General features: G+C 39.1%; 1 protein-coding gene across 2 annotated transcripts; it reads right to left on the reverse strand.

The window, feature by feature from the left end:
• Window positions 1-16,443: 16,443 nt before the first annotated feature.
• ski (SKI proto-oncogene) lies at window positions 16,444-83,066 on the reverse strand. 2 transcript variants are annotated; one of them, XM_002936555.5, is made up of 7 exons: window positions 81,457-83,066; window positions 23,927-24,046; window positions 22,653-22,768; window positions 22,208-22,473; window positions 21,313-21,614; window positions 20,275-20,505; window positions 16,444-19,216 (listed from the first exon to the last, which is right to left on the reverse strand). In XM_002936555.5, exons 1-7 carry the CDS (start codon window positions 82,384-82,386, stop codon window positions 19,028-19,030), a joined length of 2,154 nt encoding a protein of 717 aa, XP_002936601.1. In that variant the 5' UTR covers window positions 82,387-83,066; the 3' UTR covers window positions 16,444-19,027. The 2 variants fall into 2 exon arrangements, with proteins under 2 accessions (XP_002936601.1, XP_004916211.1); XM_004916154.4 differs by having other exon boundaries at window positions 22,202-22,473.
• Between the last annotated feature and the right edge of the window lie 61,113 nt (window positions 83,067-144,179).

Below are 144,179 nucleotides of genomic sequence, written 5' to 3' on the forward strand. Positions count from 1 at the left end.
TTTTTTTCCTGCAGTTTGACATGTTGAACAAAGCTCAAATGGTGTCTTTGTGGAATTTGCTTCCTCTGTGGAGACATGGTTCTTCCTCACATTAGTATGGCAGCCAGCTTCAGGGAATGTATGGAAATGTCAGTGTTTTGTTAGTGTGTTTTACTGAGTTCTTTTCATGTGACATTTCTAGAAAGAGTGGACAACCTCTTGGACAACAGTTAAACATTAATTATGCTGCTTAGTTACCTTTGAGTAAAAGGTGCTGTTTTATTATATTACAAAAGAAAAAAAAGGTTTTTTTAATATAGATTCTATTGGCATTCCTGTACTTCACAGTTTTAATGGATACTGGGTTTCTAGATAAGAGACCCCATACCTGAATATACAGCAGTAAGTCTATGAGTCTGGACTGACTTCTATTGGTTCCATGTGCAGCAACAAATAATAGGTCAAACACCCCAAAGTAGAAAACAATATGAATGGAAAATGATGTATTAAAGCAACAGTATACACTGGTATTGATCATAAGCTAAATGAGAAGGGATTGTGCTGAACATACTTTTTGCCTATTGTTTTAAAAATGAAATATCTATTTTGTTTTATTTCTGACACTAAACAAGAAAATCCAGTTTCAATTCAGCACTTCCTGGTCCCAATGAGCAGATGAAGAGCTGATAAAACTAATCTATTGTCCACTGAGAAGCCCTCTGATAATGAGATACTCAAAGGCTGCAACTTAGGGAACTTAATATTAATTCCAATAATAACCGAATCTACAGACAAGTTTTCAACAGGAGTGTTTGAGTATTTTTATCCACAGTCATTATCACTTGGCACCTACAAAAACCATAGCCAGTGCTTATATGAAAAGACTTTTAGCTCTTTTATATACATTTAGGACATTCTCAACATAAAACAAGGATCCTGCTTAACGCAGTTGCTATATTGTCTATCAGACCTGTTGCACCCATTTGGTTTCACTGAAGGCTGGCACCTTGGCAACTAAGTGTGTATCTTTTACCTTCTATTAGAAGGATGTTTCACGCAGGAAAGCCAGATTGTATGTCCTTGCAAATTCTGCAATAGTCACATTCCAGTTCACATCTGGTTTACTAATATCTCCCTCAACTTCCACCTCACCCATCATTAACATCTCAGCAATTTACTATCTAACGAATTTTTCATTGTGCTTTAGGGGCCTATATATTATTCCTATGTACAATGCATATTTATCCCCTGAACGTAACATTGTGGTCATTCCAGGAACTTCATACACTGTAATGCACGGATCAACTTGTATCTGAAGTGCATTATATTCACCTTTCTCATTGATTATTTTTTAAATTAATGATAACTGAAAACAACTCTGAAATTTGGAAAAGTGCTGTTGTACTCATTGCTGAATAATAATTACTGGTGAAATATAAAATCCTACTTCATTTATACATCAGTCCCTTAACATGTATAGAATTCACAATGGCCCCATAAACAGGGACATTAAATATTTTGGGCCATTCATTCAACTGATTAAGAAAAAAAAATATCTTTATGGAATTCAAGAATTTCTTCAATGTGTGTTAAAGGGCAATTTCAGATGTTAAACTGCACTCAGTACATGGGACTATCCATTCTGACATCATATTATGTGTGCCTGCATTTTCATGGTCAGGCTAAAAACAAACTGAAGGTGCTGCTTATTGCAAAGCTGAAGAATTCCATTGTCAGCTTTTCTCATGGCAGCTTAGACTAAGGACTTCAAGGCCACTCAGTAACAACTTTAGAAAAGACAGTAAAACTGAAACTAATGATGCCTTTGATGCTTTACTATGTCAATTAGACAAATACAAAGTGAAAATGAAAAATGAAGGTGTTGTTAAAATATTTTGGCCACCAAATGCCTATTGAGGCTTATTTCAGCAGAATTTGAGACACAGTTAATGTGCATTTTTCTCAGAGTTTGCTTCCCGCAATGTTTTTTTTACCCCAAAATATTTCACAAAAAAATTGCTGATGGGAAAATGCAGAATTTCAATGCAAATCCATGCCTGTTGAAACATCTCGCTAGTGGCTAATACTTCAGCACATGACAGTGAAACACAGTTGGAAGGAAAGACACTGTGTAATTTAAATGCACATACCTTTATTAAATTGCATCAAATTGTACAACATACGCACTCAAATTTACGTGACACTTGCAAATGAATTTGTATTGTACTCCCAGGGTGCTTCCCCTCATTTCCTCAGTGGAGACATAAGATACTCACTAAATAGCATCTTTCTTGTGCACTTCTGTTTCAGGTCCTAATCTTCACTGTGCCTCACTCAGGCTCTAATCTACTTCCTCCCTTCTTTCTTGAGTGGGCTCCAATAGAAAGTGTGTGTCTCATCCCCTTCTGTTTATACACATGACACCAGCAGTCTTAACTCTTCCATACTTGTAGCCCATGAAAACACTCTCTAGATAGATCAAAATTCAAGGTTCCAATCAAAATACTCTATGACACTCTATACAGTGGCTCTGGGGCAACATATTGCTCACCAACCCCTTTGATGTTGCACCCAGTGGCCTCAAAGCAGGTGCTTATTTTTTAATTCCTGGTTTCAGAGGCTTAAAAAAATTCAATTCAATAACCTTTAAAACACTGCTGTCTTATTGCCCGTTGATTGCAAACTTTGTGCTTAATTTCCCACAGGGACTTTTGTGAGATTATGTTTTTTAAGCTTAGCAGACTTTTATTGGTGCCACCTGCATTTATTATATCATTTGGTTGGTCACTAGTTAATCTGCTATGTTTCTAACTCGGCATTGATGATTCATTTGTTCTGTCCTACGCTGTGTTCGGCTAGCAATACAATTTCCTGCCTGGCAAGCCGAACAGATACTGAGTGATACTTTCAAGAGGGGACAATGACTGTTTAAACATTAGAAGCGAAAATGTTCTCAGAACAAATTACCTTGATGACTGCTTTTATATAGGGTACATCCACTAATGCGCATTACACCTGCCTGTGTCAGAGACCCAAGCAACCAGTAAGCAGAATAAGTGTAAGGCTAAAAATGCATTGTTATTTTCTTGTCTGGTGTTTTATTGCTAATTAGCCAGTTAAAACACTGCTGTGGTGCGAGTAACAGTAGTATCCTTGCAACTACAATTACAATTCAAAAAAAAGGCTGTGGCAATGTAAGCAGGGGCAAAGCTCATCTGAAAACACACAAACCTATTTATACAATGAATTTGTGTTCTTCCAACATGGCCCTATAATTATTAGTCCATGTGCAGAGCCCCTGAATGAAGGATTTGACTGATGAAACTATATTTGCCCTCTGCTGATTGGCCAAAGCTGAAAACTGCATTGAACAACGATACCCATCGACATATGTAGGAGTCAGACATCCCAAGGCTGCAGGGGGATGGCACATCACTTCAGTACTCAACTTATGAAATCAAATTGCATAATATCTAATTTATCAATATTACCAAAGTTAGCCAGTGTATGGCCAGTGTAACACTTTCCATTTGTCTCTACCCCCCAGTTTTTCTTGTTTCCTGTCAATCATTAAAAATTTTCAACTACATATGTGTATTGTTTCCTAGCCTGCTATAAAATTATTTAGAGTAATAAAGACACAAAATGGATTGCTTTGAATAGAGGGCTATCAATATGGAGTCCAATCCTTACCCAATTTGGATTCTTACTCCTTACACATGCAGGGCATGGATCAACCAGGCTCTCTGTTTTGAACAGTCACGTTATTTGTGGGTATGATCTTAACAGGATGGGAGACACACAATCTCATTGACTGTTGACCATTCAGTTCTCAAGGCAAATGACCAAAATTATCTGCCCCCCCCTTATAAGCATTTATTTTTTTTTTTTTCTTTTTAGCAAATACTATTTAAGATAGTACTGACAAATCAAATTTCTTAAATTAAACCAATTCAATTAACAAACCAAAAGAAAAAAATACAACTGGGTGGTCGGCTCGCAGGGGTTTATCCTAGGGATAACATTCAGGTAACCAGCACAAGGCAGCCAATACATCACATTTTTTTGTGTAAACAGAACCTGGAGGGAGGGGTGCCAGTTCATTGCTTGTCTCAGACAGAAAAATGACTGTAACGCCAATGTTTGCTTAGTATACAAACTTGTGTGAATGAAATGAACAAAGGCCAGTTATTGTTTATAATAAGAAGTATCAGTAATTAATCAAATCTGTCTTGAAACTGTTTACTACAAGTTTACATTGCAGGTTTAACCCCACAGCACGGCACTGATTACAAAAGCATTTAGAAATATGTTGTGTAACATCTCAGGTATTCGGAACTGACCCTGGTGTGACTGTTTTTTAAGGCTGAGTTGCCATAGAAATACATAATAAAAACAACACATTTCTTCCAAGGTTCTTTATGTTAAGCTTGCCTCCTCTGAGAAAACACTATTACTTTAGTAATCTTTGGGCTGAATCTTTGGGCTGAATCTTTGGGCTGAAAGGGCTCCATGAATACTGCTTTTACAGACTGTAATGTCAAAATTAAACTATATACTTAATAATCATATAAGGAACATTAACAATGTAACAGTTTCATCACAGTATTATTTAGGGTTGGGCAAGTTGACGGGACAACTGACCTGCACCCTCTAGCAGTTGCAGGTTCAGGTATGAGACCTGTTATCCAGAATGTTCGGGACCTGGAGTTTTCCGGATAAGGGGTCTTTCTGCAATCTGGATTACCATGCCTTATGCCTATAAAGAATTCAATTAAACATTAAATAAACACACTGACCCTCATGTATTTTGTGCAGAAAAAAAGTAGCTGTAAAAAAACACCCCTTCAGTATGTTTTGCCCCAAAAAAAGTTGCTGTAAAAAACCTTGCAAAAACCTCCTATTGAATAGCAGTGAACTTCCAACATATTTCACCCCATGCTGGGAGTCTTCATCAGGACACAACAAACCAATTTTGTCTTGCATGTCCATGACAATGACCCCGTGGCTGAGTTGAATAACAATGAGTGTGGTTGCAAACACTTTTGTGCTCACACATGTGTATGGAAAAAAGATTATCAGTAGCTTGCAATACTCTGCTCTAAAAATGTGGGCATTTTTGGCCACACCTTAGATAAACCACATTAAGGATAACCAGATATTGTCTCCTTAACAACTATTCCAAGAAGGCGTTTGGTCTGCATGTATATTGAATTGAGGTCATACTTTACATATGTATGTGTCAATATTACCTAAAATTATTTTATATAAAAGCAAACTTGAGTGTAGTATGCAGAGTACTAGTAAATTTACAAAACCAGTTTGTTTGCATTACATTAGAATTCTTCATTTTTCCAGGGGCTCATGCATGAACTCTGTCCCTGCTTCCAAGGGTTCTAACTTAACTTTTTTATACCTTTTCCAGGTTCTGCTTGTGTTTCATTTATTCCCAGAAGTGAGAAAGATAGAAATAAGTTAGTTCAGGAGGCTGTGATGGGGTCAGGTAAATGAATGAAGCCACATTTATTGCCACAAATAAGCGGGAGAATGCAGGGAGGCTGTTAATTATATGGAGCTGGCAGGGGGAGTTCCTCAGCAAGAATTTGCACAGTGTAAATGGGAAAGCAAGAACTTATAGGTTCCTCAAACAACCATATAACCTGAGCTGTAAACAGCACACTGTCTGTCCTGTCTGTCTGTGCTATTATTAGCAGTCTGTCCAGGGCCGCTGCTCCCTATAAGCAGAGTACTCAGTCTGCATAGGGCACCAACTCCCAGGGGGGCACCATCCCAGCTGCTCCAAAAAAAAAACATTTTTATATATTATAACATACCCCCCAACACTGTCCCGCCGGTTTTTATAGTGCATCCCGCTGTCCCGGATAGTTCAATCAATCTGTGGGGGCTATTGGGGGCACTTACTATGGGGGCATTGTTTATGGGGGCAATTGGGGTCACTGTGTGTGGGGCCCCTATAGTAGGTGTTTTTTTTATTATTTTATTTTTACTTCCGTAATATTTGGGGGAGGGGCACAAAAGTAAATTTCTGCTTAGGGCACCCATTTGGCCAGCAGCAGCCCTGAGTCTGTCTGTATCCGCTATATTCCTCTATGCACTCACACAGCTTGTACTAGTAATATTGCAACAAGCAGAGCACAATTCAACAAACAGAACACACAGGGAGCACAACTGCACACATGGAATTAGTCCTGAATGCGTCATTTTGGGAGCAACCTGTTTTCAATAGATTTCAGTGAACTGAATCCATCTTGCTCCTGCCTGTTCCTATCTCTACATCCATGTTGTCCTACTCCTACCGTTCTTGTCTCTATGCCCACTCCTGTCTGTCCTATTTGCTGATTATTTGCCCCTTGTACAGTGCCTACTTCTTGCCTAAAGGACTCATTATTTCCGCTTTAGAACCCCTTATACTTTGAATTGCCATTCAACTTAATGTGGTCAATTACAGGTCATATTTTACGAGTCAGAGTTTTATATAAGGCATAATAGGTATAGAGTTATAGTCACCCAATATGTGAGTCCCCAGTAGAGGGAAAGTTCCTTCTTTTATTTCGATTTTTGAAGCCAAGATATTACATTTTAACCTTAATATTTAAAATTAAAGAATCACTATTTAAGAAAAGAATAAGATGCATTACAAGTAAACAGTAGTGGTAATGCCCCAGACACAGCAGAAAGGCTAGTGCCCCTATCTAAAGAAAAAAAGCAACATAACTAAGGCACTTTAGTTTCTCATGCTGTAATTGAATATAACTTAGGTATGTCAAGCTCAATTCAAGGTGGGCAGGTATGTTTCAATAACTAATAAGGTTCACAGGGTGGACATCCCTACATTATGTATTCAAATATTTGTTTTTATCCCCAGGGATCCCTGTGCTGCTGGTGGCCCAGCACAAATGCCCTCCTACTTCTTGCTATCAGGTTTTAACAGGAAAATATTGCCCTAATAAATCTCTTCATATCTCTACAGGTATTAGAAAATAAATACTATCTACTTATTAAAAAGGTTTTTAGACATGTTTTGCTAAAGTAATTCAGTAACCCTTAAGCATTTGTGTTCTTTAAAGGAAAACTGTCACATGTTTTTTAAAACATATCAGTTAATAGTGCTGCTCCAGCAGAATTCTGCCCTGAAATCCATTTTTTAAAGGAGCAAACTGATTTTTTTTATATTTAATTTAGAAATTTGAGATGGAGGCTAGCCATTTCCATACTTTCGCAAGAGCACCCAGTCATGTGATTTGTGCTTTGATAAACTTCAGTCCCCCCTTACTGCTGTGCTGAAAGTTGGAGTGATATCATCTGCCTCCCTTCTTTCCCCCCCCCCCAGCTGCTGATCAGCATAACAATGGGAAACGATCATGGGAATATAATAGATTCCTGACGCCTCTGCTGAAGGATTCAGTGCCTCCATTGGCTAAATACGCTCACCACCCCTTTTGATGTTGCTACCAGTATCCTCAAAGTAGGTGCCTATTTTTAAATTTCTGGCTTGGAGGCACATTTTGAATGCACAAAGACACAGTTTTGCTCTAAGCAGAGCCTCCTGCAGGCTTGGTAGTGAGTGTGGTGATCCCTGGTGTAATTGACTTCTATGAACAATAACTCCAGATCCTATACACATTATTAAGTGAGGGCAGAAGTAGTGGCATAAAAATACATTAAATACAGTGAGAGACAAAGGGTAGTAATACCCAAAATACATTAAATACAGTGAGAAGCAGTAGGGACCTTAGCCCCAAATACATTAAATACAATGTAAGACAATGATTTCTGACACCCCAGACCACCTTACCTTTCCAAGCAGGGTTCCTGAAGGCTGGAGAAGATTTCAGTATTGTAGAGGTAAAAAAAAAAATCAGAAATTGTTTGCATTGATAAATGTGCTCATAAGCCCCACCTAGTGGTAGACACGAGAATAGCACCCAAGCAGGTTTATGCGACTTGGGTCGTACTGACTGTACATTGAGCAGGAAAAGAAACAGGTTATCTGAAAATAGTGTTTTTGTGCAGTGCCTTCTGAAAGCTCAGACTGAGGCACAATGCACCAAGATGGCTCCTACACACCAATATTACTTAAAGAAAACTCATTTGTTGGTTCAAGAAATTTTTTTATTTAGAAATAAAATGTACACCATAAAAATCTCCACACAGAATCCCTTTTAATCATCTGAGAAGAGTGAGATGAAATTAACCATTTGTATAGTTATAATATGCACAGGGGTAAATTCTGTATTTATGCAAGGAAATATTGGGTTCGCTTTACAACATCCAGCTGCAATATCAACACACTGTTTTAATAGAAGCCATACTGCATGCATTTATCCCCTGCTCCTTCACAGAATACAAATCACAGTTCTAGCATAAAACTGTAAGCTGTTGGTGATGTCAGTATATAGCTATGTCCTCTGTTACAGCATGTTTCTGTTATGTTATACTCATATTTCAGCCACAAATTGAGGAAATGTACAGAATATCCAATGCAGAACCGATAACGTCTACAGAAACAGAATCCATAAGGAAAATACACGAATAATGACATCCACTTCATATTTGATCCTTATTACAAACTCATTTGTAAGAGAAACACAATTAAATCATAGCAAACATATAGATTAGATTCAAAATGCATCATCTTCAATGCTAAATACATAAAGCTTGTGCATATTGCATTTAGTATTGTAAATAAGAGAATATCAAAAGTTACCAAGGGGTTCCACCACCACGCAAAGGCACATGTACCAATGTCTCATGTGATGCCAATTACATCGCAGGGCCCCATTTATAGGGGTATCATTTATAGGTTATATAGGGTGTATTACATTTATATATACAGTAGATATATATCAGTCACTTGGCTTCCTTGGTATGGTGCTTATGGCAAGTTGTTGAATGTAATCTCACTTAATAACAACAAGTAAACTGTTTTCTCAGAGCTTATTTTATCCTTCCTTTTACACTTTTATTAGACCCAGCAGGGCAATGATGATTTTTCCAAAACTATGAGGTCATAAGGTTCAATTAAAAAAAAAACAGTACAGACATATTAAGAAAGAACCAAAACAAAACAGTACATAGTGCAAAATATTACTGCAAACATATTTCCTTCCATTTAATTAAACGTGCAGTCTAAAACTGCTAAATTCTTAGGAATCACTTACCATATTAAATTCCTGTAAATTGCAAAAGTGTTTGGAGAACCACTCTGAATAAATCGGCACTCAGAGTGTAACCAATGCCTTGGTGTTAAAAATCCAGTCGTGGCAACTAATCGTTCTCATTGCAAAGGTAGCGGCAACTTTTACCGCACAGTAGATTTCACACGCGCCGCGGAGGTAGACGTCGCAGCGAAAGTCGCCACAACTGGGTTTTTTTTTTAAATCATGGAAACTAATCACCCCATCTGTCTTCTGTACCATAAATGGCAGCAACTTTGATTCTAAAAGGAGATCTGTTTTTCACAATACTCTGTGCACTCAAATAGAGAATGTCTGTAAACTGTTAAACCTATTTCCTTCTGAAACAGACTTAGTATGGGGTTGAAAGTTTCTTTTTTATATAACTGCTTCTTCAACAGGATGTCATAACAGATTAAAAAAGAGAACATCGGGTTTCATAGTTCTTACAACTGATGTACTTGATAACATAGCTGCCTTAGTGGCAAGATTTGACTCAAGGCCGCCACTGATATTTGTCCTTCTGGCTGCTATTATGCAGTCTTCTCTTTGATGCCTATGGTGAACAGCTTAACCCCTAATATGGATTTCAACAAAACAAAAAAGAGGACATTTTACACAGTAACAATTTCAATAAACAATACTGATCTTGTTTAACCTCAGCATCTTTTATGTTTTTATACAATAAACATCACATAAGCAGGTAGCATTTACCAGTCACCTGTATTGATATGGGCTGCTATGGGTTACTGCACCTTGGAAAATATGCTTTTTATAACACACAGGGGATAATGTATGCACTAGGTCTAGTAATCTGTTGCAACCAATTAGCAGGCAGAATTTACTGATCATGGCTGAAAGCAAGTATGTAATATGTCGCCCGCGACAAATCTCCCTGTTCGCGGGAGACTAATTTCCCCCGAATTGCCATCCCATCGCTGGTGGGATTGGCACACGCTGCGCAGACGATTTCGGCAAATCGCCGAAGTTGCCTCGCGAGGCATTTTCTGTGATTTGCCGAAATCGCGCCGCCGCGTGTGCCATCTCACTGGCGACTTACATTTTCGCTGGTGGGATGGCAACTCGGGGAGATTAGTCGCCCGCGAACAGGAAGATTTGTTGCGGGTGACTAATCTCCCCGTGTGCCAGAGCCCTAATTTGGTAGACTGGTAATTTCTAAAAACAATTGGCTCGTTAAATGACTATCCAAAGAAACAAAAGTCTTAAAAACAGGACCTGTACTACCTATTCTTATCATGAAATTGATTCTTGTACCATAGGTCTACTGTGTATCTTTCAATATCCAGAACCTCTATGACAAAAAACATGGACTTGGAGTGCACACACAATGCATTGACTTGATATGCAAGATAACCAGTACTGCAAGAGGAAGGTGCTCCAGGATACCTTAAAAGGTGGACCAAACCAATGAGACCTAGAAGGTAAGCAAGTCTTTCTTATTTGTTTGACGGCTTCTGGCTGTGCAAAATAGCATATTAGCACTGTTTAAAAAAAAATCAGCACTCCCTGCCCATTCCTCCTGTGTCTACCTGGTGCTTAGTACATGAGGGATATTTTAGTTTACATTGCTTCTTATGGGAGCTGCTATCTTGCTGCATTCCCATTGTTCTGCTGATCGGCTGCTGGGAGGGGGGATATCACTCCAACTTGCAGCTCAGCAGTAAAGTGTGACTGAAGTTTATCAGAGCACAAGTCACATGGCTGTAGCACCCTGGGGGATGAAGAATATGGCTAGCCCATGTGAAATTTCAAAATTAAATATAAAAAAATCTATTTGCAATTTAAAAAAAAAAAAAAATAGAGCTTCTCCAGCAGAATCCTACATTGAAATCCATTAACAGATGTTTCTAGTATAAATAAATTTAAAGCAACTGGACTTGTTTGGTAATCATTGAAGACGTTTCACTACTCATCCGAGCAGCTTCTTCAGTTCGACACCATCTGTCTGCTACATACAATGCTGTTCTAACATCTGTACCCCGGCAGTTTCAGAACTCTTCAAACATCCATTCATGCAACTCCAAAAAGTAACACCTGTTTGAAGAGTTGCATGATACTTTGGTAATCCTTTCAAAGTAACTCCACAGCATTCACACCTCTGTGAGTTTCAGATGTCACCTTTCTGAAGAGTTACAAAGTGCCATTATGATTGGATTAGTGGAAGAGTATATATGCTGAGGACTTCCCCTACCAGTCAGTTGAACTGAAGAAGCTGCTCGGATGAGTAGTGAAACGTCTTCAATGATTACCAAACAAGTCCGGTTGCTTTAAATTTATTTATACTAGATATACCATGACCTGGATGAATGAAAATCTTCATAGACATTAACAGATGTGTTTTGACAGTATTCCTTTAAGCGTGGAGATCCAAATTTTGGAAAGACAGCACTATGGGACAGAACAAGCATTTTAGCCCCCTACCTATGTAATATTCAGTACAACACTGTTAATAATTTGATCAAACCGTTACATCTCATGCAGACACATGAGAATCTATGGCCTCCAGTGGCAAAATCCCCATGCAACATAGCAAGCTTGCTTAGGGTTTCCAAGTGATTCTGTTAAAAGTAGCAATCTCTCAGGCATGGGGGCATGGTTTCATTTGCCAAGAAAAACTATATATAAAGCTTTCAAATGTTAGAACTTTGTTTGTGTAATGTTTAGCTAACCTGTGCTTTCCTAATCAGCATTAAAATGAGATTCTGACTTGTGTTTTGGGATCCCCACATTTCTTGATCTCCTTTACCTTTTAATTAGGTATTATGTGTTGATGTGCTTTCAAAGCGTTTAATGATTTTGAAAGTGATCCTTTCAAAGTTAATATTATTGCACTGTATATTTTGCTTTCTTCTTGTCTTGCTACCGGCCCAGTATCTGTGAAACCAAGCTGAAGACTATTGTTTGTTCCTGCTCAAGGTGGAACAGAAGGACATGAAAAACAATTTTTTTTTTATGGACAATTTTTATTTTAGGTAATGCGTCTATACACTGTACATTCAGTCACTGTGGTATATAAGCATAGCTATTTTCATACATAATCTCATAAAGTCCTTTATTTTACAATATTATCTGTGTGAGGGCAAAGGATCTGGAAAAAGAGGTATAAAAGGGCCAACAGGGTACACAGCGAAATAGATAAATATGCTAAGCTTTTTTCTTTTTTTTGTTGTTGTTTTAATCAGGCAATTATAAACAGGAAAAGCATACATTAATTACATAAAAATAGTTCTAGAATAAGAGTAAGTTTTTAATATTGTCATTAGCAGCAGCATAGGATAAAAACAAGATAAAATGTGTTGAAATGATATTGGCTATAACATACAAAGATGTCTTTTCAATTGAAAAAAAGTAAGCTGTATCTTTCTGGTAAAAAAAAAAAAAACTCCCTCTAAAATGTGAGAAACAATAAAAACTTTTAAAAAATAAAATACTTTACAATGAAAATATGGACAAATGTAATGGAAAAAAAAAAGTTAACCTACATTTTATAAACTGCACTAACAGATTTTTCTGAGTTAAAAACACAACCAATTAAACCAGACAATTAGCAAGTAATAAAGCGCATCTGAAAAAAAAAAAGAAAGAAAAATATACACTTATAATACAACAGTGAGAAAAAAATTCTATTTACAAAAAAATATTTCTTTGTACAATTGGCTAGTTTGTGAAAGTAGAATAGGTTTACAATTTTATCTGTCAAATAGATATGAATGTTATTGCTGTTGGTTTAAGTTTCCCTTTGTCTTTGAGGGGCTTTTCTTTTAATAATTGTATTATTAAAATGAATATACATCAAGGAAATGAGTGGTAAGACAAGGAAGAGTTGATAGCCTCTATATGAATGGCTTGAGAATCAGAGAGGGAAAGCCTCTAGTCACTGCAGTGCATATATTCATGACACACAAAACCACCCTTTGCTCAGAACACATACAAACATATTTTTGAAATTCTAAAAGTCTAGGGTGAATGTTCACATAAATGCGATTGCATGGTCAAGGGGTGTAGATATCCCGCTAGGATCTTTAGGTCTCTAGTCCAGGTGGTAATTTCCTGCAGAATGTCTATGATACACAACTGTCCAAGTCTGCACTTTTCTCTTTCACATAACCTTCCTGCTGTCTTTTTATTGATTGGCTTTATAAATATAAAAATGCCTGACATTCTAATGAAAACAGGTTCCACGTGCAAGACCAACAAAGCAGCTAATTGCAAATCCGTAAATAAGGCAAAGTTAAGAGTTCAGGAGGACAACTGCCCTTTAACAGCGGCTTTGATTATATACAAAGATCGGGTCCTGGCTATTTCTCCAATTCATTTTTTGTCATCAACCTGCATTACTGAAGTTTGGTCATGTGCTAAAAAAACAAACAAACAGAAAATTGGTGCAAAAATGGCAGATCTATGCTAAGTAGAGGCCATGGGGCAGCGTGGTGTCCTCTAAATTAGCATTTTTGTTATTCACCCTTCCTAAGAGCTTTATGAACATTTAGAAATAGTATTCTCATAGTATTAATCTTACAACCAAATGGCTATAGCTGTAACAAAAAGGACAGCTATTTATGTAGTAAAACAAGCAAAAATATAAGAATCAACAGAGGAGCGTATAAAAGCAGTCTAAGAGAACTCCAATGTATTCTATTGCCTTTCTACCACCCAAATAACATCGGCTGCATTAAGACTGTCCTGACAGATGAAATAAAAGTGTAGCCAGGCAGCTCAGGCTGTGTATCTGTTGGTGCACAAATTCTGTGCCATTCTACAGTGGGAATGACAGAATTGTACTTTGTGTCCCACTGGAAATATTCAGAGCTAAAAATAAACTTTACAAAAATGTGCACTGTTTTTTGATAATGTATGTGGTCCTATACACCGAAGGCTATGCGAGAATCAAAAAAAAAAAAAAAAAAGTATAAATGTAACAAATAGATGGAACACAGTAATAATATGTTTAGGGGGCATATTTATAAAGCCAATAGGTGTTAACTTGAAAGAAATACTGCATAAACTCTGGCATTGGGTGCAAATGCATCGTATACAATGTAACACTATAGAAGTGCTTTCCAAAAAATTTGTCCCTTTGACTTTAAAGGTTTACTTGTGGTGTAATAGGATGGCGTCATTGCCGACTGCCAACATTTAAACCCCCAAAAATTATAATTACACTGATTTGTGGGAGGGAAAACAGTGCTTTATAAATACATAATTTTATAGCAACCATTTTTTTTCTTTATTGGCTTTTATGCACCTTTATAAATACGCCCCATAAATAAAAACGAGTTAACTTACAAGACTATGTATGTAAAAGCATTAAAATAGTTTAAAGTATCCATCTGCCCAGGAAAACATCTAGCATAACATAAAAGATGTTGACAGCTTACAATAAAAGCCTCAGGTTTAAATCAGAGTGCAGCTTTTCCAAGAATTCAAGCTTTAAGCTACTCACAAGGCAGCAGTATCTATGGCTTTTTTTTTGCTTTCATACCCTACCACAAATAAGAGGGTGCACAGTACCTTGGAATACTGCAGCCCGGTAGTGAGAAATGTATTAATGCCTAGGGCATCAAAGTGATCAGTGGCAGAGGCATTTCTATTAGGCTGAAAGCTCCTGACTTAATTAGTGACCGTACTTCTGATAACTGATGCTATAGACAAATCTGAAGGCACAAACATCCACAAGGAAGCAAGGCACTGCACATGGGAGATTGTGAATATGGCAGGTTAAAAATCTGTATTCTGAAATCAAAGCAGATTCACTTTAGCAGCTTTCTTTAAGACAAAGCCTATATCACACATGACAGCAAAAAACAGAGCTATAACTAATCCCAGATATTGGTCTTTCAACACAGTGTAGTGCCCCATTTAGGACATCATTCAAATGATAAAATAAATGAAAGACTCCCTAAAGCAGGCAAGAAAACATGCGTGCCTATTTGTGGAATATTGATCAAGCAGCGTGTAGAGTTGTGGGGCCAATTATACACCCAGAGTCTTCATTCAATGAGAAACCATTGTTTTAAAACCCAGATGTTAACTTGGAAATTCTTTTAAAAAATAATATAAAACGTTGCACCACACAACAGAAACAGTCATACAGAAAGAGAAGGGTGAACTATGCACCAAACAGTATTTACTGCTCACTAGAAGAAAAGGCTGCAGAATAAAGACAGCATAGCGCAAACTGGCTTAGACAACAAAACAAAAACATATCACTAATGCCCACTTGATTCAGTTGAGTTTGTAACTCTGTTTTTAATAAATGCAGAAAGTGACCTGATAAACCATACATGAAAAAAGGTATAAGTCATAATCATTGCCTGCATTGCACTTAAAAAGAGGGAATAATTCAGCTGCTCCTACAGGGCAATCGGATATTCTCCATAACTTACAAAATAGAGATGCAGAGACCCCTATATACTAATAAAAGCTCACTCGGAAAGAAAGCACAGACACCCATGACACTGCTTTTTTGGTAAATTCCACAACTACGCATGCTAAGAGACCCACAAGCAGCAAAAGGTTGGATCTCGGAGACACAATGAATTATAAAATGATTATGATTATGTACTTTTGCATTGTGTGTGCATTCAATCTCATCAACCCAAACCTATTGGCAGAAAAATTCAAAGGTACAGTGACACTTATTGGAGCAGAGGAGGCATCTACTGTAATCACTTACTATATACGGCTTCAATAGCTATGGAAAAGAACCCCAGCAGGTGACAAACAGAATCAGTGGAAAAATGTATTTGCTCGCTTATTAGAAAATAAATATAATTGCTTGTAACATTCTGTATGTTCTTTACTGAGAAATATGAGGTCTGCATGATCAAACTCAGAAGCCATTATGTTATCTAGGAGACTTAACTAATCCGGTTATTAGGTATTAATCTTTTCCTAAAAAGTTTTGTGTGTTTGTGTGTGGGTGGGCAACTGCCTTGTCTTAACCTTAAATATTTTGTATGATCAAAAAAAAAAAAAAAAAAAGGTTGTTCTCTGCTTTTAAATCTCAAAAATATAAATATAGGTTTTAATTATGGTATGCTAATGTCTGATTACATAAAATTCAATATTTATTTTAAGTATTATTTAGATATTTAACTCTGATAAAGACTTTATCTTTAAGGGGTTATCACTATAATTTGGTTTATCCAAACACATTCTCTGTTACTTACTCACAAAGTATTAAAGTAGCGCCAACTCTACCAATAAACTTTGTCTAGTATAAAAGAGCAATCTGAAACATGTGTTAAAGCTTCCATATTTTAATCAACTTGACGGATTAATTTGTTTGCATCAGTTTTCAGAAGGGAGGCAAAAGTTTTTACGGTCACAGAGGATCTGATATTTCGAAACACAATGACCAAGCTAAAAGTTAATAGCCTATGCTTTCTTATATTTTTTTCCCTATTAATGCTTTACTTAAAATGTATGATTTGGACATTTTCCCCAAACAGCAAAGGTTTTTGCAGTCCTAAGTGACAAAAACTTTAATGTATGGAGGTTAGTGTGAGGGGAAAAAAGAAACACATAACATACTGTATATGAGTGTGTTTACAAGTCGCACAATGCCATATACCTTCAAATGCACACTGTGGTTTCTGGTCTATTAGGTAAAATTTTGCATTGGCTATCATATGGTTACAAAGCAGTTCATTTTTTTTTTTTACACTTGTTTATATATTGTTGATTTTTTTTATTACAATATAAAAAGTAGACTTCAATGATAAAAGTGGAAAAAGCAACCAATGCAAGCAAAGCTTACTAAGACCTTTTAAGAGTGTAAAAACTGTAACTGTTTTAGCACCGGGGCTGAATTTTCACCAGTTTTTATCAATGCCAACTTGCAAACCTTTGGTTTTTAAACATGATTTTATCCAACAGGATTCCTTGCAGCCCTCTCCAAAAAATTATACTCCAATAAAAATCAAGTTACTTGCAACTCATCCCAAAGGCATATTAAGATACATTGCTTTTCCTAAAATCCTTTATCATGTTATAGTAAAGAAAATGCCATCAACAACAGCTTTGTCCAGCCACCTTGATAATCAGTCAGTTATTAAATGTGAGGAGTGGATTCAGTCAAGAGTAGCAATGTTCATTTAAGTTGCTAAATAACTATAATTTGAGGATAGGGCACCACATTTTTCCCACAGTTTAAAGATGTACATCAAAAACTATAAGTGTGAACTGTTCTATATGAATTTCTCTACCATGACTTCCCAAGGTGCACATGCTGGTGCCCTGCAGGATATAATGGCTTGTATTGGTTAGTTTGTCACATATTAGTTAAGAGAATCAAATGGGTTGATGGGGAGGCATTGGAAGGTATTATTGCATATTTTATTGTGCTTTATTTGTATATTTCACTATTAAATAATAGCTCTTACTCCGTATGCATGACTGAAAAGGCCAAGAGCAAAAAAGTGCAGTCTTTAAAGTTGAATACATAAGTACATTACAAATAGAGGAAAGAAATGTTACACGGAATTTGTTTTCATTAGTGGTGAGGCCTCATTCTCAAAATATAGCAATTTATATAATATCCGATTCCTAGCCCCCAGTGTATTTTCTGCCCATTCTGGTATTCTACATTGTGCCAAACTGATAACCAATGGCAAATACCTCAGTGCACAGAGGGGTGAAAATATAGATTAAATACTGAATTCAGCAAATATGTTTGTAACAAAAAACAGTTTACCATAAATCCGATATATATATATATATATATATATATCTCCAAATACTAGCATCATTCTTTCCACAAAGTTTGACAGTCCATGTTAATGTTACAAAATCCGTCCTTATCTTTTTCCCTTTATGGTGGTGGATTGAACATTTAAACACATATGCCCAAAGATCATTTTCTATTATGATGAGATGAAACACTGGTCAGTAAAGCCGAGCAGTTTCTTTTTTTTCTCTCTGTAGCCCTGGAAAGTTGTTATCCTACATAGTTACAAACATTTGTCCTTGTGAGATTAATATAATATATATATATATATATATATATATATATATATATATATATATATATATATATATATATATATATATATATATATATTATATATATATATATAAAATATTTTTAAAAATTTAAATAAAAACCAAGATGGAGCACTCTGATTTTTTTTTTGTTTGATGGAAAAGTCCATAAATGATAGGGAATAATAGTGATGGCTTGCTACAAGTACATTGCACAATCGACATGAATAGTATGGAGACTGGGGGGAGGGGGGTGGGGGGGGAGTAAGGAGTAGAGGGTGCTTCTATAAGAAACCCCAAAGCTTGTAACAAGTCAGATAAAATTGTGCATCAAGGTTTTTAAGTCCATTATACAAAAATCTTGTCTGATAGTTTTTTTTTTCTTTTCTTCTATTTTCAATACACAGTCTTTTGAAGGTCCTCAACATTTTAATATATCTTTTTATATTAAATAGCTTATAAGAAAATGTAAATCCCAAAGTGTTCCAAGCAAGCAGCTTTGCTGGATGCAGTTGTTCTCTTGTAGTTGACTTGTAGAAAAAAAAATGGTTTCACTGGAGAGCCAAAAGGACTCTATATAAACACTCTGAGGCACAGTAAGATGTTGTGCTGTGTAGATTTAAAAGAGGCATAGTTCAGTGCTTCTGTTGTATAGAGTAACATTTTCCCTCTGACTAGTAAGTTTTTTTTTTTTCTTTTTAGCGTGCCCCAAGGCACACGCTCCATACACTCACACATGCACCTATTCATGCATACGTCGCGCATTCTCCTCCTTTTCCTGTGCATATACGTAAAATTCTGTATATGAATAGATAAGGTATTTATTTTTCTTAAAAGTTTTTGAATTAGTTTTCAATGTCTTTCCTTGTGTGTTCACTGCTGGGAAGATGGCTGGTCTTCGACCAGAGCTGTTCCTGGAGGTCTTTCACCACTTTTTCCAAGTGTTCTCTGGCTTCTCGTTCTTGTACTAGATCTGTCCGTAGCTGTTCTCTGTCATTTTCTGCATGCTGAAGCTTAGACTGTAGCTCCTCAATCTGAAATTTAAAGAAAACATTTTCAGTATTTCATGTGGTTTCATCACAAGCAAATACTCCACCTTTGAAGTAATAAACAAACTCCTTTTTTTTTTTTTTTTATCTGTCGTTTACTGCCCATTCCACAAAGCAGAGTGTACAGAGCAAAGCACATCTTGGAATAAAACTGGTCATATCAGTAATCAATAATCTGTTTCTTGCAGGACAAAACAAATCCAAAAAAAGGATGATGGGAGGGGTTGTATAATGGCAACCTAAACATTGTCCTCAAAAAGTAGAAACATTGATTCTTTAGACCTTTAGATTCTCTACTTAGCTCAAGTAATAACAAAAATATGTCAAAATGTCAAAAAGACATTAGGCAAAAAGGATGTTCAGCACAAGCTGTATTCGTTACACTCATGTAGCACAAGAGAGACGTAATGTGTGCATAATAGATTGCAGATTCATTTAAACTGCATGTGAACTGTTTTTGGAAAAACTTGTGGGCCACGCAAGAGTACCTAAAAGCAGCATCATTAGGGAGACAGGCAACCCTGAGATTTCAAGGTAACTCTGGGCTAGAAAAACATTCTGATAAGCCAAGTTTCCTGATCAGGACCCAGCTGCAGCTTTGTATTATGTAAAGATGGAAGTAAGCAGGTAACACCCTTAATACAGTTCTTACTCTGGTAATGTTTAGTCTGGATGCCTCTTATCAGCCTAGTGCTGAAGAGGAAGTCCACATCATTTCCTGCTTCTGGTCTCCTAAGTTTGGCATGTCTCACATCAGTAGAATGAGTGCACACCCCTTCCCGTTATTGACTGAGCATTTTCAAAGAAATGCAATGTCTCTAAGCTGTTTAAAAGAATGCTGCATATATTTTTTTTCAGCATGGCAAGAAAATTATTAACAAACAAATCAGTAGGAGCAAACCAGCTGCGGAAAGACTGTTGAAACTAGAAGATTAGAGCACTTTATTTAACCCGACTAACACAGTGGACCGAATAAAAAAAATATACAGATATTAAGCATGTTGGTAAGATACATGGTTTTATTTAAAGCACTAAATGATTACCTGGGCGGAGTATTTGACCCGTATCCTGCCAGCTTCACAGCCTTTGTCACACACCCTAATCTGTCTGGCTTGCTCCAGCTCTCTTTTCAGACGTAACCGAGATTCATTTGCTTCTTTCATTTTCTTTTCATTCTCTGCCCTCAGACGCTCAATCTCTTTTCTTAAGTTGCGCTTTGCCTCAGTCGCCTCTCTTAACTTTTCTTTTTTAGCAACTCGCAGGAACTCCAACTCCTGCAGCAAGAAAAAAAAAATCAAGAATATAATTAGTACTGATCTATGATCAATGCAGTGCAAAGAATCGATTGCTTGACTTTGACAGTAATATTATATGAGAGATTTTAGATTAGATTGAAACACAAAATACATATGCATAGTTAATAAATCTTTAGGTAAGTGCCATAAAAAATAAGCACAGAGGAAGATCTTTTAGAAAACGCATCCAACATTTTAACTTGCCCTAATGCTATTGAGTAGTTAGACAGGAATTCTGCACATACAAAACATGTTTGCAGTTGAATACAAATGCATTATAAGCTTCTATAGTTCCTAGTTGGTATTGTTGTTGTTATAAAGATTGACAGAATGACATATGGGGGTGGAGGACTGGACCAGAAGTGACACTTCCCCTCTCGCTCAGATACCAGCATGCACAACAACATATTTCTGTTAAGCAACACCCTGCAACTAGGTCATGGGAAATCCTTTTCCCTTGCAATAATCTCACTTCCCAGCCAAGCCATTGTTAGTTCTGCAGCAGCGCTGACTTTCTCTTGACCAGAATTAGAAACTCAGAAACACAGGGAAGGAAACAACCATGATTCATCTCGGTTGATGGCAAAGAGCAAAGCTGCCTCCTGTCTGAAGTACAATTATCATCTAGCAGCTGGAGAAAAATATTAATTCCCCTGTAAGTTCCCATGATTTATGGAGAGTATTTTATCTTTGAGGCTTCTCCAATGATAGGGCAATTCTAAGTAGTGTCTATATTTTGGCAACAGCACTACAAAATGCCTTCCAGTGTTTGCAATGTGGCATTACCTGCTGAAGGCTTCTCTTGGCCTGTAAAGCAGCATTGAGTTTCTCTTCTTGTTTTACTCGCATTTTTACAACTTCATGGAGGAATTTTTCTTTGGCTTCCTTGGAATCTAGACCACTGTCCAGGGCTTGCCTTAGGTGCTCCAGTTCAGCTTCCAATCCACTGCTGTGTTGGTCACTGTGAGAAGCCACCTCATAAGATGTATTGATCACAGTTGGTGCTAGCATGCCTGGGGAACTTAATTCCTTGGCTGAACTTGAGGATGTAAAGGAGGGAGACGAGAGCGAAGACAAGGAAGAGGTAACTATATGGAGGGGAACATAAGAAATATAGTAAGTATTTTGTAGGCCTCCTAAAAACAGCTACATTAAAAATAGTATAACTTCATATTTGTGCACCCAATAACATTCATTAGCAAGAAGATTTAAGACACATTGCAATCCTGACATGGAATATTTTTCTATTTCCTTATACAGCCAGGTACTAAAACTGTTCATACTCATCCAAAGAATATTCTCTGCAGTTCTCTGAAGCATATTCCCACAAACTGAAGCTATTTATCCATGAACCGAAACCCAGACATAGGTCAAGCTTTCTACTTTTTCTTAACAGACATTGTTTTTATCTGCCTCAATATAATAACATGGACAATAAATTACATCAGAGCTCTTAACTGCTGCTTGGGGTGATCATGGTTAAATAATCCAATAGGATATCAAGTAAAAACAAAACATAATTCTTACACATCAGAAAAACAAATTTCTATCCTGCATAAGCACTAGCAACTTATTTCATTGCATCTCCACAATACTACGTAAAAAATAGCAATTTAACATAGAAAGGAAAAAATATTAGCTTTAAGCACTTCAATACAAAAAAATTTCAACTCACACATACATTCTTCTCTGCTTTCCACTTCAATTTCTGTTTCAGACTCTTTCTCTTCTTCTCTGATTGGTGCTGGTGGTGCTGGCGCCTCTGGAGCTATGGGCAGTTCTGCAGTAGGCCTCCGTTTCCTGGACTGGGGCGGACTGCCTGATGACTGAGTGCTTCTGGGTACAGCAGGTACACATGGGGGGCTTGTAATCACTTTTTGTTGAACAGGAGGTGCCAGGGCAACATTTGGGGCAACCAGATTTTCAAAGCTCTTATAATTATAAAAACTGTAAAAAAAAAAAAAAATATAAATATATTTGAAGTTACCAAACTGGAAAAAAAAATGGTTTCCAAAACTTGTATCAAACAAGGATCCCCTTAATATTATAGAAACAAACAACAGCCTCCTTGCTGATATGATCAGTATACTGACTATAGGTAATGTTCAGATAAGCCATGGTGTTACCTGTCTCTAATCAGAGCTGGCAGGTGAGCAGACAACTCTTTGTCGTTTGCTGAAATGGCGGGGGACCAAGGCCGGAAAGCAGACAGACGCTGACGTGGATGTACATATCCCGTGTTCTATAATCAATACATAGAAAAAAACTTTAGGTCAAAACTATCCCAAAACACAATCTAAGATTATCATCTGTAACAGAGAAACTATTATACAATGGTCAACTTGGTTTCAAAGACTACATAAATTGTAGCACAGAGAATCATTGCAGAACAAAGTAACAGAAAATAGAAATTAGTTTACAGAAAGCAATATTTCCAACAATATACTTGCATTAATATGGATATTTTTCAATGAAAACTGAGAACTTACATTCCATATAATTATTCAACCTTTGCATTATTAAGTACAGCAATTTGCCTAGCCAACAAGACACTGAGCTGGCTCTTCATATCAGTTTTTAATTATGATACACATCAATAACAACATCTCTGTGGTATACTACTGACAACTCCTTTAGTCATTGTTACTACACAGTGTACGCTATACTTTTGCATTTATACAGAGAATGTTTTTTTTTGGCTTGTTTCTTTTTTAAAGTGTAATCTATGTAGGGGGAGAAAATAAGACAAAGTATTTTTTTCCCTTAAAGCCAGGTGTGCAATCTAGATGTCATCTATGACATTAAGCTTGCTTCTGTGGGAAGCAAACTTTTAAACTGCTTGAGTCACCCATTTGATTTTATTCTAACTAAATAAAGATAATTAGAAAAGATTAATACTATTTAGGTGTAAACTGTCAGTTGTAACAGGGTCTTGTATTAATCACTGAAGTGCAAACCTGAAAAGAATCTAGTTTATGAAAACATTGTTCTCCGACTTCCCCTCTCATCAATCCTGCTACACATGCCTCAGTCACTCCTTAGGTTGTCATATTGGACCTTATTGCCTAGCAACTTTTATTGGAAACGATGAGCTGGAATAAATGTAAAGCCAAATAATATTTATTGGCAGGGAACAAATGTAAGTTCCAAGAGTGATGATATGACCGTGACTGTGGAGTTTGCAGTGTCCCTAAGTCGTTGGCGATCCACTTACTTCATTCTTATATAGGCTAAACATTTCAACAGAACAGAAAATACACAAATACATGTATATGAAAACAATGTGTGTAGAAAGTACACATAGCACAGCAGAATAGATTTTTCATCTATTTGTCAAAGAAATATGTTGTTTCCCTACATGTGCCAACATGAGTTTTGAGATAGGGTATGACTGAGGTACCTTGTTGTTATTGGACAGGTTCCGTAGCCAACTGGATGACTTGTCTTTTTCAGCAGAGCTAGGGGAATGGATGATGGAGTCATCAGCCTTGGGTTTTTTGGCAACAGGCTCAGAGGAAATCTAAAAGAAAATAGTCATCTTATTAGATTTGTGGACTGTAAATTTCCCATTATTTAACAGATAATAAGCTCTAAGACCCCCTTTTAGACAGCATGCATACAACATGTGTTTTACTGGCACTATGTAAATAAATGATAACAAGGATTCCCATAACTAATAAACCAGGCTACATCTCCTTCTTAGTTTCCTCAAAATCAACTCATTCTGATCGATCACATATCCTACTGGTCCTAATATGCATTTCAACATTGCACAAGAGTACAGATTTTAAACTAGCCGTACATACAGATATTGTTTTTAAGAATGATGTCTCTTCATGCACATAAAATCTCTCAAAAATGTCAGAATGATGGGACAGAGTATATACATAACTGGTTCACAGTCTTTACATGCACTGGCAATCTCTTTCTTTGCTCATCTCAGGATGATGTGTTAATACTTTATTGCTCCCCAACTGAAAAAAAATCAATCCACCCATCAAAGAATACATCCCAAATTACCAAGCTCAAGTCAAATGCATGACTAGCCTGCACCTAAAAGGAATATCTTGTGTGACGTGAATGAGGAAAGAACAGGGCAGACTGTGTTTTTTATTTGTAATGGTTGTTATGTAGATGACTTCACCCTGCCACAGCTGCACTGGATACTGAGTAGGATGCCAAATCTTGTTTTGACTTTTCCACAAGTGTTTTGATGGATGGTCTGTAAATCATGCTAAGCACACAAAAAAAAAAACGTTCTGGAAACAATTGCTTTCTCCTCAGCTTAACCCAAAATGTTAAAAACTCAAATTGCGTTTTTGTCCAATAGAAAGATATTCCACCAAAACATATACGTTTATACTTCTATTAAGAGGGAAATCTGCCAGGAAAGTGTTCGCAAAGAAATGGCTTCCTCCATTTTTGTTCAGCAGAAAAGGTATAAATTTCAAGGTTTGAAGAAAAAAAAATGTTTTCTTGTGTTTTCTTTCCTTAAACATGCATACAACACATTTTATCCATGATATTTGCTAACTGACAAAATGGAACATATCGCTGTCACTAGTAACATTTTGATGCAAGTTTAAACTTGCAGAAACTCCTTTCACAGAATTCTCCACCAGTGGTTAAGTTCGACATCAAGCAGGGCAGGTAAATTAAGTTTTTAAGTTATGGTTTCAGGTCTGGCTGCCTCATAGCATCAACTATAATTCCACCTATGATGTGAATAACGGTAATTTAAGTTACAATCAAGCAGTGATCTAGAACTGGGAAACTATGCACACCATTTGGAATATATTCACCTACCAAGAAGACCTGTTATTAAACATTTAGAAAAAAAAACCTTTAGAACTATCCTCTATGGTAAGGAAAAAATTAGCAGCAAAACTATTGCTAAGAAATCTACTAAGATCCCTTTTCTTAAAGGAGATGAGCCATAAAAGAAATATGAGTAATGTTTTCTGGTTGGCTGAAAAGCCTAAAGGTGGCCATACACGCACCGATATTATCGTACGAAACCTCGTTTCGTACGATAATCGGTGCGTGTATGGTATGTCGGCGAGTCGACCGATATCGCAGGAAGCTGCCGATATCGGACGACTCGCCGATCGGACAAGTTTGAAAATTTTGATCGGGCGCCATAGAAGGCGCCTGACCAAAATTCTCCCTTCAGAGCTGAATCGGCAGAAGGAGGTAGAAATCCTATTGTTTCTACCTCCTTACCTGCCGATTCAGCCCTGAATGGTGTGTGGCGGATCTTACGATGTTTCGTGCGACCGATGGTCGTACGAAACATCGTCGGATCGCCACGTGTATGGCCACCTTTAGGTGGTATTTTGGCCAATTGTTGCACCCCTTAAATAAGCCAAAGATAACCCATTCTTATTAAGAAAAGCATTCTCTGCTTTCAGAGGTTAGGTAAAGTTTTCATTATATACAATACAGCCTGAATTCTAAGTCTATATCTTAAGCAGGCCAAACATTTAAAGATCCACTTGTCTCAATATTTCCCAGATATGTCCACTTTGCGGTAGGCTATATTAGGCTAATCGGAACATTTGGCCTACAACAATGGTAAAAATAGGCTTTCGGGATAAGGACCATATCAGCTTGCCCCAATGGGATCTTTAAAATTAAGCAATTGCTGTCAGTGAGCCGAATACACTGAGCAATAAGCTGTCAACTAAGCCCAGAAGGACAGAATGGGCAGCTTTTATCAGCTTGTGGATGGCCATCTTTAGAAAGTATCAGGCAGGATGATGTAATAGTGACACTTTTCAATCTTTTTCTGCAGTTGTTAAGTGGTTGATCAATGCAATGTATTTCGATAACAACTAACTAGGTGCAAATAATGCAGTTTCACAGGCAGCTTTATTTCCGCAGATGTTATAAACTAAAGAAATCAGAAATACATTTAAAGTAGTAGTGTGAGGTCTTCCTGTTTCAATACTATTTTGTGACTGGTGAAAAATTGAAGGTTTCCCATCAACAGCAAACCACAATGGTTTCACTATAACATATATTTTAAGTGTATTTACATTTCAGCAATTTGGAAAGAAAAAAAAAATTCAAAGCATTAAAAAAATGTAATAACTATTACTTTATACAGAGATGCAAGTCACAATGTTGGCACATCTCAACAAATCCCCTTCTATAAAATTCTGCACAGACAAGTAAACCCTGAAAACAAATACAGAAGTATTTTCAACCCAGTGAGGTTTGTTGGTTTAACAGTAAAAAAATAATAAGGAATTATGATTTAACTGTAAACCTTCTTTACAAGGCATTTACTTTAATAACATGTTGTGAGGACTTGTTGCAGAAAAAGGGATTAAATTGGTAGCCACCACTGTGAGACAGTTATCAAGGGGAAAAAAAAAAAAAAAAAAAAAAAGAGTAATTTCTCGCAATCAAATGATCTGGCCCTTGGAAGAGGACACAGCATAGCACGCAGCTGCTTTCAGGGAAGCAGTGTCTGGATACCATTGTACTAGACAAAACAGACTTCACCACTAAACTTTGAGAGGCAGCTTGTGTAATCAAAGCCACTCAGTGTCTGAAGTGTGGATGATACAGCAAGGGAAAACAATAGCCTTTTTTTAATGCTCTTTCCTGGTCTGACCCCCCCCCCCTCCCCCCATTACCCCCATCCCTTGCATTCAGTCCTATCTATTCAAAGAGATGAAGTATGCTGAAATGAGTAATAAGCAGCTGGACTGATTTGAGCTCCTAATGGGACCTATAAGATAAAGCTAGGGGGCATTTGCCCTGTATTAGTGGTGCCTAATCGTACACAGATTACATTTTTCTAAAGCTATACCAGCAGATAATCATATCCCCCTCTGGGGAGTGTAGGGCACCTAACAAGATCACTGAAATTTTACAATCCCAGAGGCAGCTTTGCTTTTATTGGATCAGTGCAGTTAAGTCCACCCGTTCTTACTCCTGGAACAGAGAAAATCATTAATTCTCTTGAGTTGCAACAAAATCTGGAAATCCATGGATAGTATAAACAGGCCATAATTGCTTTCCGCAACACTAACAACACTTATGTATTCTGTGTCCCCAATCCTAGAATTCATGCATCTTGCACACCAACTGTAAAAGGATTGAACAATCTGGCCCTGATTGTGCACCATTCAGGATTTGATTCCTACACTGTTCATCACAAATGAAAAACAGAGTGAAGAAAATACAAAATGTCAATGTCTATTGCTGTTTTCAAACTTAACACAAACACCAAAACTACAATGGGGGAATAAAGTGCATCGAGGACCATTTCAAGGGATATTGTATAGTTGAAGCTAGAAAAACTGTTTTGTCCTGCAAACAATAAGACAATGGACAAATTTCATTGTTAACTACAAAAAATTTCAAACCTACCCAATAAATTTTCTGACCAATATCAGATGAAAGATCCCCAGATGTATGATCGTTCAGTGCATACAAATTTTGAGAATTTATCGGTTTTGTAGGATTGCACTGAAATTGGTTGTTAAGTAGAGAAAAATCTCTTATGTGTATGGCCAGCTTTGCTGAAGGGTAACTGTTACAATACAATGTTGACTTTGCCTTTCTTGTACACCTTTGTGCAGGACTGATATTTCCTTTAAAAGCACACACCCAGGTGCAAGACAGACATTTCCTTTCATGTGCACTGCTTTGTGGATACACATATTTCCTCTTATAAGCAAAACCTCAGCTGAATCAATATTTCCTTTATCATGATGACATGGGGAATGCAAGATAGGTCCTTTGAGCCAGGCTTTGGTTAAATGGTACAAATAGGCTCAAGTAAGAGCAGCCAAGGACTTTTTTTGCTCTATGAACAGACTAAATGGTAAACAGTCCCTATACAAAAGAACATACTTTAACACTCCCAAAAGCATGCTTTTCATACCCTGAGAAAAATGTGTGCTTTCTGAACCATGAAGGGCACACAGGATGGATTCACTGGCACCCCAACCAGTCAAAGATATAGATAAACTATAGTACTTCTCTTTTTCAGCTGGCAAAGGAAACATACTTCCTTTCACCATGCCCTGAGCTTATTTAGGAGAAGCATGCTCAGATCTATGAGAGAAGTGCTCATGGAGATGAAGAGTGCAGATAAAAAGTAGCCAACCCCATCTGCTACACTTGCAGATAACAAAAAGTGTATATCTTTTTGAGCTAGTGCACCATGCAGGAGCAGACACAATCCTGGAATAGTTTGACAAGGTTATCTCTGAGAAGCTCTTGTTCTTTACAATACAATACAATACAATACAATACAAGTAAATGCAGTTCGATTAAAACAATTAGGATAATATAACAGACTAAAGCTGGCCATACACGCACCGATAATATCGTACAAAACCTTGTTTCCTACGATATTCGGAGTGTGTATGGCAAGTCGGCGGAGTCGACCGATATCGCAGGAGGCTGCTGATATCGGTCAACTCGCTGATCGGGCCGGTTTAAAGATTTTGATCGGGCGCCATAGAAGGCGCCTGAGCAAAATCTGCCTTCAGGGCTGAATCGGCAGAAGGAGGTAGAAATTCTATTGTTTCTACCTCCTTATCTGCTGTTTCAGCCCTGAACGTTAGTGGCCGACTGAACGAAAGATCGCAAATCGCCACTAGTGTAGCCACCTTTAGACGCTGTTTTATGCTACAAGGATGATGACACACAAGGAGATTAGTCGCCCCGCCATTAATCTGTTCTAGTGGCGGCAACTAATCTCTTCGAATGCTTTCCTACCGGCGACAATGTAAAACACCAATAGAAAAATGCGCTGCTTCGGCTTTCTGAAGTCACCCAAAGTTTCCTTGCAAGGCAATTTCTGGTGACTTCAGAAAGCTGAAGTGACAAATATATTTATGTGTTTTCCTACAGGTGGTTTACATCCTTGCCAGTAAGAAATCATTCAGAGAAGATTAATCGTGTGTCAACTAACCTCCTTGTGTGTCATCACCCTTAGAGTTAAAAATGGGTAGTTACCCATCTTGTTTAGGACTTGCCCTCCTCTGTTGACAGAGAAGGTGGTGTCTCTTCTGCCTGTGAGCAGTGAGACTTTACCCTTGCATTGCTTGTAAAAGGCAAGAGAGCAGAAAAGTTCACCTGCAGGCTGTCAGTTTTAATGGGAATAACAGATCCTACTGGATAAAATCTATATTCACTTTCTGTAAATGCCTAGTCAAGTATATTGACAAAGTATATTCTAGACTGCAAGCCACCTTTATCTGCAAAATGACGTGAGCTTCCGTACCTATGTCTCAAGTACAGAAAAAGTACAGAAAAATCCTTGTTTAGATCAGGAACATAACTGGAAATGGATGTTTTAATTGTCACTGAAAATACAGTTGTGTGCATCTACTAATACCTTGTTATATAAAGAAGGGATATATTTTGGAACACTTATAATACTGGTATGGATCCTAACAGATACCGCTATTGCTCACAATGTGGCACCACAAATAACTCTAGCTAATGGTTATATACAGTAATTCTGACACTGATCACAATGTAGAGTAAGTAAAATGTCCCTTTCAAGACTGAATTGCTGAGACGCTTGTATCCTACCTGCATGTAGTACTAATGGACATAATATATTGATCTGGGATTATGAGATGCTAGCCTGATCTGCATTAGGATTTTGTTCATTCCTGGAAACATTAAGAAATTGCACTGCTTTTTATATTAACTATTCAGAATGCCTAGTCTTGCTGCTCTAATATGCTAAAAGCATGTCCCATGACTGGATGAGACTATACTGATACACAGTATTGTGATACACCATGTTGCCAAGTGAGGCCTGCACGTAAACAGAGTTGACAGAAAATTTAATAATCCAGAAGCACATTGCACAGGTACAGATTTACGGTCCTTGTATAAATAATTTTAGCTCACAATCGTTGACACGACATCTCTCTCTTCGCTCCAATATAGGCCCTGTAAGCCCTGCAGGTACCCAGTCTTCTTTACAGTGTATCTCTTACAGCTTCCTAATAACTCTTACAGATATCTTTTACATGTACCTACAAGAAGCTTCAGCCCATTTGTGTCTAGGTATAGTGATACTTTTTGTACCTAACTGTAAGGGCTGCTTGTAAGTAACTGATGCATAGAAGCTGGAAAACCAATACAGAGCTAAGTAGATTGAATTCTGGAAGTGTGCTGCTAATTCAGTGTATAGACAAATTACAAATGGACATAATTACTGCTTAAGTAAGATTATCTGGGCACCCTGGAAGAGTAATAATGAGAACTGGAAATAGATTCGCCCCCTCATAATACAGAATGTCAGATGCACAAAATAAAATTATATATTTTTTTATTTAAATAAAAAGCTTGAGGCAATAATTATATATATATATATATTACACACACACACACACACACAAAAATACATATATATACATATACATACATACATACATACATACATACACACACACATAAATCTAAACATCCTTTTGCAGTTCCATTAAGCGGATTTACCGCTAGCAACCAGTCCTAAAACAGTATAGGGAATTTGGAATTTTTCAAAGTACTTAATTACTTTAAGTGATTGTCAAGACTTTTGTAGTCTACCCAGCATATCTGAGGACAAAACAGTCAACCAATTAAACTCTTATAGACTTGCAAAGCTTCTTTAGCTGCCATTAGGAACATCACGTGTCCATTGTTCAAGAAGCTGCACCCAGGGGGAGCCAGAAAAAGTCTAGCTGCGAGTCTCTGTGCAATTATCTAGTGCAGTGTGATTTGAATTTGCTCTGTGCTTGAAGGTACAGAAGAACAAGTCTTAACAGGGCTGCTGAAAGCATTTAGGTGCATACTGCATGTGCTTAGACACATAGTGTGCAGCTCTTTAAAAACATATACAGCAAGCCAAGGCTCGTGGGAGATTGAAATGGCAGTCTCGCAGGCGCCTGTAATGTCTCAGGATTTAAGTTTTTTTTTTTTGGTTTTTTTTTTACAATTCATTCTTTAACCCTTTTCAACCTAATGGCTCTCAAGGAACCTTTCTACTTTTTTTTTTCCATATTAAGCAGAAAGGTCATTAATGTGGCATTAACAGACTTAAGTTTGCCATATGTTTCATAATATATATAGGTCACAATGTATAACTGCATCACCACAGTGATGCAAAATGTAAACTAAAGGTGGCCATAAACCATAAGATTCACTTATTTGGCAAAGCCGCCAAACAATTGGATATTTCTCCCAATATGCCCCGATATGCTAATTCAATTATTTGGCCTTAGGGTCAAATGATCGAATCACAACAATGAGAGCAGAAGCCATTGGAGCGAGGACCACATTAATAAGCCAAAGTGGTTCTCAATACAAGCCTGCCTGAATGATAGTTGGCTGATTTTCGGCCAAAATGGCTCCACATACGGGCAGGTAAACTGCTGAATTGGTCTGAAGCACCCATTATTCTCTACAAGTAAAATGTAAATGAAGTACAGTTGCCTATGAGTTATACTTCAGCAGCTGGAGGGCTGCAGGGATACATTTTCTGGGAAACTTTACAATTTATTTGGCAGCCCTGAGAGTTGGTTTTATTGTGGCAATTAATGCTCAGGAATGTCATTTCCAGGTTCAAGGGGAGGCACTTTTTAAACTAAGCAGATTTTACAGTGATGAAAGGATTTGCCTGGGTCAAAGTAATGAGCAAATCCCAGACAGATCGTTCAGTCCTTGCAGGTCAGGCTGCTGTATTAAACATCCCCTTTCAAGACCAATTACATTTAATGTCTGCATCCAGGACAGAGGAAAGGGGACTGATGAGCTGAAGGCACTTCTAAAACCTTTTAGAACATCAGACATATATGCCTGCAGAACAGAGCTTCAACAAATACAGATACATCGGAGGTGATTTTTTTTTTTTTTTTTTAGCAAAGTCCCCAGTATTTCAAAGAATTCATATTGGTTTTAGTATTAATGAGTATGCCCTAGCATAGAGCAGTATAGACTCTTTTCGCAATATGGTTTGTGGAAGTACAATATAGAGCAACATTTCTCTTTTTTTAATTAAGAATAATCTATATGGTAAGCTTTGTTAAACAGGGCCCTCTGATCCCATTTTTTATGTTGTAACCCTAGTTTGTTAATCATATTATAGTATTGTTATCAACATGTATTTATGAAGCATATTCCTCAGAGCTTTACAATAAATGGGTTTATACATTGGACATACAGAATTACATACAAAGTTACCAATACAACAGGTGAAAATAGCCCTGCCCAAAACAGTTATAAGGAGAAGGGGTTGAGTAAATGAACTGGCTGCACTATATGTACATCTCTTGTAGAAGGTTTTCCAGGAATGTGTTTATCTCTAAAGGGTACAGCAGCTAATGCCACAAGTACAAACTCCAAGGCAACTAGGCAGTTGTTTGCATATCATCACCTTGAACTGGAAGGCTGTAGTTACTAAAGAGCCTACCCCACCTACACAAAAGCACACACGGAGAGTAAACCTAATTTTGCTGACAAGGGACTTAAAAGAAAAACATACCCTATTTAAAACTGCAGATGTCAGAAATAGACTGTATAGACTATTCTCAGAACACTCTCTTTATATATGAAAAATTCTCTGTATGTCCAAAATATGCTTAATAGAAACAGGCAAATGTTTCATACCACTTGGTTGCACTACTCTTATTTCTACCAGATGCTATAAAGCAGAAGCTTATAAACACACTGCACTATGGATTTACAAGGTTTCAACCTAAAATTGTGACTTTTTTTTTTTTTTTTTTAGAATGTCAGGAGCAAGGCTGGAACATTACTCATTGGATTTAAAAATTACAATAAAGTCCCTTTTTCCAGGAGACTCTGCTAACTAAACAAATAAGCTAGATAGTGTATACTATCAATATATGCCTTCCTAAACACTGAATAGCTAAAAAATAATTTTGAGAGATCTCGTTTTACTTCTGGCCGGCCAGCAACCACTGCAAGATCAAACATGGAAAAGAAAAACAATCAAATCTGCAGGGCTGCATGAGACGCCTCTGTGCCTGATTCAGTCTTGCTCAGCCCCTTTTCAGGCAATTTGTCGAGCTCTGTTAATAAGGGCTGATAGTAATCGACCAGCATTAAGCAACTTTCCCAGTGTGTGTTCTCAACAAAATCTATTCTCGTTTGCAATACAGGGCTTTGCGGGATAAATCTACAATGTATCCTCGACTACAGAAGCACCATTCATTCTGATATTGTTGGAGGTTCCTCTGACCCTTGTTGGTTGGGATTGTGTAAATGTGCTTCCTGAAGAGAAATAGGGCAACCATAAATTCTTTCACATCAATGCAGCCCTGCTAATGCAGTGCTGAGGTTGTAGCTTTTTCCCTGTCCTCCCGTTCCACTTTGCCTTATGTCAAATCAAATTACATGAACAATCAATTTTTCTGTCTAGCCATTTTTTCCGTACGCTTGCTCCTTGCAGGGGGTGGAAGGGAGGGAGGTGGGTGCTTGGAGTCTTGCCAGAGATTCATCAATAGGCAGGCTCCACGTGTGGTGGAAAGGTTTGGCGACAATGTGTCCTCTCTTTACTTTATTCCTGGCTACCCTCCAAAATTCACACCTGCACAGAACCATTGAAACCCTACTAAAAGTTTAGCAAGGGGTGTTAAATGAAATTAGTTTGGAAGAGAGCAAGAGAAAGACTCCAGCGGTAAAGGGATATGTTATAATTTACAAAGACCATGCCTTCTCTTCTTATGCTTCAATAAAGCCACAAGGAAGTGCTGTCTGAGACAACCTATAATTATGAAAATACTTCAACATGAAGACCAGGTGGACTAGCAAAAGGCAAAACAAATATAACTACATACAGATTAGCATTCCACATTTATCAAGAAGATCATGTGTTTAGTCTATTTTGCGATCAGCGTATAATAATGCAGTATTACCTGCCCTTGTACAATGGGGCATATTATTCTCTCCTTTGCATAACAAATCCTGCATTAAAAGTTAGCTGGATATTCCATTTCAGACATTATGTAAGTAACTGAACTCCTCTACTGTGTTGAGCTGTCCAAGGCAGATATTGTCTTCAAAAAATTAAATCACAACAGTACTTTTACAGTTGCCCACTAGGTGATGCTGTTCCAATTAGGTCTATGAAGAATGATGCAGCAGAGACACATAGTTATCTCTATAAGCATCAATGCAAAGATATAATGGTGCTAAAAACAAGAGGTACTTGCGTTCTGTGCAGTCCATTTAACAGAATGTTACATGAAACACTGTATAAACATTTCCATGTGTTAATGTTGCATGCAGTACAGGGTATTATTCAACTGCTAAATTTGATCAAAAAGTCCAAAATAAACGTAGGTAGAAAACACATACAAAACACAAAAATAAAACCTAAAAAGAGAAAGAAAACAAAATACACCAAGGGAAACTAATCAGGAGCAGATCTGATTTACTGTGATGCTAAAGTGTAGAATGGGAAGAGGAGTAAAAACAAACTGCCCCATGGGATACTAAAAAACAGAAAGAAGCTGTGGCTCAAAAGGAAAACATGCAGGCACAATGCACCATGGAGAGTATAAGGGGTGAGAAGAGGTCAGTGGCTTTCATGAGTGTTCTAGTGGGAGTGCACGGCTATGAAAGATGGTTGGAGCCCATAAGGGTCATTTCCAGCCCTGTTTCTGGGCTGGAGGTTCAATCAGAGGTAAATGGCTAGACAAGAGCCAATAAAACAGTAGCCCCTTTCAAAAGAGGAGGACGTTAATTCTTAACTCTTTGTTAAAGCCAATGACCAGATACAATAAAGCATGGGGAAAAACTTGCCCATAACAAAAGGCACAGAGCTGGATTCAGTTCTTCACTGCTCTTTCTCTGCCAACCAGCAATCTGTGAGAAAGAATTCATGTTCAATGGATTCTGGGTAGGAATATGTGAAGGGCACCCTTCTAAGAATGTTCCGCAAAATAACCCTAATTAGGAGGGCTAAGTATTAAGCGATATCATATATGTACAACATTTATAGTAAAATGTGTGGTTTAAAATTATTTGTCTATGAAATGACAACAGTTCCTGTTATACTGGACCTTGACTTTTCCAGGGGTAGAAGGGTATAAAAAGACAACACAACTTGTAAAAATTATCTTTTTATATTAGAGACAGTATGCTTTATAAACACTTCACTCTGAACAATTACAAAAGGAAGGAGAGAGCCCTTTTCTTACAGATTCTAAAGCTGTTTAGCCTCAGACATTCCAGAGTCATTACACCCAAAGTTGCGGGGTGTATATGTTAATGGATTTTTGGCTTGCTGCCCTTCCTCACAAAGGATCAATATGAAACAAGCAAAGTTTTCCATTCAGGATTAAAGGAGATGTTGCCCAAGATGAGAAAGGCAGCATGAAACACAGGATGTTGTGGTCACAACACTTGGAAGGGTTATATACTAGGAATCCAAGTTAATTAAAAGAGACTGCTTTAATATGAACTTCAAGGAAGTGTGGCTCTTGTTTATGGCTGCCCAGCTTAAATGCATTTTTATGACCGATAAAAAAAAAATAACGAAACAAAGACTTTAGGACAAGGTGTCTGTGTTATTAGACACAGACAAATGCTATCTGACCAGGTTTGTAAAATAAAATAGAAGTTACACAACTTATGGATTGTTGTTAAGGCAGCAACACAAGAGCAAAGGCCCACAAGGTCTCATCAACATATGGGGCACACATTTCTATAATAAATCTTTAAGGGGATAAATATTACTAACTTTAATGTCTAGGAATACAAATTACATGTGTAAAGGTGGCCATACACGCACCGATATTATCGTACAAAACCTCGTTTCGTACGATAATCGGTGCATGTATGGCATGTCGGCGAGTCGACCGATATCGCAGGAAGCTGCTGATATCGGACGACTCGCCGATCGGACCAGTTTGAAAATTTTGATCGGGCGCCATAGAAGGCGCCTGACCAAAATTCTCCTTTCAGAGCTGAATCGGCAGAAGGAGGTAGAAATCCTATTGTTTCTACCTCCTTACCTGCCGATTCAGCCCTGAATGGTGTGTGGCGGATCTTACGATGTTTCGTGCGACCGATGGTCGTACGAAACATCGTCAGATCGCCACGTGTATGGCCACCTTTACCCATGCCGAGTAAAGTCATATATCCTTCAGATCTAACTGGTTAAAGTATTTCCCGCAAACATACATTTATCTTTTGTTGTTATTTTATAGGACTCATTATAGATTAACAGAAACGTTGCTGTGATAAAGTTATAGCCACTTGCCTTGCTACTTAATGTGGGCATTACTACTACTTCATTGTAGATCAGGCAACAGCACTTTTAGCTATCAACACATATATACTGGAGTTTTAATACTAAATACGATTTAAGCCCAAAACACACAGACAAGTGATCTTCAAGCTAGTTCAGAAACAAGTGAACTGGGCAACCTGAAAACTCTGACCAGGTTAACACAAAGCACACCAAGTTACATTAAATGGCACTACCTATAGATAGCAACCGATGGGGGGGAGATTAATTAATGCTTAATAAATCCTTAGTAACATGGTTTGTCTGGCACACCAGTCAGATAGATATTCCAAAAGTCAGCTCCTGTGTGACCTGTGTCAAATCAATAAACGTCCTCTGCTGGGTCTTGTCTGCTAGCCCAGATCAATAATTCTTGAACTGCAGATCTTGATGGCCAATGGTGTACATTTTTAAGATCAGTGGTGGTCATTTAATGGTCAAGTAACTACCACAATCTCACCGTGCTTAGGGATCTTCATAAATCTGTATGATCTGAACCTTGGCATTTTTAGAGGCACCAAAGCTCACAGCCATACTAAATAAACCTGCTACAATGGCTTTGGGGCAGCTGTTAATTCCCTAATGTTAGCACTGTGCCATATTGATCAATAGTGTATCTGCAAATAATCTGGTAACCAAGCCACCTGTTCTATTGTGAGGACATCCTTAAGATATGTCCAGTCAGTGAGTCCTGAGGGTTGGAGTTCAGAACCTTTCTTAAAACTTCACACATGACATCTTTGGAATTGTTTGGAAAAACTGAAAAAGCCTGGTTTTCTGAACAAACAGGAACGCTTTAAAAATATGGTGTAAAGCAGTAAATGGAATGACAGAGAACCACACTCTTACCAGACAAAAAGATTAATCAAACTCTTAACTTGGGCCTGTGAATAGCTCTTTAGGCTCCTTCCATCATTGCGCCCAAGCCCAACTAAAGTCTTTGGAGTTATATAATGTGCCACTTGCCACAAAAGCAGAAATGCCCCATAGAATTGGTTTCTGGCCTACAAATATGCTGCACCCATTCAAAACTCTAAAAAGGGTAATCAAGTAAAGTATTTTCAGTCAGGGGTTTAGCATGATCCTCCTTGCTACAGATTCCCCGTGCAGCATAAAAGCAAGCAGGGGCCTATTTCTTTACCAGTTTGAAGTTTTAAATGAAACCAGAATGAATAGAATAATCGGATGGTTGTTCAACCTGTCTATTTAATTTTCCACCCTGTAAGTGAAGTGCTAAATAGTAGGGCTAATCAGCTTTACTTGTAGAGAAGAGGAGAAAAGAGAAGGCAAAGGTGAGGTTAGAACAAGGGAATAAAACAGAAAATAGAGGGCAACGGCAAAAGGACTAATAATAATAAAAAAGGCCATAAAACCATCTGAATTTTCAATTCCCCATAATCCTTTTTTCCCCTCTCATCTCTCCCTCCCCTTTGCCTGCCACAGTAGAATGCTGATCCATGCGTCTTTTGAAACATTAACATTTAACAGAGATTTTGTGTCTGCTGAATTCCAAGAAATAAAAATAAACTCTCGTCTCACACTGGCTGCCAGGCAGAGGCCTGTGTTTACTGAGGGGAATGTTTGTTCTCTCTCCAGTGACGGCCCACTTCTCAACCACCAGTACACCTTGGTACATGACGTAAAAATCTGCTTTCATAGAGACTGATGCATAGTGTGCGCAGCACAGGAGGGAGGGGTGACATGCTGGCTCACATGACAATTTTTTTTTGGAATGTTCAGCCAATTTCACCATAATTTTCTTATAATTCTAATGAGATGTATGTCTAAAAACACAATGACCCCTGCACAGTCAGTGATGCCTTTGGATACGCTATTGACCTGTGCAAGTAGTAATCTTTGTGTGAAAACAAATATTTCTGTGTGAAAACAGATATTTCTATGCTCTGGAGCTGTAACTTGCATGGGCTAGAGCAGTGGTCCCCAACCAGTGCCTTATGAGCAACATTTTGCTTGCCATCCCTTTGGATGTTGCTCCCAGTGGCCTCAAAGCAGGTGCTTATTTTTTAATTTTTTGGTTAGGAGGTAAGATTAGATTGCATAAAAACCATGTACAGGTATGGAATCCCTTATCCAGAAATCTGTTATCCCAAAAGTTCCAAATTAAGGAAAGGCTGTCAACCATAGACTCCATTATAAGTAAATAATTCAATTTTTTTTTAATTATTTCCTTTTTCTCTGTAATAATAAAACAGTACCTTGTGCTTGATCCCAACTAAGATATAATTGCTCCTTATTGTAATTGGGTTTATTCAATATTTAAATGATTTTTACCAGACTTAAGTTATGGAGATCCAAATTACGGAAAGATCCCTTCTCTGAAAAACCTTGGTTCCCCAGCATTCTGGATAACAGGTCCCATACCTGTATAATGCCAGAGTCTTATGTAGGCTGCCAGTCAACATAGGGACTATCAAATAGTCAATTATAGCTCTCATTGGCACCTTAAAGAACATTTTTCATGCTTGTGTTGCTCTCCAAAACTTTTTCTATTTTAGCGTGGCAGAATGGAGAGTGCTTGTGTTAAAAAAACAAGTGCAGATGGATCTCTTTAAAATTCAACATTTGAAACAGAAGAACTATGTGCACCCACATCCAAAAACACTGGGAGGAGGACGAGAAAATGCTGGATTGAGTCAAAAATAATTTCAGTTTAGGTTGTTAGAAAAGTCTTACATTGTCACGTTATGTGGTAGCCCACACACAGCATTAACTGAGGTAACAACTGACAAGTAGCTATATTCTAAATCTTCATGCAATAAAAGTATGTGTGCAGAAGTTTGGTCTCACAACACAGGGCAAATGAAGGAAAAAAGGAGCAAGAGACAGCACAAACACAAAGTTTTAAAATGTTTACAATCAAGTTTTACAAACTGTATATATCCACAATTGACTCTCTTCCATTTTCCATAGAAACAGGCAGAGGGGCCCAAATATATTCATCTTATATTTATCTTTCATAAAAAAACAAAAAAATAACCCAGAATCAAGCCTGTCTGACAGCATGTGACCATCTAGGGTATCTTGCCCTACAATTATTTATGACATCATTTAAGCGACACATGCATGAAAATGGGCCAAAATGTCCTCCATAGCCCTCTATGACAATTGCATGACAAGCATTTCCGCTAGCAAATTAAATGTATTCTATTTTTAGAAAACGGTTACGATGAAATGTCATTGATATTTATACAATATATATGAAAGGGCAGAAGCAAGAATCCAGCAACAAAAAAAATGCATTGGGTATCTGTTAACTGGCAATGGCATGCCATATTAACATTAAAAAGGAGTGTGTGGAACACAGTTCTAGGTATTCAAGGTTTTTGTGCCTTGGTTTGAAACCCAAATCCTATCAACTGATTATTCTGATTCTGAAAACACAGAAGGCCTCTTTAGTTAGCGTTACATAAGAACACCTTAGAGGCAGCGCAAATAGGCCAACTAGTTCAAAAGATCATTTGTTCAATGATCCAAGGAATTAATACATTTTTCAATGGAAGATCCAGCATTGAAGGTGTAAAATAAGCCCCAGGGAAAGGAAGCTGCCACACTCCTTTTTAACAGCTAATAATGAAAGAATATGCAATATACCTATAAAAGTTCCCAGATCTTGAAGCCCTCTTTGAAATGAATACCCGCCATTTATTTCTAACTTTACAAGGCACACGTATAGGTTTTGACTTGCTGTTTGCCTGGCCTCAGAGATAATGATGAGTTTAAACATGTCGGTGCTTATGGAAGGAACAACCTATAAAACGTAGCTGGCAGTTTGAGGTTTTATTGGGGAAAAAAAATGGCTGGTTCTTTGAAGTGGTAGTTTGATTCCTGGTGAAAAGGGAAGACTTTTCCAGCTCTGGTAAGGCTCAGGTATTGTGGATTTTAGACTGCTAGGTCAGAGCTTTATTGTCGGCGCACAAAATGCAATTTTTTTTTCTTATGACTTCAAGTGTTGATGGCCTATGGAATCAGACTGTGCTCGCCTGCAGTCTCTAAACAAGCGTGAAAGATGGTGTGTCAATTGTTTGTAACTAGGATGACAGTGTGAAGAGGGTGTCTAAACTTTGCATTACTGTGGATTATATTACAGATTTTTACTATAAAAAGCTGAATTTTCACTGCTTTACGCACATCTAGTAAAAATGACAAAAACCACCACCTTTGGGATAAAAACCACATTGGAAAAAGGGTTGTTTTTTTTATATATATTTATATATATATATATATATATTTATATATATATATATATATATATATATATATATATATATATATATATATATATATATATATATATATATATATATATATATATATATATATAGGTCCAAAAGTATTTATGGCCACTACAGAATTTATTTTCTAGTAACACAATCACAATATATATTGTTTTATTATCACTGTCATCACAACCATATTATGCACTACTTAAGAAAAGAAAAATAGGGGATAAACAAGTTTACCCCAGCACTTATTTTTAACAAATAAGCAGTTACGCCAAGTCAATCAATTTCTTTGTACCCCCAAGCTCACCCTAACTGGCTATTTACATCAAAAGTCACTCCAATTGGCCCCCAGGCTGAGCCATCCTATCAGTTTCTTTAAACTTCCAAATGAGCCAGGCCTGCAGGCTGGGAATCACTGCCTTACATCTTAAGTAGCAGAAAACCTAGCTCTTTGGCTAATTACCATGTCCTGTTAGGTACTCACTACTGCTATGTTGCTTGCCTTGGCTGTTGCCTTTTCCGTTTGACAGTACCAGGAAATGAATTATGTCCAAACATTTAAAAAAAAATTAAATTAGTCATGAATATGAAAAGATTTTTCTGGATTTCAAGGAAATAAATCCTAGCTAGCTGCAGGGAAAAATCATGAAACTTTCATGAAACTTTTCATCAAAACCATATAACAAGCTAGTTAAAAAAATAAAAAAAAACTTAAAATCCATTAGGGGTCTTCCTTATTTTATTCTCAACCTAGTTATCCTTTGAACCTTTGCAAGACTGTACATTCTTGGGTAACGTCCATTATACTGTACTGCTGCTAAGAGCAATAAACAAATGTCTATGTTTTTTCCTCTCGCTGTCTGTTTTGTCTGGGGCTCCAATTCAAAAATTCCAGACTGTATTATCACTGTCCATCTATAATTTTTTTTTCTTTGCTTAAAATACCATACTAGCAGGCTTCTCCACTGGAATACTTTTTTAATAAAGCATTCTATAGAAAGACAAAGACAGAAAATTTCAGAACAAGCACACTTAACTGTACTGTAAATCAGCAGTTGGCAGTTTACACCCATTGAGAAACGGGAGAAAAGCGGCAGGCAAGAAAGAAGCTTGAAACATTTATAGGTTGTAATTTGTCTCCTACAATAGAACAGTTATAGAATTCACAGCTAGTTTTGCGACGCAGCACTGCAATACGGCAAGTGTTAACTACCGGCTACAATTTTCAAAATAAAATTTCTACCATACATCCAGGGACCTTAGAAAAAAAAAAAAAAATCTAAAGTATTTCTTTTCCCTGCACAAAACCAAAAGTCATGCATTTAATAAGAGAAAGCAAAGTACAACAATTACTGTAGGTTCTACAAAGAGCACATTTGTAAAGAAAGAGCCTACTGTCTGCAGAACTCAGATGGACCCAGTTTGGTTTGGCAATGAGGCAACTTTCCACCAATCTGACTCCACATACTCTGCTAAGTCTCCCTATCCAACTGCAGCTGGGGATGTCATTAGAGAACAAGAAGAGGCATTTCCTGTGTGTTTCCCCCGCATTCTTGGCAAGCAGCAAGAAGAGAAAACAAGAAAAAGAAGACAAAGAAATGGTACTGGGGCCTGAGCCATGTTGAGGGAGACAGTATAATTTCTGCAAGTGAATGCTATTGCTCACACAAAGATGCTCAAATCACTTTTCTGAAGCATCTATGACTCTGCATACAATTACTCTTTTGGAAAACCTATGGTACAAGCCAACATCAGCGATATGCCCTGCTCCACCAACAATGTACTTTCTCTAGAGTCTGTCATTTGTCTAATACCTTGCTGATGCTCCAGGGCAAACCCACATTCACCTTGGTGTGTTCCAATGCACTATTCTGAGTGCTTCTCAGCCAGCACTTGCACAACAAGCATCCTGTTAGTTGTCAAAACAATTGGGTTACATACAGATGCCCTTTTGCCATTTAAGCACAGCAATGGTTAAAAAAAAAAAAATGTACAGACACCAAGAAAACAGTGCCACGATTTCTGCCTTCTATGCATTTCTATCTTGGTCTACCATCCACAAAGAAAAACAAGGAATTCTGGCAGATTCGCATGTGCTACTCACTAAACAATATGGGCTTCTGTGTGAATATATAGAAGGCCCTTGATGTGCCAGCTGACACGTGTGAGAAAACTCTCTAAAAAGGAACCCCGTCTCTGTAATGTGGCCATGGGAAAAATGAGGCTTTAACAATAAGCTTTTCTACCCAAAGCAGAAATATGTAGCCACTGAGTCGCTTTCATTCCATTTGAATTGACCACATTCAGTGTATAAAAGTGCTAGAAACCGATTAACAGGAGTGCCGCAGATTCTGATACTTTACTTCTGAATCACACTGCATTTTCCATTCAGTGTTAACATGGAAAAAAAATGCAGGCAAAGACAATCTAACATTTGCAGTGACAGGGAAGACTAAACAAATTCCTGCGGTAAAGAGGCATACTCACTCTCTAACAACATCCCTCTTTTGGTTCTAGACTTTATTTAGATTATGCTCTCCGTTACCCAGCAGCACACCTTTCATCAGGGTCATTATATTAAGGCCAAGGGGTCTTCTCTTTTTATAACATTTTCTGTTTATCCTGGAAAACTACATAATGTCAGTGCCAGCATATATGTTAACTTGACCAAAAATGTTCTTGTTATACAGAGCTCTAAACACGAATACTGAGAAGCTGCTCAGCAGCAAGCCAGACTCCTGAAAACTCGTAGTTGTGCTGTGCTGACACCCTGCAGATAAGATTATTAGAAAACCTGGTATTTTTGAGTCAACATGGAACATATCTGTAAAAGATTAAATGAAAGCTTCAAGGTGAAGGTAACATATTATGCACAAGTATGAATTGTACCATGCACAAGTATGAATGAGAACAAGGAAACACACACACATCAGGCAGGACCGTACAAATAAAAACATGAACACACTGTAAACCACAGGTCCAGGTATAGATAGAGTGTGTTTGAAAAATTTAAACTTTAAGAACACTAAGCATGGTCTCCCCTTTGGGTATATACTCACAAGATACTGCAATGTCATCTTTCATATAGCATGAACACCAATGGTTCCCAAAAGTATCGGGAACAAGTGTTACATTGAGATATCTAGTGAGTATACACCCAAAGGGAAGACTGTGCTGAGTGTCACAGTGGTGGAGTTAATAAAGTTTAAATTTGGTTTACAGTGTGTACATGTATTGATTACATATGGTCCTGTCCAATGTGTGCGCTTCCTTCCATTCTATAGATTTTTTGATCTCAAGATTTGTTTGGTGTTAACAGAAAGGTCAAAGAAAGCACCCCTAGAATCTAACTAATAAAGTGGGGCAGTACTGATCCAATTATTTTGGTATCCTAACCATTGTAGTGCTAATGTATTTTTTTCATTCTTTAATGACTCTCCATCTGAATGTGTTATACAGTCATCTGTAAGTACAAGGACACCCTGACTCAGACTACAAAGCAATTATTCAGAGGCTCACAAGGAAATGAGTTTTCTTCATTCTGCAGTGAAAATGACATTGCGCTGTCTGAGACAGAATGTTTTACTATGTTTCTATACAGCCCGCACATTCTGTAAGGGGAAGGGGGGGGGGGGGTGCAGAACGCTCGCCTCTCATATTGATTTAGCGTCTTTGCTAAATTGCTATTGACACCTCAGCTCAGACTATGATATTCCTCTGAGGGAACTAATCTATCCTTATCTGTAAATGGCCTCGGCTCTTGAAGGGGCGACACTAATATGCAATTGGCAGTAGTATAAGGATGGCTTAATGCTGTCTGATTTGAAGATAATTTACTGGGTCATGCTCTGCTGGCAAACAATTCATTCTGGGCCCGGATTTTGCTCTCAGGATTCTCAGAGCAGAGAGCAGTTATTTGATCAGATGTAAGATTAATAACCATGCCTTTTAACTAACATAAAAGAATACATTACAGCTTTTACAGAGCTCATTCATTGAGCAACACTGGAAAAATGTTGAGCGCTAAATGTATTTATGTATGGATTAAGTCTTATTAGTCATAATGATATTAAAAGCAGAAAACCCACTGTCACTTCTATTACTTAGATATACCCCAGGAAATGTGGGAAATGTTTATATCTCTGAGGAGGGCCATAAAAAATTAACAAATATAAATATATTTATACATACCAAGGATGAACTAAAACTCAATAAGAAAGGACCAAACAGAGAACTTTTAAGGTTTTGGCCAAATAAAAAAAAAGAATGATGTTGGCATACCCCAAATTAAAACTGTTAAAAATGATATTACTGCCCAAGACAACAATAGTGCACATTCAGAACCACCTCTTTTCAGGCAAAGAAAGAATTAATTTCCTCTTCACGTACTGAAACCCATTTCTACAGTTTAAACATTTTACACTTAAACACCTTGGGGCTGATTTACTAAGACACGATTTCGAATCCGAATTGGAAAAATTCCGATTGGAAACGAACATTTTGCGACTTTTTCGTATTTTTTGCGATTTTTTCGGCGTCTTTACGATTTTTGCGTAAAAACGCGAGTTTTTCGTAGCCATTACGAAAGTTGAGCAAAGTCGCGATTTTTTCGTAGCGTTAACACTTGCGCACAAAGTCGCGCCCTTTTCGTAGCGTTAAAACTTAAAAGGCGCGACGTTTCGCGCAAGTTTTAACGCTACGAAAAAATCGCGACTTTGCGCAACTTTCGTAATGGCTACGAAAAACTCGCGTTTTTACGCAAAAATCATAAAGACGCCGAAAAAAATCGCAAAAAAATACGAAAAAAAATCGCAAAATTACCGATCATTACGAAAAAAACGCAATCGGACGCATTCGGCCCATTCGTGGGTTAGTAAATATGCCCCCTTGTGTACCTTGAGAATGATGGCATAGTTCTTCCACATTTTAAGACTTCATAAAGGTTACATTATATATAGTGTAGTTGGCTGCATGGAGTTCAGTCCTTATGTGTGCCCCACCAGGGAAGCTTTGAGGATTAGCCAGTTTTAGTTGCAGAGCAGGTGGCAGTTAGATGGTATTTGGGGGGAAAAGATTTGAAACTTCCTTGTGTGCATTGCTGAGCCTTCACTGCACTAGGCTTTTAAAACAGGTGGCAGGCTACCATATGTTTCAGGGCAGGAGACCGCTACACACAGCTCCAGAAAATCTCACTCAAGAAACAGTTCCATTGCCTGAAGAAAATCTTTAAGTAAGGCAACAGGCAAACTCCCTAAATGTATATTGCTTCCCTATAAATACCCATAGGCCTGAAGAAAATCACAATTATTACAGCAGACAGAGAAATACTGGATCTGGCTTGAAATGTGACCAGTTCCAGCTCTTTTTCCCCCAGACTTTATATTTAAACAAATAATTTAGCTTAAATGTAGTTCAGACTGTCGTCACATGACTTTCAAGAGGATGAATAAGCAAATCAGTTACTTGCCTAGCAAAAGCTTTTGTGGAGAAGGGTAGGGAGTGGCAACTGGCCTTACCCAAAAATTCATTCATTCAACACATCCCTTATTTTGCATAGTTAAAAAGAAGTTATTCATGCTTTTACAAGAACAGATAGTATCAGAAAAATGAAGGTTGCGCAAACAACATTAACGTTTCACTACATACAACCGAAACCTTGCAAGATATTTAGAAAGTGCCTGTGGAAAGTCTTACAGTCGATTACACAAAATAAACATCAATTAGCCAGAAAATCAAGTTCCCCACTTACAAACACTGAAAAAACATGAAAAAGGGAATGCATTTTGCATTTCTGACACCCAGCATTTTTGAGGCAGATGTGGCTGGAAAGATTTTATTGATATATACTGTTAGTTCTACATTGGTAATAGGCTAAATCCACTGTTACCTGTATATGCTAGAAGTCAGTCACTAAACTCACAACCTTTATCACCATATTTTTTTCTACATGGACTACAGAGCATGATGGGAAGAAAAATAGCTGTGTGGGGTATGACTACCTTTAAAGACAAAACAGTTTTATTTCTGATGTGTGTGACGTTGAAAACCTCCACTGAACTAAGGTATGTACATCTGCTACTAGTTTAAAATGCTAACTTTTTGGGACCAAAAATGCCTGGGGTAACAAATGGAATTTTTTACCCCTGCTGTCATTTCTGCCAACCTCTTCATTTCTGCCAAAGTCCTCTTCTAGCCCAAGTGCAAAGTGCCTGTAAAAATTCCTGCTTGCTATTTGCAGGCAAGGTCACTGCGAAAGGGCATGGCTGTGAGCCAGGGTGTTTTTCAGCTGAGCTGCAGGGAGGGGAGGCACAGCTCAGGAACTCAATTATAAGTTTCTGCAGTCTAGCCAGGAGGCTGGAAGCCCAGACTGTGGCTGTTCTGTCCTCTGTGCCCCCTCCTTCCTCTTCCTCCTCCACACCACCTCTACACGCCTCCTCCCTCTCTTCTTCTCTCCCCACAGTCTGCCAGAACTGTCTGCCGCCTGGAGCTGACGCATGATGCAGAAATTCTTAAAGTGGTAGCACAGTGCTGCTTACTGCAAGGCGAAGAGAGGAATTTCAATGTGTGGAGAACTTAAATAGTTGAAATTGCACATTCTAAGGGCATAATCATTAACTGTTTCCAAGAACAAGCCAAAGGATCCAAAAAGAACTTACAAAGAAAAAAAATTACCACCAGTCTGGAAGGAACTTTCTGTCCTTTTAAATTTTCACATGCCATAGGGGTGGTTTGAGGTCATAAATATACCAATTTCTAGCACATCAATGTCACCTACCAGCACTTTTTACAACTCTTGATAAGTTGGAAATAAGCCCTCTCACTTTTATGATCCAATGTGAATGTCTTATTGTGTGACGTTATTATACACCACCAGTATGTCACAAGCAAAAATCCTGCAGGATCGAAGAGATAAGCAAAAGACCAAAATGGAATTTTTCGCACAAGCTCTGCAATATCACAGCTGTGGATTAAAAATCACTATTCCCTTCTGTAATATTTCCAAGACACCCAGATCTTCTGGGAACAAAGATCCTCAGTAACTGCAGACATAGCCAAAACATACATAAGTAATATGGCTGTGCTTACTGCTTTAATCTGAAATGTGGTAAAAAAAAAAAAACAGCAAGTACAAAGATTACGGAAAGGCTGCACAGTCACAAATACTTGGGGGAAAAAACAGGGCAGAGTTCTGCAGGTCCCCAGTACTTAGAATATGCCTTCACAAAAGGCAGAAATGTTACAAAGCAGACACTGAAAACAAAATCTACCACCAAGGATGAAAAAAACAAAAGGGCTAATCCTAAAAGGGATTTTTTTTTTTTTTTTTAAATGAATAAATAACATGTATGTGTATATTCAAATATATGCACACAAACCATGGGGTGAAAAGTGCATGCTCCCTTAGTAGCACAGCTAGTGGCACTGAACAAACTAGGGAGCACATAAAAGGCCTTGGGGGTGCAACACAAACTTTAGAGATTTCCCTAAATCTCTGAAAGTAAAATTGTGTTCTAGTACCTTTACGGCTCAAACATAGCTCAATTTAGGGCACTTTAAGAGCAGCTCGGCCAGCACCCTTATGCAGAAGCAGGACATCTGGCCTATAAGCAGGCATTAAACAGAGTATATTTGCTACTTTACCCTGCTTCTGCTTACATGTGAGGCAGTACTGCTAAGATCAGCAGCAGAAAAGATCTGGTCAATGTTACATAACTGACAGCCAGTTGACCAGATGGCCGAGAATAAAAAGCAGCATTTCTAGTTCATGCAGTTAGATGATGTAGGCACTGATGGTAGTATGTAGATTATAATGCATATTAACCAGACCCCTTTAGAAGACACTAGGCTAGTACCTTTCAATTGGATGGAGAGGCCCAGAGAAATGCACCCAGGAACATGCATATATTCTAACGGTCTTGTTAACTGCACTGCAGGGGTGTGGGGGATGGGGAAAAAACCTTTATACACAATCTGACAGAAGGAGAAATTAAAAAAAGGTGGCAAACTTACAGCACAGTATGGCCAGAAAACTGACTTTCATTTTCTCAGTAGTGCTTTTATTTTTCACACTAACCCCATGGGGAAGCGGTCACGGGAAGCATAGGAAATACAGATGAAACTGTGGGTGGACAGTTCTATCTCAGCCCACTTCTGCTTTTCTAAGACAGGGGTTTCTACTCGCTTGAGTCAAGTTCAGCTTTGCAAGCAGTGCGTGACCATGCCCACACTTCTTTCCCCTTGCCCATTATAACAGAAAGTGCATTTAAGGCATGAAGTACTTCTATGCTGAATGTGCTAGGGGTGGGGGGATTCAAGCATAAAGCAAAAAAAAAAAAAAAAAAAAAGGAGAGAAGAGACTTCTTATAAATTCTAACACAAATAAAAAGCAGGAACATTTACTTATGATATTAAATGCTAGACAGTCAGCAAAGAGCATCAGTTCTGTTAGGCTGATGAAATAGCTGTGGCTTTCCTCAACACGCATGCAGACTGACAAATGATTAAGCAATACGAAAAGTCCATCTGTTAGTGGGGGGATATATATTGGTTTAGAGAACAGAATGCATTTACACAACCTTTAATAGCAGCTCACCCAGAGGTCATTTAAGAAGAGTAAAGGTGTGTTCCTTGAAAGCAAACATTTAGTATCAGTACTGTCAGTTCTGTTGTACGCTCCCCACTCTCCTCACCAGTCAGGCACTTTAAAGGTTAAAGTTAAGATTTGCTAGGCATCATTCCAATGATCTGGTAAAGTGTAATATTTTAGTACAATCAGAGAAAAAAAAATCCACAGCCTTCAAGGTTCAGTCTAGTGTTTTCCTGTCTGGGCTGATCCTGGCCAACCATACTAAGAAATGACCTTTGCCCTTTGCCCCCTTGCTGCTCTCTGACTTCTCTACTGTCCAGGGACCCTGAGACATTAGTTTTATGACTGTAATTACGGCTTTTACTGATAAATCAAAGAGCTGAAAAGTACAAGCTACCAGATCTTTTAAGTATATACACTCACAACTAGAGTACACAGGGACACTGACAAAGGCAAGGAAACAAGGTTTTAACTAGTTCTTATCTGACAAAATATGTTGACATTAGATCTAAAATATGATGAACTTCAAAAGAACAAGTCATGACAACTGCATAGAACATTAAAAGACATATGATCTGTCACTGCTGTATGCATTAGTAGCTCGTTAGTTAATGTGTCATGCCAGGGACTGAGACTAAAGAACTAGTATTACTGGGTTTCAATATTTGGGCACGCAGCAAATTAGGCACACAAACACCATGCAACCGCAAAAAGCATATTATATAAGTAAAATATATACATTCATATATGCACACATTTCATATTATAAATGCTTTTAATGAAGAAAAAAATAAAGAAGAAGAATCCCTGTGTTTGATTGGCTTCTACAGAGGGACCCATCTTGGCTCAAGTAGGATATAAAACAGTTTCATATGCTAGTCTGTTTCCAGCGTTCTTTTACCATTGTGTCATTTCGGAACCATCTGGTTTCAAAACTCTTGTTGCTATGGTAGCAAGCCGAGGTTATTCAATGTGTCTGTCCCACATTTCACAATGCAAGAGCACTTAATTATATATTTTTTAACAAGCCATCCACGTAAAGGAATATTCAAGAGAAGGGTCAAAAACCACCAACTAGGAAATTGCAACATTTGAGAACCGTAGCAGAGGAAATATTTGGGTAAAGGTGCAGACAGGACAGGACATGGAACTGATGCACATCTGCTTTGTACTTTTTTGATTTCTGGGATACAGCAGATGATTGTAAAACAAATAATGAACAGAATTTCTTTCCACTAATCCAAGTGCATTATCAAATTGTAGATCTATACTGTAACTGTATCTTTAAGGTAAAGGCACATTCAAGTCTTTACATATAATAAGAAACATGTTTAAGTTGTTATTTAAGATTTTTTTTTTTTTTTTTTTTAGCTTCTAACTAGGGATGCACGGACTCCAGTATTTTTGAATTCAGCCAAACCCCATGGTTAAAGAGCGCTAAATTTTTAGCTTCTGTGTTTGTGTGACAAAAAATTGCATAATTTTAAGTATTCTGTTAGGCCAAGAGCATGGATTTGGGTGAATCTGAATCCTGCTGAAAAAGGCCGAACCGAATTCTGGATTTGGTGTATCCCTACTTCTAACCATTTCCCACTTTTTAAACTGCTTAACTGTTTTACTCGCTGTACTCCCTGCACTGAACATGAAAGCTCTGAACGGGTCAATGCAAAATTTAGCCAGTGCCGCACTCTCAACATCCCATTCACCAGAAGACACTTACCCCTGAACACAACTTATAGGCATGGTTTCCGTAGCTTGCAAGAACAGTTTCACACAGTCCTGAGACATTTAAGACCATCAACCTAAATTAATTATTCTAATGCTTTTCCTTTCCAATTTTTTTTTTTTACAGAGGCTACTTTTTTTTTTTTTTTTTATACTGCATTAACACACATTCCTAACACACAAGATGGTTGCATATATTAACCATGCCTAAATTTGTCATATTTAATTATCTGCAGTTTATCCCTTCCAGACCAACAAACTCCTTTCTGAAATTAAAATAATCTTCTAAAGCTTTTATCTTAAAATGAGGGGTTCGTAATTTCTGAGTCAAAGGTTATAGCAGATAAAAGTCTGCTGGCGGGCCCAGGAAAATGCACTTTTACACTTTTCCTACGCCAAGCCCTGTGTGGTCTCATATCCATTATATTCCCCCATGAAAAACAGAAGCACATGGAACACAGCACTAGAAAATCATACTTGACTAGTTTGCTCTATTAACGTCACAGTAAATGGAGAGAAATGTTGTACAGCAAGATTAAAACACATTTTCTAAGAATTATTATGTCAAGCCCCATGTAAAACAAAAAGATACATATTCTAGTGTAGGGGAGGGGTTTACAATTGTATTATATGTATGTGCAGGTGTTTGACAAGGAACATAAATCAAGTCTTACCTGTTTGCCCACATACAGCACAGGACACAGGCAGCACATGAAAAAAAAAAAGAACAAGTCTTTGTTAGAACATGTAAAGAATATCAGCATTTGTCTTCTGTGCTACATGCACTCTTAGCTTAGTAACCTCATGAAGTGCTGGAAATGGCCTATTTAATGCTTCTATTATAGTTCATTTATGCAGGTCAAGACATATTACGTCATATGGAAACATGTATTTTTTGCCCAATACCATTAACGGTAAACTTCATTTAGTAGCATACTATGGAGTCATATAATAGTTATGGCAAAGTGTATGGCATGCTTAGCAAACTCAAGAACCTCTTCTTTAGGTGCATTTGCAACTTTTAGAAGGCCTCGGTTAATATGAAAAACATTGTTTACTCCTTTGGATCTACACACGTGCACCCTAACTCACAGAACATAGGGTGGAACCTGAAACAAACTCTGGGTGTATTACAACTTATACCATGATTCATGCATCTCCCATGATGGGCTAGGCACAAAACCCTATGTAGTGACTCTCAAGCTGCACAAATGTTTCTATTAATTAAAAACCTGAAGTTGGCACATTATTTACCCCACTCATAGTTATATAGATTACAAATATAAAGAAGATCCTCTTATGACATTTCTTAGAAAATCTACTAATTCACCTACACTCTAAGGTCTATTTATTATGTTACTGTGTAAAATGTAATTTGCCAACAAAACAGTGTTAAAAAGTTGTGAGAGTAAAATAAACTGAATTTATCAAGGTGGGTTATTTTACGCTGAATACCAGATTTTGCTGCCGTTTTTTTACACTGCGTACTAAATCTTCCCCTAAATGTAATAAGTTTCACCCATCAACATAAGGCACTCGTTCACCAATATTGCCAGCAAATTCTCCCATCTTTTTTCCCCTGGCAATTGTAGCTGCCCAGTGCCATATAAATAGATTATCCCAAATCATAAAAAAAAAAAAAATCTGCAAAAACAGCTCCTGTTTTTCTTTCAAAAGTCTTAGTGACATACAACAGATCCTAAGATGCTAAGTTCATGAAAGTGATGTGCATGTTCTTAATATAAAGTAGTGCTCCACAGAAGCCATAGCATTCTATATTCCCAGGATTGTAAACATACAGAAGTGAACAGAAGTTATACTTGCGACATGAAAAAACATGATCAGTCACATCTGAATGATATATGTGTATCTCCCTCCCTCTCTTTTTGTAGTCCTGTCTGCCTTATTTGTTGATTGGGGAAAGTATTTTATGGGCTCCCTGAAAGCAAAGGTTGTAAAAAAATAAATGAATAAATAGATGGCTGTCCTTTAGACAGACACTGCTGTAAAACAGATAACGACTGACCTGTCTGATGCCCTTAGGCCGGGTCACCTCCAGAACACAAATGGAGATAAAAAAAAAAGGAAAATGGTGAACTTTTCAACTTTATCCTTTACTAAATGTGAGGCAGAGAGGACAGTATAGACACCACAAGTTCTGCACTTAACGCATTCTACTATATGCCTAACTTTGCATTCATTCATTCCTACTTGTAATCAGAACTTTCTGGTAAACATCATGGTCCTGCCAAACAAAAAATTTGCTTTGAATTAATATTTAATACAATGCAGTAAGGCAAAAAGGTCCAATTTACCTAATGGTGTCATACACAAAAAAAGCTTACGGTGTCTTTGGGCAGACTGAGCACCTAAAAATCCTTTGTCTACAGTCCCGCTGTACTGTACAGCAAACATGGCATAAAAAAAGTCATATCTTATTATGAGAAGGTAGAATGAACAATGTTTCATACTGATAAATTGCAGAACTTTGAGAAATTGTACGTTGTGCACATCCAGGAAATGTCTCATGCAGAGTTCCAAGTGTCCTTCCTAATTTATAAAGTTTCCCAGACGTCAGACCAGTCTGACATTTGAGAAGTCAAACTCATTCAACCATTTTGAGTAAATTATAAAAAATTTGCCTTACATTACAATATCATAATTGGGCCACACTCACAGAGCAACAACAAAAGCATAATCTGTAACCTCCTATGCTTGAAAAAAAAACAAAAAAACTTCTTGAAGGACTTGATTCTTGAACATTGTATAAGCTCACTGCATCAACAGAAGTTTGTGGACACAAAGATGTGAAAACAGATTTCATAGCTGCTCATGAGAACTTAAGATGAACTTCCAAAGCAAAAATCACTCTGCCACACAGAGTTAATGCATATACGAGTCGATAACAGTGGTTTCATCAAAAACAAACATTCTTGTAGTACAAAAAAGCAGTACAGAGGGATTTTGGCAGCACTTTGGGTTTTGCACAATAATACAGAACAGATGTAGCGCTTGCATTCCAAAATGTTTGGTCATTTTAAGGTTTTGTAATCAGAATGCACAAAAAAAAGCAACAACACACAAATACTCTGTAAAGTGCAATGAAAAAGTGAAAATACAACAGGACATTAAATTAACTGAGTGTGTTATACAAAAAAATAGAAAAATGGTAGTGTGGGAGGAACCCTTAATTATCAAGACTTTGGAACTACTCAAAACTAAAGCACTAAATGAGAACTCCTAGGTATTGAAAGGGCAACACCTTTTTTGATAGTGGCCATTGCAATACAAAGACATAGATCATACAAGAGCATGCACAATTGGGAAGGTTTATGTCTAGCATGGGACAAACAGCTAGGCAAAATGGAATAGTACTGGTTTTAGTTTGGTCTAGAGTAGACCAATAATTAGTCTTTTGAAGATTAAAACATGTTTTAAAAAATATATATATAATTTTAAAAATTATATATAGCAGAAAACAATAGCCACTATATTCTCTTCATGTTAGGTCCTCCTAAAGTTAAAAATACACTACAGGTATGGGATCCCTCATATGGAAACCCATAATCCAGAAAGCTCAAGAAAGTTGTTTTTTTTCTCTGTAATAGTAAAACTGTACCTTGTACTTGATATACTTGTACTAACCAAGATATAATTAGTCCTTATTGGAGGAAAGACAATCCTATTGGGTTTATTTAATGTTAAAATAATTATTTAGTAGAATTGAAGTATGACAATCCAAATTACAGAAAGATCCCTTATCTGAAAAAACCCCAGGTCCCATACCTGTACTTGGTTAACTGGCTTCTAATTACAGTGACCCTTGTTTGTGTGTCTGTGGGCCTGTGGCACAAAGCGAGATTTTAGACTCCACTGAGACTGAAGAAGAACTGAGTGAGTAATTAAATGTGGTCTGTAAAGTGCTACAAAAATGCCAGCCCTAAATACAAATAGCTTCTTCCCAAAAGTTATTAAAATAATATACATTTTCCCCTCAGGAGTCGCCATACAATAAAAGCCTTGATCGTAGGGCTGGGCGATATACCGTTTAATACCGAATACCGGTGTTTTTTTTTTTTAAACTATATTCATTTTTCAGATACCGCAATACCGGGGTGTCAGGGTACTCACCCGTGCGGCCCGGTCTTGCGCGCCTCCTTGCGTGCGCTCGCGTCCCGTTGTCCGCGTCCAGGTGCGCGTGCGTCAAAGTGCACACGTCCGCGACGCGCTGACGGTGCCGGTGCTGCACATGCGTGGGGGGTATTTAAAGCTACCAAACGCCTCCTCCTGTGCTATGTTGTCTGCGGCCTTGCCTGGGAAACTAAGCCTGCCTGATTTACCTTACGACTTTCTGTTGCCGATCCTTCGCTTGCCTGACTCTGATTTTCAATACTGCAGTAATTATTCTCTAATTTATTAGGAAATGGGGTTAACACCTAATCATGCATGGAAAAAAAAAATACCGTCAAATATCGTGACACCGATATAATTTTGAAAAATACCGTGATATAAAAAGGCAATGAAAAGAAAGGAAAGAGGAAAGGGGGGAGGGAGAGCAGTAGCAGTGGCTAGCAAGGAGCAACCATTTTACAGTCTTGGAATTCCAGGCCCCACCTCCCCCTTTCCTATAACCTTCTATCTTGAGAGGGCAGGAAAATGGACAGACTGAACTTTTGACCCTGTAGGCTGCACCCAAGAGTTAAATGAATGCCATAAAAAGGTGTCTGCTAGTGACAACTATCAGCTGTATGTTTAACTTGCAACACCTTCTTGCCCCTCCCAAAGCCTTATTCCCTCCAAAAATAATAGAAATGTGGATTGCCATGTTATTCTACAGTTGCCAGATGTCAAACACTGGGCCCTGTCATCCAACGACCGGCTGACCTCAGTCTACAGCTTTAACCCTTTAGGTGCCAGACTATCTCCATATCTCATTTGCATTAAATGCAATCTAACTGTGGATCTTATTGCTCTGTCAAATTAATGGGGTGGGGGGTGGCTTTTAATTTACCTAGGAAATTTATGTGTATATGCAAGTTTTAAATATAAAACATATGCAAGTTTAACATATATAGTTTATATTTATCTCATATTGTTCTCAAGTCAAGTTAACCATTGAAAAATCAGGTACAAGTTGCCAAGCTACACCAACTGCATTTAAAAAAAAAATGCAACCAGTGCAGCCCTCCTACCTAGAAATGCCCCCAATTTTCTCATGATCTGGTAGCCTAATTATATGGTGTTACAAAGATCTGCTGTCTGGAATGCACTAGTGTTACACAGAGTACAAAATGTACTGCCAGATCCCCATTTGTTCTCAGCTTCAGAAAAGTTAACACCACACTACATTTTTCACCTCAAAGTAGTAGACCCTCCTTACATGAGTCCTGCACATAAATAACAGGACAGGATTGGCAGCATGATAAATTAATAGAAACCACACAGAGGTTTAAACCTACATCGGTATAAATGTGACTGGTTTCCTCCCCTGAAGGCTCTTCGACAGTCTACAATACATGATAATCATGGTATCTGAATTCTGCCAATGGCAATCTGAACATCATGCAATGTCGGGTAAACATGCTGAAACCTTATAAGCCATAACCTTGAATATTGAAATAGCAAATATATCTAATTTGATCAAGGTTTGACTTAAGCTTCCCTAATTAGACAGCCAATAAGAGTATAGATTGTTTGCTTGACCATGCAGGAGGATTAAGTTGTAGTATATAAAGCCAGCGGTCAAAGCACAGGAAAAAGGTAAAAAGAAAGAAAAATGACAATACGGTTCAGTATTCTTTATAAGGCTATTCCACATTTTTGTGTTATTCTGGATACAGGAAAGAATGTGTTCCTACACCCCTTTTTCATAAGCAGATAAAAGAAATCATCCTGCACTTTGTTTTTTGTTTTTTTTAAAGATATGTTTTTATTTATGTGCCACATTGCCTGTCTCAATTGAAACATGTTTCTCACAGAGAACAGTCACAGTGCACCTAGCAATCAGAATGTACCACATATCTTGTTCTCTAGAGAAAAGAAATGTTTGGCGCACATAATTACCTATGCCAGCAATTTAGAAGTGTTTAGCTTCCTGCAATGAACCATACAGATTTAGAATGCATTTATAGAATGTCACAGTAGCATCAGTGGCCATGTAAAAGGTACCACTGTTCTAGGTTACGTACCAGTTGCTGTTATATGGCATTATGCTTCAATACATATGAAGTAGCAGGACTACCATGAAACCAGATCTGTGCTAAAACATTGGGCTACTGTGGAATCACAAACCCAAGTTACTCTGTAGAAAAACTATTGGACCCTGAATATCCTTGGCTTCCAAACACCAACATGCAGAAGAGGAAGAACAAAAAAAAATATGTTGAAATGTACTTATATTTGTGCCCAGTTCTGAGGATATTGCATCGGGGACATACATTGTTAAACTACTGAAATAAACACAATGTTCTTTTTATGTTGATAACAGGCATATACTACACTATCACTGCAGAGTATTGACAATGCTTCTGATTCTGTCCATATGTAAGGCTTGTGAAAGAGCTTCTTTCATTCTCTTTGCCCTGCAGAATTTCATTCTTTAACAATGTTGAAGATACAGCCTCTGCCAAGAGTAGCCAAAAATCTAACTGCATTTCGCTGTATCAATTCCAGCCTGTGTCAACCCCTTTCTTTCTGTTCTGGGCAGGACCTCACCAAGTATTTCACATCATTTCCTGGCTAGAAATAACCGAGAAAGCATATGTCTCTGTGTGTTACTGGCGATATTTCTGCTATTCAGCAAGCCTCTATCCTGTCACTATAATGAACGCCTAGACCCTTGTCTGCTCAAATGTGCTTCAGGCATAGCAGTAAATCCTCTGCACAAATGGCCCCTTTTTCCCCTGCATATTTGTCCCCCTCTTTCAATTCGATGCCTCAAACATCTGGCCAGCAGAAGGGCCGATATATCCGCTTATATATTACGCTGATGTAATTTACATCCTAAAGCTAAACAAAAACCATATGAATGAGCCTGCTGGAGCCAAAGAGTCCACAAGGTTTAACCCCTTACAGGATATGACCTACATATGAGTCAATTGGTATGCAAGATCTCTAAAAAAAATTTTTTTACAAAGCAGTATGAGTAAAAGCATTATTATAGCTGGTAGGAATTTCCAAATTCAAAGGGTTAAATCACTGCAAAACAAGACAAAAATAACAGGGAGCATTCTAATGTAGAATGTACAATATAGTACATACTGCCTATTAATAGGTTAACTCAAAAACACAACAAACAAAATAAACTAACAGAAGAACTTTCTTGGAACCATGTTGTTTCATAGGGGAGGGGGGGTTGATTGTACCAGTAAAAATCTATACAACTGCTTATGTGGAATCGCCCCAAGGCTTTCTGCTGCAACTATAGTCAGACATTGAGATAGTTGGGCTGGGTGCCAAGCCTAATAAAAAGGTAAAACTTTATAAGTGTGATATTGGTTTCAAACACATGGCTTTTTGGTAGGTGTAGATTTATATTGGGAGGGCACGTATAGCTGCCACTGATAAAAACATAGCAAAGTACATGCATAGTCTACTACATGGCAGGGATAGACAACTCGCAGTATAGCAGTCCATAGAGGTGGAATGTTGAAAATTGTAGGTGTATCTTCTGCACGGCAGACAATAACTCACTGACATTAATTCACAAGGTAGGTGGCATAAACTCACAGGATTCTGGGAAGTTGCTGGAAAAACGCCAAAAATAATATTTGTATTTCTAATTGTAATTACCTGGGGATGAGGTTACAGTGGGGCAAGGACTGCAGGGCATATTTCTATATACAGTACAATTAGATCATCAGGTATATATACCAAAGGTCGCATACACGCACAAGAGAGCCCTAAACAGACATCAATCCTGACTGAAACAGACAAAATCTAATCCCTTATCAGCTGCATCTTCACTGAAGCACCAGCCCTTTAGCCCTGGAAAGTCATTCTCAACTCACTTTGCCAGCTACTAAGCAGTTAAATGAGGGCCAGCTCTGCATATTGTCATAATCATAGGTTGTAATTCCTGAAGGACTGTTAATGCGCTCAGCACGGCAACAAAGAAATTAGATCAAAGAGCGTCTTTCCCCGAAGGGTTCGATGTCTATTATTACTCAATTTACAGTTGACTAAACTGAGACAGAGCAAAAGTCATGTTTTGCTTGCTTTTCAGAACCAGAGCTGAGTAATGCACAAAATGTGGTATTCCCAAGGACAGTCCCTCCTTCCAACCATAGCTTTTCACTCTAAAACCAAGCTAATTCCTCAATGTCAGAGGAAGGAATGGTTACCTGGGCGGACCCACTAATCCCTAAAGCTTCTTTAAGTTTAATTATACTTTGCAGGCCTTTCTTCTAGCTATATGGGGCTTATTTCTACAGACGTATCTACTAAAGCTCTGGGGTGGTACTTGGTTGGGGGTTCAGGCATCACTGCTTGACCATAAGTTAATCAACACAATGCAAAAAGTGAGTTAATTTTATTAACTACTACCTTATCTAACTGGTTGGCACTCACAAAAAAAAAAAAATGTGGTGTGTAATCATGGCTACATATTCTGCCACCCCCCATTAACAAAATCTAACAAACATAGGATATTAAGTAAGAGGTTAAGAATTTGCCTAAAGAGAAGGAATCGTGGGAGGCGGGGGGAAGCAGGCTACTCCAGTGAGAAAATAATACAAGCTGCACACATCACCACTTGTACAGGCTGAAGGAAACAGAACCAGGCGGACTTTGGAAAGAAAAAGCCTGCAATGCAGAACGTTCCAATCTGCTATTGAAAGGGGAATGTCTTGTAACAAGCCAAAACCAGGAGGAGAGAAGGGGAAAAAATGAAATGAACTTTTGTTTTAAGTCTAATCCTTCTAACTGCATCAATGTGCCCCTTGAAAGAGAGAAATAGAAAGAAATCCTTCCAGCCAGCCTCCATGAGGAGATGAGATAGCTGCCAGATCAAGACAGCTGCCTTACATGACCCTGCCTGCTTAGGAGACAATTGTATAAGCTGGTGCAAAGAACTGACACACATGATAGACTTCTAGGGCTAGAAGTGAGGCAAGACTGTGGGGCAGACTTTTTAAATTAACCCCTTTTGCACTGCTACCAGCTAACACACATTGCAAAAGCACAGCAATGTAGAGTCGAGACACTTGAATTTGGGGGAAAACATTTTTTTTGGATGCTTACACAATGAAATGAATATACCCTCACAGGAGGTGGGCTGATTTACAGCTAGGTTATAGACTGGGTGACTACCATACAGCAGGTGGTGGGAAAATGGGGAAGTTCACATGCCTCGCAATGAATTATGCTGGATTTTTGTACTACTGATTTATAGCTGTAAAACCTACACCAACATCCTCTTCTAGAACAACTGGCAGGAAAATAGTGGGAGTTGTAGTTTCACACCAAATGCTGCCTATGCCTGACAAAAATAATGTAGATTTTAACAGAAAATAACCTGTACAAGGTTACTACAAAATAAATATTTTTCCCAATGATTTTGATTAAAAAAAATAAATAAAACCCTTTCCAATGTATTCTCTGTTGTTTCTAGAGTGCAGCGGCTGAAAAGAATGCATTCTCAAATCTGACACTGCAGAGACTACAGCACATTGCTTTTTCAGGGCCCAGGGCAATGAGTGCTTGATAATTTAATTAACAGTTCACCATCTGACACACATGGCTATGGGATGTAGATTAGGAGGGGGTATTTTGATGGCTTAGAATAATAAATCTCTTCCTATGAAACACCCACACATTGAACAGGCCAGTTTGATTAGGGGAAAAAAAAAAAAGGATTGCCCCACTAGCACAGGATGGAAGAAAACTGATTAAAGAGCAAGCAAAAATACTGAAACTGATTATGAATCTATGCATGGAAAAAATTTCACTAATTTAGTAACTATAGTGTAGCCCACTAGAGATAATGTAAAAACCGCACAGTAAAGAGGGGTCACTGCTCACACAAATTTGCATAACCCACCAAAGCAGCTAGCACACACCTTCCCTGTGTGGCCAGGATGCGAATCTAGAAAAAAAAAAATACACATGCTCCAACTTCAGAAGTGATGCTGGGAATTGTAACCTGTAAAACCCAGAGCGACACTATGTGCTGAAGCCCAAATAGAAAGGTTACAAAACCAAATTTACCCAAATATTCATTTACAGGGCCAGAAACATTAGCAAGTGTCAGCCAAATCAATCACTCATGCATGTTGCTACCAGAAGCGTCCTAAAAGTTATTAAAAAAAAAGTCCCTGGGAAGAGGAAAGATGATCTGCTCTCAGTGATGTACAGTAGTTGAGTAGCAGTCGCTTACAAACACCCCACCTCATGCCCTCAGGTACCTTTCTACAGGCCTGCAACCTTTACCTGTACGTGTTGTATATTCTTTAGCAACAGGAACTCCATAAGGTCTTGTAGCAACCAAATGCAACACAACATAGCTAAAAATCTGCTTCATGCTGCAGACTACAATGACACTCTTTTAGACAGCTTTACTTTACTGCACCGCCTGCACAGGTTAAAAGATTAAAAATGCATTACTAGATAATGCTGAATGACCAAGATATTATGTTCATATAGTGTATATATAAAAGTTATTATCTTATGTTACATTAAGGAAAGGAAATGAAAGCAGTTAGAGGGCACAGACCTATCATGATGACCTGCTCCTTTGTTGACAGGTCAAACCATGGGAATCATGTGATAAGGAGACAGCCACAGAGCTGTCAGAGTTCCAACTGAACACAAGAGTCAATATAAACAATAGCCCTCCTGAACTCAGCAGGGCAGAGAGAACACAATCAAAAGCTGCGACCTGGCCTGATAGTGACCAGAGCTTTTCTTTGTGTGTACTGTGTGGAAATAGTCAGCTCCACAATCAAAAGGACCTTCACAAATTGTAAAGACTGTGTTGTATCATGTGCTTTATGATACTGCTCAAAGTCATGGTCTGCAAGAGACACAACATTCCGCTTCCCACAGTTAATGTGTTCATGTCAACAGCACACAAATTGAGCTGGCCATACACGTTCCAATTAAATCATACTTAAATTTTCCCACAAAAGGCTTTAAGAAGTTGTTTTATCAGTAGTATTTGGTAGGACAATAAATCCATTTGCCTTTTTCTCCTAATAGATTTTTTTCTATGCATTATTGTTGTCTTCCGAGACACTATAAGTTACCGGTATGTCAGAACTGCCAAACTAATTCCATCACCCTATGCATGAAAGCAGCCTAACAGGAGAGTGGTTATACATATTGTCTTCTAAAAATACCTCTAAGGAATGGTCATTTTTTAATTAAACAATCTAAGTTTCCTAAATATGAAGCATGTATGGTTTTCAGTGTTGACAGGGCCACTATGTGGTTGGTATTTTAAACTAACATCATGAGACTGAGCAGGGGAGATCAGGCTGGGGCCAGACATGGTGCTAGATTGAAGCAATATAACTCTACAGTTAATGGCATCGGATTTGGTCAAACTGCATGGACTGCACCAAACAGACTGCAGCATTCTATACCAGCTGCAGGCAGCACGGCTCTTTGCCTGGCAGGCGCATGAGCAAAACACTAGTTGAATCAAATTAGTATGAGGATAGAAAAATATTAAATCGTTTAACTATGGCATTTGTGTTGGATGCTGTGTACCCCTACAACAATGGCAAGTGGGAACTAAATCCAAAGCCATTAACTGAACTAAAAAGGTATTACAACCTAAGATATATGGGGGGTTTAAACTGTACTTTTCACCTCCACTAGACATGTTCATTAATGCCAACTAAATACTCCTAATAACTGGAGACGCACAAAGGCCATAGATAGGACACAGAGCAGTTAATGATTAATCTATTTAATCTGCACCAGAACAGACCAGGCAGATCCCTAGAGAAAATGATGGCCAGTCATCCTATACAGCTCCAGCATATTTGCCAGGCATACTGTTTGCAGCAGTAATAGGAGTAAAGCAAGACAATAAATGCTGTGTAGCATAACATGGCTTTTTTCACACACGTTGCTTGTATTGTATTATTTGTAATGTTATTGCCTTTATGTGCCTGGCAACACAGCCTATATGGCACTAACAATACTAGGGTGCCAGCAATGTACATTCAAGGTTGACAGGTGTTTAAAGGGGACATATCCTATAAAAATTATGAATGCACCATTGAATTATACTCCTCTAGATATAAAAGGAATGTGCTTAAAAAAGTTGTGTTTCAGATTGATTTATTGAGAAATTCAACCAAAACCCCACTAGCCCCGCCCATCCGTTCCACTTCCTGCTGGCTGAATTCTCTGGATGAGCTGGGGAGACGGCAGCTCTCAGTACACTGCACTGTAGGATAGGAACCAATCAGCAGCTAGGCTGACCTGATAGGGAACTGAAGCCTGTCTGAGCTTGTGTGACTGCAGGGCTGTGATTGGCTATCCCCCTCCTACTGTGCTTCTGGCACGGACCGTTAGGACACGCCCACTCTTCATTTCACACTCGGACAGAGAAGTGATAGGATCCATAGGGAGCTCCAATAAAGGGGATATTTTTACAGATAAAAGGTTTAGGTTTAGGTTTAGCCCAAAGGGAAACCAGCACCGTATATTATTCATAATTGCCTACAAATTTAGGGATTTTCCCATTTATCCAATATGTCTCCTTTAAAAAAAAAAAACAAAAAAAAACACTTGTGTAACCTTCAAAATGGCAATGACTGTGCAAGCTAGTTCATAATATGGTATGCAAGTGACAGGTTCACTATAAGGTTCCTAAGAGAACAACAAACGTACAGCTTAAGGGCAATGGCTCACATCCACATTTAAAAGCAGTTACAAGGTTAGCCTATGGCAGGGTGAAGAAATGTGTGGGTGACAATTTTCCATGCACAAGCTCCCTAAAAGTTAAAAGTGACCCTTGACTCTCACCAATTTTGTTTTACATGACAAAAACAGTATAAGAGGGTACAAAGCACATTTAAAAATAACAGTTTGCATTCTAAAACTGCCTAAAATTGACAAATTGAGTGGCTAAACAGGACAACAAAAGTCAGGAATCTGTACCTTTGGTGCTAACGCCTATATCCAAAACCAGCCACATCATTATAAGTATTGTATTTTGTGCTTTAAGCACAACCTTATATTCAAATGAAGACACTCTAAAAATACATCTATTGAGCTGATGGGAATTCCAGGTGGGGGGGGTCCATAAAATTCCACTCCAGGGCAACCTGCAATCATGGACATGGTGTAATAGACGTGAAGAACAGATGTGCACATTAGGCAACATTGCATTTTAAAAAGCCAGTCATCACGCAGGTTTGCACTTCTTAACCAAACCATATTAATTCAGCAGAACGAATATAAAAAAAAAATGCACATTACTTTTCAAGAGTAACCAAGTTGGGGGGGTATTTTTCTATATTTTGTTACTTTCAAAAAGCCAAGTTTACTAAAAACAAGAAGTGCCTTTGCTCAGCTGAAACAAGCAAAATTAATGAAAAGAGGAAGTTTGAACAGACAACAACTGGACTTAGTGGAGACACAGATCTCCCTGTCTCGTATCAAAGAACATCCGTCAGACGTTATGCTTAAAGACATAACATGTTTTTCTGAATTGAAAAGTAAAGATAAAATGCAGTATTTATTGGGACCTATTTACATGTATTAATGATTTAGGATGCAGTGATGATTAGACAAGGGAAAAAAAAAAAAAAGTGTCCCAAGTCCTTCTGTAGAATAATTCTCACCAGTGTTTTAGTGCCAGGCCTGGGATGCAAAGCTTCCAAGATCGTCAAGAGATTTTCTTTTTAATTGAGTTTAATTGAGGAAAGGAATAAAATATATTCCACAAAAAAAAAGGGCCAACTTAAGATCAACTTTGACACACAAGAAGGATTACATAAAACAGAGCTGCCAACCAGAATCCTATAGGCCAGATGTGGTGTTCAAAGTCATTTATGTGGCACACAAATGTCCCACAAAAATGTATGCATGACATAAGAGTTTTCTAAGATTCTGCCCAGATTACAACAGTGTCCATGATAATTGGCCCATTACACTGAATAAACTCAACAGCAGTGCACCAAAGGCAAAAAATCATTAGTTAAATAGAGTATCTGCAAATAATAGGTGATACCAGATAGCTCAGAGTCACCATTTTATGCTTGGTTGCATTATAAAGGGCAAACAAAATATTTGTAAAAACTAATGGTCAAGAGAACCATATGTACGCTGGCCTTCTTGAATTATGTTGAGCCTGTAACAAACATAATTCTCAGCACATTGCTATTCTTAGCCAAAGCAGTAGACATTCAACTTAAGCATGCACTTACTTAAAATAGCCTTTGTAATGCCTTCTGCTACTCAGTGGGTAGTTACAGAAAGGAAACATCTTGATACAAATCAGGCAACTGGATATTAAAAGAAGAACTATCTTCTCAGATCTTCCCAGAGAGGAGTGGGAGAGAACGCAAAATCATTAGGGAAAGAAAGGTGAACCTAAGAAATAGCATGGGATTAAACACTACAAATTTTAAGGTGGCCATACATTGGTGGCTCATTTGACCCTAGGTCCATCAGCAGCTTTTATCCACCGTCAATGGCTACCTTTAAAGTACTGAGCAAGGTGAGACAACACATGAATGGCACACAGCATTAGGTGAGGGATGTATAAAATTAAGCCTTGAATGGGTAGTGCCTTATTCACAGTTTGGCTAGATCGCTGTGAAGTCTCTGAAGAGGAAGAGGATAGCCAGATTACCAAGGGAGTAGTTAGATTTTGTTTACCATTCTCACGTTATTTCCAGCTACTTGAGTTACATCCTGTAGCAGGCCAGAGAGGTGCTGCTTTGTCATATGAGATTCTGGAGTTTCGTCTGCCTCCTTCTCACCAACATTCTAATTCAGTGTTCACCTTCTCACCACAGAACCAAAAAATTAAAAAAAAAAGGATTTCAAAATGGATCGCACAGGTCAAGTCAACTTACTAAATTTGAAAAAGTATCAATTTGTTTGCTGTCAATCATAGAACAGTAAGAAGTTTCACAAATATAAACACAGAAAGTAAAAATTTGGATTCCATAATTAAATGCACAAAGGTGCTAAACTGTATGGTTAGGGCAATAGGAGTAATAGATTTGCATAATTGGCTTTACAGCAACATGCAGGCAAAATAAATTACAATGTCAGTGCAAGTACATTATAGAGATTGTTTTAAGATGTAAATAACGGATTTCTCAAAACTGAAAGGAACAAGCATTTTTCCCTTAATGCACCCAAAGCAAAAGCTCACAGACCACAGTGAGCCTGAGTGTTGAGTAGGAGGAAATGGAGAGTTCCCTAACAAAGGAACACTGGATTCTATTCATATATATCATGCAGCTTTCCATGCTAGATAAAGTTTATTCTGAAGCTACATCAGATAAAAAGACAGCCAAATGTCCCAGTAAGGACATGGCACAAGGCTTATAAGAAATAAGCAAGGGACCTGAACCCTCAGGAATAAAATGCTGCATTAAACTAGATCTGCTTCTCTAGTTTAGGTATAGATCAAAAAGCTGCAATGCAATGGCCAAACTGCAAGGAGACCGAGACAACCCAACTTTGTAATCATCCTTGTAATCATCATATGGTTATATATATATTTTATATGAACTATATATTGGAAATAAACAAAAATACTAGAATAAGTGATAACATGGGATTAGCTAAAATGAAAGTAATCGAAATCCAAAGTTTAGTTTAAAAAAAACAAGCAAACAACTGCGGTGGTCACAAAGCAACCTGACAACCCCACAGGTTTCCATCAATGCCAATATTTGCAAAACAAAAAAAAAATCCCTCCCCCCCCCTTCACCTTTTGAAACTCCAGAGACTTGTAACTAGACCCAGCACCCCCTTTTCATTAATATTCAAAAGCATAAAACAAAGGCAGACAAAAGGACAGTCACCCCAGCACCCAGGGAATTCATTAATCCTTTCAATTTTTCAATTCACCAAGCACTCTGATTCAATCATGTGAAGCTGGAAAGAAAAGCAGTGGCCAGCATTTGGCAGCGGTCTGGGTCATAGAGGGGTAGCAAAAATCCCACCATAAATCCAGCACACTGTGACAAGCTGGGTCCCCAGATACTTAGGGGCACACTGCACAGGCAGGAGATGCAAGACCTCCACCCTCTAAGAAGGCATATGAGAAGGAAATAAATAATCAAACTTTAGAAGATCTAAAATAGATTTGACTCAAATATCTTTTTTTGTGACGAGATCCTGCTCATGGTGCATATATAGCAATAGAACTGGATTTGTCGGATACATTAGAGTATATGCAGTATTTCATTGACACTTCTATTATCATCATTAACATGTATTTATTTAATGCCAAAACATTTTTGTAGCACTTAGATATTTTTTCATCATTCGCTTCAGTCTCTGCCTCAGTAAAGCTTACAATCTAAAGGTAGCCATACATTGGCAGATTTCATTTGCCAATTTGATGGTCTTTTAGTCCGGAATCAGCAGCTTATCCGCTTGTGTATGGGCACCCCTGACGGGCCTACCCGGCATACATCTGGCTTTAATTACAAAGATCTCAAATCGCCAGGTTTGATTTTCCATCAGATCAGGGACTGCATTGGCTCGTTAATATCAGAAGGTTTGGACCTTAGGTGGGCATATGAGGAGAAAATCCGCTCGTCTGGCAACAATGTGTATGGCCACCTTAAGGGTCCTAACCACAGGCGCAATATTTTTAGAAGCTAAGACATAAATCACCTTGCAATAAGTGCAAGTTTTCAGGTTGCAGTATATACAAACTGCCTGGATCAGTGTCCCTAGTAATGATCAGATAGTCCATAACAAATGAAAATACCCAGTCTATATTTAGGCAACATAAAAGGTTTCACTTAGAAATAAAACCCCATTTTTATCAGCAAAAAGTCCAGATACAAAATCTGGACCCCCTCGGCAAATAAATTACATAGCAAAGGCACTTAAATAGCAACATATCACAACCACCAACCAAGGTCTCAGTTATGGTCTATGTGTTCTGTTATAGAAAATCAATATATACAACCTCAAAGCTCATACAATATTTACCCGATGTATGGGGTCAATAAAAAGAATCCTAAAAACCCTGCATTTTACAATGTGATTGACATGGTTTCTATTTATATAAAAATGCCCACAGATGAAAGATACAAGCTCTGCACAATGTGTGCAGTAAGGTGGATTCATTTAAAGCGCCCCTCCCCTGAATACTCACAAACAGACAGCCTAATTTGATCATTAGAGAAGGATTCAGGGGAAGAAGAAAGAAATCAGAACTGAGAGAGATGGACAGACAGAGAAGACTTAAATTAGGCATAAAAAGGCACAATTGTTTCCTATTTACTCCCTGCTGTGTTTTACCATCTGGGATCTGAAACAAGGGGGTGATGGGGATGCGTGCCGCTGACAAGCCTGAAACAGCAGAGTATGTTCCGTTCCAGGGAGAAGGCCATGTGTCAGTGCCCTCTGAGCACACTCAGACATAAGCCCCTACTTGAATAGCAGGGCTGCTAAAGAATGGCATTAACCAGGGAGCAGCGACAGGTTTAACTAGCTGCTAATGAACTGAACCTCCCAGCATCCCATGCCTCCAGAAGGATGCTGGTAGCTGTAGTTCTTTGCTAGTTATGAATACTTTGTTCCACTTACGTAGCACTTAATATTAATATAATGGAAAAGAAACAAGTACTTTATTAAATCTGACATCATGTTCCTCAGTACTTTCCCCTTTATTACAGATTCTAAATGCTGCCTTTAGAACCGCAGATTCCGGAACATCTGGCGCCTTCCTTCAGTGAAACAGTTAACAGACAAGTTGATGGAATATTGACTTTAAAGCATCCTCACCGCCTGCCCAGACTAGCTGTCTGCTGACTGGAGAATTTCTAACAATGTGGCTTCTGTAGACAACCCTGCCTGCACTTGTTAAATTATTCACAATCTCAGTCCTATGAGGGGTGAAGACGTGAGTATAAACTCTCAGAACATTAACATAGTTCAGCAAGAACTTGCAGTCCAATTTAACCCCTTCTGTTCCATAAAGGAAGCGTACAGATATCTCACGTGCAGTGAAAAAACAATATTCTGAAATAGGCTGCGGATATGTAGGCTATGTTACCTCTATACCACCAGTCTGAAAAAATGAATTACAATGCATCAAATTCTATGTAGGTGTCTATACGAGTGACCGAGTTCCTCTCAGTTTAACAAGTGTAAAATGGCTGATGTATTTAGCATTTATGGAGTTACATGGATATGAAACATGCAACTTATTTTCAGGGGATACTTAGGGGGTAAATTTATCAAGGTATAAAAACAGAGTTCACCCAATTCCGCAAGAAAAATGAAAGAGTTGAAAGTGCATGAACATACTCACAGAACACAGATTCTTTGTAACAAGTACTAGGCAGGTCTAACAAATGTATCATTTTTAAAGCTAACCATAATTAGCCCAAACTGAAATTGTTATGCAATGAAGACGGTTTTAAAATACACTAAATAATGCTTTTAAAACGTTTTTCATTTTTTAAATTAACCAGGACACAGGTAGAGTGTCTGAAAAAGCTGTTTCGGGGAACCTAGATCAAGGCTTATAAAATATATACACTGCTTTAGGTAATTCCGTGGCTGTCTGGGAAAGTTCTACAACTCTCAGAAAGCTTTGTGAGGTTAATACTTGTCAGGAATATTACACTCTGCTCACTGATCAAACGAAACAAGAATTCTCTGCAAACAAGGTAACTCCAGATTTATACATTCATACGTATGGCCTGGGGATCTCCCGAGATTGTAAAATAACCACGTGGTGTTGAACAGGTGTTCTCTCTATAAATGACATAAGAACAAACATGCATAATAAAGTAAAAAAAATGTAAACATCAACTAATGGGTAGCAGAAACTGCTTATATAGTGACACAGTTCAATCAGCAATGCTACATTGTTATATGCTTAGTCCTTGCAAGGTAGATCCCAAGAGCTAAGTGCCACACCACTAGCACCACAGAGCTGCAATTCTGTATCAAAATCTTTATTACATTAAAAGACCAAATGTGTAGTTTAACCATAGCTAATGCTCTGGATTAGTAAAAAACAGCTCAAAATTAGTAAAACTACTGTCGGGATCCTACACTTACAGCAGCTTCATTTAAGTTTGGCTTCCTGGTTGATCTTAACTGGTAATTCAAGTTAATGGAAATAAAAGTTAACTGTTTATAGAGAAGAATACATATTTGGACAAAAAGGTTGTAATGTAAAAACAGTTTTCTTTGCATTCCTTCGATTTTATGGATTTGCTCAGCAGGAAGTGTTGGTGTTGAGAAGTCTAGCAATGTTTGGAAGATGGCTGCCCCAGCTGTTGCCAACCATCAACTATGACGCATTCATGGCAAGTCCATGCCTTAGCAGCTATTTCTAAACTACAACTCCCAGCAGTCAACGGATAATGCCTAAAGACAAGGGCTGCAAAGCATAGGTAAGAAGGCTTAAGGTGGCTATACGCGTTCAGATTTTAGTCTTCTTCTGAAGAACGTTTGGATTGTATCTGTACGTGTATGGCCAGCTAAAGCTAGCCATACACGTACAGAAACAGTTGGCAGACACAGCATACAAAAGTGAATTTCATTGTCGGTCGACCATGATCGTCATATGGTACAAAATTGGGGTGATAATCAGAGCCCACACACCATCTGGTTTTGTGCAATTTTTGGGCCGTGTGTGGGCTCCAAATTACCTTCCTGATAATTTCATGAAGATCGGTCATTTAGTCTAATGGCCAGGTTAGGAAATTTTGGTTGGCCAACAATAAGATCTGTGCATGTATTGTGTATACAACACCCTTGGGGGACCTATAATGGAAGTCACTTTCACACGACTGATGTTCGTCAACTATTTCAGTATGTGTAAGGCCAGCTTTCAGTCTTCAGAAGACTAAAATCTTATGTCTGCCAGATATTTCATGTTCAGGGCTTTGTGTGTGTTAAGAGCTTTATCCTAAAACTTTGTATTTAAACATATGACTGATATCTGAACGTTCGTCGTAAGACGACTAAAGTCTGAATGTGTATCTATGCTGTGCAGCCTTTGTCTTTAGGCATTATCCTTTGAATGCTGGGAGCTGTAGTTTAGAAATAGCTGCTTGGGCATGGACTTGCCATGGATGCTTCATAGTTGATAGTTCAATCACGGGAATCCTGTGTTTATATAATAGTCACACACACACACACATATATATATATATATATATAAAAATATACACACACACATACATTTTATATATAAAAATGTGTATGTACAGCTTACATGTTGTAAAGAGTTGCATGTCTCGGTCTGCCAGTGGAAAAAGCAGCACAAGCAATTCAATATTTTAGCAGTTTCGAGGAAATGCTCATGGTCATCTGTGCCTCCAGTTTTAATGATGTCTAATTTACCAAGGTGTCCTTTATTTTGCCAGAAAGATTATAATTTGCAGTCTATTCCATGTGCTTTAATGACCCCGCTCACTGGCATAGAAGGACCCATTCAAAAGGTACTGTAACATTCCTGAATTGTCCCTTTTGTTTCCTCATTCTGACCCCCGTGACTGGACAAAGAATACTTGAACTTCAAAAGCTCTCAATACACCCTGTATGCCTGAGTACTCTCTAGCTGCCTTTGCATAGTCCAAATATTGGACTCATTCTCTCCTCTGGTGCTTCACATTAGAAAACTAGTTGTTGCCTGTGTGTGGGGGGGGTTAGTGAGAATTCTTATAAGTAAAAACATAGAGACAATTATTTTAATGACATTTTAACCATCTAAATTGTTTAGAAAACATCCAAATATCTGTTATCCTTCTGTTAGTAACTTTACTAAGGCCTTTCCAGTATGTTTTTAGAAGTGATCATTAGAGACCTGTACACCTGGCACTTGCTACAACTGCTAATATATACACCTGTCAATGGCTGATTGTGAACATCAACCATTACTGGAGTCATCAAGGTCACAAGCTCTTTTTTTCCCCGATTGTAAAACACAAAAATTCACACATTTCATATGTATTGAGAAAAAAACAAAAATATAGCAAATTAACAACAAAACTGTGAAAAGTGATTACGCACATGAACTTAGAATTGCTAATTAAAAACCTCCCTCTTAACGACTGAATTTGCATACTACTCAGACTGAAAAATATAATTAAAACAGGATAAAACACGGAGGTAGGGAATTGCAAATATACAACAGCAACTCATTTGGAGGAGACAGAGTGTAAGGCAAGTGGTGACTGTCAAAGAAAATGTATGCAAGCATAGAGTTATCCAGAGAATAGTATTGCTAAAGATTCTCCTAGAAAAGCAGATAGCTAAAAAGTACTCCTAAAAAGTGCTAGGCAGGAAACAATCTGTTAGGGAGGGCTTTAGGGACAAAGTGGTTAAATCCCATTATGCATAATGAGGCATTTAGGAGAGGAACCGTCAGTTCAAACCTCAGTTCCACAAAAATGCAGTGAATAGGCTGAAACAGAGACAGAATGAAAGGGGGATATAAGGAGCAGTACATTTCCAAATGTTTTTCAGAGACCTCTTCAAAAGAAGTTCAGTTTCTGACCTACTGCCTTTCACAGAGCTGCTCTGAAGACCTCTTAACTCCTGGCTTTTCAGACCCCTGCAGCTCCCCTATTAAAAGCAAGCAGGCCAGGAGTGCATCCTATTAAATGGCAAGTTAAATGCTTCTTTTTAAGGCTCACTTTGTGCACTTCACAAGAACACAATGCCAACACCACTGCCTTATAATAAAGGGAAGCTCCAGCAAAATGTACACAATCATAAAAAGACAACGCCTACAGCTGCTCCGTCAGCCCATGGCACCCCTGTGTTTGCGCAGGGAGATCCTCTCTCACTATCCACTTGGTCTCTTTGAAACTGCTGTGCTTTGCATATAAAACAGGACACCCCTCCCATCCCCCTCAATCCTACAGGGAGCTCACTTCCTCCCCCTCAAACAAGCAGCCCATTCAGCAGAAATGTAAATCCCACGATGCACTGCAGCAGAACAACTAGAGGAGATAAAAAGTTATAATGCTGCAGTAAGGTGGAAGCGTATCGGATTCTACAGGGCGCAGACAGAGCAGCCTTGGAATACATTTTCTCTATAGTGGTACTCACTGGATAACATTAAGCTGAACAGACCACACTTGGCTATGATGTGAAAAGCTACAGATGCAAGGGTTTATATGAATAGAACATTTATTTATATTGTACAAAACCTTACGGTTTGGAAGAGGAGGGGGGAGGATATTATCATTGCACTCCTCTGTTGCTGCTGTATTTCAGTGTGTATGTGTGTGTGTGACACTTCCTCTACAGAGCAAGTGTTGTGTGCAGAGGCACACCCTTCCCCCTCCCTTCTCAAATTTGCTGAATTCATCAAGCTTTTCAGGAGATAAAACTTAGTAAATATCAGCTTCTGACAGCAAGAAGCCTCTTTGCAAAGGTTACAGAGGTGGCATGAAATTTACTTAAATAATAATTTAATAAATTCAGTTTAAATGTAGCTGCTATATTTCCATATGTAACTATATACACTGGATCAGAACATGGCTGCTTTTATTCTTAAATAGGTCTGTGTTGTACTGGTGAGTTAACCACTTGGCTAACCAGTACAACACAGGCCTATACCAGGTGACATGGTTATCCTACGTATGGCCAGCCCTGCTAACATTTGTCTAAAGGAAAATCGCCTGTCTCTACATGAGGTTTTCCTCTGCCCACAGTCATGCTTGGTATGATACAAGTCTAATTTAATGTGTTTTAGTAATGTCTTTAACGTACCTTACAAGCAAGGTAAACACACAAGTGTAACGATAAGTAATTGAGTAATACTTGCGTCTTTATTCATGGGTTAACAACTGGTGGAGCCTTAAGTATTTTTTTTTTTTTTTTTTTTCATAAATGCAGTAAGCACAATTTCCTTGAGAGTAAGGCACACATTCAAATATATACTGGGCAGAGTGAAGCTGGACCCCAGCTCATCAGTCCTGTCTGTAGGGCTAACTAACATAGGTGCAAAACTGCACCAGTGCAGTTACCAACTTGTAGTAATTTGACTAAAGCTAACGGCTTATTGGTTGCTATGGGTAGCTGTACTGGTTTAAGTCTGCCTACTACTGCTTTAGGATTTCTGTTGCCCCACCTTTTTTCTCCCTGTTAGCAACTGACTTTGCTGCCAACTAGAGAGTCTGCAGGTAGTGTGTATCCTCATAGCCCACAACAACACACATGGCTGCTGCTGTGCAGTCATTTTTAGGGAGCCATATTGTCAGTGAAATGCAGAAATATACTATTTTTAAATGGAGAGTATACCTGGTATAAACATTGTTTCTATACAGTTGTGTTTTCAACCTTAATTCGCTTAATTCTTTTATTGCTAATGTTGGTTATGTTCTGATCAACATGCAATCACTAATTATTGCTCATGCTAATTATTTCAATGTACAACAAATTATTTCAATGGCTACAAATGAAAGACTGTAGTTTCTAAGTTGTCTTTTTACAGCTTATTTCCATTCCCAAATGGGTCCCCTCACACCCTGTGGTGAGAATTGTACCTGACCTGTAAGCAAAACAGAAGGCTTTCATTAACACATGAGGTGTTACAAATGGCTAGGAAAGGAATCAAGCCCTGCAGGGGCTGATTAGCATTAACCCTTGGCCTATTAAAGCAAATGGCCCTTTACCACAAGCACACAGAACTTCTGTAATGCCCAGTTCTAGGGACTTGGCCCACTTCCGCGAGAGAACACACTGTGGGTGTGCTTGGCAGAAAAATAAGAGTTAAGTAAATTTGTTAAGTTGGTATTTAGTCGGTTGAGTCAGTCATGACCAGACATGAATGAACGGCATCTGCACACCTGCTTGATATTAAATCAATCATTCACCACTTTGTGGCTGCAGCCTGAAATTCAAGTTCCTTTAGTCACTCTCCAGTTCTTTTGTTTGGGTGATAGAAAGAAAAAAAAAAAAAAGGAGTGGTGTAAACAGCCTACAGCGAAGAAATGAAAGGGATGAATGGATTAAAGGGAGGGAACTTTGGCGGGGGGGGGGGGGGAATGAGGAGCGAAAGGGTGAAGGCTTGGCAGTCAGATTTACTTTTGTTAGGTTTTCATGGGGATTTACATTTCCTAATGCTTTCACTGATTCACTGCCTAAAACCCAAGATTAGTAAGAAATAATATACTATGCCCATATGCAATGTACTAGGGTTTGTAATTGGATGGGGGGGGGGGGGTCACTGATATTTCTTGTATTTTCTTGACAAACAATCACCTATTACTAAATTACAATTATGCTTATTGCAATAAGCATAGTTACAAATGTACTACCACCAGATGTATCAGTCAACAATATTTGATGATAGGGAGCCAAGGGAAGCTGGTCGTACACTTCCCATTCATTTTCAAGGTTTGGCCACCCACGTGCTGGCATAAATCAGGCTGATTGGATCATACTACGGGACAAGGATGGAGACCTGGTGGGGCAAGAACTACATCAACAAGCCAATGTGGTTCTTCCCCAACAGGGTTTTTATTGGCCTGTGTATGACCAACTTTCCTCACATTTCAGTGCAACAAATTAGTTTTTTTTACTCTTATAAGGTTCAATTGAGATCTGGCCTGATGATTTTGCTTGGTTCACTACTTACTACACCTGCTTTGCCCCCTAACATAGAGCAATAAAGGTTCATTCAAAACAGGCTGATTACAAGATAGAATAACATTCTTTATAGGTTCAAGTATACAAACCTAAAATGATCCCTAGTGCTCATAAAGATACAATGTCTAGAATCCAAGAGTTCTCATGCACCGAAACTAAACTTGATATTTGGACCAGGCTAAAAACATCCGGTAGCAACTATAACTAATACTTGTCAAATTGATACCCAATAATAACATTTCTTTGAAAGCACATTATGGTCTAATTGGTATTTCTGGAATATTAAACAACATCTTAAAAAACAGCATGCTCTTAATGTAACATCTATTGCATTTAATATCCAGCTCAGAATTGTTTAGTTTATCAAAATGAACACTGAATGGAACCTAGAACGAGACTTCTGAGGAGTGTCAAGCTATGGTCTAATCTCCTAACCCCCATACGGCTTCAGCAGTATGCAGTCTTCCAGCTCTGACTGTGTTAGTTCTATAGTGCAACAAGTATTTGTTGAATGACCACTTAATATTCTGAAAGCCTCATCCTGCTGACAATGATTGATTATTGGGCAGAGTTCCATCACTACAACGCTTCTTAATGTGCGAATTTAGTGCTCATGTGCTCTTGTCAATCTTTCCAGTTCTAGAGCATTGTATGCTTCTCCTCAGCATAGCCGAAAAACACCAGTTTAGCAGTTTTAAAACCCACCAAAATACAGGCCCCCATAAAGCCAAAATGCAGATATACTAGTCCCTACAGACAGCAAGACGTTGATAAATTCATTGATTGTATGTGTAGATTACATACCAGAATAAAACAAATAACGAACAGAATAGCCATCAATGAGACACATTGTTTCTGTCCACAACTCCATCAAAGTACACCCTTGAGTAATATACTGTCTCAGGTAAATTTATCCAAACCAAGCATTTTCAGGCTACAACTGACTGAAAATGTACCAGTGCCGGCACTCCCAGCCACTTCCCATTAACCAAAAACGCAATGAATAGTTGATATCATAGGTATATTCATGGGGTCTAATTGACTAATTTAAAGCTGCCATCCCACACCGCATGTATATAGACATGGCTGGGCATCTAAGCATTGTGTCATCAAAACCGTTTTAAAAGAAGCGGACCAACAATTCCAGATTGTAGCAAAATGTGCAAAATAACATTTGCAAGTCAATACATTGTCTCATATCACCAGCCTTGGGCTTTATGCACACTAGCCAACCGCAAATACAAAAGAATCTCCTGCAACTTCTAATCTTATGCAAACGACAGTCACATCATATGTCTGTGTGTGATGTTTATAGTAGCCATAAGTGCAAGGGGTGGGAGAAGTTGCAGCTCTCTCAGACAGTTATGGCAGAGAAGCCACAGTCTCTGCTCTAGTCAACCCAGACTTCCTAACACTTGATATCCTGTCTGCTATTTCAAGGCCTTACTCAACACTCTAGCAGACATTACTAAAAGAATGCTGCAATAGTTTATTTCTGTTAAGAAATTAAAATATTTGTATATTCGTTTTAGCTTCAATAAAGCTGAAAGGGTATTTTCTTACATGCAATCTGTAAAGTCCCAACAATGAGCCAGACAAGCAATAACAAATAATTATATATCTAGATATACTGCCAGGAAGAACATATTCAGAAAAAATGTAAATATGAGTAGTAAATAGACCAAACTTAGGACATTTTTCAGGTCAATCCTAATTTATGGAATTCAGAGCTGCAAGCTACAAGCTCTTTCCCCATGCACGCTGGATTAAAGAGGCTGCTTAGGCTTTGAAAGCTGGTTGGTTAGTGATGAAGTAACAAGTCTGCCTACAGAGATTTTTTTTTTCCTCTCTCCACTGCACTCCTAATTATCTGCAGACCGTGTCCTGAACTGAATAGCTGGCTTTCTTCTGCCCGCTAAGAACAGAAAAAAACAGGTCTCTGGCCTCACTAGCACAATGAGTTTCTAGCAAGACTTGCATACATTCACAGGATTTAAATCCTAGCATGTTGCTTTCTGCAAAGTTCTACACAGCTCCTTAAACTATTGATCCATTTACAAAGTTGTTCCATGGATTGTGGCTTATTAGCAGTGACAGCTGCTGGAAATCTGCTTTTGCTGCATAAGTCAGAAGTGTTATAGAGCAAGCTGTACAAACAGCGTACGAGATGTTGGCTGGGTAAGTGCCTCATATTGCATCTCAAGAGCGCCTGGCTAAGTGGGACTGGTGCTCTATACACAAGATATGCAATAGCAACCTTTCACTGAAGGAAGTGAAAGAAATGGAAATGGAGTGGTGAGGGGAAAAGAAATGCCCAGAGGGTAAAACCGTCAAATGAGATTTAGATCTTTTGAGATGAAATGAAAGTTTAAAAGGTGGGGGGGGGGGGTGACAGCAAGATAACGGAGATTGTAGGGGAGGAAAGGGAAAAACAGGACAAAATAGACTTGAGATTCCAAGACACTGCTTACTACAAACTGGATTAACCACTTATTCCACAGAAAGAACTTCCACGTGTGACAACAGAACACACGCAAAGACTCAAAGAGACGAGTGAAAGTGCATTTCATATTCACATACACAGCTCTATACAACACCCTTATCAGAGAGTCCTTTAATAAAACCCAAGCCAGGGAGGCACCTCTGGAATTGAAGTGGTTTAAGAGCACTCCACTCTGCCAGCCTTAACTTTGGAGAAAGTCTATACAGTCTGTGACTTATCGTATTAGAACCATTTCTCAATGCTTTGTGGCTGAGGAGTCTGCAGGCTGAAGATATCAGCACAAAATGCAGCCCAAGCAGGTTTTGAGGCAAGCAACCTAGAGCGATATTACAATAACACAACCCACAAGAGGTCACAAGTTGCCTTGGAAAGACTAGATACATCAGGGAACGCAGACTCTCACTTACCAACGTACATAATAGCAGAGATGAACAAGGCAAAAAAAAAAAAAATTACTGGCTGCTGTGAGCAATATAGGAGAGCTAAAGTCACATTTTTAAGAATTGAAAGTGCCATTTTACCACTAAACTAAAAAGGTTGCAATATGCTATCAGAAATGGTGTTTAAGTGTGGTCTCCCCAGCCAGTCACAAACTGCTCTAATTCTTGCCAGACACGGCTATTCAAAGCTTCCACCTCAATCCTTGATTAGACAGGGATAGACAAGCCATTAAAAACGCATCCACCTCCAACTATCACAGATAATGTGCCTCATTACAGTTAACATTGCCACAATAGCTCTGACACAGTTGTAAGGAACTCCTGGGGAAATAGGGAAGGAGTCTATTCAGTGATAATAAGAGAGGGAAAAAAGGTTTAAGCAATAATGTGGTTTAATTGGCCTCCCAAGAAGAGATCAGTAAATGCAACTTTATTATGCACCAGGAATAATCAGCTGGGGGGAATCAAGTCACACGTTACATTAATCCACTGAATAGTCAGATATCAAATTGGTTAAAAAAAAAAAAAAAAAGTTATCCAGCAGGGTAAAAAGCATTACTGCTCCTGACAACTTTTAACCCTTTCACCATCAGTCAACAGCAGAAAAACGCTTACAGTAATTTAGAGAAGAAAATGTGGTCACGTTTGTCTGCTCTGATGGAACGAGGCAGAAGTAAATGTATAAAGCAGTGAGCTAGGAGGAAAGCTAAAAGCTTTCACTTGCCACAATACAACAAATTAACAGGGTTTTTTGTTGTTTTTTTTAAGTGTTTTTTGTTCCCCAATTGGTGTAAATTGGTGATTTGCTTTGACTTTCTACAAATATCAACATTAAATGTAATGGAAATTAACAGGATTGTGTTTTAAAAGTAAACTCATCACTTTTGTTGTCTTGTCTACCCACAGAGAAGGATCTATGCCAGATACCAACTTGCTTTACACACACTGGCATCCACAGATGGCTCAGTCCAGACGCCTAAAATAAACCGCTACAGTCTGGACAGCCAGTCTGGGTGGCATGCCTTCCATGCGACTGTTACATTTATGTATACACCACCTACACACAGAGGCACATTACCACCAGCCTTGGTGCCGTGTCTACAGATCACCGGGCAACACATAATATATACATTGACATTCCTGGAAAGAATTAATTGGCCAGCACATAAAGATTAATGGCAACGTACCCAAATATAGTACGACTTCTATCCAAGCACCTAGGCTACAGCAATTCACTGGCAAAGAAGCGTACATTCTATATGTAACATATAAACTAATGACACATTTCCAAGAGTAACAAGAAAACCCAAAGGGTACAAAGATCAAGGTAAGAGGAAGGCGGCTCACAGAACGGCTCGTCCGCACTTGAAGCCGAAGTTGACATGTCAACACCTTTAAAGCTACATAGGCAGGCACTAGGATGGGGGGAAGGGGATGTAAACTGTCTGCACCTGTTTAGTACATACATACAAAATTGTCAGATCTGCAAATGTACGACTTATCTCCATAGCCTGCTGTAACCAAGAGATGCAGCTATAAAGAGCACCAAGTATCATCCGCGGGATCAGCACTGAACTTGAAGCAGGGTTACCATCAGGTCACTTTAAATGCCACTTACAGGGTGATGTGCTCTTCCCTGTCGCCTAATTACCTTTCCAAGCATGGCCATAGATCTCTTGCTCTCAGTTAAAGGAACAGACGCCAGCGTAGCTTGGGAGTACCCACTGTGCGATTCCTGTTCTACTCTGTATGTAAGTTTTGTCTTCATCTCCCTATCAGCTGGAAATGGGGGCGACATTCAGTAATGTTGATCAACCATGCGCTGGCAATTGCCAATGCCAAGAACGCTCACTATATATGCTTACCCAGGCAGTATCTAACGGCTTTACTTTTATGGGATAAAGGATTAACAACCAAGTCAATTCCTGCAATATTGCAGAATACTTTCCATACAAAATACAGTTGCTTGGGAGGGTACAAAGTTTTGAGGCACACGTAAGGCAATGGCACAGCTGGGCACATGCCCAGAAATTAGCGGGCCAGCCGCAGAAATACACAGCACCAACAGGCCACAATTTAAGACATACCATTATTCAAGCCAAAGAAAAACACACCCGCAATTCCCATCACCTTGTTGGTACCGTAAGGTTTTTAACTCTACAGCTCCTGGGGTAAAGCAACTAAACTTTTCAAGTAATCTTTTATTGAAAAGAAAATTTCTCTCTGGGAATAACTGCTGTTGGAAAAGTGGCTAGTAGCACACCGCTACTAAAGTCTATGGTTTAGCCCTCAGATAAGACAAAGAAACAGACCAAAGCAAGCTGGCCAGGTAATGAAGGCTACCTGTAGCCACCCCACTTACTCACCCTGGCTGCTTTCCTCTTGTACTTGTTGCTGTAGTCGAACTTCTCCTTCATCTCCTCCAGCAGCCGGCTCAGCCTAGCCTGCTCCTCCTCTCCCCCGGCCCCGGGGTTATCCCGGGCCAGCAAGATGTAGGCCCTCCAGTTGGCCGAGTCGAAGCCCCAGTGGCAAGTCCGGTTCTCCAGCGCCTTATGCGAGTGCACCACGAACTTGTGCGGGGGATACATGAGGCGGCAGTCCAGGCACTGGATGCAGGGGGCGCTGGGGTGGCCGTACAGCTCGGGCACGAACAGGCCCCGGCACTTGCCGAAGCACTCATGGTACACCCTGAAACTGCTCTCGGTCAGCTCCAGCTCTAAGGGTCCCGGCGGGAAGTCGCTCTTCTTGGCGCAGCGGGGCGGGTAGCTGCCCCCATACAGCAGGGCGTTGCACAGCCGCTCCGCGTCCGTCTTGGTGATGAGGCCACAGGAGGGCGCCGAGAAGGGCAGGATGCCCATCACCTTGAGGATCTCCAGCTGGTCGGCCGTACAGCGGGAGCAATACACGTGTAGCTCGTCGCACACGGCGTTGATCTGTTGCAGGCTGAAGTCCCGCAGCACCGAATTGAGGATCTGGGGCAGACACAGGCGCTTCTCGCCTCCGACCACAAAGCAAGAGATTGTCTCCCCCTCCAGAATAGTCTCGCACCTCTCCGTGGAGCGGTCTGAGGGCATGAAGAGGGGCCCCCCGGGGATGACTGGGGGCGGCTGGCTGGGTAAATGTAGAACGGGCTCCGGGGGCTCCTTGCCGCTCTCCTTCTTGTACATGTCCTGAGCCCAGCGGGCTGAGAAGGCGGCCGGGCCGCCCAGAGAGCTCATGGAGCTCAGGTGGAACTGTTCCAGGGTCTTCTGGAGCCCGGGATGGGGCTGGAAGCTGCTCCGGCTCACGGTCTCCATGCCTGAAAGCTCCCCGACACTACTCGGAGCAGCCACTCACACTCACTGGGGCAAGTTCCGCGCAGGTCAATCGATCGCTGCCTTTGGGCTTTACTCTCAATCCACAGTGGCGCTCAGTGGGCTCTCTGAGCCTCCATATAGCCGTGCTGTGCCCACTCTCTCCTGGGCTATCCCTTGCCACTCACAGCGCTTCATCCAGCTGGGAGCTGCTCAGTGCCGAGATGGGCTCCTCCTGCCCATAGCGTCCCAGCCAGCTCACTAACTCCGAGTCCCTGTCACTTTCCGCTGAGGAGGCACAAACGCGGCTGAACTTTCCCTCAGTACCCAGGGGGGAGGGGGCTGCGGCTGCGTTTGTGGGAAGTTGCGGGCGGGACAGCAGCGGCTCCGGCTCACGAGTTCCCCTTCATGTTGCTCTGCTGGAGGTTAGGGGAGAGCTCGGCTCTGCCTCCCATACACACAGGCTGCTGCCTTCCCGGTGCTGTTCACTGCCTGAATGCCTCCTGCCTCATGCACCCTGTCTGCGCTCTGCGCTCCCCCTCCCTCATTCCCTCCCCTCTTCCTCTCCCTTCTCCACCCCCTTTCTCTCTGTTTGTTGGTGTCTGCCTCAGTCATTGAATCCCAGCCAAGAATGTGACCAACTCCCCAGGCTGTGGCTCTTCCAGGAACAACCTCCACCCCCTCCCTCCTCCTTCTGCTGCCGCTGCTGCTGCCTTTTTTTTTTTTTTTTTTTTTTTTTCTACTGCAAAGCGGAAAAAAAAAACTTGTCTGTCGAAGGCAAAATAAATCTCGTGTTTCTCATGCGTAAAACCATTGGCTACAAAAGAGGAAGGGTGTTTTTTTTTCTTTTTTCAATAAACAGAGAATGCAAGGGGATAATGCTATACAAAAGGTGAAAAGGTAATTCTCAACTATTCCCCCACATAAGGCTATTATTTTTCCTGCCATATATTTATATACTGTCCTTTTATCTGTCTCTTTTTTCACATACAAATATATAAAGTTTCAATTTGTAGATTGTAAGCTCTTTTGGGCAGGGCTCTCTTCACCTCTTGTATCGGTTATTGATTGCTTTATATGTTACTCTGTATGCCCAATGTATGAAACCCACTTATTGTACAGCGCTGCGGAATATGTTGGCGCTTTATAAATAAATGTTAATAATAATAATAATTTGGGGTACATTTTAAATCTTTAAAGTCTTTAAACTTGCACAGGCACAGAATATCACACTCACTATTAATATGCAGGGCCACACAATGCCAAGCCAACTGCTAGAAAATGCATGGCAATGGTACATGCCTGGGCACATAGGAAAAAAAAGGATGAATAAAAACGCCTGTATGCAAACTTGTCCAGTGCTTGTCATGCCCCATGACTGCATGACATTTAGGGAACTGGCACATGGGGCATTTTTTTGCCTGCGGATAAAAAAAAACACATCCAAAAATACCTTTCTGTAGACTACCTTTCTGTGTATACATGGGCAGATTCTGCCCCTTCAGACTGAGATGGCAGCTTTTCTGTCCACGTATAAGACCCTCCAAAGGGCCTGCCCTACCAATATCTGGGCGAAAATTGGACGGATAGTTTTTTGGCTTGTTGATGTGGTCCTCACCCGAAGGCCTGCATTACAGTTCATTATTGCCCACCTCAAGGTGGGCAATAATAAACAAGCAGATCTTTGCATGAATGGCCACCGATTAGAAGAAGGCGAATGTCATGCCTATATTTAAAAAGGGAGTAAGATCTCAGCCTGGCAATTATAGGCCTGTAAGTTTGACATCCGTAGTGGGCAAGTTATTTGAAGGCTTGTTAAGGGATCACATTCAAAATTATGTAGTGGAGAATGCCATTATGAGCAGTAATCAGCATGGCTTTATGAAGGACAGGTCATGTCAGACCAATTTAATTGCTTTTTATGATGAGGTAAGTAAGAAGCTGGACAGTGGGGATGCAGTAGATATAATCTATTTGGATTTTGCCAAAGCATTTGACACCGTTCCACACAAATGACTGCTTTCTAAGCTAAGGTCTATTGGTCTTAGTGAAGTCATTTGCACATGGATAGAAAACTGGCTACAGGATCGGGTACAGAGGGTGGTTGTTAATGGTACATTCTCTACTTGGAGTAAGGTTCTCAGTGGGGTCCCTCAGGGTTCTGTACTGGGTCCACTTTTGTTTAATTTGTTCATAAATGACTTAGGGGAGGGTATTATAAGTAATGTATCAGTGTTTGCAGATGACACAAAACTCTGCAGACCAGTCAATTCTATCCAGGATGTGGCATCCTTGCAGCAGGATCTTGGCCAACTGGCAATCTGGGCGGCTAAGTGGCAGATGAGATTTAATGTGGATAAATGTAAGGTCATGCACCTGGGATGTAAAACTATGCAAGCCACTTATACCCTTAATGGGACTGCACTAGGCAAATCCATAATGGAGAAGGACCTTGGAGTCCTTGTAGATAATAAACTTGGCTGTAGCAAGCAATGCCAGGCAGCAGCTGCAAGGGCAAACAAGGTTTTATTAAAAGGGGTATAGATTCACGGGAGGAGGGGGTTATTCTTCCCCTTTACAGAGCGCTGGTAAGGCCCCATCTAGAATATGCTGTTCAGTTCTGGTCTTCAGGGCTCAAACGGGACATGATTGAGTTAGAGAGGGTCCAGAGAAGGGCAACTAAGTTGGTAAAGGGTATGGAAAGTCTCAGTTATGAAGAAAGACTGGCCAAGTTGGGTCTGTTTACACTGGAGAAGAGGCGCTTAAGAGGTGACATGATAACTATGTATAAATATAAAAGAGGATCATATAATAATCTTTCTAATGTTTTATTTACCAGTAGGTCCTTCCAACGGACACGAGGGCACCCACTCTGTTTAGAAGAAGGGAGGTTCCATTTAAATATTCGGAAATGATTTTTTACTGTGAGAGCTGTGAAGTTGTGGAATTCCCTCCCCGAATCAGTTGTACTGGCAGATACATTATATAGCTTTAAGAGGGGGCTGGATGGATTCTTAGCAAGTGAGGGAATACAGGGTTATGGGAGATAGCTCTTAGTACAAGTGGATCCAGGGACTGGTCTGATTGCCATCTTGGAGTCAGGAAGGAATTTTTTCCCCTCTGCGGCAAATTAGAGAGGCTTCAGATGGGGTTTTTTGCATATGTCATTTTTCAACCCAACTTACTATGTTACTATGTTACAATCAGTGTTAATGTGACTGTGCTGGTAATGGGATGAGGTGATTCAAATATTAATCCACAGGAAGGTATTCTTGGACATTCTTTTTCATCCCTTACCCGTGGGCAAAAAAATGACCCATGTGCCTGGAGGTTTTTCCAGTGGTGTTGTTGCACTTTGCATTCTCAGAAAGGTACAACCCACAGACCATTTTACATGGAACAAACCACTCTTTATTTGAATGCATCAAGAAAAGTCCATTTAGACAAATGCCAGCCGGATGACACATTGGCATTTTCTGTCACTGAGTTTCCAAATCCTGCAAAAAGTGTTGTGACTCAGCCCAATTCTGGATTTGGTGCATATTTGAATTAAAAGCAAAAATGTAACTACATTGTTGAAATTGACTGCATTGAAATTGCTTACAAAACATACTGATTGTTAATGAATTGGCCCCTTAGTTTTTGAGGGTCTAAGAAGGAATCATAGAAGATTATTAATAAAAACAAAAAAAAAAATAGAATTAGCAAAAATCAGTACTGATTTTGTTCCACTTAGCAGAAATAATGTGTTTGGAAGGCATCAATGGAGTCTTTGCCCTGAGCCCATCAGTGCCTAACATAGTTCTGCTTCTTAACAAGACTTGAAGACATTTACCTTTGTCTATTAGACTTCCAAATATGCATCTACATACAGCAGATACAACTTTCTTTGCTTACATCTGTGCTGTACCAAACATATGGATTACAGAAGAGTTTACCAGAAGACACAGCAGACTTTTCATACATAAAAAGTAGGAGAAAATTAAGCAAGCCAGATGCAGACTTGAATAAATCCCAATTCTTAGCAGCAGACAGGAGCAGACTAGCAGCTTGTTTACAGTAAAACATAATATGCAGCAACTGGGATGGGGGATGTCTGAAACACACAAGTATATGAGGCCTTGTGCAAAAATAACAGCTTTGCCCCTGAGATCTATCAATGTTCATTGTTAAGGTGGCCATACATTATAAGATTCACTTATTTGATGAGAATTCCAAATGAGCAGAATCAGAAGATTTTTCCCAATATGCCCACCTAGGGTAAAACAACAGACATAGGAGCAGTCGGTGCAAGGACGACAACAATGAGTCAATGCAGTCCCCAAACCGACCTACCCAATTGACACCTGGTTGATTATTCTGCAGATATAAGTCGGGTAGGGCTGTCAGGGTCCCCATACATGGGTAGATAAGCATTCCTTTTGTGAGTTATTACCTCCTCCAGTAACCCTCTCTGCATACATGTCTGCCATTCCCCACATAAGCTGCATAGTAGAGACAGTGGGGCTCGTTTATTAACACTGGGCAAATTTGCCCATGGGCAGTAACCCATAGCAACCAATCAGCGATTGCCTTTTTTCAGCCAGCTGCATGTAGAACAATGAGTGCAAAAATTTGATTGGTTACCATAGGTCACTGCCCATGGGCAAATTTGCCCAGTGTTGATAAATGACCCCCAGTGAGTATTCTACAGCCCACTGGAGCTGGGAATAGTTCAGTAAGTTCAGTCTTAGCACACTTCTAGTGATGAGTTAATTTTTTCACCAGGCATGAATTTGCAGCAAAATTCGGCATTTTGTCATCTGCAAATTTTTCCTAGAACTGTATCAAAAATTCATAGCAACCAAAAATTAGCTGAGAAAAAAACACCCATTGACTTGAATGTATTTGGAATGAGAAACAAGTTGTGCACGTAAGAAAAATTTGTCACAGGTTATGCCTACCATAAATAAAATTTTACCATTTCAGTAATTTTTCAACAGTTTTGCTAATTTTTTAACAAGGTGAAACGAGAAAGATTAGCTCATTATTTCAGACTTCTTGATGGCTATACTGCACTAATATGGCAGTGATACCTGCATGTTTATTGTATAGATCCCTTGGAGGGATGAAGGTAACTGGTCACCTCATGATCCTATACACACACCAAACTGGGTTATTGCTTCACCTTGCTTTTCATTTCCACTTTGCCCATCTGTACTAAAGAGTTTCAACAATGTCAAGTCAGCATAATGGAAGAATGATCTAAGGATGCAATTAGCCTACACTGTATAGTTACTGGAAATAGAATAAACGTTTTAGAGGCCCAAGTTGCGTGATTAACGGTGTTTCCGTGACTCTGATACCTGTTCTGATTTCCAGATCATTGGGGGGGGGTTTTGCTCCACTAGTGCATTGCCTGTGAGTTGTGGTTAGCCCTTACTGACAGGGGAGGCAAAGAAATAGGCCCATATCACTAATAGTATGAGAGTTACCTGTACATCCCTCATATTATCTGACAGCAAATAAATCATTTTGCCTTCCCAGCCTGCACATTTCCTTTGTTCTTTGTGTGTTATTTCATGCAGTCTTGGGAAAGCCCCTTGCTTTGTGTAACAATGTTATTATGTGTAGTTATATAGGCCAAGCTGTGACTTTTTTTCCATTCAGCTAATATCTTTACACTGTAAGGCAACATGGACTGAGCCACACTTGTTTGGTTCACTGTGTCACAAGGTTTACATGTATTATTTTCCTTTTTGTACAGCACTAAGTTTTGGGGCTTTCTAAATAAAATCATCAATAAATAGCAATAAACACTTCTGAGCCCCTATGCAGCAATGACATCTTAAAGAGCAATATCCTGTTAACCCCTCCAAACAAAGCGAGTAGGCCCTGGAATAAACAGGATATACTGGCTGGTTATGCGATACCAACCCTCTCTGTGGTCAGTTCCATGCTATAAATAACTCAAGAGAATAACAAAATGTACAATATAGTATAGAGCTTTCCACTGCAGTGCCTTGCTCATCTAGCTTGTCTTCATATTGAAACTGCATGGGCAATGTAAACATTCACTCTTCAGAATTACTCCTTAATCTTTAGTATGGCCTGCGGGGCAGATCATTTTTATGTACGGGTATGGGACCTGTAATCTAGAATGATTGGGACCTGGGGTTTTCAAATAAGGGCTCCCTCTGTAATTTGGATCTCTAATAATAAAAAAAAACATTTTTAAATGAATTAAACCCAATAGGATTTTTTTGCCTCCAATAAGGATAAATTATATCTTAGCTGGGATAAAGTATAAGATTCAGTTTTATTACAGAGAAAAAGGAAATATGTTTTCAATTTTTGAATTATTTGATTAAAATGGAATCTATTGGAGATGGCCTTGCTGTAATTTGGAACTTTATGATATTAGGTTTCTAGGATAACTGATTGCTGTACTCTTTCATCTAAAGGTGGTCATACACTGGTCAATCCAGCTAATCAGTCCAGTAGCCACATGGACAGATACTGTACATTCATTCATTTAGGCTGAGAGCCAACAATCACAACTGCCGGAAGTAAAGAGGAGCTGCGATTCATTAACTCTATATCAGTCGAAACACCATGCACTACTTGATGTTAAAGTTTTAAACTGACCTATATCCATTTACAAACATATTGGTTGGAATCATCTGGCTACTTAAAACCATACAGCCATTTTGTATGTTTTTTTAATCAGCACATGCATGGCCAGCTTGAAGCCTATTTCAGCAATAGGTAACCTCCAGCACTTATCATTTATACGAAATGCGACTGGACAGAAGTTATTAGTTGGAAGAAGCCCTTAAGGTGGCCATACACGGGCTGATTTCAGTCCTTTAGACCAATTCATCAGCATATATGCCCATGTATGGGCACCACCATCAGGCCTTCCCAACCAACATCTGACCTGAAACTGGGCAGATCTTGATCAGGATTTGATTTTTCCACAGGATCGGGGACAGCATTGGCTCATTGATGCAGTCCCCGATCCAACAGTGCCTATTACTGTCATTTTAATTCGTTTGGACCTAGGGCAATTTAGCCAATATTGCCCACTTGTAGGTGGGCATAGCGGGAGAAGATCCACTTGCTTGGCGATGTTGCCAAACCAGCAGATCTTACAGTGTATGGCCACCTTTAGGCTACAGAGGAATATCGGTCATAAGTGTGGCTGATGATTATCTAACAATTGTCATGTATGGCCTTTGTACTATTATCAATGCTTTTCAGTCAAGGGGCTTCATGGATTCTGAGAACCCAGGACAAGTGTACTACACTCTAACAACTGTGGATGATCCTGGAGTCCTGGGCTGACTGCGCAACAAATCTCCCTTGTTGCGGGAGACTAATCTCCCCGATATGACATCCCATCAGCAAAAATGTAACTCGCCGGTGGGATGGCATACGCGGCGGCGCGATTTGCAGAAATCACCGAAGTTGCCTCTCGTCATGTCGCCACGTATGCCATCCCACCGGCGATTTACATTTTCGCCGGTGGGATGTCAAATTGGGGAGATTAGTCATGGGCAACTAATCTCCCCGTGTACCAGAGCCCTAACAGTTACTTGTCATGGCTACAAAAAAATACAATGCTGATCATTTACTGATAATTGTCTGTACATGTGTTTTAGCAGAGGTAATCCGAAGTATTGTCTATGGCAGTATTGTATATGTCTTCTGGCGTTTTGTAGCAGTGATGAGTAGCTGCTACTAAGTAGCTCTGTATGTCTTCACACTTAAGGGCGAAGACACATGAGTTGCGTTAATTAAAAGTCACGGTGAATAATCGCCCTGTGTCTTCGCCCTTAACGACTCTTTATGGGCTTGTGTGTTGTGTTTCACTTTTGCCTAGAGTCCCCTTGTTCTCCAAGAAGGTGCAGAAGCTACACAATAATATGAGCATTGCTGCCTTGCAGAGCTGAGGTCCAAGTTCCAAGTAGTTTGTATGTTTTCCCCATGTCTACTTTAGTTTCCTCCTACAAAACCATACAGGCGGCAGAGGAATTGGCTCCTGATAAAACTGACCCTCCTGTGTGTGAAAAAGTGATAGACTGTAAGCTCCACAGGGGCAGGGACTGATGTGAATGATACATAATCTCTTCACAGTGGTTTAAAATATGCCAGCACTATATAGAGAATAATAATAATATGAGCGGATATTTTTATTTTTATCCAGTGTGTCCAAATAGTGAATTGAAAGCCAACTCACCCCCACCCCTGAGTTGCAATAATGTGCATGTAAAGCTGATGAAAAGCAGCTTAGCAATGATCTTGGATTTCACTGTAGACACTGTTAGAACATTAAAAAAAAAAAAAACTCTGCACCTGAAGTGAATTCATTAGTCATGAACCTGAAGGATGCAGCAGAACAGAATCCTTGTTCTCCCACAGTGAGACTCTCTATGTTGACTTATGGTACTTTACTCATTGACTTTGGAAGAGACCTGATTCTTTCACAGGAAAATTTTTAGCTTGCTCTGTCTGAGAGCCCTCCCTTGCATACTTTGGTGGGAGCGTAATAGACTAGGAATTTCAGTCGGCTCGGCAATCTCATTGGCCCAGTGTCCCATGTGATTTCTAATAAGTGAAGGAGAGTCTTTTATGGCTTTATTAAAACAAACTACTGCTTGTCGCTGTAGCTGCATGTAACTACAAGATCTGATGGATACACACAATTACCTAGCGAGCAGCCCGCATACAGACAGGGAATTTTTTCTCTCCCCCTCTGCAAATCTATGATGGCTCAGGAATTTCAATAATACTAGAAAATACACAAGATAAATCAGGGAGCTGCCTTGCTTAACACCTAAAGGCTGATCAAGATATATGGGCTAAATCAATGAAATATAAAATCTGCAGAAAATAGTTTATTCCCCATAAAGGACAAAGATGCAAAATCTACACAATCTTTATCACAAGTCTGCTAATGTTATTTAGAAACCTCTTTATTACGTTGTATATTAAAGGGAATCTCCTGCTAAAAATATTTTTCCAATATACATTAACTAAAAAGTTATGGTTTTTAAGTTAGGTATGTAAGTTAGGTTAGGTATGGGACCCGTTAGCCAGATTGCTTGGGACCTGGGGTTTTCCAGATAAGGGGTCTTTCCATAATTCGGATATCCTATCTTAAGTCTACTAAAAAAAAATATTTAAACAGTAAATAAACCCAATAGGATGTTTTTGGCTCCAATAAGGATTAATTATATTTTAGTTGGGATCAAGTACATGGTAATGCTTTATTTTTACAGAGAGAAAGGAAACCATTTTTAAAGATGTGAATTATTTGATTAAAATGGAGTATATTGGAGATGGCCTTTCCATAGTTTGGAACTTTCTGGATAATGGGTTTCCGGATAAGGGGTCCAAAACCTGTATTTGCAAATTTTAATGTATGTACCTGCGTGGCTTTTTACATTCTCCCCACTGCAGGTTGTGACTCCTGAAACAATGTAACAGAAGCCAGTTGATTACAGGTAATGGCGACCTTTTAATTAAAGAGCATTACAATTGCCATGTCCCTGTTGGCGCACATGTGTTAAAACTTAATGTAGCAGTGAGCATTTTTGTGCATGGAACAATTTGTGCTGGCAAGGACATGGCGATTTGAATACTCTTCAGTTGGGAGGTATTTTTGGGCATTTGGCGCCTGCCTGGGAGGCAATTACACATGGACAACTTAAAAACGTTAAAAGTTACATTAAAAACGAGTGAAAATTTGTAATAAATTTATATTGGAAACAGGGGGCTGCTACCATGAGGCAAGGTAGGAATATTGCTTTAGTTGCCAGGCATGGATTCACAGCGATTTTCTGCATTTCGCCATTGGTGTATTGTTTTGCGAAACTTCTGCGAAAATTTTGACACAAAAAAAATTTTCACGCGTCAACAAAAAGTCGAGGTGCATCAAAATAGGCGCTGCGAAAAAAGTCACGTGACAAATGCGTTTCAAATTTGTCGCCATTTTCCTAATTTTCCGGCGAATTGAAATGGCACAGATTTGCTCATCACTATTTCTAAACCAAAATTTTGACTTCTACTGCAATCACACTCTCTGCACTAAATACGGCCTCCCCTCGACCCATGCCACAGCGTCCAATAGTTAGGGGGTGCAGCATCGCAAAGCACTGGCCATGGGCTTAAAATTGGCCCTGATTGGAAAGTTGCATAGAATTATAAATGTATATTTTTTTCATTTCATTTGTCTGCGACCTTTGGGAAAGACAGGTCATTGGAGAATGTGTTTTTCCCATAGTTCAACCTTAAACCCAGAAACATAGGTACTACATCATTGACAACAGTGTGTCACTTCCCTTGCCAGTGTCAAAGTGCCTATGTTGTCTGCAGGAAAAGGATTGAATGGATAGGGTGGCAAATTAGGATCAGGGCCATATCTTCATCGCCCAGGCCCCACAAGCAAACATTTCTTGGTTGGTCACCCACCACAATGCATGCCCACAATGTGCAAAAAGTGACCCTGTACTAGAGGACCCAATATAAAACTGTGCAGTGGGTTGGTAGTCAGGCTCGGATTTGTGGAAAGGCCACAAAGGCCCGGGCGGCACTTTTTCTGGTAAACTTTTTGTCCCATACGGAGCAATGAGGACCTCTCCCCACTGCTCCATATGCGAGTGTAAAGCCCCACGCATGCACGGGGGGGGGGGGGGGGAAGGCGATGGACAGGCGCCATATTGGGCTGCTTCCCATCTCTGTCAGAACCTCCACAGCTGTCAATGTTGAGCTGGAGCATGCACACTGAATCCAGAACCAAGTCATGCCCTGGTTGGGGCGCAACTAAATTCTCAACAATTTTTTACATGAAAATTGCCATGATAAATTTCACTTTTAAGAAAGGGCATTTTTTTCAATTTATGAAAAGTTAATTTAGGGATGAAATGTTTTTATTGTGCCATTTACTCATTTTTTATTTACATGTGTTCACCTTCAACCTCAGGAAGTGAGAATCATTATATTCTATGGAAATACTGTAGCCACTTTCAGTATGTAATAAAAATATAAGAAAAATCACCAAATATTGCATAAAGAACCCCTATGGGAAGGTCTAGGCACAGGATAATAGTAAATTGCACAAAAACATTTTTTTTTTCCTGCGGCAACTACAAAGGAAAAAGGTTAAGCATTGGAAAATTATTTTTTCCGAATGTTAGTAAATCAACCTCTTAGACGCAGATTTTCTTCTCTGCTGCACATGAACAAATATTTATGCTTCGTGGCACTGTAGCAAAATTCCAGCAATGCACTGTTAGCAAACGAGTCTCCATAGCTCTTGTTGATGTGACTGCTCATGTCCATGAGAAACAGTAAGGTTACTAGCGGCAGTTTCTCCATATAAAAAAATTGTTTAACCACCAGAATTTGTCCGTAGATTCTAAAGATATTCAGAATGTCCATTTGCTTTGTCTGATCATGTACAGACAAAGATTTTATTGGAATCTGAACATGGTGTGAACATTTAAACCCCCCCCTGAGGGTGCTGGCAGAAATGACACTGGATTTACCTGTGATGTTCCTTCAGTAAATCCATGTTGGCCGTCAGGATTTCCTGATGATGCAACATTACTTTGGGTCCTGTGCTTTCCAGGAATTCAAAACAAAAACACAGGTGGGCTTTGCTAAATTGTAGTCATTATTAGAAGCACTTCACCCAGGGGGGCTGCATCTGTGGGTATAGTTCACCGCTTATGGGTGGATAGAAGCAAGAAACTTGTCAATCATATGCCAGAGCTTCAGTGAAGAATAAAGCTGCAAATCAAGCAGCCAATCATTAGCACTTGTATACAGAGGGGCTGCTGTAAGATGCCATAGACAGTCACTATTGGGCTGGTGGGGGCTGTTTGAGCCTCTGTGTACTTGAAAAGCAAGGGCCTAATATTAATCCCAGTCCAGGCCTGTAACTAACACAGTAACAGAACACTGCTTTATGGAAACTGCTGCTGCCAATAATTAAACAATAATTTTACAAGTGCCATAGCACACTAGGCTTGAGCAAGTTTAAACAACTAATTGTAGGTAGGTGCCTTATACACCATTTATACACCTTTTACACCAGTATTATATGAGATCCCTATGAAATACAACTTTTAAATAGACTATACGCAATTTATGAAAATGAATTTGAATTTATTAATGGTCATATTTATGCTTGGGGAGAGGGTAGATGGCTGACACAAAAACAGCTGTGGATACCAGCAGAATACCAGAAATGGATCCTCAAGATGTTAATCATCCTCAGTAATATTTTCTACACACTGTCTATGGACAGTGAGTGCTGTGGTCCGACAGCAACCAGTGATGTAACTTGGTCACCCTGCAAAAACATTTCGGGACACCTACTGTATACACCTATACATTCTTGGTTCTTTGACCCCACCCATGCCTACAAGTAAATGGATCCAACATCATGGTTGCAGGTAGGAGGGGGTATCCTGGGAAGATACAGGTCCTTTCTTGTTCCCCTAGGCCCACCTTTAGTCATATTGTCTGCTGATAGGTATGATAGGTATATAACATTTTGAAGAAATCTATAAGACTGTAATACTTTTTCACTGTGTTTTACATAGTTTTCAGGCACAGCCAAAATATCTGATTTGGGGTTTTATTGTGTCCCCTTATAATAGGAAGAATTTAAGGAAGCATTAGAGCTGAAGGTCCACTGATTTTAAGCAGGGAAGTAGCCAGCATGTCACAGGCAAATTACCTATGTGTTATGTTTGTATGAGAACCATGAGCACAAATAATACTCATGGTGATGTTTGTTTCCTTTGCTGCAGATATGGGGTTTGGCCTATTTTTTTACCTGCATTCAAGTGTCAGGGTCTGTCAAGGGCTTCTGAGAGTTGTAGTTCAGACCTATCCCATTTGGTATATGTTAAGTTTGGCTTAAATAATAATTCATATAAACTTTATGCCATAGTACAATTATAAACTTTAGGTTTTAAAGGCTTCAAGCACACAGGCAGTTTCTTTATTTTAATAATTTGTTTAGAGCACAGTAAATATATTGACTATAGAATTGTATAAAGATGGTGGGTGCTGAGTGACATGCAAATGTAAAGCTGAAATGTATGCCTATTGTCTATATCAATATCAGCACTGAGTACAGTGCACATCTGTACTTTAGCTGGGATGGCTGTATTTGCCGTTCCTGTTCTGTTGTTGTCTTCTTAAGTTACAGCGGGGATCTGCAACCTGTGGATCTGCAGCTGCTGCTCAACAACAATTACCATCGTCTATCAACAGCTGTAGGCTGTTGGAGCATGCTGGGAGTTATAGTACATCAACAGCTGGAAAGCCACAGGTTCCAGATCTCTGACCTATATTGTCCATAATTTCATGCTGCCTCCTCCTTTTTTTTGCCTCATGAAAAAAAATGTCCCTAACAAGAATTGGACAGATGTAGAGGGTGAGGAGATGTACAAACAGCAGTGGCTAAACAGAAAAAGGACTAGCATAGCTAATCTTGCCACCCATGCTTACTGAACTGACTCATGGACTAAATACTTTATTGTTACCTCCCTTTGCTCACAATACAGATGGCTCATGTAGGGCCACAAGTGGAGTTGCGGTTCCCTTCATTCCCCCACATTCAGTTATGCATAAAACCACTTAATTTAATATTATTTGTGTCAGAATATGCTTCTTGAACGTCCATATAGTTGCATTTGGCACCCTGTAGTCCTTCCTACCTTCTGTTCAGAACTGAGCACTGCTGCACCTATTGACATATGGGAACCCTGGAAGGACCACCACCTCCAGACCAGACAGTAGCTCCAGGGTTCCCTCAGTGCCCTGCAGCAATCTTTGCAGTTCAGTTGCTGTGAAAGAACAGGGCACACACATCACTTGTGCACAAACACCAGAAATTATGCCAGGCAGATTCTGAAAATATTGGGCACAACGGAACCTGATTTGCAAAGAAGTGCATGTCCAGTTGTGTTACTTTTGGTGGATTGAATGTAATTGCGGTAGGCACTGTGCAATGGTGTCAAGGGCATAGCCAATTTGCAACCGCAATTACCGCAGAATTCTGGGAAAAACTCTGCATTGTGGGAATAAACATGGCTAGCATCCTTGCACTTCCCAATGTTCTACACATAGTTTTTCATAAAGCCATATATTTCAGTCAAATAAAAAGAAACATTATTTCAACATGTGTTTCTTCTATATAAAAGGGTAAGATATAAAACAGAACAGAAATGGCGCAGTCAGATATTTCTCATGCCATGGGCCAATAATTCGGCTTTCCCATGTAGAAATGAATGCAAAGTTATTTGTCCTTTTATTAATTCCAGAGATGGTGATGCACTAGTAAAACATAATGATTTGGGGGAACAAATCCTTTCTTTCTTCTTTCCTTTCTTTAAAAGACACAGCTGCCCTTGAGCTACTGTAATCCTGATGCAGGGAATGTGCCTACCAAAAATGTTGTTTTCTACACTCGGTCCTACAGTTGCACATGTCTAAAACTGACGCAACTGGTGTTCCAATCTGTAAACTGCATGAATAATTTGCCATTCAACATGCATAAAATCTGAGTTTTGCTTCTCACTGAAATACACTAACTTTCAGAGCTAGATGAATGAAACCAAGAAACCATCCGACTTTTTCTGATCTTACATTTCAGCATGGAGAATCAGATTTTTTAGCATTACACAAAACTTCGTGCTGCTGGGTTCAGATAAATGCCAAGATATTAGGGGTCAGTGCCAGCTTGCTGCTGCAAGATGCCAGTAGGCTGGTGGGGGGCTATTTTGCACCCCATAGAGCTCTTGCACTTGTGCCAGGCTTGTAAATGGGCTCTGCTGTTTGACAGATAAGCCTGTCTGACCAAAGTCTTCCATGTACTTCTGCCCTTTATTGTGACACAAGGCTCGGCCAGAATTAGCAGCTGTCTAGGGTACAATAGGATGGGGGCACAACATGTGTGCAGGTGGCAGCGAACTAGTGGAAACTAAGGGTCAGATTTATAAAAGGTTGCATTTTTGTTTTTTTTTCTGCAATTCATTTTTTTGCACTAAAAATCCATTTTTAATTTATTATGCATCAAAACTGCTTAAAAATACGTCATCCAAAAGTTTGGGAGGTTATGTAGAAGTCATCGGGACCTGCCCTAGGCATTTTTTGCAACCCTTTCAGTTTGAGGTGTTACATTTTTTAACATTTTTTTTATGTAAAGTATATATATAAAGTATATGCAAATCTGAATTTTGATAAATCTGCCCTGTAGTATAAAAGTATATGTTTCTAGGCTGTATGGTTCTCCCCCCAAAATGTTCGTTATTCTTAATTTTATTAAAACTGTTCTTCAGCACCCACACAGGCCTATCCTTCTGGGTCACCCAACAGGTGCTTGGTCTTTTGTCTCTATTGTTACACTGCAGAGAGGGCTGCATCTGCCCCTGGGCCTCTGGAACAGCTCTGACTTAAGATATACAACAATATATGGCTTTTTTTTAACAAGCAGTGTTAAAAGTGTGAGAATGTTCCCTGTGAACATGTCAGTTGCAGTAAAAAAGGTGACAGAAGATGAATTCTAAAAACTTTTTTTCAAAGTTGAAGAAATGTTCTGATCTGATCATCTTCCCCAAGGCTTAAGGGAGGGGGGCAGTGGGAGAAAATAAAAGTTCCTGTGGGACCCAGTAAGTCATAATTAAAACCCTGCTCCACTCAGATGTAGCCCCTGTAGCGTTGCATTGCTCCGAGCTTCCTTCTTCCACCCGTCACTGTCTGCTGACTGTAGCACAAGCATGCACAAATAGTAGGGCTAATTTACTAATGATTAGTGCAAAGTGATAAATATCAGTGCAATTTGCAACGTTTATAACCATAACTTGCTTACACAGCATTTCAATGCGATCATGTTTGATAGCCTCCCAACTGTCCCGATTTTCGCGGGACTGTCCCTCTTTTAACAGCTCAGGCCGCAGTCCCAGATAATTATAGAAAAGTCCCTCATTTCCCTTTGATCTCCTGCACTGAACACTAAAAAAGATACAAACTTAATTAAAAAGTAGCTTTTGGCAGAGAGACCAGAAAATTAACAAGCCACACCTGCACGGAGATACAATTGTAACTAATAAGCTAAACAGGTCTCTTGAGGGAACTGAGACTTGTATCTTAAAGGGCAATTTAACCTGCTTTAGCAAAACTGTAATAACACATAAAACAAGACCCCAAAACCCCCAGAAATGTGTTCAAACTTTAAATAACCTGCCAAATTTAGAAAAATGGGAGTGGTATTTAGGGGGCATGGTCACAAAACTGGGCGTGGCCAAACTATTTTTGCCTCACACAGAGCAGCATTTCTTTTTGTCCCTCAAATATTGGGAGGTATGTGTTTGCTGTAAAATTAGCACTAGATACAGTTTATTGATTTAGCTGATAAATGTTTTGAGCACAATGGGCAGGCACACACAACACATGGTCCCTGTGCAGAAATAATTCAATAACCCCCCTGCTCATAGAGCTGGCACAAATGGAGGTTTGGCTTAGTTTAGGGGGTGGGGATTGGGTACTAATGCAAAGCAATGGTGCAAGACTGCAATGAAATTATCTGGACGTGAGTATTTTTATTTTTTTTTTAAGTAAAAAATTATAAGGGTATCTGTGTGAGGGCCCCTGTGACCTGGCAAGCCCCACTGCACAGGCTATATTCTTGCGCTTGTTGAGCAAACATACATCAAAGTAGGGGCAACTAACAATTTGACACAAATTCTGCATCTTTTTAAATTGGTCGCAATTTTGAATCCTTTTTCCCATTGTTAAGTGAATATAAATAATATAATGTGAAATACACACACCAATTAGGAATTATTTTCATTATTTCAATAATTATAGAGTTCACAGGAATAACTACAAAACAGTTTTTGCTATAACATTGTATTTTGTGACTAAAGTTATTTCTGTGACCACAGAATTATCCTTTGCTGATATTTATTTTCTGGCTATGAAATAATTTTTATGCTCTCAGTTTAACTCTTCTGCTGAAAAAAGTCATTTTGTGACCAAGGAATATATGTTGTGGTCAAAAAAGGGATTTCAGCATTGCACACATTGTAGCTTTGCAAAATGTATTTTGTGCTACGCAATGCATGGATACCAATGGTACCCTATTGTTCATGAGCCCACAGATCATATGATCTTCACAGAGTTCAGTCAGTTATATGAAATAGTTGGCCCAAATGACAGCCGCTTTGTAGAAGCATCAGATGAGGCAGAATGTATGATTTGTGTTATATGTGTTATACTTTCATATAATCTTATCATCTCTACTGTGCTTCAAAATAGGCCCTGGCATTAGTACACAGAAGCCCAACCCCCCCACCAGCCCAATGAATAGTGACTGTCTATGGCATTTTACAGCAGCCCCTCTGGCATTTGCCAGAACCCCCACATTGCCACTCCAGGCCTGAATCCCCTTTATGTGCTAATAAATATAGGTCTGGTATATTCTTAAAATCACACAACATTTTTGTTCTAACAGACAAATCAGGTGAAAAAAAAATATTCAAAGGTTCCTCGATATAGTTCTGAGAGCCTAGTTAGAGAAAATTGAGATTTATTTGGTTACTCTGTAAAAAAGTCAAGAAGAAAATGTCCCCATTCATGATAAAAGCAAAGGTTTCTTTTCTTGGAGTATGGCTTGTTGGTTCAAGGCTATAAAAAGCTACAGTCCTACTGTCTAAAGAGAAGGAGCTCCTTTTTTTTTTCTACCCACGTTGACTTGTTATACCACAAGTCTTTAAAAAGAACAAAAAAGGAGAGTGTTAGTCAGGAAAGGGACAGGAAATTCTCTTTTTACTATTCTGCATTTAAAGAGATATTCACAGAGAGGAGCATGGTATATTATTTACATGTATGATCAAGTATATATTTTGATCAATTAGAACAGCCCATGACTGAACATTGACTTTACCTGATTTCAATGAACCCATAAACTTCTTTGTGCCTAAGGAATGCGTTAGATGGTGGTAGCTTCATAGTTCCCACAGTGGTTTTCACTAACATTTGCAGCATACCTGTGCCTTAAGAATGTGTACATTTTAACACTGAGCCCCAGAAATGGTGAAATCCCAGTGTAGAAATGTTTTAGGATAATTGGGTCTGAGGCAACTCCCCTTCCTAGCCAAAACAACACTGAAATTGTGGAGAATAAAACCTGCATTCTGGGTAAAAAAACCAAGGCAGCTTTACCTCCAAAGCTTGTTGCAAGTATAGTTACACATGATAATTAGTCAGATGATTGCGATCAAACAGTAGACCAGTAAATATTATCTGCTAATTGGTTGCTATGGGTTTCTAGACCTGGAGCTAACTTTTCAACTCTTACATTATCCAAATTTTTATATGACAGCTCTCCGAATGACAGCTGCAGGGTGTGGTCTGTGTGTGTGTGATCTTCTGATTTGCTGTGTAGGGATAGGGTGATGAGGGGGGATTTGAAGCATTTGGAGAAGCTTTGAGGCTCTTTAAATTCAAAGTTAATTGATGGGTAATTAGGAGTGGTTAGTCCCCTGCCCACAGAGCTACAAATCACCCTTTGTGCCATTACCCTAGGAGGCATTGTGTTTAGCAAATCCTGAGGACTGATCCCACAAGAAGTCCTGAACATTTCATTTTCAAATACTGAGATGAAAGGTTTTCTTCTTTAAAGGAACAATTTACTGTATAAAAACCTGTCGTAGGTTCATTTGCATATTTATTGATTGGAAGCAGCCATAATTGTTGTAGCAAGATAGCCTCATCCAAAGACTCTGCAGTGCCTTCCAGTGGCCAGATTATTTTAAAGAACAGCTATGAGCCCAGGGCAAGTACTGCTATTTTCTTTTAAAGAAATAAGAACTTACAGTATATGCTTGGGGTATATAGGAGTCTGGAACCTAAAAGGGACATTAAAGTTTTGCCCAGATTATACTGATCCTGTTATTGTACCTTGACATATGCTCTGATGCTTTTTACATTAATATATTAATAAAATGAGGGCTTGTTCCTTCAACTGAGGGTCAGGAGGGTCAATAGGAATACTGACTACAAACCAGAGTGGTAGCCATAGTTGCCATTTGCCATTCTTGCATTGCCACCTACTCTTGCCTGTGACATACAGAGAGTAGAGATTGATCATCAATATGTAGCAGGAGTTCCAATGATAGATGCTTTATATATAGTTCCCATAAAAGTTCAATATGCCAAGAGTACCCTATGCTAAGTTTGCCAAATCACTTGGGTTTATCACTTCATTTAAAAGGTACACTGGTGTATGTGTAAAAGTGGGTAAAAAAGTGGTATTAGACCATATCATATATCTAGTGTAGTAATAAAGCTGTATAATACTGGTGTTAAAATATTTGTTTGAATAAAAGCTGTATAAAAACCTTTGCACCACTTAAGAATTTATTCTCTCTGAACTTGCTTCATTGACTTTAATTGGTTGCACCAGGTCTGATATGGAGTAAAATCATGGTGTAAAATGAGGTAAATTAGCAATCAGGAATAAAGAGAATAGACTTTTTTGTATAAACATTACAGCCCACTGTGTTACTCTAAAAAGGGATCTCTTAATAGAAACATGTATATAGAACACACTACAGACTATGTTCCAATTGCAGTTGTCCTTGGTTGAGCCTTTACACTGGCATTTGCATTGACTTATACTAAAGTCTAGTGAGTGTCCAGAGTGTAAGATATTGTATGATCTACTTTTGCCAGTGGCACTAAAGTTGCAACACGTAACAACTGAACAACACACTGGGGACTTCAGTATTCATACGTTCTTAAAACAGTTCATACAGTTCATAATCAATAATACCTCTATGCAGGATCCCCCGTTATCATGGGAAATCACAAATTAATATTCAAAATCCCCTTCTAACCCTTTCAGCTCTCCGGCCATGTACACTATTTCACTGTTAGATATCCTGCATTGCCACCTGTGTTGGCCCAGTAACAGTATCAAAACTTCTTGGCTGTTTATAATTTGTTTCGTAATAAATCCAGACCTGTGGCTCAATCCATAAACCATTATCTCAGCAAAGCTATCTACCCCCAGCACAGATGATAAAACTGACATTAAGTTCACTATGATGTCTGTCTTCCCTTAAAATATATTAGATTACCTCATCACTTGTGGGACAACAAATCCCTGTTATGGTTTGTCATTACATCAGAATCTCAGTCTTTTCTTCTGTGTCTGTGACCTATACCTTCACATGTTTCACATATAGAGAAATTGCTCCCTTGGTCCCACTCTGAATATTTCCTGTCAACTTCGGAACTATGCTTGAGAACCTCATAAGAAATATAGTGGATCTTATTTCATTGGCCATAAGTTCATTACCCCTGTTGGTGGCCAAGGAATTACGGCCTGTGCTGTAGTAAACATGGATTTCATATACTGTATGCACTGCCCCGGTTGTTGTTGAACTACAACTAATTTCACCATTCAAGAGGTATTGGTTATTAGTAGATAACTTCACCAGCAGCTGCATGTCTGCAGGTTAGGTTAGCATTAATTCAGATCTACTAAAATAAGGGTCTTTAAATATATCACCCATCATTGATTTACAGAAATAATAAATTAGGACCTACACATTTTCCTAATGTCCTTGCATTCTCTGTGTCCTTACCAAGGTGATTTTGTCCCAGAAATATTCTTTACAACAATTCCAACTAAGCTGTTTCTCAGATTCATTTGCCTTTGGGCATTTTCTTTACATTGCAGATCTAATAGCTTAGAATAGTTGGAACAAAAAAATACATTATACTGTAATAAATAATCCTTCTTAACTGTTTGACTGTCAGTTAGCTCTCTACTGTATTGCAGACTCTAGACTAGAGTCTAAAGAGTTAGTATTCTATACCCAGATTTATGTTGCTTAACAAATTTAATCTGAATCAAGATAATGCATTATAAATGTATATGCTCATACATAAAATGGAGCACAAAGGGCAGTATGACATACATTACCTACATGCAGGCCTGGACTGGCAAATGCAATGGAGAGCTGTTTTGGGCCTCTGTGTACCTGACCACATGACTCAATCAGCTTACCCAGATAAAGGTATTCAAGCTTTATCTACAAAGGGGTGGCAACATGCAAAAAGAGGGACTTAGGACAATCCACACTCACCAAATAATAATGGTGCGTGTATGGCCACCTTAGGGCTCTGGCACACGGGGAGATTAGTCGCCCTGATCGATAGATCTCTGCTATTGCGGGCGAGTAACTGCTCCAAAAAGGTTTCCCACCGGCAACAACAGAAGTCACTGGTATAAAGCCCTTTGCATTGCTTTGGTTTCCGAAGTTGTGAGTAGTTGCTTGCAGGTGGATTACCGAAGCAATGCAAGGGACTTTCCACCGGTGACTTCTATTGTTGCTGGTGGAAAGCCTTTTCGGAGAGGTTACTCACCTGCAAAAGCAGAGATCCATCATGGGTTAGTAACTAGCTCAGTGGGTTTTTACCCTTTGCACTCCTTGCAGTTCAAACACTCGCACCACTGCCTAGTGTAAATTAGCCTATTTTGCTTAAATTGGTAGACCATAGGCCTAGTAGTAGGCCTCATAAGCAAGGGAGTTTTGAGGGAGCTTTGAAATCCATAATCAGGTGTACTTTTATTGGCAACTTGAAGCTTGGTGAGGCTATACTTCTACAGTGATCTTATTCAGACCAATGGGTCAGTCAAATGCCTCAGTGAAACCTATAATACCCTGTAGGCCAGTGATCTCCAACTAGTGGTTAGTGAGCAACATGTTGCTCACCAACCCCTTGGATGTTGCTCCCAGTGGCCTCAAAGCAGTTGCTCATTTTTAAATTTCTGGCTGGGAGGCAAGTGTTGATTGCATAAAACCAATTGTACCGTCAAACAGAGCCTTTCTATAGGCTGCCAGTCCACATTAAATAGCCAGTTATAGCACTTATTTGTTCCCCCTGGAATGTTTTCCATGCTTGTGTTGCTCCCCAACACTTTTTCCATTTGAATGTGGCTCACATGTATAAAAGGTTGGGATCCCTGCTGTAGGCTGTAGTCATCTCACTTTTTTTCTTCATCGTACTGCAAAGTAGCATGTTCTGCAGAAAGGTCCTCCTAAGCAAGGATTGTTCGATTTACACAAGGCTTCTAAAATCACTCGGATGCAATGCAATGAAATATGCAGGGTGACTTTTGAGACAACATTCAAAAACCTGGAACCTCACAGGCATTTTCACAATGGTTCAGCCTAGTGGAAAATTGTTGGAAATGATTTCATGTAACCTCTTTCCTTTTCAATGCTTTTGCCTTACTTCAAAGAACAGACCATCGTGGCTACACACCCACCCTGCTCTGAAAAAAATGTATATACAATAGAAATTGGATTAGTGAAGCATATTTGTCTGCCTTTCCACCCACTTGTACAACAGGAAAAGCTGCAAATGCAGGTGATGCTGCTAATCCTCTAGTGCCTCGTTACAATAGATGTGTTAGTCGATTTCTCCTTGAGTAACATATTTGAAGTAATGTTCATGCATAAATATAAAGAAAACACAGAAGACTATTTAACTGCTCAGTGGTCATTTATAAAATGCCTTGGAACAGGGAATATTGTAAGATTACGGAATGCTGATGCCTACAGTGATTTGCATAGATGCTTTGAGTTACAGACATATAAATATATATGTGTAGGGTCCTTGACTACAGTATGTAGACAAATAACCAGACTGTTTGTTTTAAGTTATGGTAAACAATGCAATAACAAGGTGAAAGGTTGGTCATGTGCTCTCTTTAATGGCCATAAAGTGAATGGGTGCCTGGAAGTATAGATTAGCTTAAAAGAAATATACACAGCAACATACAGAATAGTTAAATGCTGCAGAGTGCACTGTTGATCGGTGGCAGATATATCTATTATATATTAGTACCAATAAATATATAGATAGTTACAAATGTAGCGCTCACTAAACAAAGGCATTAGGAAGTCATTATCCATGTCTCTCTTTTTATTTTTATAAGGGGTATGGATTGTATGCTACTAATAGAGCACCTATGATATGTAGGTGTAGGGACCCATAGGGTTAACAGGAAGTGCTATTTCCTCTAGTTACTAGGAAATAGCCTTTGTATCTAAGTTATCTTATCTACATATCTTTGCTATAAGCTCATAGATGTAGTGACCACTTGCTTTCACACAATGAATATATTGATTGGAAAGGGGTGGCTCTCTTTCTTTGGCCTTCCATTTTCTCCCTAGGTGGATGTGTCTGGGGAGCCTGATGTAAACAAGGCCCGATTAAGACTTCTACCCTAGAGAAACAACCCTTCTAGAGAAAGCCAAGGAACATGGGCCCTGTAAATTAGGTTAAGTCAGATTACAGGGTAAGTTTTGTCATAGTACATTCTAGGAACAGAAGATAGTAGGGCAAGCTAGAAAGAGCCGCCTAAGGGTTGATAGCCAGAGATAGCTCTTAATTACGCAAAACTGGCCTAAAGTTCAGGGAGCACAGTGCTGAAGGGACTTTAGGCTTGGTAGCCTCAAAAGTTGTATCTTATGCATGTCCATTTAAGTGTCACAAGTGTTTGTGTCTATGATTGTATCTGACTACACAAGAACATTTCCTTAATTGATTTGGGAGTATTAACCCTGTTGACAATAGAACCACAGGGTTAATACTGCTACTGAGTAACACAACATGGTACTTTTAGTGAGGGAATGTCATTGAAGTCTATAGCCTGGAGAACTGAAGAAAAGATTTGTTAAGAAATATTACTTTAAAGGAATATTGTCATGGGAAAATATGTTTTTTTCAAAACCCATCAGTTAATAGAGCTTCTCCAGCAGAATCCTGCAAATCTCTTTTTCAAAAACATATTCTTCATTTCCCAGGGTGCCACAGCCTTGTGACCTGTGCTCTGATAAACTTCAGTCACACTTTACTGCTGAGCTGCAAGTTGGAGGGATATCACCCCCTTCCCAGCAGCCGATCAGCAAAACAATGGGAAGGGAACAAGACAGCAGCTCCCAGGAGGTATCAGCTCTCAATAGTAAGGAATTCAAGTCCGGCTTTTGACTCCTCCAGTTTCATGGGAGTAGGAGAAACAATATGTTACCTGAAAGCAGTTCTAATGTGTAGCGCTGGCTCCTTCTGAAAGTTCAGACTGAGGCACAATGCACTGAGATGGCTGCCTACATACCAGTAATACAACTAAAAAATACATTTGTTGATTCAAGAATAAAAATTTAAATGGTAGAGTGAATTATTTGCTATGTACACTGTGTAATTTAGAAATAAAGTGTGCCATAAAAATCATGACAGTATCCCTTTAAGAACAAAACAAACGAGTGTCATTTTTAACTTTAGGGGGTCAGCCCTCAGGTGCCCATATAGACAAAATCTTTCTAAGAAAAATAACACCCACAATTGGCACAAATACACTGTGCACTAGTCAATTGCAAGGGGGTAGGCTGTTGAAGCAGCCCTGTTGATAATTTCTTAAAGTATGGTTGGGGTGGTAGACTGTAGTTTGTCTTATAGCAACAAAGTTAATGTTTATATATTTTTAAAAATGTATTTAAGCATTTATTTTTAAATTTGAGGAACTACTGGTGGGAATGAAACACCCTTATAGAAATCATTTTGTTTTATATAAGCTCTTGTGAGAACACTGAGATTTGTTGATATAGAGACATTAGAGGTGAACAGGCCCAGACTGGCAATATGTGGGTTCTGGCAAATGCCAGAGGGGCTGCTGTAAGATGCCATAGACAGTCACTATTTATTGGGCTGGTGGGGGGCTGTTTGGCCCTCTGTGTATTTAAAATGCCAGGGCCTGTTTTGATTCCCAGTGTGAGTCTGGTGGTGAATGACTACTAACTAAAAAAATCTCTTTTTATTTTAATGGGAAGGGTCCAGAAAGACCTACACTGCTTTTAGCAACTATGTTAACATTTATTAATCATTTGGAGTCTAGACAAGTTCATTATGAAATTATCCAGACAGTGCAGGAGTTCATTCATTGGCTAGAAAGCCACAGTTTATGTTATATCAGCAAAAGAATTGCTGAGGTCACAAACATGTTTTTCCAGGTGCCCTTAAACAACATAGCTTTAAGTCTTCTCCCCTTTCATGCAAAACCACAAAATTGCTGCACATGCAATGTAAGCAATTAAGGAGTAGTGGTGGGTAGCACCCAAACTTCAACGTGATACCATGACGTTGCACAGTAAGATACAGTTTTTGGCACAAAATTCTACTTGTCACTAATTCCTTATAATATAGCCTGCCCAAATGGAGACACAGAGGTTTTATATGAGCTACAACTGATTTTTATGGCCTTCCCACCTACTTGGTAGCTCTATTGACTTCTCTGTATGAGATCAAATATAATTTTAAAAGCAAGTTGTGCACTAACCCCATGTCATTAGAGTCATAATAATTCAGTCCTGGATTTTAGAACCTAATTACTCTTCACTCTAAATGGTAACATAAAATAAGGTCTCAAAGATGCTTGGAGTAGATCATTATCATTGTAATGACATGGCTTTTGGTATGAGCTTGTACCAAAGCTCTCCACAGAGTCACATACACTTGAGAGCTGCTGGTGCAAATCCTGGTCAGGAAAATCTGTACAAATCTAGCCTCTGCTTAGCCATACAAACCTACTTTATTGCACTCTTTAATTCACTCTCTAAAAACCCCACCTATGCCCTTCAAATATCCACCTCCCTCAATACTCATGAATTTCTTCTGTGGTCCTTCCCCCTTGTGACTGAAGAATGTTTAAAATTTCCAGTTTCCCAACAGTTTACTACCTTGGCCTTGACCTTACCCCTTGACCCCATTCCTTCCAAACTTCTCTAAAATGTTAAGACCATTTTTCCGAGCCCTAAACCCTTTCATTTATCTTAACCCTTATTTACAATCTTTTCCTCCCAGCAAAAGAATGCACTCATTACCTGTATTCTAAAAAAAAAATCCTGATAACCTCTGTCTCATTTCTCTGCTTCTTTTTATCTTCTATCTTCTATTTATACAACCAACAGACGCCCTTTTTCTCTGAGCATAGCTTTATGGAACCATTACAACCTGGCTTTTGGGTATAAAATTTACACTGTTGATCAATCGTTCCTACATTCTCTTGGACTTTGTGACAATGCCATGTCTCAATTTCCAACTTACCTGTCAAATTTCTCTTACAGTGTCTCCTACAATGGAGTATCATCTACTTGCTTACCCCTATTTCTGTTGGGGTTCCTCATGGCTCTGTCCCAGGCCACTTAATATATTCACTGTATATTTCATCCCTTCACTGTTCCAACTCGAGCTTAAAGGACATGTAAAGTCTACATTTGCCTATAATGTATATCAGTTGGGCATGTCTCCCCCACCCAAATGGCATCATTAGTGCTGCATATATCCCCTTCGCTTGCCAGCACCACCACATTTTTCTAAAGCAAATAGCAGCTTTCACCTGGTGGCCATTTTACCTCTGATACATAATCAGTTAATTTTAAATCTGCAAACAGCATACACACACAGACCCTAATTCAGCATACATTTCATCAAGAATACAGGCTCACACAGGCAGAAATGTCTTTGATAAAGGTTCTGCTTTGCTTGAGCTGAGCTCAGGAGAGGAGGTTAGGAGAAAGAAATTGAGCAGACAGTTGGAGCTGAGTTTCTATGGTAACCAGCAATGCCATCTCTTCACTGGCTGCTAGACTGGAGGGCATGTTTAGTAATCTGAGTTTAGAACAACTGAGCATGCCCACAAGCCAACAGTCAAAGGAAATTCCTGAGGGAGGGGGCTGAGTGGGTTACAGGAGGAGACGGAAATCTAAGTGATTAAGGGGATGTTGCAGCCTTACTATTAACCTCTGGACAACCAGTGTGGCAGGCATTGAAAGATTTCAAAGAAGCTGTCACTGATTAAATTTGTGTGTATGGGGTTTACATGTCCTTTAAATTAAACCTCTCTTAGACATAAATGGTTCTCTTTCCCCCATCCCAGAAGTGTCTATTAGAAGTTAACAACTTCACTATCTCTCCCTTCTCACCATGCCCAGTGCATTGGGATTATAATTTGAGTATGCCTTGCCTTCACTTATAATATTCAGTTAATAACTAAACTAAACTAAATTACTTTTTATCTGGAAATCTGTACCACACTCCATCCGAATTTGTCCCAATCTCTACCATATCCTCATCTTGCCTAGCATAGCTTCAGTAAATACTTTACTCCACTAAGTGCAATGCATAATGGCACAGCTTTGTCTTTGTTGACTCCTGACACCCCACACCTTGAGTTTTAAAAAACCCTCCTTCTTAAGATTGCAAACTTTGTTGAACAGGTCCCACTTTACCTATTGTTTCTATGAATTTCTGTTTTTAATCTATATGTTTATTGTATACATCCGCCTATTGTACAGTTCTGCAGAATTTGTTAGCAGCTTATAAATACGTGTTAATAATAATGATACTAATAGGGGTAGGTGACATCTGCTATAACCCCACTGTGTGGAAAAAGTTTAACAGTGCTGGTATACTGTAAATGATAATGTACAGGTCAGTCATTTCTCTTTCTTCCCAAATACTCTACCTTCTGCATTTTCACTTAATTACTTTTTTCCCTCTAATTACCCATCAGCCAATCGAGCCACGGGGCTTACATGAAGTCAGAGGCAGGCCCAGTCGGCTTTAACATTTGGGCTTCTATTCTACCTCAATGGATATCGGAGTGCCTGCCTTTCTAGCTGTATCCTATATGGCTCCCCAATGCTGAGGGTCTGGGGCATGAGCACCCGGACTTATTCTTTATACGGGTAAGCTTTTATTTTTCCAGCCAGGTGGCCTAGGCAACCTGACCAGCCACCTTGCCCCCCACCCTACGGATCACCCACCCCTCCTAGAGTGCATGTACCTGTACCGTGATTAACCCCTAGTTTAGGCCCTAGTCTAAGTGCCCTATCACATTGGGCTCCAGTGCTTAGGGCAGGGATCCCCAACCTTTCTTACTCGTGAGCCACAGTCAAATGTGAAAAGACTTGGAGAGCAACACAAGCACAGTTCATGGGGGTGCCAAATAAGGGCTAAGACTGGCTATTAGGTAGCCTCTATGCACACTATCAGCTTACAGGGGCTTTATTTGGTAGTAAATCTTGTCTTTATTCAACCAAAATTTGCAACCAAGTCAGGAATTCAAAAATAACTACGTGGTTTGGGGGCACTGAGAGCAACATCCAAGGGGTTGGGGAGCAAAATGTTGCTCATGAGCTACCACTTGGGGATCATTGCCTTAGGGTAAGAAGTCATGCAAAGCTGCCTGCAGGAGGAAACTTTGCGTGACTTTGGATTACCGAATCGATGCAAAGGGCTTTCCACCGGCAACTTCTATTGTTGTCGTTGGAAAGCCTTTTCGGGCGGTTACTTGCCTACGATCTATCGTGGGCGAGTAACTTGCTTTGTGGGTTCTTACCCTTAAGAAGGATATTAATGAGCAGGAGAGAGTACAGAGACTGCAACTAAACTGGTAACGGGGCTGGATGATTTCAAATGTGAGATTAGACTGTCAAGGTTGGGTTTGTTTTCTCTAAAAAAGACGCTTGTGAGGGGACATGATTACTCTGTACAAGTAAATGTACTTGTACAGAGTAATCATGTCTCCTCACAAGCGTGAGGGGATTATAGACAGGTAGGCGGTGTTCTTTTTTCCAAAAAAAATGATCAGCGCACCAGAGGCCAACCCTTTAGATTAGAGGAGCAGAACTTCCATTTGAAGCAGCGTATGTTTTTTTTTTACAGTAAGGGCAGTGAGGTTGTGGAATGCCCTTCCTAGTGATGTTGTAATGGCAGATTCTGTTAATGCCTTAAAGAGGGGTTTGGATGATTTCATGAACAAACATAACATCCAAGGTTATTGTGATACTAAAATCTACAGTTAGTATTGATGTCGGTATATATAGTTTATGTATGTGAGTGTATAGATAGGTTGGTATGGGTCTTTGTATGTGCACTGGGGTTCATTTGGAAGGGTTGAACTTGATGGACTTTTTTAATCCCAACTTAACTATTTAACATTCACACCCAGTATGGCCTGTTTTATCAGGTGTAAATGAACCTGCGTGTATATTTTTGGAATGCGAGAGGAAACCAGAGTTCCCAGAGGATTCATTATTTACATCAGTCCCAGTGGAGCTTGCAACCAATGGTCCCTATCATATCCACACAGTACTATGAGAATATCTATGCAAGCAGGGGGAAACACATGAAATCCTTACAGGTTGTGCCCTGGCTGGAATCAATTCAAGGAGCCCAGCACAGCAAGGCAACAATACTATTCACTGCATTGCTGTGCTGCCCATGAAACAGATTTATAAAGCAGAGGCTGTTGTAGCAGCAGAGAGAGGACCAACTTCATATTTAAGCCCTGACAGATGAGTGCAGATACTTTTGGCAATATACTGTGTGGCCAACATAAGCCCTATAATCAGTTTTTCTGACCAGTTTACCTGCATTAAATCAAATTTGCAGAAAAGATTCCAAATTTTTCTGCATGCGTGAAGTAAAATGTCAGCTGCACACAATCTAAAGAAAGAAAGTGATAATCATCTGTTTGCAAGGCTATGGTGTCACTTGGGATGCGGTACCTTCCTGAGTAAACAGATATGCAAACAAGGTGCAAGAGTGGAAATCAAGCTTGCACTTTCTAATCTGATACATGAAGACAGCAGATTTTAATTCATGTGTACACTTCCTAGAAATCCACATTGGCCACAAAGCTTTTATTAGTAAAACTAAGCTGACTTTCTGTGTCCTCTAAAAAAGAGTGGTGGTCAGGATCATTTGTGGCTGAATTCAGGTAGTCTAGTGACACATGGGCAGATTTGGGTTTTTTGGGCAGATTTAAAATGCCAATTCAAGTATTTGAGACCAATACGGCAGCTTATCTGCACGTGTATGAGGACCCCCAACAGGCCTCCTCGATCAATATCTGTCCAAAAATTGGGCAATCAGGCAAGTTTGCATCGGCTCCTTGATGGCTCCTATGCCTGTAATTCGGCCATTTGGCCCTAGACCCAAGGTAGGGTATTCTTAAGATAGAAAACAACAAAACAACCAGTAATGAAATTTCAGTGTGCAAAGATTTTTCAATATAATCAGACCCATGTAACCATAGATGTTACAAGGGATATCCCTCACTTTCTGACATGAACTCATTCAGTTGGACTTATTTAGAAAAGTTCCTTAAAGGATAACTAAACCCTAAAGATGAATATAGCTAGAAATACCATATTTGATATACTAAACTCATTGCACTAGCTTGAATTTTAGCATCTCTATAGTAGTAATGATATAGGTCTTTGCAGTTATCATAGGGGCTCTTGTTCTTGGATTCTGTTAGAATTGTCTGGGACAGTGCACATGCTCAGTGGGCTCTGAGCAGCTTCTGAGAGTCTAAGCCAAAAGGTTTGTCTGTAATATAAGATGATGCTACAGGGCAGATTATTAAATTCTGATGCTAATTGCACTTTATTAATAACCTATATTATTTACTAATCAGCCTTATTCTGTAACATTTATATTCTATATATACAGTATATTGTAAGTCAGTCCCTAAACTGTGACAGCAGCACAGAGCATGTGCAGTAAATCAGCAAAATAGAAGATGAGGAGCTACTGGGGCATCTATGGAGGCACAGATCTTCCCTGCTAAAGGGATGTAGTTGCCTTGGGCTGGTACAGAACTCCAAAACATAAAGTTCAGGTATGTCATCCAAAATGCTTGTGATTTGGGGTTTTCAAGCAAAGAGCAGCATGTGGGGAGTAATAAGTGCGGGGGGGGGGGGGGGGGGGGTGTAATATGTAGATATAGTCTGAACAGTGAAAAGTGGGAATGTGGGTGAGTTAGCAGGGAGCTGGGTGCCAATATTACTTGCTCTGGGTGCTGTACAGATTCTCTGGAAAGCAGAGGGACTTCAGGTCCCAAAACTGATCACTCACGATGGAAGATGCGACAGTATGCATGATTTTCTGTGCTTGTAAGTGTACAAGTGTCTGTGTACATTTCCTTGCTCTGATTGAGCCTCTCTTAGGACACCTGTCACAAGGGGTACAGTGCAACACAATAGGATGTAGTAGCCTTGTACTTAATGGCTGCTGTAGGCACAGACCAGGGTGATGCACACTGTGTCAACAGGCAATACTGTCAGTTCATTGTAAATAATGCCCTCCGAGGCGGTGACCCCAACACAACCCAACCCCCTTAGGGGGCTACTTGCGAAAGGCCCCACGATTAAAGGCCCTAAGAATAACTCCCTCCTGGTCTTACACCAGAAAGTCTGGCGGACTGCACACCAGATGATGAACAATAGGGTAACGCACCCCCAAACCCCAATCTTTAGTAACCCGGAGTTCCCCTCCCTAAGAACCTCCCAACCCCACCCAGTGTGGCTCGAACAAGATGTATGTACAGTGGGGAATGTGTGGGGGAGGAAGGGCATGATCCAATTCAGAACTCTCCAAATAGAGTATGGAATCCCCAGGTCCCAGTGGCTAATGTATAACGGTATCGCCACAGCGTTGAGGAAGCGTAACAGTACCCAGAGAATAAAAATTGGTATCTCGGATATAGCCATGGCCATAATTGACAGCAAATGCAAGGGGCTTATATCCAATCTCTATAAGAAACTATTAAAGCTAAAGGTCCAGGCCAACTCTATTAAAGCACTAGCTAAATGGGAGAAGGATATCCCCACGCTGAATGACTCCCAATGGCAACAGGCACTCAAAACCCCAGTGCAAGTGTCCCTAAACTACAAGTATAGACTACTGCAGCTCTATATTATCCACAGGGCCTATCTGACCAAAAGCAGACTGCACAGAATGGATGCTAGCATTTCCCCCATGTGTAATAGATGCGGGCAAGAGGAAGGCACTCTTATGCACACGTTATGGTCATGTACTAAGCTGAGTGCATACTGGGCCGAAGTCCTAGATACCCTCACACACTTATTACAATACCCCGTTCCAAGGTCACCTGAAGTATGCCTACTAGGTGTGACTGCCTCACTAAAACTGCATACACCTGATCTACAATTCTTGCAAAAAGTGCTATTTATAAGTAGGAAGGGAATCACAAGGCTCTGGAAATGCTCTGACCCTCCAAAATACTGCCAATGGTATAGCGCAGTGGGCGACCTGTGCAAGGTTGAGAAAGCGGCAAGTATTAAAAATGGAACCTACAATAAATTTTGTGCTATATGGAATAAATGGAACAATGCACACATCTTAATGCCTTAAAAACCAATGTGAAATAGCCTACTGCTTATGTATCTTAATGCGATGCCTTGTAACTTAATAGCTGTCCTACGCCTATGTGATAGAAGTTGTTAAATCAAAACAAATGTCCAATGTAACAATGTAATGCCATGTATTCTCTCAATAAAATTTTACCTGAGCAAAAAAAAATAATGCCCTCCGAGCACTAAAGGCATTTGTGATAGTTTTTTGTACGTTTCATCTTGCACTACTAGTAAAAGAGCATTTATATGTGCATGTGTCTGTATGCGGATGTTTGTGTACAAGTGTGCGTGAGCGTGTGTAAGAAAAGAAAACATTGCCATGTGCATTTAGGTATCGCACCACTGTGTGCCAGTATTTGGTATGAGGCAGAATAATACTGGAATTTATACCGGGCAATATCACTCCTTTCTTTCTCTATTATTCTTCACTTAAACCTCAACCCTCATGGCTTGATTTTCTCCGTATTTTCCAGCATGTTGTATTCCCTTTGTCCCTGATTTCTCCATTGCTCTCCTTACAACGTAATACAACCATCTTCCAGTCTTCAATTTCCCTTTTTTCCTGACTTTTTCCCCCGTTTCCCACATTCCCTGCCCCCTTTATGTCCCTACCTCCCACACTGAAGCGGCCACAGTTGTAAGCAAAATGGTTAATTGGGTAGGTCTTTTTCTCCCCTCATGTTTTTCTCAACTGATATATTTTTCTGTGTTAGCTTTATATGGCTTGCTGTATTTCTTCCCGATCTAATAAATGTCACAAGTAAACAGAAGCAGGAAGCAAGGGCCCTGTAATTAGAAAGATAGGCCTCCCTCCCCCTCAGCCAGATATACTGCAGCTCTGGGAATGCACAGGGGGTAAGACAAAGGCAACTCCTTTCCTACACATAACTGTGAACTAGAACTTCACATCCCCCATGTGTATCATGTCACCAGCAGAGGTGAATGCAGCATATTGTATATTAAGCAGTTCAGAATGCACAGAGGGTGGAAATAGGAACAAGAGCACTAAAATACTAAAGCATATAGAGGGGGCTTCTCAAGGAAACATCACTTCATTCATCAGTAGGTAATATCTTTATTTTAGATTGCATGGGGAAGACATTTTTTTCTACATACTGAGTGGAAGCTGCCACACTGCCTGCCGCTTAAGGGCTTTTGCAGTCTTCAGCAAAACAGCTCTCCTAGTGGCTACAATGAGTCTGATGGAAATACGTCACATGAGGAAAGCAATATGCTAGTTTCCACTTTTATTTATATAGCAGAATGTTTGGAGATGATATCATGTAGAGCTGTCCATGTAAAGCATGTGTATTAGGCTAAGGGCACATAGGCCTGATAATCCACTTTTCTCTATCTGGGTTTTGTATGCAGGTGGAAAAAAGAGGATCCACTCTCTTGCAGTGGATATTGGATCAAAAACACGAAAGCATGCATTTGAACTCCGTTGTATGATTTGTGTATCTGCACACAGGTCAACAACATTCCTGTCACTGAAGCTACAAAAGAGCGTAGACACACGGGGTGATTAGTCGCCGCGACGACTAATCTGCGCGCTGAAATTGCGATTAGTTACTGCGACTGCTTTAATTAAAAGTCACGGCAACTAATCATCCCCATGTGTCTTCGCCCTAAAAGAGCGTATCTGCAAACAAAAGCGAATCCTCAGCGATGTGTGCAATTAGCCTTAGATGTACGTTTGTGGGTGGTATTAAAATTCTGATGCCATACAAATAAGGTTAAGGCTAATTCAAAGAAGTACGTGAATTTGACGCTGCCTCAACCCACTTATTTGTATGGGAAACACCTGACAGTACCAGTACTGGCACTTATCTGCCCAAATATGCTGTATTGCAACTGTACTTGCATTGCATACTATAGGCTAGTAAATGGGCCATTAGAGCCAACCACAGTCCCACTTCACCCATTGATAAATGGGTCTTTGGAAATTCAATAAAAAAAGAATAGAGAGCACTGGAATTTCACTCAGGCAGAAATTCTACTTTCACTCTTTGATAATCAGTTGACACTAGGGTTTTTTGCAAATATATTGTCTTCCCTCAATGCCCATGAAGAATTGGGTGTGATAGAGGTAATGTTCTCAGCAATGAAAAGGAATGCTTTCTGGAATCCCATTTATATAAAATGGGGACTAACTTTTGAATGTATTATATCAACCTTTATTGAATGACAGGCAATGGTGTATGTTCACACAACTCTCTGTTATGCCTTAAATTTGAGGTGTGTCAACAGTGGTCCCATATTTCATGCTATTCATGACAAAAAATAAGAATGAATTTAAAGTTTCCCCATGCATTTGACTTCAGCTTCTACTCCCAGTCTACAGACAGATTATTTTATTTTGAAGAAGGTGGTGGGGAAAGTAGTTAATAAATCATTTATAAATTCTGTTAATTTCTTTACTACAGATGAAGTAGTGCCACAGGTCACCACACCAACATGGGGGGACGGGTAGGAGGTAGTTACAGAGAAATAAAAACTTGTTTCTTTGACATTGCCTCAGTAGGCTTATTCAGCATCTTGGGTACTGTTCATGTTGTACTGGGAGGGTTTCTTTAAACATTATGCAGGTTTTAACTTCAGTGGCCCTGTTCTATATGAAGGAAATGACAAGAGGAGTTTTGTGCTCCTAGTAACCCTCGCATAGAATGAATTTCAAAAACCTTGTATGCACAGAGTATTTAAACATGGCTTTGCTGGAGTTAAAAGCCTTTTTGTTTTTGCCTTTTCTTTTTTAAAGGTCTGATTTCATTCACTTTCACAGTTCACAGCCACTTTCACCTCAATATATGTTAGCACAGGTGGCTATCTTTTGCAAAATGTGACATTTCTTAAAAAACAAAAAAAAATACACATGGGTCCATTGTTGTTCATCACTCTTCTATTGAATACACTGCAGCACAAAAAGACTAGCGCAGTGTAACATTGTGTGCTGTGATCACACCCTGGCTGTTAGCAGGACAACATTTCCGTTGAGAAGGGGGTCACACAAATGAGCTAATCGGGTGTAAATGGGTGGTGGTTAAAACTGACCTTTTACTACCTATATCACCTTTACCACACATTTCACGGTACGTTTGCTTGAAATGGACTCTATAGGACAGGGATCCCCAGCCTTTCTTACTCGTGAGTCACAGTCAAATGTAAAAAGGCGTGAAGAGCAACACAAGCATCATAAAAGTTCATGGAGGTGCCAAATAAGGGCTAAGATTGGCTATTAGATAGCCTCTATGCACCCTATCAACTTACAGGAGGCTTTATTTGGTAGTAAATCTTGTTTTTTTAACCAAAACTTGCCACCAAGTCAGGAATTCAAAAATAACTACCTGGTTTGGGGGCACTGAGAGCAACATCCAAGGTTGGATGAGTTGGTGGGTTGGTGAGTAACATGTTGCCCCAGAGCCACTGGTTGTGGATCACTGCTACAGGAGATGGCCTTTCTGTATTTTGGATCTTTCTAAATAATGTTTTTTTTGTGGAGGTTTTTGAGTGGCTTATGGGCCATTCAAATCTCTTGGAAACCCAATACCCAATACAGCCCTGCTTACACTTATTAAGCAGATGCCATTTGTCACAAAATTCCTGGTGCCTTAATATTACATGTGTGTGACACTAATCATTGAATCATACAAACCTCAACTTTATTACCAACTTTTAAATATACGACGCCAGTCTGTGATTTGGTGCTACGCATAATGTCTGAAGGGGCCAAGGTGTAGAATCTGGTAGCTGAGCATTAGTGGACAGATGAAAAGAGTGGAAACAGTATGTTAAATTTGTCACAACAATAAAATCTGAATATAGAAGTCTCAGACATTCCTTATTATCCCCAATGTTCCTGTTGGTTGTCAGCTGAACGAGTGAATGAACATCTATGAACTTGTGTTATGAATCAGCAAAGACAGAATGAGTTGCTGCCAATTGTCTGCTGCTGGGGCCTGGGTTAATTAACTACAGGGTGTCCCTCCTAGAGGAATTATTATTTTGTGTGGGTGGGGGCTTTAACGTATTCACATTTCGCTCACAGGAGCAAAACATTCTATAGACTCTCCCTTTAGAATATCTTCTGTTGCTTTATTGTGTGGAAGCAGGTAGACTTCAAAAGGTGAGATAATAGATCCTCAAGAGGTCTAGAGGAGTTGGCGTCAGGTGTTAACTGAGCAGGGGGTGGTGCTGCTCTTACCCATTGATGGCTGTGGAGCTTTTTGCTTGGAGTATTATATGTATCATCATTATCAAGACATCATTAGCTCTTCGCACCATAGGACTCATTTACCTCTGCAAGTGTAGTGAGCAAAGTGCAATTTCAAGCCTAATTGTCATGTTTTTTCCCCTCAATACAACATTCTTTTCACAGAATTCCAGTGCTAGTGTGGTCGCAAGGAGATGATGCGCTTAGTGCTATTGTGTTGTTCCTTCCACAATTGTGCTGTACCTACTGCATATGCATTCAATTTGCCAAAATGAATATAACTGAAACTATAGTCCATCTGGCATCATTTTCAGTGTTCAGTGTGAGTGATGCACATGATTCCTTGGTCACAAGTGTCTACTGTCGCTGGGTGAGAGAAGGAACTGTGAAGGTAACACCTGGTCAGGAGGTGCGCGGTAGCTTCAGGGTTCCCCTGTCTCAATAGATATGGCAGCACTTGATTTAGGACCAAAGGAAGGCAGGAAGGAGAGGCACCAAACTCAACTATGCAGAAGTGCAAGGAGTGCATTTTAATGAAAGTGGATTTTGGCTAAACTGACTGGGAGTGGGAGAAATTGTGCAGATTTGTAGATGCAAATGTACCCACATGTTTTTTTTTTTTAATTTTTGTTACTTTTTTTCCTTTTAGAACAAAACAACTGTATGAAATATTCACAGGGTAGAGGAATAGTGAGGCATACTGCAGAAGAAAGGCAGCTGTCTGGGTACTTGTAGGAACTTTCATAGGGGAGACAAATGTGAAGGACTAATAAAGGCTTTTCTCTTTACTGAATGCAATGTGTTGTACTAAACTGAGCTCTCATACCATTCATCTTGTTTACAACCAGCTATGTCTTATTATGAGTAGATACTATTATAGGCTTTCAAGGCCACTTGTTGATCCTCTGTCAATTCTATACTGCAAAGATGATGTTTACAGGAAGAATCGTGTGCACCATACAGTAAGACTGTAAGCTCTTGACACAATTTTTGCAGTATAGGTGTGGGATCCATATCTGCAAACCTGATATCCACAAACATCCAAAACAAGGGAGTGCTATTTCCCATAGATTAGATAACAATTCTTAATTTTTGGCTGTTTTTTTTTCTGTAATAATAAGACAACACATTGAGAACTTAGCTAACATAAATCTATGCTGATAACAAATGATCCCTATTGTTTATTATGTTTAAGTGTTTTTTTTTAGTAGAATGGTGACCCAAAATGCAGAAAAACCCCTTATGCACAAAATTCCAGCTCCCAAGCTTTCCAAATAATATATCCTATACCTGTATTAAGGGATGTGCGGATGTTTGTGGCTGCAAGTTAGAGACTCTGCTTCATATTTGCATGGCAGATGCCTTTAGAATTGACATTGTTCCAACTAAAATACACAGAGGGGATGTAATAAGCAAAGACAATCATTTCCTGTTTACATTAATATTTCTTTCTTTTTAACCCTTCTGCTGCTGTTACTGATGGGTATCTTCATAATCTTCAGAAATCGGATGCACTGGCACTGATCTAAATATAAATTTCCTAGATTCCACTTAGATCTAAAAGGTATTGAGAGATGGATGGCCCTCAAGCTTTTGTGAACTACATCTTCTAACAAGCTCAAGTAGCCGAGGATGCTGGGAGTCATAGCTGGCAGTTACATGAGAGCTGTCACTTTTTCTTTCCTACTTTAGATCTATACCACATGAAGGTTTTGGGGCTGCACCAGCTAATCAAATACTTTCCAGGCGGCCATGCTCCTGTTGAGTTTTAATTAGAATGCTGTGCTCCGGAAATAGCAAAAGACACATCTGGAAGCGTATCGTTCCTTCCCATGGCTCGTTATGGTTGCACAAATTCTGTTCCTATGGAGAACAGACCTGTATATTTCTTGTTTCACAAGGGGCATCTGTTTAGGAAAGACCTACAATGAAGCCAGGACAGAAAATAAATCCAAACAGCTTTGTTTATTGTGTTTCTCAATACCAGTTTCTTATAAAAGTACATTCTTTAAGTGGCAAAGATATTTCTGTGTCAGTCATTTTAAACATTTTCACATGTACACATTTTATACTTTAATTAGAAACTGGCAGGTATCTGGTAATAGTTGAAAAGTTGTTTGTGTAGGTATATGTGCCAGGCAGATTTCAGGAATGACATGATACTTTTGCCAATTTTAGGGCTATATACTGCATAAGGGAATTTTTACATAGCTTAAAACTGGGTATGTATATTATTATTCTTTATTTATATAGAATAGACACATTCCCGGGCACTTTACAGAGATGATACCTAATTCACATCAGTCCGTGCTCCTGTGGTGCTTACAGTTTGAGAACCCTACATACTATGTTCAGTTTCATCAGGAACCAATTAACTATGCCTGTATGTTTTTGGAGTGTGGGAGGAAACCAGAGTACCCGCAGGAAACCCCCATAGACACAAGGAGAATTTAGAAGCTCCTTGCAGAGAGGAATTTTACTCAGGACCCCAGCAATACAAGGCAACATTGCTGCCAAGCCACCATCGAATACTAGGCTGCAACAAACAGCCTAGTATTCTGCTTTTCAATATATCAGCTCTGTATATGAAAACATTCTTTGTACTCCATAGTAGCTCCCATGAAATCGTGCAACAGTACCTACACATATATGTTATGTTCTACAGGTCAAGGCCAATGTAATGCAATGACAAGAGGCTTGTTCTCTCCTATTAAGAGTGCCCAGCCTTACCAGTGGAAGACTGAAAAAAAGGCATTTACATCTGAATGAAAATGTAAAGGGGCTGAAACTGTGGATCATGCCGACAGATTCCCTAAATGCCTGTAGAAGGGCTTGGATATCTTTTTGGACAGGCAACATATGCAAGTCTATAGTTATATCTAGGGCAACATTTAAGGTGGCCACACACGTAACAATAATGATCTTTCCTGCAACCATTGGTAAATTATTGTAAATAGCTAAATTGTCAGATATGCAGGTAGAAACAATATAATTCTACTTCTATGTTGACGATTCAGCATTATCCTACTGCAAATGTTTAGGCGCCATCAAAATTTTCCACCCTGACCGATCAACAAGACAACCGATTTCCAAGGCTTTTGCCGATATCAGTCACCTCGCGCCCATATGCACATTGAATATTACACAAAACCTTATTTCTTATGATAATATTGGTGCGTGTATCTGCACCTTCAGATTTATGGATGTATATAAATATATGCAAGTGTGTGCCATATACTTATATAAGTAAAAGAGCATTTGTGGCTTTGTATGCATTTAGACAAGGAATATCTGAATTCAATAAAACCTCTCACTGACCATTCTCTCCTCCAACTGGAGGTCAAAACATTCAGTGCAGAAACATCCGGCAACTGCATTCAGTGGTCCTGCATGTTTAGGGCTCCTCTGCAGTATTATTCCATGTGACCAATTTCATTCCTTTGGACACGCAATCCAACTAAACTTTTCATATATGCTCTCATCAGAGAGAAGGTCAATTAATTTTTGTTCATAAAACATTACTTCGCCACCTACAATGTCCATCTAATTTATCTGACCAATCAGATTTTGGTATTCCATAGAATATGACCAAATGCAAAAAAAACATATACCTAGGGATTTTCAAGGGTACCCTGCTTCAATCTTCCATACACTTTAACCAGAATTATAGGCCTGCCCATCAGACCAATGATATTGTGCTATTGTGCTATGTGCAATGTGGACTGCACATCCTGTGGCTCCTAAGGTATGGAGATCAAAATTAAGTTTCCCTTATCTGGAAAACCCATGGTCCTGTGCATTCTTGATATCAGGTCCAATACCTTTGTATGTATACAGTATATATTTATAAATAGACCCCTGTTTGTTAGAATATTATTATGAAATACCATGTAACAAGCACTGTAGTAATAAATAATGACAATTTTTTTTTTTACAAAATCTTACAGATTTGGTGTCCACAAAAAACAGCCCCTAACCAGAGGCCAGCCTGCAGCCTGTACATGTAAAGGAGAGGCACAAATTAATGGTAATGTGCCTCAACTAGGGGCTTTCTTTCTTAATGTTGCTGTTAATGAAGCCTGTACAGTTTTGCTCTACCTTTTGGAAGACTGCATTTACCACCCTCTTTGTACACAGAGCAATTAGACAAGGTTATGCTACAACGCAGGCCAGCAATTACTTGTTAATAAAAAGCAAAGAAAACACACTTCTGTTAAACAGAAGGCCCAATATTTATTCATCTTTAGCATTGTGCTGTAAGATTTTTAACCAGGTTTCCACTCAATTTCAATTGGCTGTTGCCATGCACACAGAGTTATAACAATAATTAGCTATGCATATGACTTTTATACCATGCTTATCTATTGCTCCTTTTTTCTTTAGCCCTTTAAGTGCTATGGATGATAGAATTTAAGCCAGTGGTATAAAGGAATTGCACTGCCATTGGGTTTTTTCCACAAAAATTGTTTAAGTGAAACACCTTAATTGTTTGCAGATTTGTGAAAGTTCTCACTACTTCAGTTGAAGTTTAACTACAGGTTGAGTATTGTAGGTTGAACATGCTTCATTTACTTAATTATTCTTCTCAGATAGGACCCTAGCCGTCTTGCTTTGCAAGGCTGAGGCATTTCAAGGGCTGCTGATGCCACCCTCTGACCTGCCCAGCATTTAGATATTTCTGTACGTTTTGGAGGGGAGGGGGACCAGTATCATTAGTTTTTACTTTCTGCACTAGAAAAGCTGAACTACACCCACAGATATCTATGGGGTGAGGAGGAGGTGGGGGTACCTGTATTTGTAGCTTCTGTGATTAGCACTGGACACATTATTTTCTAAGAAAGAGTAAACACAACCACAATGTATTCTAATTCTATAGCAAGTGGCAAAGAACAATTCTTAAGGCCACACTTCATTCCCCAATGTCCCTGTTTAGGTTGGGCAGTTCCGATTCTTGGTTATTAAAAGTCAGTGAATATTAGGAGTTAGGCAGATGGAGAGTTTTGCTGGGCAGGTTGAGAACATGGCCTAAAACCCCCACCAAGCAGTGCCATTCCCAGAAACCATGTGTCCCGGACATTGCACTTCATTTTTGTCAATAATGCTGTATTTTTGGTGCCAGAGCCAGAATTAGACACCCAGTCAGTTATTTCCCATTGACTTTTCTATTAACCATTTTACTGTTAATGTATATGAACAAGCAATATCAACAGTAGTGCACCCAGGCCTCCTCTTGGCCTAAGCATACAATGCTCCAAGCAAAAGACACTGGCTGACCAGTGGGTTACTGCTTTTGTGGTGCACCCTAGTTTATTGATGGGCCATAGATACAATTATGAATATATTACTACTACATCAGCATGTAGTATGTTGTTTATTCGTTTTGTTTTTCAGCTTATTGCAAGTACATTATATTTTAAATAGGTGCAGGTGCCTCTTCTAGTTTGAAGTGCAGGTGATGCTATCTCATGAAAGATGAACCACTCTCTGATAAAATTGCATGTAAAGTGGTTTGTAAATTGTTGATAACACAGTTTCTTGAAACTATGTTTGATGATGATGATAAATATGACAGCACTTTATTTTAATTAGAGAACAGAGCAACTGAACAGTCAAAATATATTCTGACTCCTTTGGTTAGAAACTTACATTTTGTTAATACTTCAATTTGTATAATTAATATATCATGGCCTTCAATTCAGGTCTTTTAATTGATGCATTAAAAAAGAAAACATGTTAACCCATGACAGTAACCCTTTAAGAAGGATATTAATGAGCTGGAGAGAGTGCAGAGTCTTGCACTTAAATTGGTAAAGAGGATGGGAGATTTAGGGTAGACTGTCATGGTTGGGGTTGTATTCTCTGGAGGCGCTTATTAAGGGGACATCAGGGGCGCTGCTGCCATGAGGCGAGTTGAGAAATGAGCCTCAGGCAGCAGCGCCTGGCAAGTTACCTGGGGTGGCAATAAGTCACCCCTGGTAACTTTAAGAGCCAAAATTCTGATTTTTAAATCTGAATTTCGACTATTCAAGTGCAGAGAGCACAATAGCGCTCTCTGTACTAGCAACGCGGCCAGGACCCCTGAGGCGGCACTGGGGGACATAATTACTCTGTACAAGTACATTAGAGGGGATTATAGACAGATAGCGGGGGATCTTTTTTAACTTAGAAAAGAGCAAGATTCCACCCTTTTATACTTAAGGAAGAGAATTTCTATGCTAATGGTTTCAGGGAGATTTTAGAGTGAGAACCCACAGAGTGGTTCAGTCGCCCATGATAGATCTCTGCTATCGCGAGCGACTTCCACTTGAAATGGCTTTCCACCGGCAACAATAGGAGTCACCGGTGGAAAGTTTCCTCTTGCAGGAAGCCATTTCAGAGCGGTTAGTCACCTGCAATAGCAGAGGTGTAACACAGGGTGACTAAACCTCTAAACCTCTAAGTTTGTATATGTGTGTATATATGCACTGTGATCATTTGATTGAACTTGGTGCACTAATGTCTTTTTCTAAACCCATATTAATTTTGTTACTATGTAAGCTGCAGTGGCAGATTTTGTCATATTTCCCATTATAATTACAAACAAGGAGAGCATAAAAAAATAAACCTTTCTATAAAGAAAGCATTAAGCTGTGAAGCACCAAAACATGTCTTTGTACTCCTTTAGCAAGAGGAGGAGATGGAAACCCTTTGTGTATGGGAGGGTCAATGTTTTGGTTTTATTGCATGACCTTCACTCAGTAAGCAGTGACAGATTATCTGTTTTAGGACTCTTCTGGTGAATGGGTGGTCGGGAGAGACAGCAGTGTATAACACATGAAGACTAATAGTTCTTGCTACTGTTTATTACTGACACTCACCTTATCTCCTCTGGTCCTCTTTACCCATTGGTGATGAGGTGGTGGGGTTAAAATGACCCCCACCATTGTGTGGCAAAGTGATTTTATTGTAATTACTGTTATTTCCATCTCAGCCACCAGGTGGTGATGTTGGGGAGGGAAGTGCCCCAGGAGAGGCTATATAAGGGGTAGTACAGTGGGTCACCTCCTCTTTGGCAGATAAGAAAATAGACAGTGCATGACACCAGGGAGCCTGTGGTAGACCACCTCAAAAAGGTAACTGGTAGTGAGTAGGTGAGATATTGACAGCATCAGTAAATTTGGTTGGAGCTCACTGCAGGTGGTGAGAGTCAGTGGTATGGTAAAGAGACAAGTTAGGGACCCAGAGAGATTGGTACTGTACCTGGACTATCTATAACCAGAGTTGGCGCTCTCCAAAAAACAAATTACCCAGTGTGGTGAAAATTTTTTTTTTTTTTTTTGTATTTATTGAGAATTCACACTAAAAATATATATACATGATTATACCTTATATAAAAAATCTAGATAAACTACAGCAATAATACATAGGACAATCAAAAATTCATTTGAGGTAATAGAATCAATTTGATTCTATTACCTCAAATGAATTTTTGATTGTCCTATGTATTATTGCTGTAGTTTATCTAGATTTTTTATATAAGGTATAATCATGTATATATATTTTTAGTGTGAATTCTCAATAAATACAAAAAAAAAAAAAAAAATTTTCACCACACTGGGTAATTTGTTTTTTGGAGAGCGCCAACTCTGGTTATAGATGGTTTTGTGTTGTATTGAGATTAGTTTGGAGGAAGGCAGCTGCTTAACACTTTCTTATACATTTATTTATTTTATATAAGTTTTTTTGATTCACTTAAAATCACATTTTTGGTGAGTAGTACAGACTAATTATAGTCTACACGGGGGATATTAATATTAGTAAAGCGCGGATAAGGTTTAATATTTAACTGTACCTGGACTGTAAGGCTGACCCTAATGTTGAAAGTCTGCAGCAAGAAGCAGCATCCCTGACAGGCAAGAAGAGGCTGGGGCCTGTTGGTCTGGGAAACCCTAACAGTCAAGAGTGTGTAGTGAGGATATTACAAATTAGGCTACATTTTATACAGGTTTAGCATAGATCATATTCCACTTAAATCCACCCATTTGCCAGTAATTGGTATAATATTGTTAGGGATTGCCTACTATGAACATTGCTGTTAATGGTTATATAAAGTTAATAAGAGCTCTATGAATTCTAACACTAATGATTTAAAGGATGGTTGTCAGCATAGTTAGAAGGAAGAGGAGAAGACCAGGTACAAGGCTTTGATAATGTGCCTGTTTGGGTAGTTTGCATCAGGCACTGGTCAGATTTGAAAAGGGACGGAACATAACCAGATATCAGGAACTGCAAATGGGGAACACATATCCAGTGTCTATTTTTATTGAGCGGTAATCACCATTCTGTTCATCCATCAGATACCCTATGCCTATAAGGATAAATGCTTCAATACTTTACTGACTTTTCTGAATTTAGCACTGCTTTAGCATTCCTTCCAAGTTCCTACCAAATACTTATCTGTGTTTTACTTCCTCAAAGAATGTACTGTATATAGACATACATGAAATACCTTTCTTTTCCCCTTATTTTCCTTCCGAGCTGCATTACTTGTTTTCTGCATTACTCAGAACAATTCCCTTATCAAACATCCTGATCCTATTTTGGACTGCTTACCCTGTTTTTGCAGTTTCAGTCTTGTGCTAGACTTCATTGTTTTTGGCTGGGTAGTCACAGGCTTTTTCATACCATACATTCATTTCTGTAATGTATATGCCCCTTACAAGAAAGGTGCATGGTCTAGGGGCAGGGATAGTGTTGTCTGAAAAGTCACGTGATTGGAATATCCATTAGATTAAAGCCTATATATAAACATAATAGTTGTTTAATATTTTTCCCCTATACTAAGCAGCATGCTGCAAGCACATTTTAAAGTATAGTGAACATTCAGGTTCCTTGGGACAGATGCAACTGGTCATGTTGCATTCCTTCATTTTGTTTTTTTTTTACATTGTGGCAACATTGACGCATTTTGGCTTGTAAATGCTTTTTTTTGTCTTTTTTTCTGAATTCCCCTAGAAGGTATCCAGAGATTTTGACTGACAGATCTGCTTTCCAGATGATATAGAGTCATATCCTTGTTCATTTTGCTAGCAGACTGAGTCTGAGACAGTGTTTAATTGCACTGCTATAAATATTGCAGAATGCTTGGAAGAAAACATGTTATCCCTTCCCCTCAGTACATTTTAACAGAGTAGATTAATTTATGAGACAATAGGTGCATTAGGTCAGTTCACAGATGCTAATCTACATCCCAGAATAGTTCCCTTTTTCAGCCTATAAATGCCAGGTTTTTCCAATGCACTCATATATTGGTTTGTCCTCAGTGAAACATTCAGACTTTGCAGTTTCATTGCGCAACTTAATCTCTTGTTTCTCTCTTAGATACCCATGGCTGCAGAGCTGCCCGCTTGCCTTTGTCTGGGGCTTTACACCATTCAAATAACGCATTTCTTTGAGTGACGACATATTATGTATGCCCTTTTTTCTGAATAGTTTCTGTGGTATTGTCAAAGAAGGAAGCGGAGTGGAAACTTATTTGTACGGCTAAGGTAGAACACAACCTTCCAGTGAGTTTCTCTTCTGCTTGCAAAGGGCTCCCTCTAGCATATATAATGGAAATTGCTTTGCACATTCTTTGTCAACAAGTTAGAAGGCTAAGCCCAGAACGATGTTCACGTTTGTGGAAAAAAAACACCTGAAGATCAAATAAAATGCTTTAAACCCACGTTTCCCTTGCGTAGTTACATATCTGGGTAAGCAAGACAAACAGACTGGTCACAGAGTAGCAAATAGTTAGGGATACTATAGTAGAAGTGATGCAACATCCCAGTCCAGACTGGACTGGGATTCAAAATAGGCACTGGCATTTCAAGCACACAGAGGCCCAAACAGCCCCATCAGCCCAATAAATAGTGATTGTCTATGGCATCTTACAGCAGCTCCTCTGGTCTTTGCCAGAACCCACACATTGCCAATCTGGGCCTGATTCAGCTTCTTTGGGAATCTGGGAAACAGAGAGCATTGTAGTACTGCCTGATTCTCTTTTGTATGTAAGTATGTATAACTTTATTTATAAAGCGCCACAAGGGTATGCAGCGCTGTACAATCTTACAATATACACAATTACACACAGGGAGGACAAGTGTTATAATAAATACAATAAATAAGTATAAATACACAGGGAATAAGTGCCATGTGGTACGAGACACAGTAGGAAGGAGGTCCCTGCCCCGTAGAGCTTACAGACTAAGTGGTTGGGTAACATACAGGCACAAATTGCACCAGGTATGGGCATTTGCCCTTAAGCGCAGGACTGGGCAAAATAATGTTTTAGTGCTCCAGAAGGTAACAGCTGAGTTTAATCTTAAAGAGAGTTAGTGAGTGTTCCCTATGGAGGGATTCAGGGATAGAGTTCCAGAGGTAAGGAGCAGCGAGATAGAAAGGTTTAAGACAAGAGAGCGCAGTGGGTGTGGATGGTGTAAAAAGACAGATGCTCTGAGAGGAGCGGAGGAGATGACCAGGAACGTGCAGAGAGACCAGTGAAGAAATGTAGTGAGGAGCAGAGGAGTGAAGGGCTTTGAATGTTAGCAGAAGGATTTTGTAAGCTATCCTTTGCTTAAAGGAGAAGGAAAGGCAAAGTCACTTGAGGGTGCCAAAATGTTAGGCACTCCCAAGTGACTTGAATCTCTTACCTTTTACCCCGTGCAGGTGCTCCTGTATGGAGAGAACAGCACCAGCCCCAGGTAGCTGCAGCGCTTCCTCCTTCCTGCTTCGCTCGCGTGCACATGCGCAGTAGAGTGAAAAGCCTTTAAGAACTTTAACAGAAAAGTCGGCTTTTTACTCTACTGCGCATGTGCCGGCCACTGGCATTTGCTGGAAAAGGAAGCAGGAAGGAGGAAGCGCTCACTACAGGTACCCCGGGCTGGCGTTGTTTTCTCCTAACAGCCCGGGGTACAAGGTAACATTTTGGCACCCCCAAGTGACTTTGCCTTTCATTCTCTTTTAATATGAGCTCAAAGAAAGTGCAAACATTTTAAGAGGGATAGGCCCTAAAAAGATTTAAAACAAAGTATGAATCGCAAAAAAATGAAGACACTGAATATTGCATGTTGGCAAAGAGTGGGTGCCATGGCTTTAGCAGTAATGGGAACTTAAGAGGCAAGGAATGGAGTAATAACTGATCCTCCAGCTTACCCTTAATGACGTTCCAGAATGCTTATTGTGATTGTCTGCTTATTCAAATAAGTGCATTTGTATCTAAAAATTTTAAGTATGTTTGCATGCCTTTCCCCACAAAAAGAGAAACTTATAAAATATGGAGTGGATTTTTGCTAGGTTTCACTGCTGCTGGATAATGACCCAGTGTGGCATTATAAAACAAATTAAATAAATTGGAGTATTGGACTCATTTAAGATAATATATGTCCCCATATAGAAAGGGTGGTTTAGGATGCATACAATCACTGTGAACATGGACATTCTTTCATGGATATTTTATAATGCAGCTTGTTTCATCCCACACTTGTGTCCTTTGCATGCAAGAGGTGCTTTAATTTAATGAGCTTGTCTGCCAGTAGATGCCAGTACAAAGGGAGAAGGGCCCCATACATGCAGGCACTAATAATAAATAATGCACTAAGGGGCCTTTTATTATGCTGTGAAAAATGAAATTTGCAAAAAAAAGGTGTAAAAAACTATGTAAAATCAATTTAGAAGTTAGCCGCTCAAATTTTACACCGTTATTTTACATAATAAATCTGCCACAAAGTATGCTGAAAATAGCTCTTTACCTGTATCCCTATTGCTGCTCAAATAAGCAAATCTACAATATGAATGTAGCACAAATGTCATGTCCTGGTTCTGCACATTACTGCAAATTCCATTCATCTTCCTTTAACCTCTACCAAAACAGTAATAATTATTGCTTTCAGGGTCCCAGGACTGACAGGCCCATTATACCCTTTATGGCTGCTTGGTGAAAATCATAAGCCATGATTAGGGCCTCATTTAGGGCCCACACCCAGGTCTTTGGGAACATCAGAGGCGGAAAGCTCATACATGATGCATGCTGCATTCCCCCCCTTCCCTCCACCGCTCGCATGGACGTTTCCTCGGCTGCCTGGGAAGAACATTTTTGCAGAACACAATATGAATATATGATATTTTGCAACCTAGTCATTTATCAGAATACAGAAAAAGGCTCCCTGCCTATTTTACATATTCTTCTCATTTAGCAGTGATATCATAATCTAACAAGTGAGTACACGCTGTGATTCCCAGTCTGCCTTATCCTGTTATTATTTCTCTTCCAGGAAATACCATTCATCAAGTCATTTGCTGGGAGTACAGTGCATACTAATGGAATAGCATGTCTGTGCTAAACTAGAGAATAACGAGGACACACGCCTGCAGTAGGTTTACCAGCATATCTCAAACTAAGACACACAGAAAAAATAGCCAAATAGCAATAAATTGCAGCATAGCCTTGCACAGTGTTCTTTAGTAAAAGGTGATGATTTGACCCTAATCTGCAGAGATACTAACTGGCTCCCTCACATCAGGGACATAATTATTCAGTCCTAGAATTTAAAAGGGCTAGTATTCTTTTAGATGTTCCTACAGAATTGTACTTACTATAGGGGGATGGCTGTGTGGTTTCAAGGTTTCTCTCTATGAGAGAGTCCTAAGGCAGAGTTTCCCAACAGTTTTTACTTGTGAGCCACATTCAAATGTGAAAAGAGTTGGGGAGTAACTCAAGCATAGAAAACCTTCCTGGGGGTGCCTAATAAGGGCTGTTATTGGTAGCCCCTATGTCGATTGGCAGCCTACAGGAGGCTCTGTTTAAGCCAGGAATTCAAAAATAAGCACTTGCTTTGAGGCCACTGGGAGCAACATCCAGTGGGTTGGGGAGCAACATGTTGTATGCAGGCCTGGATTTGTGGAGAGGCCACAAAGGCCCGGGCCTAGGGCGGCAGAAATTTAGGGGTGGCATGCTGCCCCGCTGCAACAAAATTTTGGAATTTTGCTCCCATACAGAGCAATGGGGACCTCTCCCCGCTGCTCCGTATGGGAGTTTAAATGTATGCTATGCGCATGCGCGCTCTTGCTCTCTTCCATGGGGGGGGGTGGGAGGTCGCGCATACGCACTAGTTGAGGGGGGGGCGGCCTAGGGACGCTCGGAACACGAATCCGGCGCTGGTTGTATGTGAGCTACTAGTTGGGGATCACTGGCCTAAGGAGTTGTATTAACTAGCATTTAAGCAGGTTGCTATGAAGTTGCTATGTAGAAGGGAAAAATGAGAAAAAGAAATAAATACACATTCGCACTTGCACTGTATAGGGACTCTAAAAAGATAGTTGGGCACATTTGAGCTTACTTTTAGAACATCCATCTAGCTGGTCTTCGTAAATCCATGCTACCATTGCTTGAAAGTTGTAGTAGAGTCTTAGCTACCTCTATTAATGCCTAACATCATGTGATATTTGTTTAACCACATTCATTTACCTAGGAGCCATCTTTAATATGATTATTCTCAACTGCAGTGTGATGTCCCTGCTCTCACTCTCCCTATAATTAATGGCTGTGATATTAATAATTGAGAACCAATCACTTGTGATATATCATAATGCATTTTGGGTAACAGTGCTTGCCACATCATAAACCTGTTCTATGAAACTTGAGAATCAAGATGCAATTATAGCAATGACTGGGTGTGTTCCCTAGAACCTTTTGAGGACAGATATTTGCAGAGTTCTCAGTTTTGCTTTAACGTCACTTACAGGGATCCTCAAAATAATTGCAGCAGTCTGGCTAAAGAAGAGAACAAACCCAAGGGTGATTCATGGACTCAAGATTATCCATCCCTAGGGTCAGAAATAAAGCAGTAGCAGGCCATGCCAAGGAAGGAAAGCTGTGCATCGTCCAAATATTACCCTGACAGCTGCAGACTGTTGGGTATTTTGGAGTAATGTCAGTTGCACATCCCTTATGTACTAAAAATGGTTATACAATTTAACATGTCCTTTGTATTTTTATCTATGTTTTTCCTAAGGGGCCCATGTGATTCCCTACCCTGTACCCTGAACCTTGGGTAGGATTCATCTAAAAATCACACATCATTCATATCAGGTCCTCTATCCTTCTGATCCCCCACAGTAAATGCTTGGTCTACTGTCTATGTTACTATGTCCCTAATACCAGCACCTTTTCCTCCCCCTCTTGGAAACCTTTCTAACTCTAGCTGCAAAACAATCAGACTTTACATAAGCGTGGTTCATTGAATTCAGTATCTCACATTTGTATGTTTTTTTATACTTGCAGAATTTCCTGGCCACAAAATATATCCACACCTCATAGATATTATCTGGTCTTCAGATTCTATCAGACTGCCAGGCACTAGGTTGATTTGCATGCACAGCACTGATGTCAGTCACAATGTCTTTAATGATTATAATGTCCGGAAGTGATTATCACAGTGCAGGGCAGAACAGAGAAGACAGTCAGTGGAACATTAATAGAAGAGAAAAGGATGCAGCAGACAGCATTGATTTAGACTAATGCAACCAGCAATCTTCAGCAGTCTTCAGAGTGTTTTTCTGGGAAAATGCATTTTTTCAGATGACCTCTAACATCGAATGCTCAAATGAACCATAATATGTCTAGAGCTGCTCCAGTAGACATAATAAATGGAATTGCTAAGAACTAGGTGGAAAGTTAGGAGATGCTGCCAAGTTATTAGAAGGCTTAAGTATTGTCCATTTCAGGAAGCAAAGAGGATATAAAGAGAAAACTAATTGCAAAAATAAAGGGCCAGGGTGGCATGCAACAGGCTTTGTTGTCCTGGGCTTCAGCTCACTCCACATGCACATCAGATCCATACAGTGAGGGTTTTTCTTTCTTTCCTTAAAAAGACAAATTTTCCAATGTGAATAACCAACTCACCAATTCAGCCAGTGTTTCTGCCACAGCTGTAGGTGGAAAGAGGGTGTACAAAAGAGGCAGTGACAGTGAAACCTTAACATGCTTTATATTAATTTACTGTATACAGTATATCTGGCTATCTGTAGAAATAGGAAATTGTTGCCGTGTCACATATCATTCATTTGACCCCTGTTTCATTGTATTGTAATTAGCTTGGGACATACAAAACCTGTATGGCTACCTCCACAGCTACTGAGTTGCTCATTTATATAAATTATATAAATGGCTTTATTACTTCTGCACAATTATACAGTTCTGCCATATGCAGGGTAATAGTACAGAGATCCTTGTAAAGCAATAATTAAAGTGCGCTCAGAGGCCCTTTTACAGCTCCTTGCACTCTGTCCTTGCACCTTATAAATGTGGGGCAGGCCGGATAAGTGGTGCAATGCACTAAATCCTTTTCCTTTAAGAAGCAGATCGAAATGCCACATGCCTCAGTGTAGCAGAAGCTGTGAATGCCAAGAAAACCTTGTGGAATAAGGGGAGGAAAGCCCAGCACCCAGGGCTCAGAGGTCCTTTGATAAATGAGCCGTACTGAGACATGTCAACCCTGTTCTTATTACCTTGTTTTAATTGGAGGCAAGTAATCTAAAATAATTAGACAAGACACAAGGCCTGTCTATATGTCATTGCTTCCCAGTCTCTCATGGAAATCAGGGCAAGGTCACTTTACAAACTTTCAATGCCTGCACCTGCCCAATCGAATCTTCAACAAAACTTCTTTTTATTATTTCATTTCACAGTAAAAAATCTCTTGTTTTGGAAAGATATCCAATCACTGATAGATTTTTTTTCCTATTTAAGCAAGTACTGATAAAAATAGGTTAATTGGAGCAGATTGGTTAGATCTATGGAATTGGATAATAAGGTTATTGTGTATGGGAATCATGATAAATCATACAAGCCTGGACTTCAGAGTAATAACCAGGACTCTCAGTTGTTATTCAGTGGTGACCATTATACAGTGTGCACTGCCATCACAAGAAGTATAATGTATTTTACATTCAGGAAATAGGGTACCAACCATGTTCCAAGTCAGTTCACAATGGCAGATGAGGAGATATGACCCCTGTAGGAAATCTGTTCTATTGCAGAGCAAAAAATCTGAAAAATCCTGCCATAAAATAACAAACCAAATCTGGGATTTGGTACATCCCAGTATAATAGTCGCTCAATAAAAGGATTTAATTTTCATTAGACCTTTAAGTGCAACATCCTTCAAATGGTGATTATCTATATGGAGTAGGTTGCATATAGGAGTGTATTTCAAGATTAGAGCTGAGAAATAAGGAGGGGCTTCATTAAAATCCTTGAATGTGAGCATTAGTAATTTACTTTTAATTCAAGTGGAGATTAGGAACCAGTAAAGGTAGATGCATAGGGGAGGGGCTGATGAGGCAGATGTTTGGCATTGTGAAAGGCAAAATGTTGAAACATCTGCAAAAAGTAAGTTGCAGTAGTCAAGGTGAGAAATAAGAAGGGAGATAGTGTACTCCTGGCAATGTATAAAGGGCAATGCTAGAAATGGAGTAAATTTAGTACGTAAAAATAAGCATTTGTAGTCATCTTTTGTTTAGGCTTTAGTTTTTGTTTGATAGATGGCTGTAAATAATCATTTCTGGCATGTCCGTTGATGTCCTAAGCTAAATAAGTGCATTTTTAATGAATACAAAAGGACATGCTGTCCATAGCTTCTATTTTAATATTTAATATATAAATCATTTCCTTAATAATATAGCGTGGGGAGTACTTTTTCAAAATGTTAAGTCTCAGCTGTACTGTGAACAGTCACAGTCATGCCTAGTTCCTGCTTGTTTATGCAATACAAACCACATTCTCAATGTTATTCAATGGAAAGAGTCTGCCAGTGGGGAGGGGCAGCTTGATTGGCACAGTGACGCAGTAAGTATCGGGGTGTTTCTGTGCTATATGTACAGTACAAGATAAGGAAATCACAGGGGTCTACAGTGTATTTTTATAAGGCCCTTTGGCCTGTACCATTCCTGTAACATTCCTATTATACAGCATTCCTACTATACATTCTTATTATACGAATATATATAAGAATTAAATGTTTTTAAAATATCAGACTAAGAGACGTCTCTTAGTCTGATATTTTAAGAACATTTAATTCTTATTATAATGTGCCTGTGGTGTAAAACAAGAATGGATAATGTGACTTGCCATCCTGTATTTCTGTGACCTCGTACCTTTACAATTACTGCTTTATGTCCTGTGATGCTCTTATTACAGGCTCTTTGTGATGCTATGGCTACACTAATTAAATCTCTAAGATATTATAAACATCTTATGTAGATACATACAAAATAAAGTGCTGAACATTATAAGTCTAGGACTGATGTAATTCTTATGGTCAGGAGCAACAGTCTCACACCCAATAGTAATTCCTCAGGTATTTCCTCTAAAACTGATGTTCTTTCCCTTAGTCAACCTAGCACTAGTTACTCAGTTGTATAACTCAGGAATTTTCAGGTGACTATTTATTAGTCATAATAGATTTTGTGTCTAATTTTATGGTTGCTTCCATGTGGAAAAGCATTTGTGCATTATTGTCATTACGAAGATGGAACGGTAAGACTTGTTCCCTGTTTATAAGTAGGGTTGATTCTCTATTCATTTGGGCTATACAGGCATATTATACTATTAAATTGGTTATAGTTACCATGATTAACTAGGGCAACACCATGGCAGTGGAGTCCTTGGTTAAGTTTCAACCTAGGCACTATATAGAGGTTATATGTTCTCTGGTCATTTGTGTAGATTCCTCCTACATTTAAAAAATATGAAGGCAATCTGAATGGCTTGGGTTTACTCTAGTGTGTGGCAGCAAACATGACTGTAAGCCAAGAAGGACTGATAAAGATGATAATGATGTTGAAGATAATATTTAGGGGATATTTTGAAAAAGGTCCTATTGAGGACCGAAACCTTGAACTTCTTGTAATGTAAACAAAAGTTTTTATATATAAAAGTATATATGAAAGTATCACATTTTATTCTTTGTTCTGATTCTCTACTATCCACCATTCTTATTGGCTTCCGGATGAGCACAGTAGTGCTTCCGTTTCTCTTCATCAACGAGCATAGTTCCAGTGCATGATTGGGTTGGCTGTGATCTTGGTGTTTAGCATGTATTATGACGGCTGCTAGCGTCCTCTGGGAATTCTGTAATTATTAATGCATGTGGGAAATGTCAGACCTGATAAATATCCATGAGTTTTTCTCAACACTAATATGTCACTCTCAATTAGAACATTTCTAGGGATAAGACCTTAACCTAGGGTGACCAGACCTCCCCTTTAGTCAGAGCAGGCTCTATGAAACACTTCCTGCAGGGCAGCAATGATTTAAATACCCACTGTATCATAGTTTTTTTTTATGAAATTGGAGGTCTGGACTCCAAATTTAATGTTTACTGCTCTTGCTAGCATGTGTGAATTGTATGTATATTTGTCACCTGTCTTACCTACACTTGGCTATTATTTGCTCAATGATAAAAAATAATAAAGATATGGAACCTGGATAAGGGATCTTTCCATAATTTGGATCATAATACTGCAAGTCTACTAGAATTTATTAATAAACATTAAATAAACCCAATAGGATTGTTTTGCCTCCAGTATGGATTTATTATATATTTAATTGGGATCAAGTACAAGGCACTTCTTTATTATTACAGAGAACAAGGAAATAACTTTAAAATATGAATTAGTTGATTAAAATGGAGTCTATGGGAGATGGCCTTCCTGTAATTTGGAGTAATTTTTCAGTCAATGATTACTTAAATATTACAATATTTATAGTTGACAGTGTCATAATTATTTTTGTTTGGCATCTTTTATTTTTCACAATTTCACGCACAAGAAGCATATGCTCTCCTCATAAACAGGGAGGTGTTGTTTGTCTTTAATTTTATTGGTAATACAGGTATGGGATCCCTTATCCGGAAACCCATTATCCAGAAAGCTCCGAATTATGGAAAGCCCGTCTCCCATAGACTCCATTTTAATCAAATAATTCAGAATTTTAAAACTGATTTCCTTTTTTCTCCCTAATAATAATTGATCCCCACTAAGATATAAATAATCCTTATTGGATGCAAAGCAATCCTATTAGGTTTAATTAATGTTTTATTGATTTTTAGTAGACTTAAGGCATGGAGATCCAAATTATGGAAAGACCCCTTATCCGGAATACCCTTGGTCCTGAGCATTCTGGATAATGGGTCCTATACCTGTACTGAAAAATTACTAAAATATTTATCTGCTTTTTGTAACAATATGAGTGGAATTTGTTGATGCAAATTAATTAATGTTTTATTGATTTTTTAGTAGACTTAAGGCATGGAGATCCAAATTATGGAAAGACCCCTTATCCGGAATACCCTTGGTCCCGAGCATTCTGGATAATGGGTCCTATACCTGTACTGAAAAATTACTGAAATATTTATCTGCTTTTTGTAACAATATGAGTGGAATTTGTTGATGCAAATCAAAACCAAATTATTACCTAAGTGCTGGGAAAACTAGCCCAGCATGAAACTGCTGCTAAATTATGGTTTCTAAGGGAGCAGGAGGTATAGCTAGAATGTACAGTACAACAGTACAATGTAAGTCTTCCAACACCACAAATGTTCACCTGTAATGATACAAAATGTTGGTGGCTGCCACAACCACCTCCACCACCCCGAGTGTTGTTTTCTTTTCTCACCCGTTTATGTCTTATTAATTTAATGCGCCATACTGTATGGATGTATTTTCATGCGTGGAGACATGTACAATCCATCTCAAGGTTTTAGACCAGTGTCCCAGTTTTGCTGGAAATCTTCAACTTCCTAAAAGGGTCACTAAACTTGATTTTCTATATGCTGCTTTTGTCTAACTGATATATTACAGGTTGCAGATCTGTTATCCAGAAAGCTCGAATTACAGGATGGCCATCTCCCATAATCAATTACTTTACTGATTTCCTTTTTCTCTGTGATAATAAAGCAGTTCCTTGCACTTGATCCTAATATATTATTTATCATTATTGGATTTATTTGGTTTATTTCATGTTTAAATAATTTTTAGTACGCTTAAAGTATGAAGATCCACATTACAGAAAGTCTCCTTATCTGCAAAACCCAGAGCGTCCTGGATAAGGGGTCCTATACCAGTAGTAGGTGAATACATAATTCTTGTGCTTCCACTTGCTTTCCCTGTCTAGTCTCTACGAAGAGGTCTCTGACTGAAATTGTTAAAAGTCGTGCCTAGGCTTCCAATGGCATTCAGGCTGCCTGCAATGCTCTTTTAAAGCTTCCATAGGCATCCATTGTGTTATAATACCCTGACAAGAAGGAGAGAAAATAGCATGGATGAAGTGTGGCTGGGATAAGATCAGCCAGATGGGTGAAATGTAACTCTGTAGCAGGACCAAATCCCTAGGTTTTTTTAATGGCCTGTACAGATACCATTAACTATGCCAGTATGTATTTCCTTTACTGAGTACCAAAATGCAGAAGTATTTGGGAATATAGTTGTCCTTTTAAAAAAAATGTAACTGGATGTACCCTGTAGCTACAAGTACAGTCGCGCTCCTGCAATTTCCCCACCGGTTAAATCCCATTTTTTTAAGGTACGTTAGTCAAAATGCACTCTTTTCACCTCTGTAAAGTTTTACTCAGTCCTTCCTGCTTTCCGTTTCAAATCGAGTGCTACTTTGCCTACTGATGCAGGGGGACCCTGGAGCTATGGCCACCTCCTGACCAAGAGACAACTGCAGGGTTCCCTTGGCACCCAGCATCAATAGGCACAGTGCACTTGCACAATAAAAAAATTGAGGGCAGACGTCACTTGGGTAATGACGGCAGGCAGACTTCAGCACAACTGTGCCTGATTTACGACATAGTGTGTGCACAGTTCCATTAATTTTGGAGAATCAGATGCAACTGCGCCAAGCGCAGCACAACTGAGTCCCTTTGCGAACACAATAACTTCTGGAAAAAAATTCCGCATTGAATGGAAAAAAACATGACGACTTTTTTCATTTCACTTGTGGTCATTATTGACCCTTATAGATAAGGATTAACGATAAATAAAAGCTTGGGCAAAGCCAGAATGAAACTACTATATGGCACATGTCGGCACTTCAGCAAATAATAATGGTACATGGTGTGTTATACAGCAGTTACTAGTTGGAACCCAGGCTAACGAATTCTAATTGCTCCTGAACTTCACAAGCTGCAATAAATCTACAGATGGAGCACCACATATTTAAAGGGATCATAGTAGTGTCTATTTCAACTCTTTCTGCCTTCTCAGGGTTTATGACAAAGCTGCAGTTCTGACTAGGTTGTAAAACAGATAAGGTAACATATTCCTAATCTGCACATATTAAATTCAGTGTATTGTTTTCTTGTTGCTATAGTGAATAACTTCACTTTCAGACCTCTCTGTGCTGTTCTGTCTCTGCCAGAAATGTGTGGGAGGAGGCATATAAGAAGGAAAATGTGAGAGTTGTTAAATATGTAAAACCAGGACTCAGTCATTCATTCCTTCATATTTAGTATCCTTCAGACTGAAGGATGTTCTGCTGTGGAAATGCAAGCAAGAACCGTGTTGTTGTGTACACAAAACCACAATAGATGCATATCAGACCCGGATTTCTGGAAAGACCACAATTCTTAAATGAAATAGTGGTTGTTTTCTTATACTATGACTTTTTTTGATATTTCTAGAGACTGACAAATGTTTTGGGGAGGATAATTGATATTTGCTATATTTTATTTATATATCACCATTACACAGCGCTTTACAGAGTTTGTTCTATATTTCAGTCGCTGCCCTGGTCTAAGGTCCCTATCACTGCCAGACTACATACGCACACAATATGGTTAACTTCATCAGGAGACAATTAGCCTGCCTGAGTGGAGTGTGGGATTTGAATGGATTTCCCAGAATTAACCCACACACATAGAACATACAAACTCTTTACAGTGCCCTGGTCGGAACTGAACTCAAGAGAACTCAAACCACAGAGTACCCAGGCAACTGTTATTGAGTCGCCATGCCTGCTCTGTTTCCATGGATTGTCACCACCCCCATGATGCGCCTGTCACAATGAATTGCCTTATGTGAACTTAATGGTGAATCCAGCTCTATGCATACTGCAAGTATTAATTTACACTGAATCTCCTGTCTATTTTATGTTATTGCTAGGGCTGCCAAATTTGGAAACAAATTATTAGGCTTCTTATATTTATTATCTTTTTTTCTCTGTTGATAACACTGGCATCAAACATCATTTTTCTAGTCAGAGGTAAAATACTAGCCAGGTGGCAACCCTAGTTAATGCATGGCTAGCCAGAAGTACAGATGCCTACAATAACTGCTTCAAGAATATGATTTAAGAAATACATATCTAAGCCAAGTGTAGGCACCCTGCAGCTGGTGCTCGGAGCAGTGGTTAAACACCATTTAGAAGACTGCAGTTATACCTCCATCCTACACTTTAATACATTTTTTATTTTAGATCTATATTCCCAGTATATGAATGCTTATTAGTAGCTGGTGATAACACAGAACCATTTTGGATGGGTACACATATGACTGGTACATTAATTTAGATTTTTCTTATGGGATATTGCTCACACATTTTGTAGCCTCCTATGTGGCCAGGAATACAGGAATTTGTTAAGATATGATAAAGAAAGTGTGTGGACCAGCATCATTAAGGCTTATTTACAACCCGCCCTGCTACAAAAGCATGCCCATTATGCTTATTCATGGCTGACGTGTGACAGTGTTCTGCTCTGCACCTTGTGGGGTTGGATAGCATAGTAATACTTTTTAACCAGAATAGTAAAGCATTGCAATGCCATTGAGGCAAGATAATCTACTGGTCTGAAAAACTCAAACATGCTATATAATGAGATAATATAATGAGATACTGTAATGCAACCCTACCGCTGAAGGATGTTAGGAGCAGCCATCATTAAAGTCAAAGAACTCTAATATCCAGAAAAAGGAATTGCATGAGATTTAGGATTGTATGTGTGTTGGGGTGAAGGGAAGCTGTATAGATAGCCAGAGAGTGGTGGATATATGAGAAGTACTGACCTACTTGCATGTATGGGACATGTTTCTGAGCTATCCTCCATGTCAAGAACACCTAGGAAGTAGACTGGGGTTTGCATATATAAAAATAGGAGCAAGCAGTTTGGGTCCATATTTTATTGTATTCATCATGCATGCTATTGATTAGCCAATCTATCCATGAAATAGAGATAAATTCAGGGTTTTCTCTGCAGAAAAGTCTGTTCGGAGAAAGGGTATATATTCTTATATTTGTGGCTCTGTTACATCATTGAGTGACAAATATAAAGATACACATGACTATGAATTCTTATGTGAATATAATACATAAATACATACATTAATGCTGTATAATGATTTTTACATTTTTACACTAAGCCTGCAAAGCATATCGGGAATACATACAAAGCTATACATATTTAATTACTGTGAAACTCATGAGCATCATGCGTGTAAATAGCACAGTAATATATAAATATATGTGTCTATGAAACAGCCCAGTCTCTCACTCGTGTCCAAAAATAACATGCACTTGCAAAAATACTCATCTCACTCATCCCACATGCCATACTCACCCATGCGCACATAATTAATAGTCATGCCTAGCACATAAATACACCATTCCTGATTAAACGGGTCATGCATTATCATTTGACATGCACACAGAGTAATGCAGACAAGCTTAGCCTGCATCCCTCCCCCACAGGCTGACAAACACTCAGGCAGTTCTGCAATGCCCAGAACTACAACTGCAAACAAATAGCAAGCCAGCCCTCTTGGGTACAACTGCCCCTGACCACCTGTGACCTTGATATTGCCCCTTTAGCCAAAGGCCTAATGCACGGCACATCACTGGGACTCCAGAGCAGTACAGTAAGCTGCTTAGGTGTAAGCTGAAAAGTATTTATCAGTTATGCAACCTAAAATGCTGCCAATTATTTCCCTTGATGCTGATAGGCAAGAGATGAACAAAATCGCTCTTTTACTATCTCAAGTTATAGAAAGTTTTACATAAATATAAAATTTTAAAACTGTTAAGGAATGACTATTGGCCACATGGGGATATTTCTGAGAGGAATATCATGTGCTTCTTCTTCAGAGATGGCCCAGTGGCAGCCTAACCAGAACTGAGTGAGTGTCTGCACTTCCCTTGAGGGTAACAAATTGCCCCCCCCCCCAGACTTCCAGCCATCTGCTAATTAACCATGTGACAGACAGCTACAAAAGGGATGGAGTACTAGGAATTCCGACATGTACCTGAGCGTCTAGTGTAGGATAAGGTACAGCTTGTTGCTAGGTAACAAACACACATGCACAATCTCATAAAGAGCAGTAAAACGGGTTACTATTCCCCAAGACTTTTTATATATATCGGTAAAGAGAACAGCCAGATGAGAGCAAGTGGTTTACAGAGAGTGTATATGCGGCACTTACTCTTTAATGGCACAGAGTCTAGCCCATAATGGAGAGTGGGGCTATCACATTAAAAAGCAACTTTTATTTATGCTTGTAAAATAAATGATTTAAAAACAATGTGTTAAAAATTCATTGCAGTACTTGGTTTGTACCAGATACAGAATTCATTCAGAATTAGACCAAATCCGAGCACTTTTTGTGGGTTTCAGATGAAACTGGTTCTGAACACTAAAAGTCATGTGACTTCAAAGCTCTGGAAACTGGACACAACAATATTTTTTTCACAACAGATGGCATTTTCTCATTTTGTAGTCGATTCTAGTTTAACGCTTAAAATCTGTGACTTTTAATATAAAGTGTCATTTACTATGACCCAAGAGCACGTCTTAATGCTCATTAAAAAATCACTTTCTAAGTTTTTTATGAGCTTTATATGCACTTTGAATATATTTGAGTGTTTCCAATGTGCAATATCAATAATGAAATGGTTAAATTATGTTTTTAGTATGTTTTTGACATGTTATATGATTTATGCTAGGTGCAGGGTTTTTGTGAAGGCCCCTGGTAATGTGTATAGTTTAAGTTTTTGATATATTGCATGTGCATTGCATGAATCATAGGTTGGGGGTATATAAAGAAAATGACATGAACATGCCACAACTTCTCTGATGAAGAACCCAATGGTGCGAAACGCGTTAGGAGTGTGGGTACCATGAGGCACTGGGATGCACCTATCCTTTGTTTGGTATAGTATGTTTGATTTTCTATAATTGTTTGTTTAATTTTGAGCCAATAAATAGTTGTTTTTC

The sequence above is a fragment of the Xenopus tropicalis genome, chromosome 7 (assembly GCF_000004195.4).
Source record: "Xenopus tropicalis strain Nigerian chromosome 7, UCB_Xtro_10.0, whole genome shotgun sequence".
NCBI classification, from domain to species: domain Eukaryota; kingdom Metazoa; phylum Chordata; class Amphibia; order Anura; family Pipidae; genus Xenopus; species Xenopus tropicalis.

Bases quoted from the DNA above. Each gene is read 5' to 3' on its own strand.
- ski (XM_004916154.4), bottom strand. From the start codon at position 82,386: ATGGAGACCGTGAGCCGGAGCAGCTTCCAGCCCCATCCCGGGCTCCAG. The intron at 22,769-23,926 runs GTACCTCAGTCA...TATTGATTATAG, and splicing joins ACCTGTCCAATAACAACAAG to AACACGGGATATGTACATCC. The intron at 22,474-22,652 runs GTAACACCATGG...TTTTTTTTACAG, and splicing joins CCAGCTCTGATTAGAGACAG to TTTTTATAATTATAAGAGCT.